This window comes from Oncorhynchus keta, chromosome 10 (assembly GCF_023373465.1).
Source record: "Oncorhynchus keta strain PuntledgeMale-10-30-2019 chromosome 10, Oket_V2, whole genome shotgun sequence".
Classification (NCBI taxonomy): domain Eukaryota; kingdom Metazoa; phylum Chordata; class Actinopteri; order Salmoniformes; family Salmonidae; genus Oncorhynchus; species Oncorhynchus keta.
The window spans coordinates 32,343,690-32,462,397 of NC_068430.1; the positions used below are offsets into that span (position 1 = coordinate 32,343,690).

General features: G+C 42.6%; 3 protein-coding genes and 1 long non-coding RNA gene across 9 annotated transcripts; 2 read left to right on the top strand and 2 right to left on the bottom strand.

Annotated features, from left to right (window-relative positions):
• Positions 1 to 17,044: 17,044 nt before the first annotated feature.
• On the top strand, positions 17,045 to 75,821 carry LOC118388165 (cyclin-dependent kinase 18-like). 2 transcript variants are annotated; one of them, XM_052526867.1, is made up of 16 exons: positions 17,199 to 17,343; positions 45,098 to 45,233; positions 59,385 to 59,524; positions 61,023 to 61,169; positions 62,791 to 62,847; positions 66,402 to 66,516; positions 66,790 to 66,884; positions 66,999 to 67,061; positions 67,220 to 67,343; positions 67,800 to 67,920; positions 72,194 to 72,291; positions 72,403 to 72,508; positions 72,597 to 72,639; positions 72,733 to 72,823; positions 72,951 to 73,028; positions 73,178 to 75,821. In XM_052526867.1, exons 2-16 carry the CDS (start codon positions 45,125 to 45,127, stop codon positions 73,210 to 73,212), a joined length of 1,422 nt encoding a protein of 473 aa, XP_052382827.1. In that variant the 5' UTR covers positions 17,199 to 17,343; positions 45,098 to 45,124; the 3' UTR covers positions 73,213 to 75,821. The 2 variants fall into 2 exon arrangements, with proteins under 2 accessions (XP_052382826.1, XP_052382827.1); XM_052526866.1 differs by lacking the exon at positions 45,098 to 45,233 and having other exon boundaries at positions 17,045 to 17,343.
• Positions 24,152 to 28,086, bottom strand: LOC127932197 (uncharacterized). Its single transcript, XR_008144515.1, has 2 exons — positions 26,569 to 28,086; positions 24,152 to 26,448 (listed from the first exon to the last, which is right to left on the bottom strand). It is a non-coding gene; the product is annotated as an uncharacterized LOC127932197 (long non-coding RNA).
• Positions 75,822 to 76,089: 268 nt separating the features above from the next.
• On the top strand, positions 76,090 to 84,606 carry LOC118388508 (major facilitator superfamily domain-containing protein 4A-like). Of its 2 annotated transcripts, none has more exons than XM_035777670.2 (10): positions 76,090 to 76,728; positions 80,947 to 81,145; positions 81,309 to 81,563; positions 81,819 to 81,948; positions 82,237 to 82,352; positions 82,511 to 82,621; positions 83,064 to 83,211; positions 83,286 to 83,356; positions 83,437 to 83,557; positions 83,647 to 84,606. In XM_035777670.2, exons 1-10 carry the CDS (start codon positions 76,496 to 76,498, stop codon positions 83,691 to 83,693), a joined length of 1,431 nt encoding a protein of 476 aa, XP_035633563.1. In that variant the 5' UTR covers positions 76,090 to 76,495; the 3' UTR covers positions 83,694 to 84,606. The 2 variants fall into 2 exon arrangements, with proteins under 2 accessions (XP_035633563.1, XP_035633562.1); XM_035777669.2 differs by having other exon boundaries at positions 76,095 to 76,728; positions 82,448 to 82,621.
• A 3,457-nt stretch (positions 84,607 to 88,063) lies between these two features.
• On the bottom strand, positions 88,064 to 105,433 carry LOC118388509 (ETS domain-containing protein Elk-4). 4 transcript variants are annotated; one of them, XR_004826571.2, is made up of 7 exons: positions 105,059 to 105,433; positions 93,962 to 94,176; positions 92,165 to 92,899; positions 91,752 to 92,000; positions 91,304 to 91,412; positions 90,961 to 91,086; positions 88,064 to 90,749 (listed from the first exon to the last, which is right to left on the bottom strand). XR_004826571.2 is itself a non-coding variant. In XM_035777672.2 (6 exons), exons 1-6 carry the CDS (start codon positions 105,279 to 105,281, stop codon positions 90,651 to 90,653), a joined length of 1,641 nt encoding a protein of 546 aa, XP_035633565.1. In that variant the 5' UTR covers positions 105,282 to 105,433; the 3' UTR covers positions 88,064 to 90,650. The 4 variants fall into 4 exon arrangements, 3 of the variants coding, with proteins under 3 accessions (XP_035633565.1, XP_035633564.1, XP_035633566.1); XM_035777672.2 differs by lacking the exon at positions 91,304 to 91,412 and having other exon boundaries at positions 91,752 to 91,994; XM_035777671.2 differs by lacking the exon at positions 91,304 to 91,412.
• Between the last annotated feature and the right edge of the window lie 13,275 nt (positions 105,434 to 118,708).

Consider the following 118,708-nt stretch of genomic DNA (forward strand, 5'->3'; position numbering starts at 1 on the left):
AAGGAGAAACCAATGTTTTCTCTGGTAGGCACGACCTACCTGGCACCCCTATAAATAATATCCTCAAGTCAAAACCGTTACAGTGAGGAGCCGATGACTGAGGTGGTATACTCCTCATTCCGGTCTGTGCTAACAAAACAGTCCTGTAGCATAGCCTCCGTGTCATCCGACCACTTCTGTATTGAGCGAGTCAATGGTACTTCCTGCTTTAGTTTTTGCTTGTAAGCAGGAATCAGTTTTACCACATTTTTACCAGCATGTCACATGTGCAAAAAGAAGAAACAAAATTCTCCAATTGGCAAATCTGACAATTCTATCCTCCTGACTCCTGCTTACAAGCAAGGAATATGTTCCGTGATTCATCCAACGGCATTGACCCGCCACTATGTTAAACAGCAGAGAAAACCCCCTAAATTATATTTAATTCAACTTGTAATTTGTTGACTTTTCCTAGAGTGACCCCAACATTAGAAAAAGTGAAATATTGCCTTTGTTCATATTTCCATGAAAGCTGTACACCACCAGGGTGGTGTAGGGTCATTTTTAGGGTCATTTTTGACCTGGCAGTTATACAATCATTTACACACCACAAAAACCACAGACTCACACACACATACAATGAAAAGTTGAGATTATGTGTGCTACTGATTGAACTCAGCCAGCAGCTCCTGAAGAGGAAGATCACCATAGTTGTCACAGTTAGAAACAACAAGCCTGAGCTCCCTCCTGCACTCCTCGCAACAAGGGGGATCAAAGCCTTCACCCCCACCACCACTCTAGTTTCTTACCTCCCAAAGAGGAACAAGAATGTTGTCCTCCTGAGCACTGCACAAAGCGGCTGAGTTCAGTGATCGTGAGGTCAGGAATCCAGCCATCATCCTCGACCACATCCTCAACAAAGGGGGCACAGACAACCTGTAGAAGGTGATTGGAACTTACAAGTGCAGGAGGATGATTTCCCGCTGGCCCCTGGCCCTGGTCATCTTCCATAAATAACATCATTGATGTGTCCTCATACAATTCCTTTGTGATATGGAACAAGACCAACCCTACCTGGATGCCTGAACACAAGAGGAGGGTGTTCCTGGAGCAGCTGGGAAAGGCACTTGTAATCCCACACATTCAAAGAAGGGAGCGCCTCCCCTGCACAGCAGCCTCTGCAGCGCTTATGAAAGCTGTTCAGGGGGCTGAATCTTGTCCTGATTCACCAGAGGCTGCAGCTGGGTTAGGCAAGAGGAGGAGATGTGAATTCTACCCCCCAAAGAAGAACTGTAAAACAAATAATATGTGCTGCACATATGAGAAATACATCTGCAAAGTTCATGCACACACACTTGCATACTGTCCTACATGTGCTAATTAGAGTTGCTTGATTTATGTTCTTCATGTTTTTGTTTTGTATCTATCTTATTTTATTCTTATTTATTGTTGTTATTTATAAGACTAGCATTTTGTAGTTGAATTCCTCACTGTACAGTATTTAAGAATATATCACTATGTTGCCAAAAAAGTTCAAGTCAAATTGTCCGGTGGCGATTTTCTTAATTGTTCAGCAGTCTTATGGCTTGGGAGTAGAAGCTGTTGAGGAGCCTTTTGGTCCTAGACTTGGTGCTCTGCTACTGCTTGCCGTGCGGGAGCAGAGAAACCAGTCTATAACTTGCAAACCAGTATCAGTCAGATATTTATCTGATTCAATAAAATAAAAAATATTTTTGACATCTCACCGCCTGATCTAGTTTGCATCCTCTTCCACCACTCATTTGATCTTTTGTTTTCTTCCTACTTTTTCTCTTCAACCTCCTGTAAAATCATTCTGTCGATTTCATAATGTTGGCCTCTGTTTCTTTCCCACCATCTTCTTTATCTTCTTGAGCAGCTTTGTGACTTGAGTGCCATTACTGCTTTTCTGATTGTTGAAGACCTGACACCTTTTCCCATTTTTCTTTTAGAGCCACTGAAGAGCCTCCCCTTTACTGTCAACGTACTGCTCAGTGGATGTCAGCTCGTCTCCTTTTAGTGTACAGCACTATTGTGTGACACCAGACTCGCTCACTGAGTAGCTCCAAGTGCTCCTCTGCTACTCTTCATAATTTCTCATAGAAGTTCTCTAAGTTCACATCAATGAATAGAAGGAAAGTATGGAGTCCTGGAGTACACCGAGACACACTGCACGCAATGTCTATTTTCACAGTGACCTGCCTCCCTGCTTCTCTTCCCTTTCTCTTCACACACATAAGCGTTGCCCCTGAGTTAAAGGTTGCGCCTGTGTTAAAAGCCTCTCTGCCGAGAATGTTCTCTTCCCAAATTGTCTCGTCCCCAGCAGCTCAATCTTCAGTTCTGAAGGAAGGAGAGACAGAAATTATATACATAAATCTCACAAAATAAACTAAGAATAGTTTCATAAATCAAGTAATCTCATTTACAAATGTTAAGATACTTTAGGACAAATTTTCTCACGACCTCTGCAGGCCAGAATGCTGAATAAAATTACAGTTGACCAGTTGTCTGTTTGGTTGGTCCTTTTTGCAGGTAGAAATGTGTGACAAAATATCCACAAATTAGTGTAATCAACTCGACCTTAAGTCTGCTGGTCTGTATAGCGTTTGCATTTTCGTTTTTTTATTTTCAATACTGTTGCAAATCAAACGTGACAAACACTTGTGTAATATGGCTGAGCCTAACTGAACTGCAAGAGACAGAATTTACCTGCGCCACAAACAGTAAACAACGCTTTCCTGTGGATACCCTACCTCCACCTCCTACAGTCAAAAGGACCAAGAGCATTTTCCACCGGCAAAGTAAGTATAAATATACTTTTATTCAACATTCTGCCTTGTAGAGACTATTTCATATTTTTTACAGCGACTTCTTTCAGACTGATATTCATGGAGTAACCATGGTAACAGTCTGATGTTTAAGCAACTCCATACTCTTTCACTGTTCTACAAAAAAACAGTTTTTGTCTCGATCATTACTGAGATTGGGGGAATTCCATCCTCTGTCAGCCAATGATCTATCTCCAGTGACGTCAGAATGCACTCCCACCACTTGACCTTTTCCACATTTTGTTATGTTACAGTCTGAATTTAAACTGGATTAAATTTAGATTTTTTTATTGTCACTGTTCTACACACAATACCACAATGTCAAAGATTATTTTTTTTCCCCGAAATGTTTACAAATTCATTTAAAAGGAAAATCTGAAATGTCTTGAGTCAATAAGTATGCAAGGACTTTGTTATGGCCTAAATAAGTTCAGGAGAAAAAATGTGCTTAACAAATCGCATAATAAGTTGTATGGACTCACTCTGTGTACAATAATAGTGGTTAACATGATTTTTGAATGACTACTTCATCTCTGTACAATTATCTGTAAGGTCCCTCAGTCAATTAGTTCATTTCAAACACAAATTCAACCACAAAGACCAGGGAGGTTTTCCAATGTTTCGCAAAGAAGGTCACATATTTGTAGATGGGTAAAAAAAAAAAATTGAATACCCCTTTGAGCATGGTGATGTAACTAATTACACTTTGGATGGTGTATCAATACACACAGTCACCACAAAGACACACTCAGGGATTTCACCGTGACTGCATTGTCGGAACTAGAAGCACAACATTTCGCTACACTCGCGTTAACATCTGCTAACCATGTGTATGTGACATAAAATTTGATTTGATTTGACTTTAAAACAGTTACATAGTTTAATGGCTGGGATAGGAGAAAACTGAAGATGGACCAATAACATTGTAGTTATTCCAAAATACTAACCTAATTGACAGAGTGAAAAGAAAGACTGTAGAGAATAAAAATATTCTGTTTGCAACCAGGCACTAAAGTAATATTTCAAAAATTTCACTTTTTGTCATGAATACAGAATATTATGTTTGGGGCAAATACAATACAATACATTACTGAGTACCAGTCTCCATATTTTCAAGCATAGTGGTGGCTGCATCGTGTTATAGGTATGCTTGTAATCGTTAAGGACTGGGGAGTTGTTCAGGATAAAAACGAAACAGAATGGAACTAAGCACCGGAGAAAATCCCAGAGGAAAACCTGGTTCAGTTTACACCAGACACTGGAAGATTAATTCACCTTACAGCAGGACAATAACCAAAAACACAATGCCAAATTAACACTGGAGTTGCTTACCAAGACAACATTGAATGTTCCTTAGTGGCCTGGTTACAGTTTTGACTTAATCTGTGACAAGACTTGAAAATGGTTGTCTATATAATCAACAACCGATTTGACAGGGCTTGAAGAATTTAGAAATTAATAAATGGGTAAATGTTGCACAATCCATTTGTGAAAAGCTCTTAGTGACTTACCAAGAAAGACTCACTATAACTGCTGCCTAAGGTGCTTCTACAAAGTCTTGACTCAGGGGTGTGAACATATGTAAATTAGATATTTCTGTATTTCATTCTCAATACAATTTCAATAAAATCGCCTGCGTATAAGTTACCCTTGTTTTGAGGTGACAAGACATGTGTGCCCATTGACTAATTGGAACGTTATCTCAGGCTGAATGATGCTGGGCATACTTCAGTAGTGGAATGGTTAGTTGTCTGGTTGTGAAGGAGAGTCTGTGAACGGACTGTCACAAACAGACCTGCCCTTAGATCTTTCCAATGCCTAATTGACCTGTGGGTGGAGTTCTTTATGTTGAATGTGGCAAAAATCATGCAGGTTATTATTCCTTCATATTCCTTTAGAAGTCTGGTAGGATGATAACGTGTCCGATAGTAACTGTGGGTGGTTGGCTGGGATTACGGTCTAGGGCAAGCCTAGAAGGAGATAAGGAGAGTGACGGAACCGGTGAGGGTGTTCTCAAGATAACTAGAGCTAACTTGGAGTGTAGGTCATAGACTACGACTAAGAAGCGCTAAAGTTTTTGCCAACTCTGTAAAACATCAACTCTGTCAGAGTGCTAAAAGATCTGATAGAATGGTTATGTTTTTATTAATAATTTTCCATATTTTACTAATGTTTTGTATTGAACTTTTGTTTTTAGAGGCAAAAACAAGTCTGTTTTGAGTATTTGTCAACTCTGTCATTGGCTTGTCAACTCCATTGAATGGTAATCACCATTCAGCAACATATACTATTAGCTGTGCTAGACCTAAGGGATAATGTTTGCTTTATAAATGTTGTTTTATGTTCTAAATCTAAAAATTCATGACAAAACACATTTAGCCTTCGAGCCTTTAATAGTGCTAAAATAAAATAAAAATGAGTTTGGAGATTTTTATTACATATTTCAATAATCTAATGTTATAATTAAACAATCAATGCCTTTAAACACTTTTTGGAGAATAATTGTACAAACGAAAGACCTTTTCTGGTGGCTGACAGAGTCGACATAAACAGCCCCAATGTTTCTTTTACTGGTTGTTCCTTTACATGGTGTGATAGCGGATACTTCGGTCTATCAAAATATATATCTCTAATTTTGTTAAGACAAATGTTTGAGATTATACCTTCTTTCAAGAATCCTTGAGCTCTAAAACAGCAATATTTTCTCTCAGTCTCATTGCAAAATAGCATGAGATTGGCTACAAAACTGCACATTTTCCCCTTTGCCCCATGGCAACAGAAAATATGTATACAAAAATAAATACAAATAATAATCTTTATTTCTTTGTGTTGGGGAGGCTTGCTCAAACCTCGTGAAACTGCGCTAAATCACTGATGTTCATAATACAACCTGTATGAAGAACTAATTGATACATTTTTAAAAAAAGATGATAGCTCTGCATTATAAGAAAATAAGTAAAGCACAGGTTAATATTCATTTGACAGGTTTGCAAAAATGATCTTCCTTTGTGTTGCTTCAAGTTAAGGAAGGTTTGAAAGATACAGCGCAAAGTTAATTTCTCCCTCATAGCTACAAGATATAGGTTGAACCAGTCAAATGAGAGGAGTCTCTCATGAAAAGATACTGTACCTATGCCTATGACATATAACTTGAAATAAGAACGCACACCTGGTAGACATAGACTAGTCAATAGAAAAAACTGTGAAACAATTTTTTTTTTTTATCACAATGACTTTGCTGGAGTTCCTATCCTGAGTTGACTCTTCTGTACTACTCTGAGAGAGACATGCCTTTTGTCTGACATCTAGTGATACAAACACGGCAAAACAACTAACTGGGGGGAAAAAGTGTTATGCTGTCTTCCTCTCTTTTTTATCTACAGCTAAACACAAAGATAAAATGACCAGATTGACAATTTTAGGATGTCTCTGAAATCTTAAGAAAAAAATCACCACTGGTCAGTAAAAGCTTGTGCTTGGTAAATAAGATTCTTGAGTTGAGCTTCAAACTGAAATACTTTTCTCAGGCTATAAGAAGGTTACATGGGTAAACATTGTCACCTTCTGGTGTGTTGGGGAAGTACACAGTATGAGGTCCCTCTTTTAAGTCCCCTTTCAATAATTACATTTGGCTCGTTTGGCAAAAACGAATTGTGAGGTGTGGTAAGAAGATCACACACTTTATTGCAATGCTGATCTACTGATTATTTTCTGAATTTGAGTCTTTCACACTTTTGAGCTGTATGTGCACTGAACATTTGAGGCTTAATGTGTGTTCTATTTGTCCCTCCCTCCCTCTCTATAAAGTCAGTCTTACCTGCTGGGCTTGTGGCAAGCGGTCTTGTTGGTAGAGCAGAAAAAATAGAAGAAAGGTGGGAGGAAGGAAGAGGCAGAGCAGAGAGGGGGTAAGGGAGAGGCAGAGCAGAGAGGGGGAGGAAGGAAGAGGCAGAGAGGGGAGGAAGGAAGAGGCAGAGCAGAGAGGGGAGGAAGGAAGAGGCAGAGCAGAGAGGGGAGGAAGGAAGAGGCAGAGCAGAGAGGGGGAGGAAGGAAGAGGCAGAGCAGAGAGGGGGTAAGGAAGAGGCAGAGCAGAGAGGGGAGGAAGGAAGAGGCAGAGCAGAGAGGGGGAGGAAGGAAGAGGCAGAGCAGAGAGGGGAGGAAGGAAGAGGCAGAGCAGAGAGGGGGAAGGAAGAGGCAGAGAGAGAGGCAGAGCAGAGAGGGGGGGGGAAGAGGCAGAGCAGAGAGGGGGAGGGGCAGAGGCAGAGCAGAGAGGGGGAAGGGAGAGGCAGAGCAGAGAGGGGGAGGAAGGGAGAGGCAGAGCAGAGAGGGGGAAGGAAGAGGCAGAGCAGAGAGGGGGAGGAAGGGAAGAGGCAGAGCAGAGAGGGGAGGAAGGAAGAGGCAGAGCAGAGAGGCAGAGCAGGAGGGGGGGGAAGGAAGAGGCAGAGCAGAGAGGGGAGGAAGGAAGAGGCAGAGCAGAGAGGGGGTAAGGGAGAGGCAGAGCAGAGAGGGGGGAAGGAAGAGGCAGAGCAGAGAGGGGAGGAAGGAAGAGGCAGAGCAGAGAGGGGGTAAGGGAGAGGCAGAGCAGAGAGGGGGAGGAAGGAAGAGGCAGAGCAGAGAGGGGGAGGAAGGAAGAGGCAGAGCAGAGAGGGGAGGAAGGGCGAGGCAGAGCAGAGCAGGGGAGAGGGAGAGGCAGAGCAGAGAGGGGGAAGGGAGAGGCAGAGCAGAGAGGGGGGAAGGGAGAGGCAGAGCAGAGAGGGGGAGGAAGGGAGAGGCAGAGCAGAGAGGGGGAAGGAAAGAGGCAGAGCAGAGAGGGGGGGGGCAGAGCAGCAGAGAGGGGGAGGGGGAGGCAGAGCAGAGAGGGGGAAGCAGAGCAGAGCAGAGAGGGGAGGAAGGGAGAGGCAGAGCAGAGAGGGGGGAAGGGAGAGGCAGAGCAGAGAGGGGAGGAAGGGAAGGCAGAGCAGAGAGGGGGGGCAGAGCAGAGAGAGGGGGAGGAAGGAAGAGGCAGAGCAGAGAGGGGGAGGAAGGGAGAGGCAGAGCAGAGAGGGGGAGGAAGGGAGAGGCAGAGCAGAGAGGGGGGGGAAGGGAGAGGCAGAGCAGAGAGGGGGAGGAAGGGAGAGGCAGAGCAGAGAGGGGGGGAAGGAAGAGGCAGAGCAGAGAGGGGGGAAGGTGAAGGAGGTGGAATGGCGGAGATGAGGGAGGCCTAAGCCCATTGAGGCTAGAAGGAGAGAGCTGTCTTGATAAAAGACAATGTGTCACTTACATATGCAACACGCCATGCTCATGAGTTGTTTAAAACAACAGAGTTACAGGGTGTAGGCCTATGTTCTATACAGCCACGCTGAACAGAACACGCTATAGCACGCATAACGAATTACACGCTTGTTAGGGTTAAGACTGTTAGCCCTCAGAGGTGTGAAATAACATGTATGACTGGGGGATATTAACACTTTCAGCTTTAAGCTAGAAAGGAGGGGAATGAACAAGCACAAAAGGTAATAATTTCAATCAAAGTATTTTCTTACATCTTTTGGGGTATTTATGTACCTTTCTCCATATAATAATGATGGATTACATAACATTTAAATAGTGCTTTTCACATGGTTTTCCAAGTACCTAACCTGAGTGATGCACGGCAGCCATTTTGCGCTAGAATGGGCCATGAATCTACCTGCTCCTCTCTAAATATTGTGGATGGGCGGATGATGGATGAGAGTAAGCAGCAAACTCCACGAGCTCCTTGACCCTTACCTTTAACATTCGGAATTAATGCTTAAACCTAACCTTCAAAATCTCTCTGCCTCTCCCTCCCTCTCTCTCTCTACATTGCTCTTTAAACCCCATCCCTCTGGTTGAGGAACGGTCCATTCTCTCTCCTCTTCCTCCCTGTCTTCTATAGCACATCTGGATTGCATAATTCAAAAAGCTATTTTATCACTGAGAATTGAATTTGTATGAATGGAGCAGACTGAATGACACACACACACACACACACACACACACACACACACACACACACACACACACACACACACACACACACACACACACACACACACACACACACACACACACACACACAAATAGAGTGTTTGGAGACTGAGATATCCGAAAGGGAATGGTATTCACCATAATATTAAACATAGACTAGTCAATGCACAAAACTGTGGAACAAATGTATTTTGGTAATGTCTTGATTTTTTTTTTTTACAACAATGACTTTGCTAAAATCCCATTTATTTTGTAGTTTCAGAATAGGAAAGAATAGGCAAAATAGTTCCTATCCTGAGTGGCCTCTTCTGTACTTGTCTGAGAGTGGCACAGACACAGCAAAACCATTAACTTGTTAACTGGAGATTTATTTTTATTTTTATATGTCTTGTGCTCTCTTTATGTATAGCTAAACACAAATATAAAATGACCAGATTGACCATTTTAGATTTGAAATTTTAGGAGATTAATTTAACTGGTCAGTAGTGCTTTGTAAAGTAGATTCTTGAGCTGAGCTTCAAACTAAAATAGACTTTTCTCAGGCTATAAGAAGGTTACATGGGTAAACATTGTCACCTTCTGGTATGTTGGGGAAGTACACAGTATGAGGTCCCTCTTCTAAGTCCCCCCTTTGTCCTTTTATTTGGCTATTTTGTGAAAGATAATTGTGGAATGCGGTAAGAAGATTACATCATTTATTGCAATACTGATCAACTGATTATCCCCCCAGCTCTCCACCTCTCTGTCACAGCTGGCAGGGACAGCCCCGGTCCAAACATAACCAGAAACCCAGAGAGAACACGTCTTATACAGTCAGTTATGATAATTCATGGTAATAACCCGAGTCTCCAGCATATCAAATTGTCAGTTCTCCCAATTAATGTCACCTCTCTGGGAGTACATTTAGCAGGCAGAGGAAAGAACAGTCACCTGTTTTGGCAACCTGAGCCTCACCACAGCAGACAGAGAGACAGATGTTTACCTACACGTGAAAACCTACCAAACAATGATTTACATGATTTTAACTTAAACCTATCCTATGCATTATATAATATTTGTGTATGATGATGCGTTATGTAATAAAGCTTGTCAATAAGGAACCATAGAACAGGTTAACATTTCATCCATTGTCGAGGCTGTTGTAGGTACACGCGGAAGCCATGTTAAAGTGAGGGAGTCGAGAAGAGTTGCAGAGTTTGAGGGGTATCTATAGATCAGATCTTTACTGGCCACATGTCCAAATACCTCCATGCCTCCACTCAGTTACCCAACTCTACCTAACTGGACTCAGGGGTAGACGTAACAGAGTAAACGTAAATCAGAGACACTCCAGTTGGTATGATATGTTCCCAAACCTTAAACGTTTAACATAACCATTCGGAATGAATGCCTGAACTTAACCTTTGAAATCTGACGTTTATGGACAAACCTCAGATTCTGCAGTGAGACTGTGAGAGCTTGTTGCTCTCTCTCTCTGTCTGAGGAAGGGTCCATTCTCTCTCATTTTCCTCCTTTCATCTCTGTCCTCTAAAGCCACTTTCTCTGGATAGCATAATTAAAAGAGCCATTTTATCACTGAGAATTGAATTTGTATGAATGTTGCAGACTGAATGACACACACACACACACACACACGCACACACACGCACACACATACACACAAACACATCTTGTATAACTAACACAATTCAGTCCCATTCAAAATTCTATTTTCCCTAACCCCTAAACCTAACCCTAACCTTAACCCTGACCCTAAACCTAACCCTAGCTCCTAACCCTTCCATAACCATAAACCTAATTCTAACCGTAACCCTAAACCCCTAGAAATAGCATTTGACCTTGTGGGAACTAACAAAATGTCCCCAGTTTTGTTTGTTTACCATTCTTGTGAGAACTTCTGGTCCCCAAAAATATAATTAAATGCATTCACACACACACACACACACACACACACACACACACACACACACACACACACACACACACACACACACACACACACACACACACACACACACACACACACACACACACACACACACACACACACACACACAGGAATAATTGCCTCTCTGCGATCTTCCCTCCAGTCTTTGGTGTCACCATCACCAAATGGACAATAACATAATAGTCTACAATGTGGTTCTCCAGTATGTGGCTGTCAGAGTTACACTATTGTGTAAATAGACAATATTTTAAACAGACAGTGAATACATTATTACCTGTCAATACAGCATAATCATATTGAGAAACCACTACAAAATGTACATTAATTATAATTCACATTTCCTTTTGGTGTAGGATTATTTTCCTGCTGTAGCAAACTGGTTCAAATTAAGATCCTACATCTGTAATTAGTCTAGGTTGGAGGGTTCCTTCCTCTGCCTCTGAGATTCATGTGATGCTAGTCATCTGCCCCTGCTTACCAAAAGTGTGTGTGTGTGTGTGTGTGTGTGTGTGTGTGTGTGTGTGTGTGTGTGTGTGTGTGTGTGTGTGTGTGTGTGAAGCAGGAGATAGTTAACTCTACTGTATATGGTGAAATATAGTCAGTTGATGGCGAGACTCTCCTCCCACACTCAGAACTCAAAGTCCTCTGAGTAATCCATGTGCAAACCACAATATTGCAGGCTAGTTTGCATTCATGTGTGCATGGTTGTGCATGGATGTGTGTGAGAACAGATGTGTGTGATCTCCAAAGGAACGTGTGTGCAACAACCCATTCGGGTCTTGAAACTGTATCCATCAGAAATCCTACTGGACATCCTACTGGCTCTTTACAGGCTATCCAACTGGTCCAGTTGACTTGGTTGATTTAAAGTGTTGGATTCAGCTCCTGCATTGGGCACACACAGTATATTGATTATACTAATTTCTGTCGCCAAAATATGAGGACACAAACACAAACCGATTGTTCCCTCTTCTCTGCATATATTGGATCATTAAAATACCTGAGCAGAGAGAGAGACTCAGCTCCATGTCCTGTTCTGTGTGTTTATTTTAATTTGAAAATTGACCCCTTTTTCGTGGTATCCAATTGGTAGTAGTTACAGTCTTGTCTCATCGCTGAAACTCCCGTACGGACTCAGGAGAGGCAAAGAGCCATGCGTCTTCAGAAACACAACCCAACCTAGCTGCACTGCTTCAATGCACATCCAACCCGGAAGCCAGCCGCACCAATGTGTCGGAGCAAACACCGTACACCTGGCGATCTGATCAGCGTGCACTGCGCTCGGCCCACCACAGGAGTTGCTAGTGTGTGATGAGACAAGGATATCCCTGCCGGCCAAACCCTCCCTGACCAGGACGACGCTGGGCCAATTGTGCGTCGCCCCATGGACCTCCCGGTCATGGCCGGCTGCGACAGAGCCTGGGCTCGAACCCAGAATCGCTGGTGGCACAGCTAGCACAGCGATGCAGTGCTTTAGACCGCTGCGCCACCCAGGAGGCCCATCTCTATTTGTTTATTAAATAGTAAACCCCCACTTTGATGCCAGCAGCTCCCTGGAATAGATTTACATTTACTGTTAACTTGTTAGGGCCGTGGTTCCGAGGTGGGAACATCAATCAGCGGAAATTTCAAGTGCGCCACGTATAGTTTTTGATAAAACTCTAACTTTCATTAAAATGCACATACGATGTACTGAATTAAAGCTACACTCATTGTGAATCTAGCTACCGAGTCAGATTTGTAAAATGCTTTTCGGCGAAAGCATGAGAAGCTATTATCTGATAGCATACACCCCCCAAAGTACTGCAACGCTACTTAAGTTCGTCTCCTAACCCAGCACTCTGTGTGTTTGTGTATGTTTCTGTATGTGTGTACACTCTGTAATGAAGGACACAGCCAATCTAATCAGTCTAAAGAATGTTCCAGGCTGAGCTCCTGGCAGTTGTTCTATGCTGGAATAGATTTACATTTTCTGTTATGTTCATCTCCTCATCCAGCAGTGTGTGTGTGTGTGTGTGTGTGTGTGTGTGTGTGTGTGTGTGTGTGTGTGTGTGTGTGTGTGTGTGTGTGTGTGTGTGTGTGTGTGTGTGTGTGTGTGTGTGTGTGTGTGTGTGTGTGTGTGTGTGTGTGTGTGTGTGTGTGTGTGTGTGTGTGAGAGAGAGAGAGAGACTACATTTCATTCATGTGTTTATTTGTGTTTCAATGGATTGTGCTGTTGTAAATACAGTATAAGACCACATTACTGATCCTAATTATATTTTGTTATTTATATGAACTAACAATGGTGATTGTAAATAGAGAATATAATGGACTATTCTGGGATAGAGAGCTGCTTTAAGAGCTGACCTTCCGGCCCTAATAATTATGTCATGAGCATAACCTTCTTTCTGCACTAATGACGACCTTAGCAAACAAGATGGAGATGGGTTGCTGTGATTTTCTGTAAGGTACATTATTATTTGCGTCAGTTCCATCAATATCAGGACACTGAGACCATGAGATGACTTGGGTTTCCTAGGCTGTGCACACATCATATTTAATGCAAGATCATACCTGTGCATTTAATTTGGCTGTGTCTCAAGTAATAATAACAATAATATATGCCATTTAGCAGACGCTTTTACCCAAACCTGACTTACAGTCATGTGTGCATACATTCCCCAGAGAGGGTGGTCCCGGGAATGAACACTATGACACCTTATTCCTAAGGTGGCTGGGAAGTAATGCACTATATGAGGTATGGCAGATTTTCCCTTTGTGACCCACTACCTGTGGTGGAAAGTTGTTTAAAAGGACACTCTCCCCCAGAGAGGGTCAGATAGTTCCTGAATGAACAGAGAAGGTGTTGGGAGCTAAGGTGGCTGTGGAGGGTGAGGTGGCTGTGGGGGGTGAGGTGGCTGTGGAGGGTAAAATGAAATTAGGTCGTTGAGGAAGGTGAGGTAGCTGTGGAGCGTGAGGTGGCTGTGGAGGGTAAAATGAAATTAGGTCGTTGAGGAAGGTGAGGTAGCTGGAGCGTGAGGTGGCTGTGGAGGGAGGTCGTTGAGGAAGGTGGCTGTGAGGTGGCTGTGGAGGGTAAAATGAAATTAGGTCGTTGAGGAAGGTGAGGTAGCTGTGGGGGTGAGGTGGCTGTGGAGGGTAAAATGAGATTAGGTCGTTGAGGAAGGTGAGGTAGCTGTGGGGGTGAGGTGGCTGTGGAGGGTAAAATGAAATTAGGTCGTTGAGGAAGGTGAGGTAGCTGTGGGGGGTGAGGTGGCTGTGGAGGGTAAAATGAAATTAGGTCGTTGAGGAAGGTGAGGTAGCTGTGGGGGTGAGGTGGCTGTGGGTAAAATGAAATTAGGTCGTTGAGGAAGGTGAGGTAGCTGTGGGGGTGAGGTGGCTGTGGAGGGTAAAAGGAAGGTCGTTGAGGAAGGTGAGGTAGCTGTGGAGGGTGAGGTGGCTGTGGAGGGTAAAATGAGATTAGGTCGTTGAGGAAGGTGAGGTAGCTGTGGGGGTGAGGTGGCTGTGGAGGGTAAAATGAAATTAGGTCGTTGAGGAAGGTGAGGTAGCTGTGGGGGGTGAGGTGGCTGTGGAGGGTAAAATGAAATTAGGTCGTTGAGGAAGGTGAGGTAGCTGTGGGGGTGAGGTGGCTGTGGAGGGTAAAATGAGATTAGGTCGTTGAGGAAGGTGAGGTAGCTGTGGGGGGTGAGGTGGCTGTGGAGGGTAAAATGAAATTAGGTCGTTGAGGAAGGTGAGGTAGCTGTGGGGGTGAGGTGGCTGTGGAGGGTAAAATGAAATTAGGTCGTTGAGGAAGGTGAGGTAGCTGTGGAGGGTGAGGTGGCTGTGGAGGGTAAAATGAGATTAGGTCGTTGAGGAAGGTGAGGTAGCTGTGGAGGGTGAGGTGGCTGTGGAGGGTAAAATGAGATTAGGTCGTTGAGGAAGGTAGAGGTAGCTGTGGGGGGTGGAGGTAGCTATGGAGCGAGAGGTGGAAGGTAAGGTAGTTGAGAGATGGCTGTGTTGATAATTCACCAGCAGAGGCGACGTAACAATGCGCCAATGCAGATCAGTTATGTAGAACATGAAAACATAACAAAAATAGCCACTGACATACTTACTTACTGTAGGTAGACAGGAGAGGAGAGGAAGAAAACATCACTTCTGTCGTCGTCGTCGTCGCCCCCCCTCTCTCTCTCCCTTCCTTCCAGACAGTCTTGCCTATGGGGACTGTTGCTAGTTACATTTTGAGGGATTTGTGTTAATTCCACTGCAAGCCAATAATACAATTAATCCTATAAGCATCCAATCATCAGCGGCCCTTTGTTACCCTACTTCCTGTTTTCTGGCCTCATTCCGGTCAGGAACTCTGATCCTGACATCTGAACCCTCAGCACCATTGCCATCAGTTACAAAACAATCTTACGCACCGCAAAGACCACTGTTCACACCGGTACACCTCCATTGAGAGGTTCAACACGTCCCCGAGTTATTCAATACTTTCATGTCTGAATGTCTATTAAATGTTGTTGGTTGGTTGTCCAATAGACAGTACCAGGCGAATATAGACAGAGGCAGGCACAGAAGAGTAGTCCTGTGTTGGCATCAAACATCTGGGGCCATATGGGCATAACCATGCCAATGGAATGCAGACAAGCCTGAATCAGATGCTGGGAGTTCGTATCTGAGCTCTACAGATAACATTCAGCTCTCCGTTCAAGGTCAGGTTTGGTGACCACTCACGGTTTTACAGACATAGTGAATGATTGTATGTCTCCTTTCAGTGGCCTTGTAAGTCATGACCACAATACAGTCTTACTGTCCTACCAAACAGCTCTCATGTATTTCAATTCACATTAGCCAGCTGAGCTGAAGCCTAGATGTTAGGTTTTAAGGGTTAACCTGGGTATTCAGGTATCAGGGAAGGTTACTCATAAGGTGAGGATTGCTCAGGGAACTACCCCTGCTACATTCACACGTCACTGAGTTCCCCACTCAATACTCATATATGCTGACTCACACACAGTCACACACACACTGCTGAAATGGGCTGTAGTGGAGCTGGTTGAGAGTTTCAAGTTCCTTGGTGTCCACATCACCAGCGAACTATCATGGTCCAAACACACCAAGACAGTTGTGAAGAAGGCAAGACAAAACCTTTTCGCCCTCAGGAGACTGGAAAGATTTGGCATGGGTCCCCAGTTCCTCAAAAAGTTCTACAGCTGCACCATTGAGAGCATCCTGACTGGTTGCATCACTGCCTGGTATGGCAACTGCTCGGCATCTGACCGTATGGCGCTATAGAGGGTAGTGCGTACGGCCCAGTACATCACTGGGACCAAGCTTCCTGCCATCCAGGACCTATATAATATGCGTTGTCAGAGGAAAGCCCATAAAATTGTCCGAATCCAGTCACCCAAGACATAGACTGTTCTCTCTGGTCACGCACGGCAAGCTGTACCGGAGCACCAAGACTAGGACAAAAAGGCTCCTTAACAGCTTCTACCCCCAAGCCATAAGACTGCTGCTGTTTATCATCTATACATAGTCACTTCACCCCTACCAACATGAACATGTTCACCCCTACCTACATCTAACCTGAACCCCCGCACACTGACTCGGTACCGGTACCCCCTGTATATAACCTCGTTGTTGTTATGTTAATGTCTTACTTTTATAATTTTTTTATTACATTTTTTATTTTAGTTTATTTGGTAAATATTTTCTTAACTCTTCTTGAACTCCACTGTTGGTTAAGGGCTCATAAGTAAGCATTTCATGGTAAGGTCTACACTTCTTGTATTCGGCTCATGTGATTAATAAAGTTTGATTTGAAATGGCTCTTCTAGATGCTATGTCATTACAACTATCCCCAGTTCAAAAATGTGTATTTATTTTACCTTTATTTAAGAAGAAATTCTTATTTTCAATGACGGCCAAGGAACAGTGGGTTAAACAACCTTGGGGATTTGAACTTGCAACCTTTAGATTACCAGTCCAACGCTCAAACCACTAGGCTACCCTGTCACCCCACCAGTCAACATGTTCAAATAGTTCTCTCTCCTGTCACACACACACACACACACACACACACACACACACACACACACACACACACACACACACACACACACACACACACACACGGCATATTGAATTAGCTGATTAAAAGTGAGAATCATGTCAACACTGCAGGGCTGGCTGAGGAAGGCTTGTGCTATGCTGAGCTGTGATTGGCTGTTGCTATAACAATGAGGGAGGGGGAGAGAGAGGTAGGGGCGGAGAGAGAGGCTGATTATAAAACCCTCCATATAGCTCTCTCTTTTCCTCTGGGGATTTTCTCTTCAGGTTTTCTTTTTCTTTTTCCTTTTTTCAGGCAGCGGAGTGATTACATGCAGGAGGACGGAGGGGTTGAGTCGTGTGCTGTCAGAGGGGAAGACTGGAGTTGTTGTCTCTCTCTACCATTCTCTCTTTGTTTCTCGCTCTGGTCTGCGTCTTCTGCCTGCTCCATCAGAATAACATTAAGACACACAGACACACTTGGGAAGTCTTTGGACACCGTGAACAGAAGGAGAGCGGCTTCTGTTTCCTTTAGCAGACAACCTCTTCACTCCTGTAAGTACAACTGTTGCTGCTCTCAGTCTTTATCCCTCCCTCACTCTAGATCTTTCTCTGTATATCTCTCTCTATGTCTCTCTCGCTCTCTATCTATTTCTGTCTCCTTACTTTGTCTTTCTATTTATCCCCCCTCTATGTCTCTGTGATTGTGCTGGTCTGGGACATGTCATCCTGACTATGATTGATTAGAACCAAAAAGGTGACATCAGGTTTAGACTGACCCTGGGACAGTTCTAAGGGCATCTTCTCTACTGTGCTATGGACCATGCTCTGTTTTTACATATCTGGAACTTTGTGTGTTCCAGTCAATCCTAGTCACTCTGTGTTTGACTCCCGCAGTATTTTATTGTCAGAAATATTAGTGCGTGTGTGTGTGTGTGTGTGTGTGTGTATACAGTGAGTTCAAAAAGTTTTGGGACAGTGACACATTTTCTTTTTGGCTCTGTACTTGAGCACTTTGGAACGATACAATGACTATGAAGTTAAAGTGCAGACTGTCAGCTTTAATTTGAGGGTATTTTCAGCAATATCGGGAGAACTGTTTAGAAATTATAGCACTTTTTGTACATAGTCCCTTCATTTTAGGGGACCAAAGGTACTGTGTTCTGTCGTGGAAATTTCCTCTATTTACCAAATCATGGGAGCAAACCACACACATACGTCAGAGTTAGTTATAAAAGTACATCTTTAATTATATGAGCTCTATCACAATCCTGTGACTCTCAGATAAATTCAGTGTCTCTCCGTGAATTCTCTGAGAGCCCCGTTACCATGCAACTGAGTTCCTTTAATAGCAAAGACACACATAGTCAGACAGCATAGACATAATTCATCTTTCAGTTGTCTCCTTTCCCAAACCCCAGAACCATAAACCAATCCTCCATATCAACAGGCATATATCAAATTGTCATTTAGATACAACCAACTCAAAATACAACCAAACCTGGACAAACTCACGGAGAGGAGAGTGAGGCTATAGGTTAAGATAAAAGCAACATTAGAGGGAGCATAGAATGATTTCAGACACTGCAACCCTCCTTTCCCCACTGGGAAAGGTAGGGAGTAAAAGATATGTTTACACATGATGACACATTGACCTCTCCCCTCTCAGCGGCCCATGCAACTTAGAACAGATAACTGCAACCTCGCCACAATATTATACAAAAATACCATTCTGATGAGAAGTAATTTACACACATTTGATAAATATAATACATCTTACAAATGTTACCAACAAATTCTGATCCTTCCACGACAGTTCCCTTACACAGTAAAGAGTACCAGCCAGAAGTTTGGACACATCTACTGAAGGGTTTTTCTTTATTTTTACTATTTTCTACATTGTGGAAGAATAGTGAAGACATCAAAACTATGAAATAACACATATGGAATCATGTAGTAACCAAGTGTTAAAAAAATATATTTTAGATTCTTCAAGGTAGCCACCATTAGCCTTAATGACAGCTTTGCACACTCTTGCCATTCTCTCAACCAGCTTCATGAGGTAGTCACCTGGAATGCATTTCAACAGGTGTGCCTTGTAAAAAGTGAATTTTTGGAATTTCTTTCCTTCTTAATGTGTTTGTGCCAATCAGTTGTGTTGTGACAAGGTAGGGGTGATATACAATTTCAAGAACTTTCAAGGTTTCTTCATTGCAGTCGCAAAAAACCATCAAGCGCTATGATGAAACTGGCTCTCATGAGGACCACAACAGGAAAGGAGGACCAGAGATACCTCTGCAGCAGAGGATAACTTCATTAAAATTAACTGCACCTCAGATTGCAGCCCAGATAAATACTTCAGAGTTCAAGTAACAGACACATCTCAACATTGACTGTCCAGAGGAGACTGCTGAAGATATTTCTGATGAAATCACTACTAAAGGACACCAATAAGAAGAAGAGACTTGGTTGGAAAACGAGCAACGGACATTAGACCAGTGGAAATCTTACCTTTGGTCTGATGAGTCCAAATTTGAGTTTTTTGGTTCCAACTGCCGTGTCTTTGTTAGACGCAGAGTAGGTGAACGGATGATCTCTGCATGTGTAGTTCCCACTGTGAAGCATGGAGGAGGAGGTGTGATGGTGCTTTGCTGCTGACACTGTAGGTGATTTATTTAGAATTAAAGACACACTTAACTATCATGGCTACCACAGCATTCTGCAGAGATACGCCATCCCATCTGGTTTGCACTTGTGGGACTAACATTAGTTTTTCAACAGGACAATGACCCAAAACACTCCTCCAGGCTGTGTAAGGGCTATTTAACCAAGAAGGAGAGTGATGGAGTGCTGCATCAGATGACCTGGCCTTCACAAATACCCAATCTCAACCCAATTGAGATGGTTTGGGATGAGTTGGACTGCAGAGTGAAGGAAAAGCAGCCAACAAGTGCTCAGCATATGTGGGAACTCCTTCAAGACTGTTGGAATAGCATTCTTCATGAAGCTGGTTGAGAGAATGCCAAGAGTGTGCAAAGCTGTCATCTAGGCAAAGGGTGGCTACTTTGAAGAATCTCAAATATAAAATATATTTTGATTCATTTAACTTTTTTGGTTACTACTTGATTCCATATGTTATTTCATAGTTGATGTCTTCACTATTATTCTACATTGTAGCAAATAGTAAAAATAAAGAAAAACCCTGGAATGAGTAGGTGTGTCTAAACTTAGGACTGCTACTAATATATATATATATATATATATATATATATACTGAACAAAAATATAAACGAGACAATTTCAAAGATTTTACTGAGTTACAGTTCATATAAGGAAATCAGTCAATTGAAATAAATTTAGTAGACCCTAATCTATGAATTTCACATGACTAAGCAGAGGCACAGCCATGGGTGGGCCTGAGAGGACATAGGCCTACCCACTGGGTGGGCCCCACAAAAGGGCTTTATTACAGACAGAAATACTCCTCAGTTTCATCAGCTGTCCGAGTGGCTGGTTTCAGACGATCCCACAGGTGAAGAAGCCGGATGTGGAGGTCCTAGGCTGCGTGGTACCTGTGGTCTGCGGTTGGATGGATGTACTGCCAAATTCTCTAAAACGACATTTGGTAGAGAAATTAACATTCATTCATATGGCAACATCACTGGTGGACATTCCTGCAGTCAGCATTCCAATTGTACACTCCTTCAAAATGTGAGACATCTGTGGCATTGTGTTGTGTGACAAAACTGCACATTTTGGAGTGGCCTTTTATTGTCCCCAGCACACGGTGCACCTGTGTAATGATCATGCTGTTTAATCAGCTTCTTGATATGCCACACCTGTCAGGTGGATGGATTATCTTGGCAATGGAGAAATATTCACTAACTGGGATGTAAAACAAATTTGTGACGGACCACCTCGATTAGGTCTTTTGTAGCAAAATTTGAAACTGTGTTTTTTACATTGGATAAAAGTAGAGACTCAGAGCTAGAAAATGGTATATCATACACTGCAGTTGAGGAACAATAGGAAAGTAATTCTGCTTTGAAAGTTCACACCTACTTAAGCCTGAGCCCCACCCATCTCTTTAAGGATTCACATGAGGCTATGTGAATGGCAGGAAGCACCAGTGAAAAGATCAATAAAAAAAATCCTTGGTGTCCACATCACCAACAAACTAACATGATTCAAGCACACCATGACAGTCGTGAAGTGGGCACAACAAAACCTATACCCCCTCAGGCGACCAAAAATATTTGTCATGGGTGCTCAGATCTTCAAAAGGTTCTACAGCTGCACCATCGAGAGCACCATCGAGAGCATCCTGACAGGTTGCATCACTGCCTGGTATGGCAACTGATCGGCCTCCAACCACAAGGCACTACAGAGTCTAGTGCGAATGGCCCAGTACATCACTGGGGCCAAGCTTCCTGCTATCCAGGACCTCTATACCAGGCAGTGTCAGAGGAAAGCTCTGAAAATTGTCAAAGACTCCAGTCACCCTAGTCATAGACTGATCTCTCTGCTACCACACGGAAAGCGGTACCGGAGTGCCAAGTCTAGGTCCAAGAAGCTTCTAAACAACTTCTACCCCCAAGCCATAATACTCCTGAACATCTAGTCAAATGGCTACCCAGACTATTCACATTGCCCCCCTCCCCTCTCCACACCACTGCCATTCTCTGTTGTCATGTATACATAGTCACTTTAATAACTCTACCTACATGTACATACTACATACTAACCGGTGCCCCCGCACATTGACTCTGTACCGGCACCCCCCTGTACATATTGTTATTTTTTACTGCTCCTCTTTAATTACTTGTTACTTTTAGCTCTTATTCTTATCCATATTCTTTTAAACTGCACTGTCGGCTAGGGGCTCGTAAGTAAGCATTTCACCTGTTGTATTCGGCGCATGTGACTAATAAAATATTACTTGACGTGGTAAACACACACTATATCTGTAACGGTTCTCATGTGGTGTAGGAGAGTCGGACCAAAATGCAGCGTGTAGATTGCGATCCATGTTTAATGGAAAAAAACACACGTAAACACGAATCAATACAAAACACTACAAAAACAATAAACGTAACGAAAACCGAAAACAGCCTATACTTGTGTCAACTAACACAGAACAAGGACATCAGGACACTAAGGACAATCACCCACAACACAACCAAAGAATATAGCTGCCTAAATATGGTTCCCAATCAGAGACAACGATAAACACCTGACTCTGATTGAGAACCACTCCAGACAGCCATAGACTCTGCTAGATCACCCCACTAGCTACAATCCCACTATATACCAAAACCCCAAGACAAACCACACCACAATACAAAAACCCCATGCCACACCCTGGCCTGACCCAATACATAAAGATAAACACAAAATACTTCGACCAGGGCGTGACAGAACCCCTCACTAAGGTGCAGACTCCCGAACGCACCTCAAAACAACAGGGAGGGTCCAGGTGGGCGTCTGTCCATGGTGGCAGCTCCGGCGCGGGACGCGGACCCCACTCAGTCAATGTCCCAGTCCCCTCTCCTCGCGTCCCTGAATAGTCCACCCTCGCCGCCAACCATGCCCTAGTAGTCCTCACCCAGAACCCCACTGGACTGAGGAGCAGATCGGGACTGAAGGACAGCTCGGGAGTGAGGGGAAGCTCGGGAGTGAGAGAAAGCTCGGGAGTGAGAGAAAGCTCGGGAGTGAGAGAAAGCTCGGGAGTGAGAGAAAGCTCGGGAGTGAGAGAAAGCTCAGGCACGTTGATGGAAATTGGCTGACTAGCAGATCCTGGCTGACTGGCACTTCTGGCGGATCCTGGCAGACTGGCGGATCCTTGCAGACTGGCGGATCCTTGCAGACTGGCGGATCCTTGCAGACTGGCAGCTCCTTGTAGACTGGCAGCTCTTTGCAGACTGGCAGCTCTGGCTGCTTCATGCAGACTGACAGCTCTGGCTGCTTCATGCAGACTGACAGCTCTGGCTGCTTCATGCAGACTGACAGCTCTGGCTGCTTCATTCAGACTGACATCTCTGGCTGCTTCATGCAGACTGACATCTCTGGCTGCTTCATGCAGACTGACAGCTCTGGCTGCTTCATGCAGACTGACAGCTCTGGCTGCTTCATGCAGACTGACAGGTCTGGCTGCTTCATGCAGACTGACAGCTCTGGCTGCTTCATGCAGACTGACAGCTCTGGCTGCTTCATGCAGACTGACAGCTCTGACTGCTCCATGCAGGCTGACAGCTCTGACTGCTCCATGCAGGCTGACAGCTCTGGCTGCTCCATGCAGGCTGGCAGCACCTTGCAGACTGGCAGCTCCTTGCAGACTGGCAGCTCTGGCTGCTCCATGTAGACTGACAGCTCTGGCTGCGCTGAACAGACAGGAGACTCCAGCAGCGTTGTAGAGGAGGAAGGTTCTAGATGCGCTGAACAGTCAGGAGACTCCAGCAGCGCTGTAGAGGAGGAAGGCTCTAGATGCGCTGAACAGACAGGAGACTCCAGCAGCGCTGTAGAGGAGGAAGGCTCTGATAGCGCTGAACAGGCGGGAGGCTCCGGCAGCGCAGGAGAGGCGAGGCACACTGTAGGCCTGATGTGTGGTGCTGGCACTGGTGGTACTGGGCCAAGGACACGCACAGGAAGCCTGGTGCCGGAGGGCTGGTGTGTGGAGGTGGCACAGGATGGGCTAGACCGTGAAGGCGTACTGGAGATCTTGAGAGCAGTGTTGGCACAGGACGTGCAAGGCTAGGGATGTGCACAGGAGGCCTGGTGCGTGAGGCTGGCACCAACTTCACCAGCCGACCACCCCCACCTCAGGACGAGTATGGAGCGCTGACCCAGGTGCCATCAAATCCCTGACACGTTCCGTCAGGCGAATTCCATGCAAAAAGCACCAACACAGCAACTCCCTCATTTCTCTCTCCTCCAATTTCCCCATTAACTCATTCACAGTCTCTGCTTCGCTCACCTCCAACACCGGCTCTGGTCTCCTCCTTGGCTCCTCACGATAAACAGGGAGAGTTGACTCAGGTCTGACTCCTGACTCTGCCACTCCCCCAATACATTTTTGGGGCTGACTCTCAGGCTTCCTTGCCAACCGTGTTCCCTCATATCGCCGGCTCCTCTCTCCGGCTGACTCTGCTCTCCTCGCTGCCTCCACCTGTTCCACCTTTGGGCGGCTACACTCCCCTGGTTTAGCCCAGGGTCCTCTCCCGTCGAGGATTTCCTCCCATGTCCAGAAATCCTTATTTCGCATCTCCTCTTTGGGCTGCTCCTGCCTGTTGACACGCTGCTTGGTCCGTTCACGGTGGGTGATTCTGTAACAGTTTTCATGTGGTGAAGGAGAGTCGGACCAAAATGCAGCGTGTAGATTGCGATCCATGTTTAATCAAACAAACGTAACACGAATCAATACAAAACACTACAAAAACAATAAACGTAACGAAAACCAAAAACAGCCTATACTTGTGTCAACTAACACAGACCAAGGACACTAAGGACAATCACCCACAACACAACCAAAGAATATGGCTGCCTAAATATGGTTCCCAATCAGAGACAACGATAAACACCTGACTCTGATTGAGAACCACTCCAGACAGCCATAGACTCTGCTAGATCACCCCACGAGCTACAATCCCACTATATACCAAAACCCCAAGACAAAACACACCACAATACAAAAACCCCATGCCACACCCTGGCCTGACCCAATACATAAAGATAAACACAAAATACTTCGACCAGGGCGTGACAATATCAAACAAAATCTATGTTTATTTGTCACATGCACAGGATACAGAAGGTGTAAACGGCGCACTGACATGGTTACTTGCATAGTAGCAATATCAAAACAGAAAGTGTCTAAATAAAACTATTTTATAATTATTAGATGACGGTTACCCGACACCCTTTTCTAAATTGATGGGTCATGTGATGGAAATGCGCTAACCACCCCCCAGCCACATCTAGCTGAGTGGATGGGTCACTATAGTCTAGACATGTACACATGTTCATGAAATATAATAGATGGATGTAATCACCCCCAGACACACCTGGCTAATGTGATGGGTCATGTAATAATAGGGCCAAATTGGAGTCTTTTGTTTAGATCAAAGAACCGGCATAATCCAATCCCTGTAGTATGAATCTGCAGGTAGCTAAAGCTCCTTAAATTCAGGGCATCAATGTTGTTGAAAAAAAGTAGCAAAACTTGTGTAGTTTTTGATGGCTAACGTTATATCTTTCAAAAACGTCACTGTAGAAAGTACTATCAACACGTACTGAACAGCTCATGTTACAGACAGAAGCGTGCTACAAGGCAGACCAACTCTCTAGGTTTATTCCTAGGTTCTGGCCTTTCTAGGGAGTTTTTCCTAGCCACCGTGCCGCTACACCTGCATTGCTTGCTGTTTGGGGTTTTAGGCTGGGTTTCTGTACAGCACTTTGAGATATCAGTTGATGTAAGAAGGGCTATATAAATACATTTGATTTGATTTGAATCCAAACTGAATCCCGTCATGTCCGGCACATCCATTATCTCAGCCAATCATGGCTAGCAGGAAGGTTCCTGACATTTTCTGTGGCTAAACCAACTCATATTTTAGCCATGTATTTATATTTATGGATGTAATACAAGTTTGTTATTAAGGCTTGTGAAAGATCACATGTTCCAAAAGGAATTTCTGCCCCCATAAAAGTAATTCTGCTTTGAAAGTTGACAAACTTGTAACCCCACTTTTGAGAAAAAGGCCCTTGAATGTTTTGGTACACCTACTGGAGAGCTCTTCTTTGTCTACACACATTCAGCATTGTTCATACCCTCTTAAGCCAGCCCCACCCATCTCTTTAAGGATTCACATGTGAGGTCAAATGCTAAACAGTGAGTAGTGTAGTAAAGATTAAGACTAGTTGGTAAAAGTAGTAGCCAGCAATAAAGAAACATTCAAGGTAAACAGAAAGTGTCCAAATTAAAAATTAAAAATATTAGATGACACACTTGTCTAACTTGATGGGTCATGTGAAAGAAATGCTATAACCCCCAGCCACATCTTGCTAAGTGGATGGGTCTCTACAGAAGGTGTAAACGGTACAGCCAAATGGTTACTTGTATAGTAGCAATATCAGAAATAGTGTTAATATAAAGAATAAAATAACAAGTGTCAATGCCAGTAGAGAAAGAACAACATAATATACAGTATGTACAAGAACAATATCAGTGATAGATGAGGTAGTTGTATGCATACAATCAGAGGTAAAGTGGCTGAGCAGCAGGATAAAAAAAATGTGTGTGTTAGGAGAGAGTCATGTGAATAGAGGCACTACAGATGGTGCTGCTGACTGAGAACTCGCCCCCAGTGAACTGGTACGTCCGAACCACAAATGAACAAGGGAATCTACATTTGGAGAGCCTGTTTCTGTCATGCCCTTGACTTTGGTGCAGGGCATGTGATGTCCATAGCATCTTCGTCGCAAAATTCCCTGATCTTCTCAAAAATATAAGTTTTTCTAGCTTTGTCCTGTTAAGGTGGTGCTTGTACAGGCAGACCATCTATGGGAGGAAGGATGTCAGCGTTGCGCAGCAGCTGAAACCTGGTCCCTTCTAAGTCCGAACCCTCCTTGGAAACAATAACACCAGGCTCCAGAGCATCAAAGCTGTAAAACAGGAAATAACAAAGAAAATGTAAGACATTACAACCTTGCATAACACCAATTCACCTCCAAAGTTTAGATACGAATAATAACCTCATACAATGCAATGAAAATTATATTCACCTGAAGTCCTGGTACTGCTTGATCTGTGTCAGCAGCCTGAAGTACGGAGTCAGGAGTTGTTGCCAACCATAACTTTCCAACAGCACCGTACCATCCTCCAGTCCAACCAGCTGTGGGATGTTGACCCCTGTCACAGTGCTGTCCTTCCTCAATGATCATGAGGAAGGTGAGGGATCAGCCCCGAACTACACGGCAGGACCTGGTCAATGACCTGAAGAGAGCTGGGACCACAGTCTCAAAGAAAACCATTAGTAACACACTACGCCGTCATGGATTAAAATCCTGCAGCGCACGCAGGGTCCCCCTGCTCAAGCCAGCGCATGTCCAGGCCATGTACTTGGTCCTGATGTGGTGGGTGATTCTGTAACAGTTTTCTTCTGGTGAAAGAGAGGCGGACCAAAATGCAGCGTGGTGGTTATTCATGTTTAATTTATAAAGACACTATACATGAATAAACTAACAAAAACAATAAACGTGCGAAAACCTAAACAGCCCTATCTGGTGCAAACACATAGACAGGAACAATCACCCACAAAACCCAACACAAAACAGGCTACCTAAATATGGTTCCCAATCAGAGACAATGACTAACACCTGCCTCTGATTGAGAACCATATCAGGCCAAACATAGAAATAGACAAACCAGACACACAACAGAATGCCCACCCAGCTCACGTCCTGACCAACACCAACGCATTTTGATAAAAAATAAATGTTCAAACGCCTCTCCTGTGAAGGTAGTGACTTGCGACATATGCCTAGTTTCCTGAAATGAGTCACATTTGTGCATAACATCTGAGAGAAATTTTGGGGGGGTTTGATTGAAAACTTTCTGGGATCTTTTACTTCATCACATGAAACATGGGACCAACGCATTACATGTTGCGTTTATATTTTTGATCAGTATATATACATACAGTACATACTAACTCGTGGAGGCCATGGGTGTTCAGTGGCATGTGTATAATGTGCCACTCAAACCACCTCGCTGGCCGGATTGAATGGGCCTGCTGGCCGTATGTTTGACACCCCTGCTGTAGAGTGTGTGTGACGTGTGCATGCTGCCATGATTGGCTGCTCTGTGCCAGGAATGGAGTTTGCCCAGTGTTCATTGGCTGTGTGTATGTGTGTGTGTGTCACCTGCACTGACTCTTGATTACAAGCAGGCAGTTGATTTGTGTCATGTTGGGTTGTATGGGGCACATTACACTATTTACATAACTCACGTCCTATTGTTGGCTCTGACTCATCGAACACCCTTAAACCCGTTTTTAATCATGTTAATATGAAGCAAGAGCCACGGCATAGAGAAACAATGGGCCTGGATTAATCAAAAAAATACCACGGATATAAATACACTCACTGGGAATACAATCAAGCCCAGATTTATACACACATGCTAAGCCACACACCAAGCTGGTATCATTGTGCGGTAAAGCGTGTGTGTTTCAGTCAAACTTCTCACCTCTCCCACTACAAGATGTCCAGGCTCGAAAGTGATTCCCTTGGTGGGAGGGAGAGAGGGAGAGAGGGAGGGAGGGAGGGTGGGAGGGGGGAGGGAGGGAGGGAGGAAGGGTGGGTGGGAGGGAGGGAGGGAGGGGGAGGGAAGGAGGGAGGGAGGAGGGAGGGAGGGAGGGAGGGAGGGAGGGAGGGAGGGAGGGAGGGAGGGAGGGAGGGAGGGTGGGAGGGAGGGAGGGTGGGAGGGAGGGAGGGAGGGTGGGAGGGAGGGTGGGAGGGAGGGAGGGAGGGAGAAGACTGATCTGTTTCCCAAAACCATCGTTATTAACACTCTTAATCTTTTATTTATTTATTTCACCTTCATTTAACCAGGTAGACTAGTTGAGAACAAGTTCTCATTTGCAACTGCGACCTGGCCAAGTTAAAGCGTAGCAATTCGACACATACAACAACACAGAGTTACACATGGAATAAACAAAACATACAGTCAATAATACAGTAGAATAATATCATTTATGCTATGAAATCCTGAGAATTTATTAGGGCAATTCCCCCTCATATCAAATAGCTGGCAAAACAATCCAAGCAATGATCGCATGGCCTATGCCCCCATGGAGGCAGAGCTGCTGCTGCTAGCAGACACTAATGGGCAGAGAAGTAAGTAACTGAACAGCTAGTTTTGAACTATATCTTTTTTTCAACGGGAAAATGTACACATTTACCACACTTTTATGAGCATTTAAAACATAATGGTGGGGCGCCCCCCTTAACACCCTAATTGGTGGGCAGCCGCTGATTTAAATACATTTCATGTTCAATCAGTGGAGTTATATTTTGCTACTTGTAGGCTAATGTCTGTAATTTGTCTCAATATACTTCACGATGTGTAACAACATGTGCATAATAATGTGCCAAATCTTGATTTAGGGTAAGCATTAGAATAACCAGCTTCAATATTTGCATCCATAGATGATATCTTTCCAGGAGATGATCCGTCATCAGTATTGTGGAATGATTCTAAAGTTAAGGTAAGCTTTCAATGGAGAAAGCTGATCCGAGCGCAGCTTGCCTTTCTTTTCATCCTATCAGCATCGACACATGCCCCAAAGACACATATAGCGAACGTTCTCTCTGGGTGGTGTTTTGGGAAACGAATGTTACATTTTTGCCTGTTGTAGGAAAGATGCTGTGTTAAAACACTAGTAAGCCTAAGTTCCATCGCTATCGGGAAACCGGGCCCAGGTGTCTAAGCCAAGGTCAGTCTGACATTATCAACCAACTCAGTGGAACTGTGATCAAACACCATGCTAAATCCAGTGATCTCTCCCTCACTCTCCTGGGGGTGTGCTTGAGGTTAGAGGAGGAAGGGGAATACCTGCACACTGTTTAGATACAACAGAGACACTAATGCAGCTCTACAGGAACAATCAGCACATATAAGCTTTCATGAAAGACACATAATAGCCTTAACCCTTACACCCCCCAAGCTGCAGCACATCATGTGCTCCTCAGAGGCCCCGGCAGAGACAGCAGATCAGGTGTGCTGCTCATAACAACAGCCATGTAATTCACATAACCCTTGCAGTCTGCATGGGGTCAACTTTATTCCAGAACAATCAGTCATTTATACCTGAAAGCTACAGTGTTTTCACAGAAACCATCCGCCTGATGTCTTCTGCCTTGAGAAAAATATGTCTTAATCCGATGAGGTGTTTTCACATTTTCACATCCAGACACATAGTTTATAGTAAGAGCTTCTAGTCTTCCAGCTTTATAGTCATGTTCAGTGACTTCTAATGAGATGCACACAGAAACTTATCTGAGGCAACAAATTCTCCACAATGATCATTGCAGTGACTTCTTCATCTTTGGCACTCTTGCACAATCACACTTTTTGAAAATAAGGATCTTTGTGCTAATTGTCTCTTTGTTTTTTCCCCCCTCTGAGTGGTGAAGTGAACTGTTGAGACCTCTGCCTGCTGGTCTGGTAGACTGTATTCTAATCTGGCTGGCTGTTCTGAGGTAGTCTGATGAGGTGATTTTAGATAATTGCCAGCTTGGTTCTCCAGAAGCTAACTCTAGCTGGGTAAGAGCTCATTAAAGACACTGGTTGTGTCCGAATACGCATCCTACATACTTAAACCGCATACTATTTACTCATCGTCGCACACTATTTATCATGTACTGTTTAGTCAAAAGTATGCAGTATGCCATGGCGGTAATGAAGTATGGGCTCCTAATTGGCTGAGTAGGTGGGATTTTTCCAAATTCAACAAACATGTAGTTGTTGAGCCAGACAAATAATAAAGTTTGAATTGAATAGGAATGGATCTATACGCCTACTCAGGTTGGTTATAGGCAGACTATCACATTCGACATACAGTGCCTTCAGAAGGTATTCATACCCCTTGACTTATGCCACATTCTGCTGTTAAACTGCCTGAATTCAAAATGGATTCACTTGTTGTTTTTTCACCCATCTATAAACAGTACCCCATAATGACAAAGTGAAAACATGTTTATAGAAATGTTTGCATATTTATTGAAAATGAAATTCAGAAATATCTAATATATACTGAACAAAAATATAAATGCAATATGCAACAATTTCAAAGATTTTACTGAATTACAGTTCATATATGGAAATCAGTAAATAAATTCATTAGGCACTAATCTATGGATTTGATGTGACTGGGAATACAGATATGCATCTGTTGGTCACAGATACCTTTAAAAACAAAAGGTAGGGGTGTGGATCAGAAAACCAGTCAGTATTTGGTTCGACTGCCATTTGCTTCATGCTTCATGACACTCCTTCGCATAGAGTTGATTAGGCTGTTGATTGTGGCCTGTGGAATGTTGTCACTCCTCTTCAATGGCTGTGCTAAGTTGCTAGGTATTGGCTGGAACTGGAACATGCTGTCGTATATGAGTATTTACACCCGAGTCAATACATGTTAGAATCACCTTTGGCAGCGATTACAGCTGTTTAGTCTTTCTGGGTAAGTCTCTAAGAGCTTTGCACACCTGGATTGTACACATTTGCACATTATTATTTTTAAAAATGCTTCAAGCTCTGTCAAGTTAGTTGTTGATTATTACTAGAATGCCATTTTCAAGTCTTCCTATAGATTTTCCAGCTGATTTAAATCAAAACTGTATCTAGGCCACTCAGGAACATTCAATGCTGTCTTGGTAAGCAATTTCAGTGTATATTTGGCCATGTGTTTTGGGTTAATGTCCTGCTGAAAGGTGAATTTGTCTCCTAATGTCTGTTGGAAAGCAGATTGAACCAGGTTCACTCTAGGATTTTGCCTGTGCTTAGCTCTATTCCATTTATTTTTATCCTAGAAAACTCCATAGTACTTGCCAATGACATACTTACCCATAACATGATGCAGCCACCACCATGCTTACAAATATGAGGTGGTACTCAGTCATGTGTTGTGTTTGCCCCTAAACATGCCTCGAACATGTATTCAGGACAAAGTTCATTTATTTGACAATTTGGCCTATGCCTGCCTCTGGAGGCTCTGCAATTGCATCACACCCTCCATATGGAGCCTCCGACGATATTTTCTAATCAAGCATAAACTGTCTTTTAGCCCTAGCGCTGAAACCTGTAGTGGCGGTCACTCCTCAACCATGATATGAGTAATGTTGATTTTTTTGGTCTGAGGCACAGACGTATGGGCGAAAGGCCAGCGCTAACCTTCTCTGGCCTCTATTTCTCTCTCTCACACACACACACACACACACACACACACACACACACAGTTAGGTTATTGATTGTGAGAGAGCTGGGGGACAGATCGTAATAGGCAATTTGAGAGTACTCTGACATAAGGGCCAGATAAAACCATCAACAGAGCCAATGCGTCACCACTCAGCTGTCCAGGACATGATTACTTCACTACAACTGATCACATTCAAATGGTCAGGCCGGTGACATCATCAATGACAATCAGTACCGTTTAGATGGCCAGGTTGTGACATCATGAATAATTTATGAAAGAGAACTGTTCAGCTCACTTAAGGCATTCCCACTGCCAGCCATTGTTATATTTGGGTCATTGTTGATTTTCTTTTTACCATTATGATAACATTATGCCAGCAGTAGGAGTATTAACACCAATGATGGTAACACTAATCTAACTTGAGTTCATGGCTCAACTTACCCCAAGGCAAACATTGACTATATTAGCCAACACAGCTACAATGATGCACTTTCATGCTAGGTTTAGGACCTCATATTGTAGCTTATAGAGACCAACTGATCTACTTTGATTGAGATACAAGCATCATGAAAATCTATAATGCAATAAATTCCTTTGACATTGTGAAAATACATTTTGAAACTAACTTGATTACCACTTTTTCTACGTGGTTTCTTCTTTCAGACTCCAAGAAATTATGACCTCTTCCTAAATCGTTGGTCACATTAATAATTGTGTGTATGATTTCCTAGAAACAAAGGGTGGCTCAAATAACCCTTTGGCTCAACTTATCCCACTCTCCCCTAGTTGGAATTCAAGCACACTGCTGAACATAACACGGACACACAACATCACACCCAACTGTGTGTGTGTGTGTGTGTGTGTGTGTGTGTGGGGGGGGGCTTCAGAGCCATACTACTCATGATGACATCCCTAACATGTTCTTACCTGCTCTCTCCTGTGTGGTGGGACAGACAGATTGACAGATGTTGAATCTAAAGGCCCTATTCCCACTATTGAATAATGCAACCAAACCATACTACACTCTTGAATAATGCAACCAAACCATACTACACTCTTGAATAATGCAACCAAACCATACTACACTCTTGAATAATGCAACCAAACCATACTACACTCTTGAATAATGCAACCAAACCATACTACACTCTTGAATAATGCAACCAAACCATACTACACTCTTGAATATTGCAACCAAACCATACTACACTCTTGAATATTGCAACCAAACCATACTACACTCTTGAATAATGCAACCAAACCATACTACACTCTTGAATAATGCAACCAAACCATACTACACTCTTGAATAATGCAACCAAACCATACTACACTCTTGAATAATGCAACCAAACCATACTACACTCTTGAATAATGCAACCAAACCATACTACACTCTTGAATAATGCAACCAAACCATACTACACTCTTGAATAATGCAACCAAACCATACTACACTCTTGAATAATGCAACCAAACCATACTACACTCTTGAATAATGCAACCAAACCATACTACACTCTTGAATAATGCAACCAAACCATACTACTCTTGAATAATGCAATAATTCACAAGCATGTGCAGACAATTAAAGGGTGTATCTCCTCGTCTGTAGGTTACACTCATTGCCTTTCAGCTTCGTCTGTAGGTTACACTCATTGCCTTTCAGCTTCGTCTGTAGGTTACACCCATTGCCTTTCAGCTTCGTCTGTAGGTTACACCCATTGCCTTTCAGCTTCGTCTGTAGGTTACACTCATTGCCTTTCAGCTTCGTCTGTAGGTTACACTCATTGCCTTTCAGCTTCGTCTGTAGGTTACACTCATTGCCTTTCAGCTTCGTCTGTAGGTTACACTCATTGCCTTTCAGCTTCGTCTGTAGGTTACACTCATTGCCTTTCAGCTTTGTCTGTAGGTTACACTCACTGCCTTTCAGCTTCGTCTGTAGGTTACACTCATTGCCTTTCAGCTTCGTCTGTAGGTTACGCTCATTGCCTTCAGTCATCTACAAGTCCTGTAGGTTACGCCATTGCCTTTCAGCTTCGTCTGCAGGTTACGATCATTGCCTTTCAGCTTCGTCTGAGACTTTATCTCCCTCACCAACTTCAAACATTTTATCTCCATTTTCACGTACTCATTAGGTTACACTCATTGCCTTTCAGCTTCGTCTGTAGGTTACACTCATTGCCTTTCAGCTTCGTCTGTAGGTTACACTCATTGCCTTTCAGCTTCGTCTGTAGGTTACGCTCATTGCCTTTCAGCTTCAAGACAAAATTACAGTTGCTAATAGCCGTCTTCATCAAGTAACAATAGACTAGACTATTAACCCTCTCATACGAATATAAAAGTACAGTAAGCCTACCATACAACATTACAAGCTTCATTTTTATCAACATCATGCAAATCATTGTGGTAAAAGCAAATAGTGATTATTAGTGAATTCATTGCCACAAGCTGTTTTATATGGAAGCTCATACCTGCCACAAAAAAAATGTACTCATGATTTGTCAACGTGCACAGTCTGATCAACTGTAACCTACTGTTAACCACAGCTGCAGGTAGTCTAGAGAAACCACCTGGACCTGGCCAGGGCAAACGTAACGTCATATTTTTATAGCCTAAGCTATGTATTTATAGCTTAAAATAAGCCCATTTATTTGTGTTCTGGAATATGTGAACGTGATCAAATTTGGTTTATATTCAAACATTGGCTGGCTAGGTTACATAGGCCTTTTAAATCCAAAATGATTGATTGACTGTATGAGTATGTTTAAAGACAGATGCAAAGGCCTGAAACCCGGCATACAGCGAGCTCAGCCCCGTTAGTTTTATTGTCCAATCGCAGTGGTCGTCTCTTTGTCCATGTAAAGGGTTTGTTTTCGTCTTCACTAGGAGCAGGAGTTTTTCCAGCCTCCTGAGCATAGTGAATGACACTCTGCAGTAATACCCTCTGCAGCACACTGTGGTCAACACAGCCAAGGTTGACATCGGATGTTCCAGGTGCAATCACATCACATGCATCTGCATAAGTACATGAACACACACACACATATATACTTTTGCAGGCTCACAAACAGACATGCTCACACATATTTACAATATTTATACTTACTAACATTGAGTGCACACAAAGCCCCTGTGATTACAAGCACAATATGACTATAAGCAAAAAGCAATTGACCAAACATGATAAGAAGTGTAACATAAATTACCTATTACATAAATCTGTATGTTCAGGCCTGGAACACAATGTTGCACTCCGATGTTGACCCAGCAGTGAGATATATGTTTTTCACTCAGGCACATGGTTTACAGTAGGCCTTCTATTCAGAAAGAGAGAGCAAGAGAGACAGATACACAACAGACCAGAGGGGGAGAGACAGCGAGGGAGGACAAGAGAGAGACCAAAGAAAGGAGCATTTGTTTTATTACGAAGCATCACTGCCGCTGGCGAGAAAAATACAAAAGGTCATCTTTATTATTGTCTCACCACGGTTTAGGAGAGAGGGATGGTTGGGGAGGAGGGAGAGAGCGGGGGGAAACTCCCACCATGCATTGTGCGTCTCTAGAGTGCATGAGACACGTGACACTGTGATGTTGGACACATGACAACAGTCCCTATGGAACATGACCAGAGGAGAAACAACACAGCTCTTCACCATTGTACTTATTATCTACAGTCACACACAAATTACCACAACAGCCCTTTAGAATTAGAACATTTCATTAAAAGCAAATCAGTGCTTCCAATTCTCTCAATTATCTCTGTTTTCTTTGTGCATAATCATTGTTTTATGTTCTGAGAGTAGCCTGTCTTTTTTTCTCTTGCACCTGGAAATAACCAACTTTGCGCAGGACAGCTCAGAGGCGGCATGTGTCTGTGTGAGCGCGTGTACATTGGTGCGTATGTGATCTGTACTCTGGTACATGGGGAACAGATGTTCAATGTTCCTGTGTGTGCCTTCTGTCTACCGTCCATCTGCCGTCCTCTGGGGACATTCTCTGTTGGAGTGAGTTGTGCATGTTGCACATATGTGGAGAGACAGAGTGTGTGTGTGTGTAGTTGTTTTCCTACCTTATCAGGACCCCAGTGTCCTAACAATTGAATTCCATTTTTGAAAAGTAAACTTTTATCATGTCCTGAATTTGTTCAAATGCTATTTTAAGATGAATGTTTTTTTTAAAGGTTAGGGTTAGAGTTAGGTTAAGGAAAATATGATTTTTAATGGTCAAACATTTTTACTCTCCAAAAAGTTCTGAGATTTCATGAAAATAAAGGGAAATGTGTCTTCAGCATTTAACCCAATCCCTCTGAAACAGAGAGGTGCGGGTGGCTGTCTTAAATCAACATCCACGTCTTCGTCGCCCGGGGAACAGTGAGTTAACTGCCTTGCTCAGGCATTAAACAACAGATTTTTTTAACTTGTCAGCTCGGGGATTCGATCCAGCAACCTTTTGGTTACTGGCACAACGCTCTAACCACTAGGCTCTGTGTGTGTGTGGCTATCGGCGGTTACACACAGCACTTGAATGACCAGTCTTTCAGTGCATGTGAACTGTTGGAGCGAGAGTTAATGACCAAAGGCCCAGCGTGATCCTTACTACTGTGCAGCTAGGCACACACACACTGCAGAAGAACAATCTGTCCGTAGTACAGTAGAAAGACACACACGCATTCATTATTCTTCCTGAATTTCATTTATAAAAATAAACAACAGTGCTCCATCTTTTCTCTTCTTCTCACACCCCCCTCACATCACATGCCATTCCTGCTACATGTGCTTTTCATCTCTTTATAAACTCCTCTCTCATTTTGCAGAATTTCTAGAATGGACAAAGTCCATCAAACCATGTCAATGGAAACCCAATATGGCTGAGGTGGTATTCAGGATTGTGATGCATACTTGCCATGGGACATTGAACATCTATTTCAATTTTCTCATCCTCTCTTTTTCCAAGGAAATATCTGTCTGTGTGTACTGTTGTCTCCTCTCTGGTGACCAGAGCTAATGTTATTATGTTGGAGTGGACAGAAGGTCTGCCAGGTTCATATGAAGTCATTTTAAAATCACACTCATCAGATTAGACTGCTGACACACTGGGTGGTAATGGCTTTTCCTACCACTCAGCCCAGAAACACATTTCAGCCTATTACAGGCTAGTTCAGTTGTGTATGAGCCAGAGAAGGAAAGGCACAGAGAAAGGCACAGAGAAAGGCACAGAGAAAGGCACAGAGAAAGGCACAGAGAAAGGCACAGAGAAAGGCACAGAGAAAGGCACAGAGAAAGGCACAGAGAAAGGCACAGAGAAAGGCACAGAGAAAGGCACAGAGAAAGGCACAGAGAAAGGCACAGAGAAATGGACAGAGATGAGAGAAAGCGATGAGAGAAAGCGATGAGAGAAAGCGATGAGAGATGAGTCAGAGAGATCAGGGTAGCACCATTAAGGCCGTCTGTGTCCAGGAATGATCAGAGGGAATGAACGGCTGGACTGAGCACCCCAATACGACCAGATGCTCTTTGATAGTGTGACACACACACACACACACACACACACACACACACACACACAGGAGACTAATAGAGAGTAGGAGACCATAGAAACCAGCCTTCACTGCTGCTCAGAGAAAGATGAGAGAACGATGAGGGAGCGAGAACGATTAGAGAGATGGCTAGAGAGAGATGTAATGAGTGTGAGGGGGGGTATGGTTATATAAGGTATTGACACAGCAGTGTCTGGGTTGTGAACAAGAGGTGACTGTATTGACTAAATGCTATCCTGCTGTTTTTCCTGCCTCATTATTCAATCGATCAGTGATCTGAGATTAGCATCAACAACAGCCAGGGAACACCACACACAGAGTCTGCATCTTTGTCTCTCTGTTCCTGACCTCAACCAAAGGGCATCCAGTGCACATTAGGTAAGGGAACATTGTCTCAGCAGAGGTCCGCCTGTGCAATGGGCTGGCAGGATGATACCATCCCTCAGTTATACAATTTATTCATTTAGCAGATGCTCTTATCCAGAGAGATTTACAGTTAGCACATTCATCTTAAGATAGCGAGATGGGCCAACCACATTTTTCCTTAATAAAGTAGCTTTCAGCAAAGTCAGAGCTAGTACGGGGGGGAAGTCAAGTGTTGGTTCACAAAAGGCATTTGGGGGGGATTAATTCAGATGCTCTTGGGAAGAGGTAGGGTTACAGATGGTTCCACCATTGGGGTGCCAGGACAGAGAAGAGCTTGGACTGGGCTGAGCGGAAGCTGTCCTCCCGTAGGGGTGGGAGGGCCAAGAGACCAGAGGTGGCAGAACTGAGTGCTCGGGTTGGGGTGTAGGGTTTGAGCATAGCCTGAAGGTAGGGAGGGGCAGGTCCTCTTGCTGCTCCGTAGGCAAGTGCCATAGTCTTGTAGTGGATGTGAGCTTCAACTGGAAACCAGTGGAGTGTGTGGAGGAGTGGGGTGACATGGCAGAACTTGGGAAGGTTGAACACCAAGTGGGCTGCAACAAGTTGTAGGGGTTTGATGGCACAAGCAGGGAGCCCAGACATAAGCGAATTTCAGTAGTCTAGACGGGAGTTGACTCGCGACTGGATTAGGACCTGTGTGAGGTAGGGTAGTACTCCATGGATACTGTAGAGCATTAACCTGCAGGAGTGAGTCACAACTTTTATGTTTTCAGAGAACAACAGGGTGTTGTGTAGGGTCACGCTAAGGTTCTTTGCACTCTGGGAGGGGGACACCACAGAGTTGTCAGAGGTGATATGTCTTGGAGCAGGCAGGTCATCCCTGGGAGGAAGAGCAGCTCTGTCTTGTCGAGGTTGAGCTTGAGTCATAGGATGAGGAAAGGGAGAAGAGTAGGGTCGAGGAGGCAGAATCAGGAGACAGAAGCATTTAACAGAAGGGAGAGATGATAGGATAGAAGAGGAAAGAGGGGGAGAGAGAGAGAGAGAGCGAAGATTGAGACAGCGCATTAACATCTGGGTAGGAGCTGAGTGGATAGGGTTGGAGAGGGAGACAAAAAGAAACAAAGTAGTGATCAAAGACGGCATAGGAACAGTGGGTTAACTGCCTTGTTCAGGGGCAAAACGACAGATTTCTACCTTGTCAGCTCTGGATTTGATCTAGCAACCTTTCGGTTACTGGCTCAACACTCTGACCAATAGGCTACCTGCTGCCCCTAATATTAGTAGGCGAACAGCCTCTGGTAAAGATGAGGTCAAGCATATTGCCTGCCTTGTGAGTGGGAGGGGACTGTGAAAGGGAGAGATCAAAAGAGGCAAGGAAGGGAAAGAGAGTTGGAAATAAATTAATCGAAGGCAGACATCAGGAGGTTGAAGTAGCCAAGTACGGCGAGTGGTAAGCCATCGCCAAGAAATTAGCTTATCAAGGGGTCAAGCTCATTGAGGAAATCTCGAAGGGCACCTGGTGGGCGATAGATGACAATGTCAAGCTTGAGGGGACAAGTGACAGCACAGAATTCAAATGAGCAGATGGACAGGTGAGTGAGAAAGAAAATATGATTGAAAATGTAGTGAGATTTAGAGAGAGCAGCTGGAGTAGCAGTGTTATCTGGGGTGATCCATGTCTCCGTCAGGGCCAAAAAGTCAAGGAACTGAAGGGCAGCATAGACAGATGAACTCTGCCTTCTTGACCTCAGATTGTCAGTTCCAAACACTGACAGAGACCAGGAATTCCACACAGGTTGTGCGCGCAGGGTACACTAAATGAGAAGGGTTGCAGCCAAGGGGTGTGGAGCAAATAACAAGGAAAGCGAGAGGGTGGTATGGAGCCTTCCTCAATTTTCCTTCCTCGAATAACTCCGCACAACAACGAGAACACCGCTGACACGGCCACCGGTACACAGCTCCTGCTGAGAAAACAAAGGAGACTGAAGTACATTTATACGAATTGCCTTGCAGAGGTGAAGAGCACACATCCCGGTACTAATGACAAGTCATTTTTCCAATAACTGTTTATCACAATTCCGGTGGGTCAGAAGTTTACATATACTAAGTTGACTGCCTTGAAACAGCTTGGAAAATTCCAGAAAATTATGACATGCCTTTAGAAGGTTCTGATAGGCTAAATGACATAATTTGAGTCAATTGGAGATGTACCTGTGGATGAATTTCATGGCCTACCTACATCTTTGCTCGACATCATGGGAAAATCTAAAGAAATCAGCCAAGACCTCAGAAAAAAAAATTGTACACCTCCACAAGTCTGGTTTCCAAACGTACGCAAGAATAAACACCATGGGACCACGCAGCCGTCATACCGCTCAGGAATCAGACGAGTTCTGTCTCCAAGAGATGAACATACTTTGGTGTGAAAAGTGCAAATCAATCCCAGAACAACAGAAAAGGACATTGTGAAGATGCTGGAGGAAACAGGTACAAAACTATCTATATCCACAGCAAAACAAGTCCTATATCGACATAACCTGAAAGGCCGCTCAGAAAGGAAGAAGCCACTGCTCCAAACCCGTCATAAAAAGCCAGACTACGGTTTGGAAGTGCACATGGGGACAAAGATAGTACTTTTTGGAGGAATGTACTCTGGTCTGATGAAACAAAAATAGAACTGTTTGGCCATAATGACCATCGTTATGTTTGGAGGAAAAAGGGGGAGGCTTGCAAGCTGGAGAACACCATCCCAACCGTGAAGCACAGGGTGGCAGCATCCTGTTGTGGGGGTGCTTTGCTGCAGGAGGGACTGGTGCACTTCACAAATAGATGGCATCGTGAGGCAGGAAAAATATTTGGATATATTGAAGCAACATCAAGACCTCAGTCAGGAAGTTAAAGCTTGGTTGCAAATGGGTCTTCCAAATGTACATAGACCCCAATCATACTTCCAAAGTTGTGGCAAAATGGCTTAAGGACAACAAAGTCAATGTATTGGAGTGGCCATCACAAAGCCCTGACCTCAATCCTATAGAAAATGTGTGGGCAGAACTGAAAAAGCATGTGCGAGCAAGGAGGCCTACAAACCTGACTCAGTTACACCAGCTCTGTCAGGAGGAATGGGCTAAGATTCACCCAACTTATTATGGGAAGCTTGTGGAAGGCTACCCGAAACGTTTGACCCAAGTTAAACAATTTAAAAGCAATGCTACCAAATACTAATCGAGTGTATGTAAACTTCTGACCCACTGGGAATGTGATGAAAGAAAGAAAAGCTGAAATAAATGATTCGCTCTGCTATTATTCTGACATTTCATATTTTCAAAATAAAGTGGTGATCCTAACTGACTGAAGACTGGGCATTTTTACTTGGATTAAATGTCAGAAATTGTGAAAAACTGAGTTTAAATGTATTTGGCTAAGGTGTATTTAAACTTCCACCTTCAAATGTATGTCCAATTAAGGCTAGGCGCCCCACTAGCAGGGACACCTGTCGACATCCGGTGAAATTGGAGAGCGCGTAGTTCAAATAAATATATTTTTTAAAAGCGTCGTCTGGGTCAGGGAGGGCTTGGCCGGTAAGGGATATCTTTGACTCATCGCGCACCAGCAACTCCTGTGGCGGGCCGGGCGCAGTGCACGCTAACCAAGGTTGCCAGGTGCACGGTGTTTCCTCCGACACATTGGTGCGGCTGGCTTTTGGGTTGGATGCGCGCTGTGTTAACCTCTTAAGCGCACCTGACACGTAGGCGTGCCATCTAGCCATCTGGAAATGCAAATGCGCTACACAAAACGCAGAAATAAAATATAAAACATTCATTACCTTCGACGAGCTTCTTTGTTGGCACTCTTAGATGTCCCATAAACATCACTATTGTTTTTTTTTTCTCTCGATTAAATCGGTCCATATATGCCCTAAATATCGATCTATGAAAAGTGTGTGATCCAGGAAAAAAACTCTTGTCATTTTTTTTTTATTAAAAAAGTTGACGATAAACTTTCACAAAACACTTCGAAATACTATTGTAATCCAACTTTAGGTATTAGTAAACATTAATAATCTATCAAATTGATCACGGGGCGATGTGTATTGAATAGCTCCACGTCCTCAAATCATGTTCGGAAATTTCTCCTCCAAAACATCCTGTCGGAGACCGGAAGGAATGGGCTCTCTCTTACTCGTTTGACCAAGAAACAAAGCCCAGGCAATTGACAAGACTGGTGACATCGTGTGGAAGCTGTAGGACTTGCAATCTCAGCCCCATGTAATTTGCTTCCCCATAGACAATACATGCAAGTGGCTCATGGATATTTTTCCCAGTTTTCGGTGATCAGTTTTTCTTGCGCTTTTCGATGAAACACCCGCTCTGTTATAGTCACAGCCGTGACTTAACCAGTTTTAGAAACGCCAGAGTGTTTTCTATCCACACATACTAATCATATGCATATACTATATTCCTGGCATGAGTAGCAGGATGCTGAAATTTTGCGCAATTTTTAACAGAATGTTCGAAAAAGTAAGGGGTAGGCTTAAGATTAACAAAGTTTAGTAGTATCTTTTTGGCTTCCTTTTGTCTGTCTAAAGAGTGGATTACTCAAATCGATGGCTCCAACTAAACAGACTTTTTGGGATATAAAGAAGGAGTTTATCTAACAAAACATGTTGTAACTGGGACCCTTTTGGATTGCATATCAGAGGAAGATTTTCAAAAGGTAAGTGATTTCCCCCCCCCCCTTTTCTCCTCAATTTCGTGGTATCCAATTGTTTAGTAGCTACTATCTTGTCTCATCACTACAACTCCTGTACGGGCTCGGGAGAGACGAAGGTTGAAAGTCATGCGTCCTCCGAAACACAACCCAACCAAGCCGCACTGCTTCTTAAAACAAGTCACACAGACTGATTTCCAATTGTGACTCCCAGTACCAAAACTCAAAATTCTTCCTCGTTTGGGAAGAAACAAGCCTGAAACCTTGAACAGAGACTGTTGACATCTAGTGGAAGCCATGGGAATTGCAATCTGGGAGCTGGAATTGCATAGGACCCATAGCTTTTCATTGTACGAGCATGGGATCTCAAAAATAAAAATCTGGTTGGTTTTTCTTTGGATTTTCTCCTACCATATCAATTGTGTTATTGTCTCATACATTATTTTAACATTTCTACAAACGTCAACATCTTTTCTATCCAATGGTACCAATTATATGCATATCCTTGCTTCTGAGCCTGAGTAACAGGCAGTTTATTTTGGGCACGTCAGTCAGGAAGAAATTCTGAAAAAAGGACCTTAACATTAATAACTTCTTAGGGCTAACATATCATGTGTTATACAAATTTGGAATAATAAGCATTTCTAAGCAAATCACAATACCCACAATTCAGTGATTTCAGGTTGTGGAGGACTGCCCCGTGGAGGTTCAAAGAGGAAGGCATCCAATCAGCCGACATCAGCGCAGCAGAAAAGAGCTAGCTAGCTTTCAGAATATACTGACAAGACATTCCAAAGCATAGACATTTAATGAGCCAGCTAATATTTTGGCAATGTGATTTTTAACTTTGCAGGCTGACATTAGCTTCATTAGGTTACGTTAGCTAACCTTTAGCTAGCTAGTTAACCAACGACCAGAGAGGTAAACCAACTGTTTTCTATTTAGAGTTTATCTAAAATAAATCCAGGTTAGCAGGCAATATTAAACTAGGGAAATTGTCACTACTCTTGCGTTCATTGCACGCAGAGTCAGGCTATATGCAACAGTTTGGGCCGCCTGGCTCATTGCGAACTAATTTGCCAGAATTTTACGAAATTATGCCATAACATTGAAGGTTGTGCAATGTAACATGAATATTTAGACTGATTGATGCCACCCGTTAGATAAAATATGGAACGGTTCCGTATTTCACTGAAAGAATCAACGTCTTGTTTTCAAGATGATAGGTCATTAATATGGTCGAATCCGGAAACTAAGGCTTGCATTTCTGTGTGTTATTATGTTATAAGTCTATGATATGATAGAGCAGTCTGAGCGATGGTAGGCACCAGCATATGCTCATAAGCATTAATTCAAACAGCACTTTCGTGCGTTTTGCCAGCAGCTCTGCCGTTTATGACTTCAAGCCTATCAACTCCCGAGATTAGGCTGGTGTAATGATGTGATGTGAAATGGCTAGCTAGTTAGCGGAGTGCGCACTAATAGCGTTTCAAACGTCACTCGCTCTGGGAGTAGTTATTCCCCTTGCTCTGCATGGGTAACACTGCTTCAAGGGTGGCTGTTGTCGCGGTGTTCCTGGTTCGAGCCCAGGTAGGAGCGAGGAGAGGTACGGAAGCTATACTGTTACACTGGCAATATTAAAGTGCCTATAAGAACATCCAATAGTCAAAGGTATATGAAATACAAATGGTAGAGAGAGAAATAGTCCTATAATTCCTATAATAACTACAACCTAAAACTTCTTACCTGGGAATATTGAAGACTCATGTTAAAAGGATCCACCAACTTTCATATGTTCTCATGTTCTGAGCAAGGAACTTAAACGTTGGCTTTCTTACATTGCACATATTGCACTTTTACTTTCTTCTCCACCACTTTGTTTTTTCATTATTTAAACTAAATTGAACATGTTTCATTATTTATTTGAAGCTAAATTGATTTTATTGATGTATTATATTAAGTTAAATTAAGTGTTCATTCAGTATTGTGGTAATTGTCATAATTACAAATACATTTTTAAAAAACATCGGCCGATTAATCAGTATCGGCTTTTTTTTTGGCCCTCCAATAATCGGTATCGGTGTTGAAAAATCATAATCGGTCGACCTCTAGTGCATAATTATGTCAAACACCCTCATCATCATGTAAGTAGACCCACCCCCTAATAGTGTCTAGTGGTGAAGTTTCCCTTTAAAGTAGATGGCCCTAGCTAGCAAAAAGACAGTACTAGACAACAGATGAAGACAAAAATGATACTTACCACTCCTGGAGATATCAGGAGTAATAACAACAAAGAAGTTACATATTGACTTTCCTCTGTTCAGACAGTCTAATCGTTATTCTTTTTCACCCAAGGGGTTATGGTTAGTGGTGGTTGAAATTATACTGTAATGAAACAGCAGGGAGCAGGTCTCGAACCCTCGACCCTGAGGTCCGGCGCGCTATCGACTGTGCCGCAAAAGCATGCTTGTGCGGCAGGGTCGATTTCCGCGCTTATAAACCCAGGGTCGTTACAATATAAATGTGGTTGTAGAGTTGGACTCTTCTACTGTAAAATAGTAAAGGACATGGTGTTGTTTGAGTAACTTTGCTTTGGTTCTGAAAACTTGTTGTAGCTCCCTGGGCTAATGCTTTGGCTTTACCTCAGTGGGCTAACATGGCTTGGAGTAATACAGAAAAACAGGGTTCAATGCCTTGTCTGACTGTCTCGCGCTCTCTTCATCAGGTACTGCTCCTCTGCAACATTAACAAGATGAAGAACTTTAAGCGACGTTTCTCTCTGTCCGTCCCTCGCACCGAAACCATAGAGGAGAACGAGTTCACCGAGCAAATCAACCAGCTCAACATCCAACACACTCAGGGTAAGACCTTTAACTCTACCCAACAATGCCCAATGACACATCAATCCTCTCCTCTGTCCTTGTCTCCAGTGGGTCTTGCTGCTATGAGTGTTGCTAAGGAATGACCAGTCCCTTTCACAGCGTATTGGGACTATATTTAGACACAGGAAGCTTAAAGTCCTGATCCCAGATCTTACATTACTCCCTCCATTCATTCATGGATCAGGCCATTCTTGGATCAGTTTATAATCAAACCACCAGCCCAGTCATCTCTGTACCAGCCCCACTTAGTCTCCACAGCCTGATTAGTAGCACTGATTTCCGGCTGGGCTGAGGGAAGGCTGGGGGTTAGAAGAGGTTAAGACACATTTATACAAGCTCTGAGTGGAGAGATGGAGGAGATGTGAAGGAGAAAGAGGTGTGAGAGTGTAATAGGGGATGCCAGGAGCCGAGGCTGATTAGCAGGGTTCAAGACACATTTATACAAGCAAATCTCCCTCGCTGTGGTCTACTGGCTCACACGCATCCTCTAATCTAGCACCAGTCTGCCCTGCAGCAGTGATAGAAAACAATATTCACAATATTGATTATTATTATTTTAATTATATCAATATTGTAAATCTCCAAAGTGAGCTTTGGCAAAATGTACATTTTTACGTCATGCCAATAGAGCAAATTGAGAAGAAATTCAAAACCTTTTAAACAGTGTGTTCTTGGTGTTCATGCTGTTCACCATTTCTCATGCTGTTCACCATTTCTCATGCTGTTCACCATTTCTCATGCTGTTCACCATTTCTCATGCTGTTCACCATTTCTCATGCTGTTCACCATTTCTCATTGACACAGCAACACTTGACCTCATAGTTACTTCTCTCACTATTGAGGCAGCTAACCTTGTACAGAAGTTTAGTTTATTAGGATCCTCATTAGCTGGTACATATGCAGCAGCTACTACTCCTGGGTTCCACATAAAAAACATGTACATGAAAGATTACAGAACAGTTATAGACAAGAACAACATGGAGCACACTGGGATTCAGAATATAGGTCTGGATGGATGGGAATGTAGTGTTGTGTGATGCCAGCCGTCATCAGCTGTCTGGGGGAAGCAGCTGTGTCTGATCTAACCCCAGAGAGTCCTGTACCGCCTGATGCAGAGAGAACTCAAGGTCTGAGTGAGTGACTGAGTGAGTGATAGAAGTGTTAATAGGCTCTATGTCAATCCAGACATTCTGCCCTTCACAACCCCTTCTTCCATCACAGCCTATTTTAGACAATAACTGAACAAAAATGTCAAAGTAATCCTTGATTTGAATCAGTGCAATGCTGTCCAACTGTCTGTCCATGTTTGGAGACAGACTTGGCTCACATTTGTCCCAGGATTAACCCCATTCTCTGGATGTTCCTTTCAACTCCTAATGAGGTTGGGATACTTAGTACCCGAGATGGCATAGCAGTTCAGACGTCTTTTGTCCTCGTCTTGTCGTGTCCTGTATATATATATATATATATATATATTTACAACTTTTTTTCACATACATTTTATTTTTATTTTCCATCAACTCATCTTCAAAACACTCTCCTGCAACCCGCCTCACCAATTTATATTTATAAATAAGTATTATTTACCTCAAATCTGCAATCCTCCAAGAAGCTAGCCAGAAGTTAGCCAGAAACTCCAAGAAGCTAGCCAGAAACTAACCAGAAGCTAGCCAGGAGCTAGCTAGAAGCTAATCAGAAGCTAGTTCAGAAGCTAGTAAGCTTCTTTACTGGCAAATCGTTAGTATTCAGCTAACCACGGTTTGTGGTCATCAGCTATCCTTTAGCTCGAAAATCTATCGCCAGTTTTTGTACGGCGCAGCTCGGAACGGAACATACCGGACCAATTTTTCTCTCCATGTCCTTGGATTTCAACTGCTCTCTGGACATTCATTCCCGGATCTCACAGCTAGCTAGCTGCTATCCGTGTGTCTATCTGCTCTCGTCGATTCCGGAGCAAACATCAATTACTCCGGAGCTAGCCAGCTCCGTCAATCACTCCTGAGCTCCGTCAATCACTCCTGGGCTGCAGTCACCTATCCGGACCCGTTTTACCGCCTACGCGGAGCCCCACCGGGCCTTCACAACTGGACTGCCGACGTTATCTACACGAAGGAGATCCGGCTGGCTCCTCCGTCGCGACGTTACCTGAACGCCCATCTGCGGCCTGCTAACCGTTAGCTGTCTTACCGGCTGCTCTCAGAATAGACAATCGGACAATTTATTTATTTGTATTATTATTATTATTATGTTTCTTCTTGGGATTCTATAACTATATCTATTGTTTTTATTTTATTTTTGTTGTTGTGTGATTTGGACTATTCCCCTCTACCACACGGAACCCCACTAATCTACTGACGGAACGCAAGAGGTGGCTAACAACAGACCTCCATCCTATGCTAGCTTGCTACCGATATCCTGGCTAGCTGTCTAAATCGCCGTGACCCCCAAACCAACCACTCCACTCACTGGACTCTTTTGATCACTCGACTAAGGATGCCTCTCCTTAATGTCAATATGTCTTGTCCATTGCTGTTCTGGTTAGTGTTTATTGGCTTATTTCACTGTAGCGCCTCTAGTCCTGCCATACCTTATCCAATTTATTAGTTCCACCACCCACACATGCAATGACATCTCCTGGTTTCAATGATGTTTCTAGAGACAATATCTCTCTCTTCATCACTCAATACCTAGGTTTACCTCCACTGTATTCACATCCTACCATACCTTTGTCTGTACATTATACCTTGATGCTATTTTATCGCTCCCAGACACCTCCTTTTACTCTCTGTTCCAGACGTTCTAGACGACCAATTCGTATTGCTTTTAGCCTTACCCTTATCCTACTCCTCCTCTGTTCCTCTGGTGATGTAGAGGTGAATCCAGGCCCTGCAGTGCCTAGCTCCACTCCTATTCCCCAGGCGCTCTCTTTTGATGACTTCTGTAACCGTAATAGCCTTGGTTTCATGCATGTTAACATTAGAAGCCTCCTCCCTAAGTTTGTTCTATTCACTGCTTTAGCACACTCTGCCAACCCGGATGTTCTAGCTGTGTCTGAATCCTGGCTTAGGAAGACCACCAAAAATTCTGAAATTTTAATTCCAAATTACAACATTTTCAGACAAGATAGAACTGCCAAAGGGGCGGTGTTGCAATCTACTGCAAATATAGCCTGCAGAGTTCTGTCCTACTATCCAGGTCTGTACCTAAACAATTTTAACTTCTACTTTTAAAAATCCACCTCTCTAAAAACAAGTCTCTCACCGTTGCCGCCTGCTATAGACCACCCTCTGCCCCCAGCTGTGCTCTGGACACCATATGTGAACTGATTGCCCCCCATCTATCTTCAGAGCTCGTGCTGCTAGGCGACCTAAACTGGAACATGCTTAACACCCCAGCCATCCTACAATCTAAACTTGATGCCCTCAATCTCACTCAAATTATCAATGAACCTACCAGGTACCCCCCCCCCCAAAGCCTTAAACACGGGCACCCTCATAGATATCATCCTAACCAACTTCCCCTCTAAATACACCTCTGCTGTCTTCAACCAAGATCTCAGCGATCACTGCCTCATTGCCTGCATCCGTAATGGGTCAGCGGTCAAACGACCTCCACTCATCACTGTAAAACGCTCCCTGAAACACTTCAGCGAGCAGGCCTTTCTAATCGACCTGGCCGGGGTATCCTGGAAGGATATTGATCTCATCCCGTCAGTAGAGGATGCCTGGATATTTTTTTTAAATGCCTTCCTAACCATCTTAAATAAACATGCCCCATTCAAGAAATTTAGAACCAGGAACAGATATAGCCCTTGGTTCTCCCCAGACCTGACTGCCCTTAACCAACACAAAAACATCCTATGGCGTTCTGCATTAGCATCGAACAGCCCCGTGATATGCAGCTGTTCAGGGAAGCTAGAAACCGTTATACACAGGCAGTTAGAAAAGCCAAGGCTAGCTTTTTCAAGCAGAAATTTGCTTCCTGCAACACTAACTCAAAAAGTTCTGGGACACTGTAAAGTCCATGGAGAATAAGAACACCTCCTCCCAGTTGCCCACTGCACTGAAGATAGGAAACACTGTCACCACTGATAAATCCACCATAATTGAGAATTTCAATAAGCATTTTTCTACGGCTGGCCATGCTTTCCACCTGGCTACTCCTACCCCGGTCAACAGCACTGCACCCCCAACAGCAACTCGCCCAAGCCTTCCCCATTTCTCCTTCTCCCAAATCCATTCAGCTGATGTTCTGAAAGAGCTGAAAATCTGGACCCCTACAAATCAGCCGGGCTAGACAATCTGGACCCTTTCTTTCTAAAATTATCTGCCGAAATTGTTGCCACCCCTATTACTAGCCTGTTCAACCTCTCTTTCGTGTCGTCTGAGATTCCCAAAGATTGGAAAGCAGCTGCGGTCATCCCCCTCTTCAAAGGGGGGGGGGGACACTCTTGACCCAAACTGCTACAGACCTATATCTATCCTACCATGCCTTTCTAAGGTCTTCGAAAGCCAAGTCAACAAACAGATTACCGACCACTTCGAATCTCACCATACCTTCTCTGCTATGCAATCTGGTTTCAGAGCTGGTCATGGGTGCACCTCAGCCACGCTCAAGGTCCTAAACGATATCTTAACCGCCATCGATAAGAAACATTACTGTGCAGCCGTATTCATTGATCTGGCCAAGGCTTTCGACTCTGTCAACCACCACATCCTCATCGGCAGACTCGACAGCCTTGGTTTCTCAAATGATTGCCTCGCCTGGTTCACCAACTACTTCTCTGATAGAGTTCAGTGTGTCAAATCGGAGGGTCTGCTGTCAGGACCTCTGGCAGTCTCTATGGGGGTGCCACAGGGTTCAATTCTTGGACCGACTCTCTTCTCTGTATACATCAATGAGGTCGCTCTTGCTGCTGGTGAATCCCTGATCCACCTCTACGCAGACGACACCATTCTGTATACTTACGGCCCTTCTTTGGACACTGTGTTAACAACCCTCCAGGCAAGCTTCAATGCCATACAACTCTCCTTCCGTGGCCTCCAATTGCTCTTAAATACAAGTAAAACTAAATGCATGCTCTTCAACCGATCGCTACCTGCACCTACCCGCCTGTCCAACATCACTACTCTGGACGGCTCTGACTTAGAATACGTGGACAACTACAAATACTTAGGTGTCTGGTTAGACTGTAAACTCTCCTTCCAGACCCATATCAAACATCTCCAATCCAAAGTTAAATCTAGAATTGGCTTCCTATTTCGCAACAAAGCATCCTTCACTCATGCTGCCAAACATACCCTTGTAAAACTGACCATCCTACCAATCCTCGACTTTGGCGATGTCATTTACAAAATAGCCTCCAATACCCTACTCAACAAATTGGATGCAGTCTATCACAGTGCAATCCGTTTTGTCACCAAAGCCCCATATACTACCCACCATTGCGACCTGTACGCTCTCGTTGGCTGGCCCTCGCTTCATACTTGTCGTCAAACCCACTGGCTCCATGTCATCTACAAGACCCTGCTAGGTAAAGTCCCCCCTTATCTCAGCTCGCTGGTCACCATAGCATCTCCCTCCTGTAGCACACGCTCCAGCAGGTATATCTCTCTAGTCATTTACATTTACATTTAAGTCATTTAGCAGACGCTCTTATCCAGAGCGACTTACAAATTGGTGCATTCACCTTATGACATCCAGTGGAACAGTCACTTTACAATAGTGCATCTAAATCTTAAAAGGGGGGGGGGGGTGAGAAGGATTACTTATCCTATCCTAGGTATTCCTTAAAGAGGTGGGGTTTCAGGTGTCTCCGGAAGGTGATTGATAGTCACCCCCAAAACCAATTCTTTCTTTGGCCGCCTCTCCTTCCAGTTCTCTGCTGCCAATGACTGGAACGAACTACAAAAATCTCTGAAACTGGAAACACTTATCTCCCTCACTAGCTTTAAGCACCAACTGTCAGAGCATCTTACAGATTACTGCACCTGTACATAGCCCACCTATAATTTAGCCCAAACAACTACCTCTTTCCCAACTGTATTTCATTTATTTATTTATTTTGCTCCTTTGCACCCCATTATTTTTATTTCTACTTTGCACATTCTTCCATTGCAAAACTACCATTCCAGTGTTTTACTTGCTATATTGTATTTACTTTGCCACCATGGCCTGTTTTGCCTTTACCTCCCTTCTCACCTCATTTGCTCACATTGTATATAGACTTGTTTATACTGTATTATTGACTGTATGTTTGTTTTACTCCATGTGTAACTCTGTGTCGTTGTATCTGTCGAACTGCTTTGCTTTATCTTGGCCAGGTCGCAATTGTAAATGAGAACTTGTTCTCAACTTGCCTACCTGGTTAAATAAAGGTGAAAAAAAAACACAAAAAAAACATCAGCAACAGACCTTCAAATAATGTTTTTTTTTTCATGTTAAAATATAGTTCAATTCAATTCCCTGACACTTAAATACCATAACACACAATAAGTTGTTCACATCAGAGGAGATGTCTTTACAGTGGTCACATTCATTGCAAAAAAAGAGAATAACACAATCAGCTTGCAGATCAGAATTACCATCTAGGTTCATTAGGGAGGTTTTATCAACATAATATCCCCTTCAGTAGCCCTTCTCAGCTGGTAAGCAGCTACATCAAACTTAAAATGACAAAGAAAAGTCAGTCACACCTGAATTAGGCTGATTAATTCAGGTTCATATCCCACAGGCTAACAATCTCAGACATGCACACACACCTACATAACCTAATGAGACATCCCAAATCAGTTTGGATTAGCACACAAGCCTAACACAATTACCACTCCACTACTGCAGGGCTAGCTAGCTCTCTCTCTGTGTGTGTGTGTGGTGTGTGGTGTGTGGTGTGTGGTGTGTGTGTGTGTGTGTGTGTGTGTGTCAGGGATGCCACCCGCCTGCCACTGCCAGTCTAATCTTTAAGTCAATCTAATACCTAGTTAATATCCAGTGCAGCTTCTCAATTAAATCATCATTTTTGATATTCTAACAAGTCAGTTCAGATGATTACATCAATCACTGTCATACTAACTTTTAACAGAGCCAGCCAGAGAAGAATGGATGTAGAAACCTATTAGTAGCCTACAACTCCGTAGAAACCTATTAGTAGCCTACAACTCCGTAGAAACCTATTAGTAGCCTACAACTCCGTAGAAACCTATTAGTAGCCTACAACTCCGTAGAAACCTATTAGTAGCCTACAACTCCGTAGAAACCTATTAGTAGCCTACAACTCCGTAGAAACCTATTAGTAGCCTACAACTCCGTAGAAACCTATTAGTAGCCTACAACGCCGTAGAAACCTATTAGTAGCCTACAACTCCGTAGAAACCTATTAGTAGCCTACAACGCCGTAGAAACCTATTAGTAGCCTACAACGCCGTAGAAACATATTAGTAGCCTACAACGCCGTAGAAACATATTAGTAGCCTACAACCATAAGTTTAATTAGAAATCACATGTAGTGAGGAACCTAAAGTCAGCAGACAGTTCAGGCTCCATTTTAACAAACCTAATGCAGTGGTAAATCTAAGGGCTCCATTTTAACAAACCTAATGCAGTGGTAAATCTAAGGGCTCCATTTTAACAAACCTAATGCAGTGGTAAATCTAAGGGCTCCATTTTAACAAACCTAATGCAGTGGTAAATCAAAGGGCTCCATTTTAACAAACCTAATGCAATAGTAAATCTAAGGGCTCCATTTTAACAAACCTAATGCAGTGGTAAATCAAAGGGCTCCATTTTAACAAACCTAATGCAATAGTAAATCTAAGGGCTCCATTTTAACAAACCTAATGCAGTGGTAAATCAAAGGGCTCCATTTTAACAAACCTAATGCAATAGTAAATCTAAGCACAGGCGGTAGCACTATAGGTCCAGGGGTGAGTCCGAAATATTTGTAGCTATTTTCACCATTACATTTTTCAGTGCACTTGCTGGCATTGGCGCATAATTCTATAATATTAATAATAAAACACAGCAGACTATGGAGGGTTTTACACACATCCAAACTTTTCACAGTAGCTGGAAAAAGATCCAACATGCAGCACCAGTCAAAAGTTTGGACACACCTACTCATTCTAGGGTTTTTCTTTATTTTTTACCATTTTCTATATTGTAGAATAATAGTGAAGACATCAAAACTATGAAATAACACATATGGAATTATGTATTAACCAAAAAAAATGTTAAATCAAAATATATTTGATATTCTTCAAAGTAGCCACCCTTTGCCTTGACAGCTTTGCACACTCTTGGCATTCTCTCAACCAGCTTCCAGTTATATTTTTGAATATATATATTTTTTATTTAACCTTTATTTAACCAGGTAGGCAAGTTGAGAACAAGTTCTCATTTACAATTGCGACCTGGCCAAGATAAAGCAAAGCAGTTCGACACATACAACGACACAGAGTTACACATGGAGTAAAACAAACATACAGTCAATAATACAGTATAAACAGTCTATATACGATGTGAGCAAATGAGGTGAGATAAGGGAGGTAAAGGCATAAAAAGGCCATGGTGGCAAAGTAAATACAATATAGCAAGTAAAACACTGGAATGGTAGATTTGCAGTGGAAGAACGTGCAAAGTAGAAATAAAAATAATGGGGTGCAAAGGAGCAAAATAAATAAATAAATAAATACTTACAGTAGGGAAAGAGGTAGTTGTTTGGGCTAAATTATAGGTGGGCTATGTACAGGTGCAGTAATCTGTGAGCTGCTCTGACAGTTGGTGCTTAAAGCTAGTGAGGGAGATAAGTGTTTCCAGTTTCAGAGATTTTTGAAGTTCGTTCCAGTCATTGGCAGCAGAGAATTGGAAGGAGAGGCGGCCAAAGAAAGAATTGGTTTTGGGGGTGACCAGAGAGATATACCTGCTGGAGCGCGTGCTATATGTGGGTGATCCTATGGTGACCAGCGAGCTGAGATAAGGGGGGACTTTACCTAGCAGGGTCTTGTAGATGACATGGAGCCAGTGGGTTTGGCGACGAGTATGAAGCGAGGGCCAGCCAACAAGAGCGTACAGGTCGCAATGGTGGGTAGTATATGGGGCTTTGGTGACAAAACGGATTGCACTGTGATAGACTGCATCCAATTTGTTGAGTAGGGTATTGGAGGCTATTTTGAAAATGACATCGCCGAAGTCGAGGATTGGTAGTATGGTCAGTTTTAGAAGGATATGTTTGGCAGCATGAGTGAAGGATGCTTTGTTGCAAAATAGGAAGCCAATTCTAGATTTAACTTTGGATTGGAGATGTTTGATGTGGGTCTGGAAGGAGAGTTTACAGTCTAACCAGACACCTAGATATTTGTAGTTGTCCACGTATTCTAAGTCAGAGCTGTCCAGAGTAGTGATGTTGGACAGGCGGGCAGGTGCAGGCAGCGATCAGTTGAAGAGCATGCATTTAGTTTTACTTGTATTTAAGAGCAATTGGAGGCCACGGAAGGAGATTTGTATGGCATTGAAGCTTGCCTGGAGGGTTGTTAACACAGTGTCCAAAGAAGGGCCAGAAGTATACAGAATGGTGTCGTCTGCGTAGAGGTGGATCAGAGACTCACCAGCAGCAAGAGCGACATCATTGATGTATAGAGAGAAGAGAGTCGGTCCAAGAATTGAACCCTGTGGCACCCCCATAGAGACTGCCAGAGGTCCGGACAGCAGACCCTCCGATTTGACACACTGAACTCTATCAGAGAAGTAGTTGGTGTACCAGGCGAGGCAATCATTTGAGAAACCAAGGCTGTCGAGTCTGCCGATGAGCATGTGGTGATTGACAGTCGAAAGCCTTTGCCAGATCAATGAATACGGCTGCACAGTAGTGTTTCTTATCGATGGCAGTTAAGATATCATTTAGGACCTTGAGCGTGGCTGAGGTGCACCCATGACCAGCTCTGAAACCAGATTGCATAGCAGAGAAGGTATGGTGAGATTCAAAATGGTTGGTAATCCGTTTGTTGACTTGGCTTTTGAAGACCTTAGAAAGGCAGGGTAGGATAGTTATAGGTAGCAGTTTGGGTCAAGAGTGTCCCCCCCTTTGAAGAGGGGGATGACCGCAGCTGCTTTCCAATCTTTGGGAATCTCAGACGACATGAAAGAGAGTTTGAACAGGCTAGTAATAGGGGTGGCAACAATTTCGGCAGATAATTTTAGAAAGAAGGGGTCCAGATTGTCTAGCCCGGCTGATTTGTAGGGGTCCAGATTTTGCAGCTCTTTCAGAACATCAGCTGACTGGATTTGGGAGAAGGAGAAAATGGGGAGTGTTCTGGTGAGTTGCTGTGGGGGGTGTAGTGCTGTTGACCGGGGTAGGAGTAGCCAGGTGGAAAGCATGGCCAGCCGTAGAAAAATGCTTATTGAAATTCTCAATTATAGTGGATTTATCAGTGTGACAGTATTTCCTATCTTCAGTGCAGTGGGCAACTGGGAGGAGTTGTTCTTATTCTCCATTGACTTTACAGTGTCCCAGAACTTTGAGTTAGTTTTGCAGGAAGCAAATTTCTAACTGCCTGTGTATAATGGTTTTTAGCTTCCCTGAACAGCTGCATATCACGGGGGCTGTTCGATGCTAATGCAGAACGCCATAGGATGTTTTTGTGTTGGTTAAGGGCAGTCAGGTCTGGGGAGAACCAAGGGATATATCTGTTCCTGGTTCTAAATTTCTTGAATGGGCCATTAAGATGGTTAGGAAGGCATTTAAAAAAAAAAACAGGCATCCTCTACTGACGGGATGAGATCAATATCCTTCCAGGATACCCCGGCCAGGTCGATTAGAAAGGCCTGCTCGCTGAAGTGTTTCAGGGAGCGTGACAGTGATGAGTGGAGGTCGTTTGACCGCTGACCCATTACGGATGCAGTCAGAGGCAGTGATCGCTGAGATCTTGCTTGAAGACAGCAGAGGTGTATTTAGAGGGCAAGTTGGTTAGGATGATATCTATGAGGGTGCCCATGCTTAAGGCTTTGGGGAGGTACCTGGTAGGTTCATTGATAATTTGTGTGAGATTGAGGGCATTACGCTTAGATTGTAGGATGGCTGGGGTGTTAAGCATGTTCCAGTTCAGGTCACCTAGTAGCACGAGCTCTGAAGATAGATGGGGGGCAATCAGTTCACATATGGTGTCCAGAGCACAGCTGGGGGCAGAGGGTGGTCTATAGCAGGCGGCAACGGTGAGAGACTTGTTTTTAGAGAGGTGGATTTTTAAAAGTAGAAGTTCAAATAGTTTGGGTACAGACCTGGATAGTAGGACAGCCTGCAGAGTTCTATCTTTGCAGTAGATTGCAACACCGCCCCCTTTGGCAGTTCTATCTTCTCTGAAAATGTTGTAGTTTGGGATGAAAATTTCAGAATTTTTGGTGGTCTTCCTAAGCCAGGATTCAGACACAGCTAGAACATCCGGGTTGGCAGAGTGTGCTAAAGCAGTGAATAAAATAAAATTAGGGAAGAGGCTTCTAATGTTAACATGCATGAAACCAAGGCTATTACGATTACAGAAGTCATCAAAAGAGAGCGCCTGGGGAATAGGAGTGGAGCTAGGCACTGCAGGGCCTGGATTCACCTCTACATCACCAGAGGAACAGAGGAGGAGTAGGATAAGGGTAAGGCTAAAAGCAATAAGAATTGGTCGTCTAGAACAGAGAGTAAAAGGAGGTTTCTGGGGGTGATAAAATAGCTTCAAGGTATAATGTACAGACAAAGGTATGGTAGGATGTGAATACAGTGGAGGTAAACCTAGGTATTGAGTGATGAGAGAGATATTGTCTCTAGAAACATCATTGAAACCAGGAGATGTCATCGCATGTGTGGGTGGTGGAACTAATAGGTTGTATAAGGTATAGTGAGCAGGACTAGAGGCTCTACAGTGAAATAAGCCAATAAACACTAACCAGAACAGCATGAACAGCATTCATGAAGATAATCCTACACATTCACACATCTCCAGAATGTGTGAATGTGTACAACGCATCCAACGTTGTCACCATAAAACCAGGAAGGTGAATCATACTATTTAATATATATTTAACTAGTCAGTTAAGAACACATTCTTATTTTCAATGACAGCCTAGGAACAGTGGGTTAACTGTCTTGTTCAGGGGCAGAATGACAGATATTTACCTTGTCAGCTCAGAGATTCAATCTAGCAACCTTTCAGTTACTAGTCCAATGCTCTAACCGCTAGGATACCTGCCGCCCCAATAAGATAGGTTGTAATAAAATTAAACTGAAAAACAAGCAAATACATGTAAAATGTAATGATTTAATCGACAGGATAAAAAGACACGCATTGCTGTTTGAAATGGAAAACAACTGTAACCTGTAAAAAATGGGTTTTCAGATAACTTCTAAATACGAGGTTCCCTGGTATTCAGAGGTACTCATCTCTCGTTTCATGATGGGCATGGACACGTAGCCTACATCATGGAGGGGGTTTTAATCACGTCCAAAACGGGACCTACATGGCTAAAATAATGTGGGCCTCCCATCTGAGCGCAAGCGAGCTGATATAAGACAGGTGAATTGCCGAACATGGCATTATGGCTGGAAAATTATATAAGACAGGTGAATTGTCGAACATTATGGCTGGAAAATGCCAGTGCACCCGTTTTTACGTGACGAAATTGCAAACTAACATACGTTTGACACGAAAGCCGCCTTAACGCCAGCAAGAAATAGAGCCCTTCATGTCTTTGTCCACTTCTCCAATGATTGGGTTTCCTACAGACAGGATGGGACTAGAACATTGTGTGTGTGCATGTCTCACCTGACCTGGCCACAATTAAGAGCACAGATCAAAGGGTTGCTGTAACTGTGATATTTAAATGAGGAGCCAAACAGGCTCCCTTTCTTTCTCTCTCTCTCTGTGTGCCCACTCACAGCAGGAATATTAATCAAACTTAGAACCATTCATCTATTGCCACTTCATTCCATCCAATTCCCCCTCTCTCTCCTTCGTTGATCTCTCTATCGCTCTTTTGTCACATCTGTTTTTGTCACCTTATTTTTCTAAACACTGAGAGCGACTTGCCTCCTAACTTTTAGCTCAACTCAATTCTAACATCTAAATCTCCATCATCACCTGCATGGATGTACACCGAAAAATGGTCTCTGTGTGAGTCTCTGTGTATGTAGGAGTAGCCAGGGCTTTTTAATTTCCACTAATAACAGGCTGTGATACTGTATCTGTCAGAGAGAATAAGTAGACAGAGAGGGATACAGACAGAGAGCGAGAGCTCACTGGGCAAACACTGGTTGAAACAATCCTCGACTAACCTGTGCCCTCGCACACTGACTCTGTACCGGTACCCCCTGTATATAGCCTGGCTACTGTTATTTTACTGCTGCTCTTTGAATGTTATTTTTAACTTGTTTTTTTACTTAACACTTAATCTTAAGTGCATTGTTGGTGAAGGGCTTGTAAGTAAGCATTTCACTGTAAGGTTGTATTCAGCGCATGTGACACATTGATTTGATTTGCTGTCATCACTTCATTTCAATGAAATTACATTGAATAGTCATTGAGTTGATGTCTTTGCCTTCTGAGAGAGAGAGGATATCTCCCTCCATTTAGCCACATGCTCACACGCCTTTGTTAACAATCAGTGTCCCCATGGAAACACGGAGTTAAAGAGCTCACCGCAGTCTACATCAAACACCCCGAGAGGCAGCGGGCTGAACACACATACGCATGTGCACACACGCACACACATACATACACAGAGGTGTCAGTCGATGCGATGGAACAGACATATCTACTCCAAACACATCCAACAGCAGCTAGACCAACAACCCATTCACACACAGGATCAAACCAAGGCTGAAACACAAGCTGTTCAGAGGACTGTAAACACATGCACATATTTCCACACTGTAGCTGATGCAGCCTTGTGTAGTGTCTGAATGAGTGCTGTGTCTTTTGTATTTGTAAAGTGGAATTGTCCACTCAATCTGCTGTGTACAACACTGAAGAGAGGATGTTCAAGCAAGCCTGTCCGTGTGTGTTTAAGGCTACAATATGGAGTATATCTCAGCATCTGTGTGTTAAATGTGTTCCATAACTCTAAAGAGTGCGTTCTCTCTCTCCGTCTGACCTGCAGCACTGACTCCAGACAGCCTGACCCTGCACCCTGAGGCCAGTCCCAGTCCAGTGAGCCCTGAGCCAGCCCCGCCCGGAGCACAGTCCCCCTCCCAGCTCCAGTACCGCAGCAAAGCACCACACCGACACTTCTCTATGGTGGTGAGACAGGGAGGGAGAGTTGGGGAGAAGGAGAAATAGGAACGTTTAGAAATGATAAAGTTCACATTGACATGCCAATTAGTATAGTCTAGCTCACAACACCAAAGTGGTTCCAATCCGAGAGGAACTGCTATACTGAGAGGGACACTAAAGCAAATGTAGCCTCCTGTACAAATGTAGCCTCCTGTACAAATGTAGCCGCCTGTACAAATGTAGCCGCTTGTACAAATGTAGCCGCCTGTACAAATGTAGGTCAAACCTTACTTGAAGGGGGTATACATAAAACATTCATTTACAAAACCAGTTATTACACCTTTATAATATAAGAACTACTGACTGGGTTCCTCTCCTCCCTCTCAAAACGGAGTGGTCATAACTTCCTCTCAGCCTCAGAGCAGCAGCAGCTGCTACACAGCCCACAGGGAATTACAAGCCATCGTCTGAATGTTCTTTCTTTTCCACATAACCCGCCGGGCCAGACACCTTTAGTTCCAAAATTCAGCCATCTTACTTTTCAACAAAAATAACTGCAAAGAGCGACAGTCACAAACACGTGTTTGTGCATGCACACACACACACACACCCTGGGGAAATTCACATACACACAAACACCTTATTTCAGACAGTTCCAGAAGTGTGGTGCAGAGGGGGAAGTGTGAGATAGATAGTCACTCACAGGAGAAACTGTGTCATAGGGTGGAAGAACAGATTAACAGAAGAGGATTGATTCGTCTTGTCCTACATTAAGACAGGTCTGCATTCAGAACCACAGACAGAATAGAAACACAAACAGAAGATGACTTTCTCAAACTAATGATGGTCTAATCGTCCCTAGCTTTAAGTAGACACAATCACTCCATACCTCTACACTGTAAAAACCCATCACAACATTAACCTAAAACTAACCCTACAAATAGCACTGTTGGCCATTTGGAAAGTCAGTCAATCATTTAGCATTACATAATAATACTGTTAGCAATACTCTTTGGATACTATGAGATTAGAAAGGTTCAGAGTTCAGAAGCACAGTTGAAAAATATATGGCACATGGAAATTGAGAAAGGATGGGCTACGGAGATAGGCGGGGTGGGCTTCGGAGATAGGCGGGGTGGGCTTCGGAGATAGGCGGGGTGGGCTACGGAGATAGGCGGGGTGGGCTAACAGCACATGATCTGTAATAGTTAGGACCGAAAATACCATATACCATTTAATGTGTAGATCAAACTATATTGTGTGTCATGTAATACTGTGTATAGAAGTACCATGTATGTGAAAGTTATGAATAATGTGTATGTAAAAAAATAGCATTTATTTTAGTAAAACAAAGTCCTCCAAAGAGGGTGGTGGATGGAGGAATAAATAATAACAATAACAACAATAATAAACCTGTTCTGGTCCAATGTGTCATGTGAGAATATTGCCCATTTATGATGTGTGTATTTGCACAAATAATGATTGTGTGAGTGTTGCATATCGATGACTGATTGATTCTCTGCAGGATGTGAGTAAGCGTATGTCTCTGCCCATGGACATCCGCCTGCCTCCAGAGATCCTCAAAAAGCTGCAGATGCAGAGAGAAATGGAGAATGAGAACAACTCTCCTCCCTGCAAACCCCTCAGCCGCATGTCCCGACGGGCTTCACTGGTTAGTACCCCTATACCCTAATACAGTTGTTCCCAATCTTTTTCGGTTACTGTACTACCAAGTGAATTTTGCTCTGCCTGGAGTACCCCTGAAGAACCCCCTCATTTGAATTTTACCAGTAGGCCTATGGTCTCATGAGTCTTCAAGTACCCCTTGTGGATAGACCAAGTACCCCAACTGGTCCTAGTACCCCTTGTTGGGAACAACTGCTTTAATACCACAATACCCTAACCCAAACCCCTCAGCTGCATGTCACTACAGGCTTCACTGGTTAGTATCACATACCTCAAACCCCTATATACCCATACCGCAATACACCCATACCCCAATACACCCATACCCCTAAACACCCTAAATCAATCCACTCGGACACGTCGTGACAGTCATCACTGTTCAGTACCCTGTACCCCTTTACACCCATTCTGCAGTACCCTAATACACGCATACCCTAATACCCTAAATCAAACCCTTCAGCCGCATGTCCCAGCGGGCTTTCCTGGTCAGTAGAATGAATGTTAGAGCTTCAACCCAAACCTAATATTAGATTAAAGGAACCTGAGTGAACAAATAACACAACAATGACATACTTATTTCATTTAATTGATAAACAATGTTATGCAACACCCAATTCCCCTGTGTGAAAAAGTAAATTGCCCCCTTACACTCAATAACTGGTTGTGCCACCTTTAGCTGCAACCAAACGCTTCCTGTAGTTGTTGATCAGTCTCTCACGACGCTGTGGAGGGATTTTGGCCCACTCTCCCATGCAGAACTGCTTTAACTAGTGACATTTGTGGGGTTTTAATCATGAACTGCTCATTTCAAGTCCTCCCACAACATCTCAATTGGGATTAGGCCTGGATTTAGACTAGGCCATTCCAAAACATAAAATGTGTTGCTTTTTACCCATTTTCATGTAGACTTGATTGTATCTTTTGGATCGTCTTGGTCCTGAGGCAGCAAAGCATCCCCAAACTATCATATGACCAACATGCTTGACTGTTGGTATGAGGTTCTTACTGTGGAATGCAGTGTTTGGTTTTCATCAGGCATAATGGGACCCATGGCATCCAAAAAGTTATACGTTTGAATAATCTGTCCATAAAACAGAGTCTTGAAAACATTGTCAGAGTCTTGATCATCCAGATGCTTCCAGGTGCTTCTTGGCAAACTTGAGTCAACTTTTTGGACGCCATGGGTCCCATTATGCCCGGCGAGAACCAAACACTGAATTCTACACTAATACCCTCATACCAGCATTCAAGCGTAGTGGTGGTAGTATGATGGTTTGGGGATGCTTTGCTGCCTCAGGACCTGGACGACTTTCCTTAATATAAGGAACCATGAATTCTGCTCTGTATCAGAGAATTCTACAGGAGAATGTCAGGCCATCTGTCATAGTCCAGACCTAATCCCAATTGAGATGTTGTGGCAGGACTTGAGATGAGCAGCTTATGCTTGAAAACTCACAAATGTTGCTGATCTACAGCAGTTCTACAAGCAAGAGTGGGCAAACATTTGTCACAAACAGCTATTGAGCGTCAGGGGGCAATTATTTTCTCACAAAGGGGGAATTGGGTGTTGCATAACTTTATGGTACCTTGTGTATTTTTCCATACAGTCTGACATTGGCTTTGGAAAGCTGGAGACGTACGTGAAACTGGGAAAACTGGGAGAGGTAAGAATGTCGCTATGGTTACGTGCTTTCAGCTGCAGTTTAAGGCACACATCCAGCTGTTTTAATAGGTGCAGGATACAGAGAAATTAGAATGGTTGAAACTAAAGGTGTGTGGGTATTCCCAGTGTAGCTATTCAGTGTGTGGATGTTCACCTTCTATTTAACCTCTGAGATGAGAGGAATGTGTATTTCATAAGAGAAAATAAAATAAAGTTCTTTATAAATCTTTAGAACTATGAAATGATGTTTGTTGAAAAGCAGAAAGACTCCATCCCAGCATTGGGGGGGAATTGTCACATGGAACGTGGGGTTGGTTGTCCCTACCAACTCCATTATAACCATATATTAATTGGGGACATTGCCACTGCCAGTATACAATAAATCCCAAGCTCTCTTGTGTTGTTGCTATAAAGACCTCCCTTACCAGTAAACACAAACACTTTTGGCCAACATATCAAAATGTCGTGGGAATATGTAGTGTGGAGAGTGTTTACACAGAGACGTCACCGAGACACCAGAAAATAATGTTGATGCCTGGCCGACGTATAAACAATGTAGAATTTAGAATGTAGATATTCTAAATACATCGGAGACGTCTTGACAATTTGCAAACGATGTCTAAACGGCATCTTCCCGATGCATCATGTATACATCCGTTGGGCAGAGGAATCGGCTCCATCTGGGTTTGTTGCCGCACACATTGTTTCTGACACACACCCACACAAACCTACTCAAAATGTCATATGTTGTTCTCAAGTCATAAAATGCAGAATTTTGTTTGAAATATTGTTTGATCAAAGAAAGGCTTGGCTATTTCTAAGACTATGTATGCTATAGTGCTTCTTTTCCTGTTCCAAAAAGAATAAGCTACTAACAAACACTGTGACAACCAACTACACACTGGTTGTCACAAGTGTACAGAGTGTGTTTGATTGCTTATAACTCCATGTTGGAATAAGATGAGGATAAAAATGGTCCCCATTTCAACCCAAGGCCTTTCTTTCTATAATGTTGAAAATAGTCTTGTAAGATATACTGGTGCTGAGAACTACACGAGAGTAAAACGTGTGACAACCAACCCCGGTCTCCCCTACTGCATACCTAGTCCTACATAGCAATATTAGATTGATTTATAGAACTGGTGTGTGTAGTCTCACACACAGTGGCTACTTATCTGTCGTCTCAGACTGTACTCGTGAACCCTGAGTTACTGTTAGTGCAGAGGAGCAGTCAGACTAAATAGGCTACATCTGTCCTAGTCATGCTCAGTCATTAGGGTCAACAACTGGGCTACATCTGTCCTCGTCATGCTCAGTCATTAGGGTCAACAACTGGGCTACATCTGTCCTAGTCATGCTCAGTCATTAGGGTCAACAACTGGGCTACATCTGTCCTCGTCATGCTCAGTCATTAGGGTCAACAACTGGGCTACATCTGTCCTAGTCATGCTCAGTCATTAGGGTCAACAACTGGGCTACATCTGTCCTCGTCATGCTCAGTCATTAGGGTCAACAACTGGGCTACATCTGTCCTAGTCATGCTCAGTCATTAGGGTCAACAACTGGGCTACATCTGTCCTCGTCATGCTCAGTCATTAGGGTCAACAACTGGGCTACATCTGTCCTAGTCATGCTCAGTCATTAGGGTCAACAACTGGGCTACATCTGTCCTCGTCATGCTCAGTCATTAGGGTCAACAACTGGGCTACATCTGTCCTAGTCATGCTCAGTCATTAGGGTCAACAACTGGGCTACATCTGTCCTCGTCATGCTCAGTCATTAGGGTCAACAACTGGGCTACATCTGTCCTAGTCATGCTCAGTCATTAGGGTCAACAACTGAGCTACATCTGTCCTAGTCATGCTCAGTCATTAGGGTCAACAACTGTGCTACATCTGTCCTAGTCATGCTCAGTCATTAGGGTCAACAACTGGGCTACATCTGTCCTAGTCATGCTCAGTCATTAGGGTCAACAACTGTGCTACATCTGTCCTAGTCATGCTCAGTCATTAGGGTCAACAACTGTGCTACATCTGTCCTAGTCATGCTCAGTCATTAGGGTCAACAACTGAGCTACATCTGTCCTAGTCATGCTCAGTCATTAGGGTCAACAACTGGGCTACATCTGTCCTAGTCATGCTCAGTCATTAGGGTCAACAACTGGGCTACATCTCATAACAGAAAGTTGTCCCCTTCCACCTGTCTTCAGTCACTCCGTTTCACAATAGCTGGATAGGTGTAAGCAATCCCTGTATTTAGTTTCCTTCATATTGCGTCATATTGAAACCTATGCAGTCCTGCCAGATCTGTGGAAGAGTGAACATGGAAGACAGCATGGTGGAAGCAGTGTTCTGGAATGGCATGCAGTCTAGGTCGAGGGGGCGGGGGTTAGTTTACTGTAAACACATGTCCTAACAGAACTAGTGTCTGGTCAACTATGACTGCTCATCTACATAACAAGGTGGTCATGTTTAAAATACCTTACATCCTGCCATGAGACAAGCCAGTGTTTCAAAAAAAGAGACAGCAATGACAAAAGATACCTGGTAGCCAAACAAACCTTCTTTATAAGTTAGGGCTAAGGTTATGGGGTATGGTTAGTATTAGGGCTAAGGTTATGGGGTATGGTTAGTATTAGGGCTAAGGTTATGGGGTAAGGTTAGTATTAGGGCTAAGGTTATGGGGTAAGGTTAGTATTAGGGCTAAGGTTATGGGGTAAGGTTAGTATTAGGGCTAAGGTTATGGGGTATGGTTAGTATTAGGGCTAAGGTTATGGGGTATGGCTAGTATTAGGGCTAAGGTTATGGGGTATGGCTAGTATTAGGGCTAAGGTTATGGGGTATGGTTAGTATTAGGGCTAAGGTTATGGGGTATGGTTAGTATTAGGGCTAAGGTTATGGGGTATGGTTAGTATTAGGGCTAAGGTTATGGGGTATGGTTAGTATTAGGGCTAAGGTTATGGGGTATGGTTAGTATTAGGGCTAAGGTTATGGGGTATGGTTAGTATTAGGGCTAAGGTTATGGGGTATGGTTAGTATTAGGGCTAAGGTTATGGGGTATGGTTAGTATTAGGGCTAAGGTTTTGGGGTATGGTTAGTATTAGGGCTAAGGTTTTGGGGTATGGTTAGTATTAGGGCTAAGGTTATGGGGTATGGTTAGGGATAAGGTTATGGGGTATGGTTAGTATTAGGGTAAGGTTATGGGGTAGGGTTCGTGTTAGGGATAAGGTTATGGGGTAGGGTTTGTGTTAGGGATAAGGTTATGGGGTAGGGTTCATGCTAGCGATAAGGTTATGGGGTAGGGTAAAGGTTATGGGGTAGGGTTAAGGTTATGGGGTAGGGTTAAGGTTAGGGATAAGGTTATGGGGTAGGGATAAGGTTATGGGTAAGGTAGGGTAGTGTTAGGGATAAGGTTATGGGTTAGGCTCAGTAGTCAGGGTAAGACATTTGGCATGGCCATAAAGTGATGACCATTGTATATGTAAAAAACTGATGTGATTAACTAATTATTCCCGTTTCCTATTTCCTGTTTCAATTACTTCCTGTTCCTGTGTAGGGGACATATGCCACAGTGTTTAAGGGGCGGAGCAAACTGACGGAAAACCTGGTGGCGCTGAAAGAGATTAGGTTAGAGCACGAGGAGGGAGCGCCCTGTACAGCTATCAGGGAAGGTAAAAACACACAGCGTATGTATGCTGGAACATTGGTACATTGTGGGAGGCATCATGTCCATCTAGAGAGACTAATACAACCATCAAACCTCTCCTAACCTCTTCTCACAAAACACATACTGTACCAACAGGGTTTTTGTCTCAGATTTACTACAGTAGCTTTTCAGAAGAACTCAGGAGCAGAACACTACCACCCAGTGGCGCTAAAATGTCATTAGGATGTCCTCACTCCTCCATGCAGCATCCAACCATTTTCTCTGTGCGTCTCTGCAGTGTCTCTACTGAAGAACCTAAAACATGCCAACATTGTCACGCTGCATGACATCATACACACAGAACGCTCCCTCACTCTAGTCTTTGAGTACCTGGTGAGTAGTACACACCTTTCAAATACTTCATGATCAGTATAATAACCTGTGTTATATCTGCTTGTTTTACTTACAAGTTAAAGTTCTGAAAATGTGTGCATGTGTGTCTCTCAGGATAGTGATCTGAAACAGTACCTGGACAACTGTGGAAACCTCATGTGCATGAACAATGTCAAGGTTAGTCCAGCCTACTGAACACCGTTAATCATCATCAGACAGAGACGTTATGGCTTCCCTCTCTCTGCCCCTCTCCTTCCCTCTCTCTGCCCCCTCTCCTCTCTCTCTGCCCCCTCTCCTTCTCTCTCTCTGCCCCCTCTCCTTCACTCTCTCTGTAGATCTTTATGTTCCAGTTGTTACGTGGTCTGTCCTACTGCCATAAGAGGAAGATCCTTCACAGAGACCTCAAACCTCAGAACCTGCTCATCAATGACAAGGGAGAGCTCAAACTAGCAGACTTCGGTATGACACACACAGTCTCACCATACAGATACACTGACATTGGTAACCTAGTAACAGATCTCCCTCTACATTATCTAGGGCTGGGACGATACCATCGCATTACTCTTTAGTATCATGTCAAGGAAAGAAAACACGATTTAACTTCTTTAGGAAAACTGCCCTAATGTTAGAAACAAACAGCAGTATGTTGTCATCCAGAGTAATTTATTTATTTTCCAAGCTATAGCACACATTAATTTACCTACAGATTGTTTTTAAAAGGACCAAAGAGTTTGGTCTGCATCCTGTTTTTATTCTTGGCATACAAACAAAAATTGCGAAATTGGTATTGCCCCAGCCCTAATATTATCTCTAACCTTTTCAACACGTATCCTGCATGTAGATAGAAGACCAGATCAGTAGATAAAATGCTCCCTCTTTGAGATCCAGCTCATGACTGTTTGTTTGATTGGTCAGGTCTGGCCCGGGCCAAGTCTGTGCCAACTAAGACCTACTCCAACGAGGTGGTGACTCTATGGTACCGCCCCCCTGAAGTACTGCTGGGTACCACAGAGTACTCTACACCCATCGACATGTGGTGAGTACATTCCACACATATACACACGCATATGCGCGCACACACACACACACACACACACACACACACACACACCTCCATTCTGACTCACAGAGACAGAGGCATTTCAACAAACCTACTCAGTGTCACATTGTTTAAAACCCCTTAAGGATCGGCCTCTCTTTTTTTTCAATTTTCGACTAAAATGACATACCCAAATCTAATTGCCTGTAGCTCAGGCCCTGAAGCAAGGATATACATTTTCTTGGTACCATTTAAAAGGAAACACTTTGCAGTTTGTGGAAATGTGAAAGGAATGTAGGAGAATATAACACAATAGATCTGGTAAAAGATAATACAAAGGGGAAAAAAACTATTTTCTCTCCCATCATCTTTGAAATGCAAGAGAAAGGCCATCATGTATTATTCCAGCCCAGGTGCAATTTAGATTTTGGCCACTATATGGCAGCAGTGTGTGTGCAAAGTTTTAGACCAATCCAATGAACCATTGCATCCATGTTCAAAATGTTGTACCAAGACTGCCCAAATGCGCCTAATTTGTTTATTAATAACTGTTCATGTTCAAAACTGTACAGTCTCATCAAGCAATAGCATGGTATTCTTTCACTGTAATAGCTACTGTAAATTGGACAGTGCAGTTAGATTAACAAGAATTTAAGTTTACTGCCAATATCAGATATGTCTACGTCCTGGGAAATGTTCTTGTTACTTACAACCTCATGCTAATTGCATTAGCCTACGTAAGCTCAATCATCCAGCAGGGGACCCACCGATCCTGAAGAAGTTTTAACCTTCATTAACACTACCAGAGTGAAAACCTAAATGAGGGAGAACATGTTTTGATTAGATATGTTTACCACACTATGAATCGTCACAGCAACATAGCTAAGCTGTTCCTTTACTTAACTCGCATGTAAGCCACCACTCTTGATGTGAGCAATCACCATGGTGATCATTTCAGCAATCACATTCATTAACCTTGAATCTCCAAAGGCTATTATCCAGTAACACAACAATACAGAACCTTTCATAAATTAATTTGCAAAACATTCCTTTCATCAGTGGATGGGTCTCCATCGGTGCAGACACCCTCAGTGATAAACAAAGGGAAGCAGTGTACTCTGACACCCTGCCTCTTACACAGGCCTGCTCGTGATCCCAACACAGTCTTTGATGTGTGTCTGTGTCTCTGTTCTACCGACGAACCTCTTGCTGTGTGTGTGTGTGTGTGTGTCTGTGTGTGTGTGCAGGGGTGGGGCAGATTAGTGTGTGTGGACATTTTTAACTATACTTATGTGGACCAGATGTCCCCATAAGAATAGTAAACAAACCCCCAAAAAAGGAAAAAGGCTATTTCTAAGGGGTTTAGGTTTAGAATTAGTGTTAGGGGTTAAAGGTTATATTTAGGAGTTCGGTTGAGGGTTAAGGTTGGGGAAAATAGGATTTTGAACGGGAGTCAATTGTGTGTCCCCACAAGTTTAGCAAAACAAGACTGTGTGTGTGCATGCTGGCTCCCATGTGATGTAATGTTATGATTCCATCAGTATGTGTGTGTGTGTGTGTGTGTGTCTCTCCAGGGGTTTGTTATTTCCATGGAGACACTACCAGAGGGGACCGTTTACACGGTCCCAGAACCCACGGGACTGAGTGTCCTCAATTTATCAAGCAAGATATTGAGCCCTGCACATGTCTCCTTGCTTTATGAAGGGTTATCCTTTGTGCCTACAACTCAGTGCAACGATGTCGATGTTAAGGAACATCCGTTTAAGGGAATACTTTAGCTCCCCTAATCATGATGTTTCTACTGAACCAGTAGGTTGCTCACCTGCAGGTACTCTGACTCCTTTTAGAAGTAAGAGTTATTTTGTACCTCCATCCAATCACAATCACTCTATTGAGACATATTGCAGACTTGTTAAATAATAGGTTGTTCATCTCCTTAAGAACAAACAGGAGTACATATCTTTCCATATTTTATCTAAGGATGAAAAACAAGCGTTGCTTGATTTACAATCGGTTATGTCAGTCCTTACCCCCCTGCTGATAAGGGTGGGTTGGATGTACTCATGGATAGGACTGTTTATGTATAGGAGTGTCAGACAACTGCTTGACAACACCTTTTTACAAGAAACTCAGAAATTACCCTACTTCCCAATTTCAGAACACGATCTTTACCGTCTTAGATGGGTATTTATGTTCTGGTCAGATAACCAAAAAAGAACATAACTTTTTGGCTACTTAAAATTGCTACTTTTTATACTTTGCCGAAATTACACAAGAATGTTACAAAACCTCCAGGGCGCCCTATTGTAGCGGGCATTGATGCAGAAACGGCACCTTTATCATTTTTTGTTGACTTTTTGATTAGACCACTTGCAGAACAGCTCCCCTCCTTGGTAAAGGACGCCAGCAGTATGATCTCTATCATTGAATCTCTTGATCCTCTTCCTGAGAATACTTTGTTAGTTACTTTTGATGTTGAGTTATTATACATTAATATTCCACACGAGGGCGGTATTGGAGCTATGGAACATTTTCTTCTGCAACGTGATACCTTCCAGTGCATGTTTTATAACATTGGCTGAAATAGTACACACACACACCTATTTCATGTTTCATGATTTCTTTATTCAGACGAAGGGTACTGCTATGGGATCCCCCATGGCTCCTAACCATGCTAATTTGTATGTGGGTTAAATGGAGAAACAGTCCATTTTCAATCCTCTCAAAAATAATTTCTTGCCGAACATCATTATTTGGCAACGGCATATTGATGGAGGGGTGATGCCAAAGAGCTCCAGGCATTCCATGCTTTTCTTAAATCTTGTTCTGATCATCTGAGATTTACTATGCAATCTGACACGCGTCAAATCAGTTTCTTGATCTTCTGTGAGGATAATGTTCTATACACTGATCTTTACAGGAAACCTACTGATCGTAACAGTTTGTTGAGGGCTGATAGTTGTCACCCGATTCCCTTGAAAAACAGTTTGCTCTACAGCCAATTCTGTCGAATCAAAAGAATTAGCAAAAAACGAATCACATTTCGACAGAAAGAAACGCAAAGAAAATTAAAGTAGAGGGGGTACAAAAATGGTCAGATTAAAACTGCCATTGAGAAAATTCAAAACAAACCGAGACATTATCTTTTTCAAGGACAGTCTCGCAAAAATAAGCATTCTTGCGTTCTAACTACCCGCTATTCAAAGTGCTCTGAACAAATTAAGGAAATCGTTCACAAATATTGGCACATTCTAAGATCCGATGACAGTATCGGTAATGCGTTTTCGACCCTCCTTTGATCATATTCTTGCGGGGGAGAAATCTCAGAGATTGAAGGATCTACATTTACCAGTTAAACACCCCCAAACAGGGATACAGATCCTAATCAAAGGTGTTATCACGTGCTCCACTAAGGCAGTTATCTTATAACTTGTCCCTTGTGGTAAAAATTATGTGGGTAAAACAAAGCGCGAATTAAAAGTACGAATCTCGGAGCATCGTAGCACCATTAGGTGCAAAGACTCGATTTACCCAGTTGCAGCCCACTTTTTGGAAGCAAACCACTCGATTTCGTACCTACGTTATATCCGCATCGAACATGTCACCCTCCCTAGGAGAGGGGGTGACCAAAACAATTAGTTAAAACAAGAGGCTGCCTGGATCTTTCATTTAAAGACCCTTGCTCCCTTCGGACTCAATGTAGACATTGATCTGAAGACTTTCTTGTGATTGTGATTTGCTATTGTAAATGTTTGTAGTCCCATGTGGCTGAATTGTATCTATGATCGTATGCTATCCATTTATGTTTTTGGAATGTTATTTTTATATCTGTAGATGAACCAATGATATCAGGCCACACCCGGCCATGGTTACAGACACCTGTGAGTGTCCTTTGACATTATATAAAACTAGTGACCCACAGTGTTTGTCATTATACCCTGATGAAGACAGCACTTTGTCGAAACGTTGGTTATTAGGTTATTACATTATTGCATCTGAGCTCCTAGAGTGTGCGGCTCTCCTTTAATTTTTCAAGACACTACCACCATTACCACCTCCCTTCAGGCATTAGTCTCCAAAGATCAATTTGACTGTGTTTGTGAGCAGCAAATCCATGATGCATCATGGGTACAAATAATACTGAGTATTTATTTATGACGCAAGGTGATTTGTAGATCAGTCTCGACTCAACTTTAAAGTCGGCTGCAATGTCGAACATTCCCCTTCACTTTCCATTGAAATCGTGTGCCTGTGCTTTCTGTGTTAAAAGGGGCGTGGGATGTATTCTATTTGAGATGGCGACGGGTCGTCCCATGTTCCCCGGTTCCACAGTGAAGGAGGAGCTGCACTTAGTCTTCAGACTCATTGGTAATTATATTATTTCATTTACACCACAGGGAGCCATCTTGCTAGGGTAAGTAGTGAGGATTCAAATACATACATAGAATATGAAGAATGACCCTCTCCCGTCTCTCTCAGGTACACCAACCGAGGACAGCTGGCCCGGTATCTCCAGTAATGAAGAGTTCAGATCCTACATGTTCTCCCAGTACAGACCTCAACCACTCATCAACCACGTGCCCAGGTTACACAACCACAATAAAGACCACTTACCAACCACTTGCTCATGTAACATAAATCACAACTAAACAAGTACTGTGTTTCTTCTCCAGGCTGGATAGTGAGGGGATTGACATGCTTACTGCTCTACTCCTGGTAAGAAACCACTCCTACACCAACCTGTAACCACTAGTGTTGTATATCAAAACGCTATTCTGGTTTTAAGTGTGTATCTCTGTTTTATTTCAGTATGACACTAGGACCAGAGTCTCGGCTGAAGCATCTCTTAGACACCCCTACTTCCTCAGCCTGGGAGAGAACATCCACAGCCTCGTAGACAGTAAGACACACACACAGATGTATTTGACATCAGTCATGTGCTGAGGATGATTTATTGAGTGGCAATTTGTTTTGTGCATTATGTGCAGAAAACAGCATTGACCAATATTTCTCACCCCCCACCTTAGCCTCCTCGGTGTTTTCACTCAGAGAGATTCAACTGCAGAAAGACCCAGGCCACCGCAGCTCAGTGTTCCAGCCTCCAGGTACATTCTCAACACAGTGCAACACATATTACGTCCATAAACCATCACAATACGAAACGACTAATGGAAATAAACCATGAGTCAACGTGACTACTGGAAATAAACCATGTTCAGTCATGTCAAGCCTGTGTTCTCTTTACCAAACCCAGGTCGAGGAAAGAACAGAAGACAGAGCATATTCTAAAGGATGACCAGCCAGAGGGGTGCAGACCGGGAGAGTCTATTCTTAGAAAGCCTCAAGGAGGAATCGGATTTGAAGACAAACACACACCAATCCCCCCATACAAACACAAATACAAACATGGAGGTCATATCCAGAGCTCTATACTACGAATGTAGTTTGAGTTAACAAGGTCTCCGAGTTCAACTTGGGTAACTGGTACCACGAAAGTGTCTCACCTTTTAGCCAGGTAAATTTTTTTGTCAACTAACCCTTCAGATCTAACCTGCTCTGGGCCAGTCTAACTAAAATACATTTAAGTGTCTGAGCCATGAGTTAAGGACCAATGAAATCAGATTCCCTCTCCCTCAAAGATTGCATCATCCACATCATTTGAGGAAGACAACTGATTAAATATTTTATTAGTCAAATGTTTGCGTGTAAAAAATCCTTATGTTAAAATACCTATCACATTTTATTAATGACAAATGCATTTGAAACATCACACACAGTAAAAATGTTGTATGACTTTATAAAATGTTTATTGATGGAGTGGGGAGAAAATGTGCTCATGCATTGATAACCACACCAAAGAAATCAATCAAAACATCACTTCTGAAAGTCTATTTCAAATAATATCCTGCTGAATTTTGAGTTTGGCACAGATGAAAATGTGGCACTGACTTGCCCATGAATTGATGTTTCAACATTGTCTCAATGAAGAGTTTAGGGTTTGACTAGTCACATGCACGCACAGTTACAACCCTGCTAGGGTTAGTGGCAGGCGGACGAGCAATATCCACTGTTGTAGAACGGTTGAAGCCCGAGCTGGAATTGGAAGCTAACTGAAGCTGGCTAGCTTCAAAAAACACTGAGTAGATAGATCTAGTTTGCATCGTAGTATACCCCTCTGGTCAAACTCGAAGGTATTTCCTGGTTAAATAAAAGTTAGATGAATAAACATATCTGATCCCCTCACGCTCCCGACAACAGAGAATGGATACAGACAGGGTTTCTGAGAATGAGCTTGCACTGCACCTCAAAAGGTTTGGAGATTAGGTCCCTCACTCCATACAGATCCTATTAAATTGCTAAAAGGAGCTATGTCATAAACCCTCAAAGTTCCAGAATGGGATGATAATGGCAGCTATTTTGGTCAGGGAGAAATCCAAAACAGTCTAATTGGAATGAATGGCAGTAGAGGCATAATCTTGATTTGACTTATGCAAGCAAATAAAAGTAAGACGTGGTTTAGCAGAAATTGTATAAAACATTGTCATATAATTATACAGTTTATGGGGATTTAAAAAAATAATAATTCTCTGTAAATAGCCTATAGAATGAATATACATTATATAAACCGACAATAAATGTCTAAATTATTGATTACATCAAAAGCTATATGTGCTATATGATACAAAATCAGTACTTGTTGCATTTGCAACTTGTCAGGGTATGGCTATTGATTGACAGCATTGCTTGTATGGAATGTTGGCATATTGGCAGTTAATTTGACAAAATATTGGAATCATTCCACTTAAAATGGTTGGCTAGTTAGATAAACATACTGTGCAGATAATCTTCAAATTCATTGTTTTACACAATATCTTATCACAGAACTGGCTTATCAACTCCCTTGCCAAAATGGCTGACCTTTTATACCGTCATAAGAAGGTTAATGTCCATTCTCTGATGCGCAGTCGGGCATCAACCATAAAATGAGTGACGAAATGTGCAACCCATGAATATTAGCATTCTACTGTCATGTTAGTAATACACTGGATTCCCACTGCTGATTCTGGGGACTGACCAGGAACTCTCTCCCATTCTCCTACTCAGTAACCTCCCCTCAGCCCCACGCAGACATCCAAGCCAACCAATCACTCTGCATGTTTCACTGACCTCTTCTCTTTTCGCCATTTCTACTTCTCCCTTTCCATTCCTTCTGTCCAAGCCTACCGTGAATCTGCTAAAAGCTGTCTGCCCAGCACTTTGACATCTGATGAAGTAAAGGAGACAGGGAAAAGAAGCCACTTTAGACTAATGAGATGCAGTTAGCTTTACCACACACGGGAGAAGAAGCCAATACTCTTATAGAGCTACCTTTCCATGTGTCCTTTGCTTTCTCACCCCCAAACTGAAAGAATTGAAGAGGTGAAAGCAATATGGTGGACACTGTCAGTGGTCATGAAGGAAAGAAGGTGAGAGTGAAGCCATGTAAAATAGTTGGGATCCACTGGGAGAGATGGTGATATGCGTGTTACACTTTAAAACTTCCCCTCTCTATTTTAGCAACCCATGAGGCAGAAGTATTATTGTATGTGTTTTGTTGTGGTAAATTAAGATATTTTAAGTACTGTAATGAAAGGAAATATGTATTTTGACAGATGTTTTCATGTTCTTTCTCAGTGAATTTTATGCCAGATGAAACAAGAGAGGACTCTATTAAATGACTGTAGATGTCTAAATGTTTTATAAAAGACAAGTATATTTAGATTTTGTATGAAATGTGATATTCTTGTGTGATTTGTTTACTGCGCTATCATTAAAACCAGAAACTGAATGTATTGTGACCGCCAAGAAGCCAAAAGTGATCAAATAAGAAATAACAAATAAATGAATACATTATATCACTCTGTAGTACATTGACTAGCTCTCATTCAGTACTAATACAGTATACAATAGTCTGAGTGTCTTCCATTATGATTGAAAAGAAAGAGAACATTTGAAGTGTTCAACAGGCCTTGCCACAATTCCCAATCGGTCTTTAATACCACTTTGGCTATCTAATCATCCTTATTTTGTCATTTATGATCCTTTGTATGATATTGACTAATCTACCTATTGAGACCATGAGGACCAACAGGTGGCGCTAGATCCACGACAGAGGCCAAATAGACAGGTCTACAGATATATTTCATAAAGAGATCCAGAAAATTTAGTCATCCATACAAATGCATTACACGGAAAATAACGTGTAATCATGACACTTCACAACGCCGTGGAAGATGCCCTAGTCTCCTACACTGCGGCACAGTTAACTGATGGACATCGGTTTCCAGGGGAGGGCACTGCTAGTTCGACAGGTTTATCAGCGTGACGTGACTGGAAGGCAAATAAAAGTTTATCAACTCTCCTTAACAACCATATATGCTAGCCATATGCAGGCATCCCAACTTTGCCAGTCCACTTAAACGAACGTCAAGGGTTGTGTTGTCGGCGCGCTTAAAGATTCCTTAAAACCTTCCTCCCAATGAAACCATAACCTGCTCCAGCGTTCATCACGCAACCCACTAGCAACAACGAGATGATGTTAGTAGATGATCGTGTCTGGGCTCTGTTCAAGGGACACTGGCAGCACACACTGACTTACTGGAGCGTGTTCTTCAGTTTCGGGCTGTGTATCGCGTTCCTGGGGCCGACCATCCTGGACCTGAGGTGTCAGACTCAGTCCACTCTGCAGGAGATCACTTGGGTCTTCTTCGCCCAACAGCTCTTCCTCATGCTGGGGAGCGCCCTGGGAGGACTCTTCAAGAAGACGTGAGTGAAAGCTGTCTGGTTTTTACTTCTCGTAGCAGGTAAGGATCATTTACATAGGTTCGAGGAATTCGGTTAAGGTTAGGCTAGCCCAGGGTTTCCCAAACTCGGTCCTGGTCCCCCCTGCACGTTTGGATTTTTGACACAGCTGATTCAAATAACCAACTTCTCATCCAGCTTTTTGATTACTTGAATCAGCCTTGTAGTTAGTGCTAGGGGGGGAAAAAAACAAATTGCACCCAGTTTCTGATGAACTCCACCAATGGAGTTGAGCAGAGACCAGGCTTTGTAGAATTCAGCTTGGACTACATTCACCCCAAGTCAATACTTACAATAATTGTACTATGAAATGCTTACCTTGTACCTATGTTTGTCCTCTGTAGTGTTATGATTAGTTTACTGAAATCCATACTTTTTAATAAAACCTTAATCAAATACAACCAGACTATATCCTTGTTGCCATCTTAGAGCAGCAGCAATGAGCAGACAGTCACTGGCTGATTTGATTAAATGTTTATTTTAAAAGTATATATATTTCAGCAAACAAAGGCACACACACAAATACAGAGGACAAACATAGGTACAAGGTAAGCATTTAATTATTTACATTTTTGGAAGTATTGACCTTGGGCAAATCAATGTAGTCGGAGCTGAATTCCACAAAGCCTGGTCTCTGCTCAACTCCGTTGGAGTTCATCAGAAACCTTGTTCATCATGGAGTTGAGTTGTCAGCTAGGTTTATGCAGGTACAGACTGGGACCAGAAACTGCCCAGCATCTATTACACACCCGCCCTTTTATGTTGAGGCCCCCATTATTAGCCAAATAATAATTTATGCAGGCCCAATACGCTAAAGATGGCCCAGCGGATCAGACATTTACCACCAGAACTGCTCTATGACAAAGATGGCCTCAAACTCAGCTCTTGACGTCGAAGCCAGTTCCACTGCTTTTTCTTCTTCTCATTGTTCCTCTCTAATCATGAACTGATTTAGATTTGGGACACCAGGTGGGTGCAATTAATGATCAGGTAGAACAGGAAACCAGCAGGCTCTGGACCTCATAGGGTAAGAGTTGAATTCCCCTCATTGGCTAGAATGGTCCCACCTGATCTCGCCTCCTCCCATCTTTGAGGACGCATTTCCATTGTTAGAGTGGTCACTGTCTTATCAATATTATAGGTCCTATAATATTGATAAGACAGTGACCACTCTAACAATGGAAATACGTCCTCAAAGATGGGAGGAGGCGAGATCAGGTGGGACCATTCTAGCCAATGAGGGCAGATATGCTTGTAACAGGCCATAGAGATAGATAGAGGGGTGATCTTTATCTGTGTCATTTTAGCTTCTGTGACAGCATGGGCAGCGCTATAATGGACCCTTTGTGTCCGGAAGTAATTTCGTCATTTATTGTAGTCATTGCGCTCTGTAGAGTTGCTATTTTCTTGAGTTTTCACGTGTCAATTAACTTGTGATATTACTGGAATGCTCATTATACAATGATCAAAAATATAAGCACAACATGTAAAGTGTTGTTTTCATGAACAGAAATAAAGGATCCCAAAAAATGTCCATATGCACAAAAAGCTTATTTCTCTCATTTTGTGGACAGATTTGTTTACATCCCTGTTAGTAAGCACCTTGCTAAATTGTCTGATACCAGCCACCCAAACAGCTGATGAAACTGTGGCTTTGCACAACTGAAGAATGTCTACACAAACGGTCAGAAACCGTCTCGGAAGCTCATCTGCATGCTCGCCATCCTCACCAGGGTCTTAACCTGATTGCAGTTCGGCATCACAATCTACTTCAGTGGGCAAATGCTCACTTTCGATGGCCACTGGCTCGCTGGAGAAGTGTGCTCTTCACGGATGAATCCCGGTTTCAACTGTACCGGCCAGATGGCAGACAGCATGTGTGGACGAGTGGTTTGCTGATGTCAACCTTGTGAACAGAGTGCCCCATGGTGGTGGTGGGGTTATGGTATGGGCAGGAAGGCATAAGCTATGGACAAGGAACACAATAGCATTTTACTGACGGCAATTTGAATGCACAGAGATACAGTGATGAGATCCTGAGGCCCATTGTCATTCCATTAATCCGCCATCACCTCATGTTTCAGCATGATAATGCCCTGCCCCATGTCGAAAGGATCTGTACCCAATTCCTGGAAGCTGAAAATGTCAGCTGAAAATGTCAGTTCTTCGATGATATAGTTATTTCAATCAAATGAAAGCATACGTTTTTTTTTTTAACAGGAATAATGAGTAGAAAGCCAAGATCACAGACTGTTTCCGAACTCATTCATTCAGGCTCTCTACAAAATAAATTGTTACAGGCCACGGCCAGCGCAACAACCAAGATGACAAACTCCTGAAAGTCCACTTCGTCGTCTTTGTTTTCATCCAGATCACTCATGATCGTCCTTACTTGCCGCCAGGAAGTCACTCACCAGACATTGAGCATGTTTAGGATGCTCTGGATTGACATGTATGACAGCGTGTTCCAGTTCCTGCCAATATCTTGCAACTTCGCACAGTCATTGAAGAGGACTTGGACAACATTCCACAGGCCACAATCAACAGCCTGATCAACTCTATGCGAAGGAGGATGTGTCGCGCTGCATGACTGGTTTTTTCATTCACCCCCCCTTCCTTTTATTACGGTATCTGTGACCAACACATGCATATCTGTTACCCTAGTCATGTGAAATCCATAGATTAGGGTCTAATTTATTTCAATTGACTGACTCCCTTATATGAACTGTAACTCAGAAAATCTTTGAATTGAATGAAATTGTTGCATTTTATATTTTTGTTAAGTGTATTAATAGTCTGATTTAATCCACAAATATGATAGTCCTTTTAAAAAAGGTTAAGGCAGCAGTTCCCAAACTAGGGGTCGCGACCCCATGTGGCTTTGCCTGATATAAATCCAGAAAAAATACAACAAAATATATATTATAATATCGTCTTTGTATCTCAATCATTGTACTTGGTTAAATTCAACCAGAGAGCACCCTTAGATCATGGGTAAAAGTTGCACTTGACCATTACACTTGAATCATTCCCACAGTGAATGGCTAGGCTTGCTACGCTATGAAACCACACACTATCGCAGAACACTTTTATATTACCGGCCGGCAGCCGCAATTTATATAATGAAAAAAATGTGTGGGGAGACACAGAAACTCACATCAATACCTTTGTCAGATAACTGTTAAACAAAGCATTTATGCTATTTCTAGCAATCAAGAGGAAACTGACTGAACGACTCAAACTCCCCAGTTTACGCTCTCCAAATGGACGTTAGCTGTGAGGGCCGAGATGCCCATGCAATGACTTAAGTTCGGTATACGTGTCGATGCCAACAAGGCCTTGAGCCTAGCTGAGTGTGAATCTCAGTGATGCTCATGAATTGGAAAGTTGAGTATTTTGCTCTCTCACCACCCCAGAATATAACAAATTATTACCCTCTGACAACTGAAAATATTGTTCCTATACTAATTACGTTTGTTTGAACCACATGTATCCGTCTGTCCTTGTGACCTTCACATATCTCCAGTCCAATAGTTCTGCTCCGATATGTTTCCTGAGCTACTGCCACATGACTGGTGTTTAAATAAACATACACCTGTATCAGAGCTGAAGAGATAGAGAGGAGAGAGAGAAAATGGTGAGAAGAGCGCGAGAGACGTGGGGGAGGGAGAGACCTAGAAAAAAATAGAGATTTACATTCTGTTTTTAATTGCAGCTTGTTGAACAGAACATTACTACTGAGGCCACTACACAGTTAGTGGAAAGTTGGCAAGGCAGCAGTGTAGATAAGGTGTCTCCTGCTGTACACAAGGTGCCTCAGGGGGTCTGATAAACCAGGTAAATAAATGACTCTTACCTAGGTATTGGGTCAAGGTGACATTCCAGCTACAATACTACCCACTTTAGCAAAGCTGGAAAAACAGCCCCTCATCTGCCCCTCTATGGAGTTGCCTCTAGCACTGGGCTAAGGCCAGAGAGGGAGCAAAAGAGGTCTGGGTCTCGTCGCTTCCTGGATGGCAGACCAGATGAGACTGGAAGTGGAGAGCGAGAGCGAGGGTCAGTAAGGGTGCTCAATTCAATCAAACAGAGGGAGCTATAAATTGTAGTTAAATGAAAACAGTTCTTTCCCAAAAGCCACTATTACCCAAAAGAGTGCTCTAATATCCTCTCCCCCCTTTCCAGGCTCCGCTGCTCCCTCTCAGCTCTCTTCGTCTCCAGTCTTGTCATCTCCGTGGTGTTTGCCATCATCCCACTTTGCCACCATGTGCTGATGCTGGCTGTTGCCATGGCGATATCTGGCACGGCAATGGGGGTGATTGACACTATCGCCAACCTGCAGCTGGTGAAGCTCTACCAGAAAGACTCAGCCATTTTCCTACAGGTCAGGGAGAGGCAGGAGGAGAAAGTAATGGGGGTCAGGGGTATTTTGATCAAATTATGCTAAGATGATTCAAAGAACAGGTGGTCATTTTCTCTCCTTCTCCCACCATACCCCCCTCCATTTTCCTTTCTTTCTCTCCCATTCCTCCCTGTCTTCTACCCAGGTCCTGCATTTCTTCATAGGGCTGGGAGCGTTGGTCAGTCCCCTGGTAGCAGACCCATTCCTGTCGGAGGGGAGTTGTGTTCTGGGGGGGAACATGACAGCCAACTCCTCCACTGACCTCCATCACCTCCGCAGCTACCTGGCAGGTAAGGGGACAACCCCTCTGCACAACGTATCCCACCACTACCACCTCCACACAGAGGGCATCATCACCACCAATGTGTCCTACGCATTCTGGATCATGGCTCTTATCAATGTAAGTGTATGAACACTTTGTTAGCAGTTGGATTGTGGTGATGTGGCTGTTGGTTGGTGTTGTAGGTTGATACTGTAGCTGCAGGTTAGCAGTAACGACTGGTACATTTGAATAGCAAAACAAAAGGGAGATTGGGAGATTCTGCAGGGCAGGCTTCCTCGATCACTGAAATGGCTCTTTTGCATAGACCGTAATGAGGGAGTCACAGAGAGAGACGTGTTTTATTTTTTACAACTGCGTGCATGTTCTCTCTAGCTGCCTGTACCAGTAGCAGTGTATGTGTTGATGTATCGTGAGAGGCTGTTCCCCTGCTCGAACCACAGCCCACGTCTACTGGACAAGGAGAAAAACTCACAGAAGAACCAACAGGACCACAATATCCGAGGTAAGACCACCCCTTACCCAACTCAGGGTAAGCCTCACAATGCTCCCCTCACACCTCCACAGATCCCGTGTTAAACCCTCCCACACATTCACACAACCCAAGGAAAGACCCCCCTCAAATATATACAATGGCTGCCAGGGTAGAATCCCATACAGCCCCATCTCCAAAATGTCTCACCAACTAAAACATGGCTAGTGCTGGGCTGGAATAAATGCCTGCACAACCTGTAGCGCTACAGGTGTGGGGTTGAGGAGCCCTAAACTAAACCTTCCTGTGCTGTCCATCCAGGTCACAGGGGTTTGTTTGGCTGCTGTAACTATGCTGATGTGAAGGATCGCCCTGCCTCCTATTTCCTCCTCTACATTCTGGGCGGAGCCGTGCTCTTCATCACTGACGGCATAATAGTGAGACTGAACCTTGCCCCCCCCCAACACACACGACTGTTAGTGCTAACTATCACCATGAGCCTTCTAACATACAGATGTGTTCTCTTACATAGGGTTCTTATACAGGATTCATTTACACCTACGCAGTGTCTCCTCCCCTCTCTCTGCCTCACAAGACGGCAGGCTGTCTGACCAGTGTGTTCTGGGCATCCGTCACCGCGGGCAGGCTGGCGTCTATATATCTGTCATACAGATACACACAACAACGACTCATCTCGGTCAGCCTGGTACGGACACACACTTGTGTTTTTGCATACTGTATGAGTAGTGAAGTGAAACCGCTTTTAAAACAGATGTTATTTGAGAGATGAAATATTTGATGGGTGTTTTTAAAACAGTCCAGTGGATGGCTTTCTTGCACACGCACAGTATACACACACACACACACACACACACACACACACACACACAATGCATCCATGCACACGTGAAGAGCAAGAAACGCAATGTGAATTCAAATAGTCATACATATCTGCATCACTGTTATTTTGTGTCATGCAAAATGCATAGCAAGCATATAGATGCTTAACAAGTGTATAGATTACAGGTGGTAGATATGCTGATGTCCTTACAACATTTAGGGAAAAAGGCATGGACATGATATGACCATGTGAAAATAAATAATTTACCTCCACTGTCCTGCGCTCCCTCCCTCTCTCTGTGTTTCAGGCAGGGATGATGGTGGTGCAGTGTCTGCTGTTGATCCTGTACTCCAGCCCTGTGTTCCTCTTCATGGGGACGTGTGTGTTAGGCCTCTTCATCAGCAGTGTGTTCCCCTGCATGGTGGCCCTCACAGAAGACATGGTCAACTATAAAGGTATGTGCTCACACACACAGTAAGAACGCTTGTATTTAAATGTTAAAGGGTAAAGTGTCCTCTCCCTATCTTAGGGTGTGCCACTACTGTCCTGGTGACCAGTGCTGGTACAGGAGAGATGGTGCTGCAGCTTCTCACAGGACAGGTAAGGAACTCAGGGGAGTCACTGCTCTGTGAATAGGCTAGCCTGTGTTCTCTAGGTGTAATGAGTCTTTCTCTCTTCAGTTGATCCACAGTAAAGGCAGTTATAGTTTCATGTTGGTTGGTATGATATCATCCTGCATCGGATTCACAGTATTCCTGGGCCTAATCTACATCCAGCATCTACACAGGAGCTCCCAAGCAGGTACACACTCACACATACATCAACAGGTTGTGAGGAAACGATTTTAGTCAACTAAATCTCAAATCGTATTTATTCATTTCCCTCCACAGCCACTAGTAAGGAAATCGCCATGACAGAGAAGCCTTCAAGTGAGTAATGGAGAGGCCGTGAGGATGAATCAACGGAAAGAGAGGACTGTTTAAACAAATGAGGGAAAAACAGAAATGGCCCAAATGTTTAAAATGGCTGGAGGAAAGACAGTCCAATGCTAGACTTCAGTCCCTCTGCTCCTTTCATCCAGCTCTCAACACCGACAATCAAGTTAAACGCGCAAAGACTTACCCCCCCCCCCCAGATCAAACAAACGGATTGATTCAGCTGGCCTTATATACCAAAATACATCTTCCAATGTATCATTCTATGCAGTATTTGAGTGGAGACAGTATTGTATGTTTTTCAACTGGGAAATGTTTTATGCACTACCTGTCTGACCATGACTGTAGCATTCGTAAACCAGGAGTTGGGAGAGTAGATGTTAACTTGTTCATGTCTTTTTAAATGCTCTCTGACCCATGACACAGTGCAAAGCCATGAACAGGTGGAGACCAAAGCTTCCTCCATTGGCATGCTGTTTATTCAAACTCAACGGCAGCTGGCGTCCTGCTGGATCCTTACTGCTCCATGTCTTAGAGCTTTCATGTACAGTGACCCGTGTGACTCCAGTGGAGTGGTCACACGAGGACAGATGGTGTTGCTATGTGAGCAAGGTGTGGTGGTTAGTTACCTCGTAAAACTCACTGGATTAGGAAAACAAGTCTTGTAGGGACATACTTCCAAATCTAGTCTTCAGAGGCTAAGGAACAGACAAACAGGGTGTCTAGAGCAAGTTTTTTTTTAATAGTCTTCTGTTAAACGCTTCCTATTTCACCTCAAACACAAACAGCTTGTAAACATTTGAAAAGCATTGAACAAAATTTACAGAAGTGAACAAAACAAGAACGATAGAAGCAAATGTACTGGTTTTATAATTGAATTGTGATTCAAATAAAAACAATTGTTAAAATGTCAAATGTGTTTTTTTTACAGAAATATCCACTAGGTGTAATGCTGGGTTGAATAGGGTCTAATGAATGAAACCTGAATCAGAATGATCACACCTACCTTCATCTACAATATGGCTGCCTATTCAGAGGTTGTCTTTATCAAAACTGGTCATATTATAGAACTCTGACTACTGTATCAAGTTAACAAATCTAACTCTTTAGAAAATACACATTTGTAATAGGGCTTAACTAAAGGGACTCTGCCGCTTTAAGAGGCATTAGGATTTTAAATGAAGCAATCAGCAGTTGAAATGATAAAGCGGTGACTCACCCTCGTTTCGGTAAAAAGCTGAGGATGGGGCTGGAGAAATGTAAGCACTCAAATTCAGATGGATGCGAGGACTATATCAAAACTATAGTTTTAAACATGTTTTGAGGCTATATAGTGTTTGTTTACATGTACTTTTTTTTCCAAACACGAGTAAAACAAGCTTATTCTGTGTTCTGTTGGCCAGGAGATTTGAACTAAGCTCATGAACCATTTAGCAGACGCTCTTATCCAGAGCGACTTAAGTTATATTCTTCAAGAATCAATAGGTACATATTCATAAGTCAAATGGATATAGCAACTGCTGATTGCCCCTTTAAAGACACACTTCCTTAGAATAAACATTTTAAATGTAATCTTTAGATTTGCAATATTAAAGTATTTTGTGCATAGTTTCACTATTGATTTGGGAAAATAAATGTACAGAATTCATTTACAACTATAATTAGGGTTAATATAGATTTTTCAAACACAGGAAAAAAAGTTATTTAAAACAAAGGACAAATCCAATACGACAGGTACCCTATTGTTCTAAGTGCCAATGTTGATACACACACACACACACAATATTAAAGTCCAATGCATCAGTTTCTCAACATCAAATATTTTATGGGCAACAATTACCTTACTGATTGTTTAATAAAATGTGTCAAAAAGCAACAAAAATAGCAATATCTCAATCAATAATTTTGTTAGGACTGTCAGGGAGTGGTCTGAGTGGGGAGGGGAAAGGAGTTAGGTTTGGAATTGTTTCTTATTGGTCTATTAACTAATTTACCGCATGGTGTCGCCATAGAAGGCCAAAACTCCATCCCACCAAAACGGGCTTAAATTTCAGGCAGTCTTTTCAAACAGCTCTTAAACAGAAAGGGCATTATCATTTTCACAATATCATTTTCACAATTTCATTATTCTTCCAACCTCTGGATGGATGGATAAAAACACATGAAATCAAGTCTGACTGCACTGGACCTTTAACAATATCAAAATACTTAACAAAGACTGATTTAAGTTTCCCTCTGTAAGGCTTTGATTTGCAAATAGTCAATGTCATCATCACTTCCCAACACTGAGTAAAGAAAACCCACAGAAAAAACAAAATCAAACAAGACATCTGCGTTAAAAACAGACTACAGAACAGCATTGAGCCTAGCATCTGGCCATATTACAAAAACACATTACAATTCAGTCGGGGGGTAAATGGAATTCAGCTGAAGTAAATACACACTTTTGTTATTTTGATTGTCTTATTTACTTGTCAGATACAGAGGGAAAGGGAGCTTTGATTGTGTGCTGAAAATGTCTTACTTGTGCAAAATCGAGCTTAGCAGAATCACTCTAAACAGGATTCTGGTACATTAAAACCTCATTCATTTTCCTGATTCACAGGACTTGCAAATGTGGGTGACGATATTCCATACTTAAGGGTGGAATCCTTAAATGTGAAACAGCCACGTCTGTTTGCGATATTAGAACAAAGAAGTTACTGCAAACAGTTTTTTCCCCCCTCGGACATCACTGTACACACGATAGAAGACCTATGTCCTGCATTTTATTTCTCAGCTCGGCCAGAATAATAACAACAACAATGGTGGTGTGGCCAGGGGCACGGATTCCATCTTTAAGGCAACTGTCATTAAAATCAAAATAACTATACAAACCTGTTCTAAAACATGAATCATACAAAGAAAATGTGTTAAGTCACAAACCATATTGCTTTTTGTCATACTTTGAACGCCCTGTGTGAGTTTTCTTCCAGTAGCCTGGGTACCAGACTGGTTATGCCTTCAACCATGCCACATCAGTGCCCTTCCCAAAGTCTTGGCAAGATGACATGTTGTCAAAGCAGAAACAGACCGACACCAACCAGGCTATTCACTGGCCATGTCATGGGAATGGCTGTTTCACCCCCACCGGTTAGTTCAATGGGAGAGGAACCATACTGTACATAGGAGAGCAGACATTAGACAAGGACTGGTAGAAATCTAGAATACTTACACTCTGTATTCTAGTACTTCTCCAAATGCTGTTGTAGTGCTCTGTTGAAGTTTGCGCCCAGGGAGACCAGGGCAGTGGGGAGGAGGGTAGAGAGTGGACAGGGGAGGGGATGGCTGTTCCCACACTCCTCAGGTTTGGCTTTAGAGGTTTAAGGCACCACGTTAACATGGCTGATTCTTATGGAGCAACCTTACAGGTTAGTGACAAACTCCTCTGCCATCCAACAATTCAATTCTATCAGAGTCCAGATGTGATTTCCCTTCACACATTTCATGTTTTCCTTATAGCTTCACAACAGAAATGCACAGCCTTAGGGTTAGTTTATGGCGAGGATCCTTATTTGCTCAAGCTCCACAAGGTTAGTAGTTATTTGGCAAAGGAGGTGATATTAATCTGTCCAACTATCTGAGGCGGCAGGGTTGTTTATAAGTTAGGAATGTGGTTAAGGCTAGGTTTTAGGTTGGGGTTACAGTAAGGGTTATGGCTTCTCATAAATTGACCTACAGCCATAGGGCCTTTTTGCATACATAAATTCAATATCTTCCAAGCATCACACATGCATAAGTCCCATAAATATGCGTGTTTTTCTCTGGGAGAGACTGAAGTGGTTTGGTTCTGTTCTGATTTGGCTGCCTGTATACTGGTCTAAGTGAGAGAATTACAGTAAGGACTTCATTAAATAACACATTTTGTTATGGCAAAAGACCATTACACACCGCAGAGAGCAGAGTCATGACCTCACACTGCTTCACTTATATTGGCAGGCCTCACACTGCTTCACTTATATTGGCAGGCCTCACACTGCTTCACTTATACTGGCAGGCCTCACACTGCTTCACTTATACTGGCAGGCCTCACACTGCTTCACTTATACTGGCAGGCCTCGCACCGCTTTGTATATACTGGCAGGCCTCGCACCGCTTTGTATATACTGGCAGGCCTCGCACCGCTTTGTATATACTGGCAGGCCTCGCACCGCTTTATATATACTGGCAGGCCTCACACCGCTTTGTATATACTGGCAGGCCTCGCACCGCTTTGTATATACTGGCAGGCCTCGCACTGGCCGCTTTATATATACTGGCAGGCCTCGCACCGCTCGCACCGCTTTATATACTGGCAGGCCTCGCACCGCTTTATATATACTGGCAGGCTTTATATATACTGGCAGGCCTCGCACCGCTTTATATATACTGGCAGGCCTCGCACCGCTTTGTATATACTGGCAGGCCTCGCACCGCTTTGTATATACTGGCAGGCCTCGCACCGCTTTATATATACTGGCAGGCCTCGCACTGCTTTGTATATACTGGCAGGCCTCGCACTGCTTTATATATACTGGCAGGCCTCACACTGCTTTGTATATACTGGCAGGCCTCGCACTGCTTTATATATACTGGCAGGCCTCGCACTGCTTTATATATACTGGCAGGCCTCGCACTGCTTTATATATACTGGCAGGCCTCGCACTGCTTTATATATACTGGCAGGCCTCGCACTGCTTTATATATACTGGCAGGCCTCGCACTGCTTCATACAGTTGAAGTTGGAAGTTTACATACAGGTTGGAGTCATTAACTCGTTTTTCAACCACTCCACAAATTTCTTGTTAACAAACTATAGTTTTGGCAAGTCGGTTAAGATAAGTCATTTTTCCAGCAATTGTTTAGAGACAGTGACTTATAAGTGAAATAATCTATCACAATTCCAGTGGGTCAGAGGATTACATACACTAAGTTGACTGTGCCTCGAAACAGCTTGGAAAATTCCAGAAAATGATGTCATGGCTTTAGATGCTTCTGATAGGCTAATTGACATAATTTGAGTCAATTGGATGTATTTCAAGGCCTACCTTCAAACTCAGTGACTCTTTGGGAAAAACATCTTGGGAAAATCTAAAGAAATCAGCAAAGACCTCAAATTGTAGACCTCCACAAGTCTGGTTCATCCTTGGGAGCAATTTCCAAATGCCTGAAGGTACCACGTTCATCTGTACAAACAAAAGTACACAAGTATAAACACCATGGGACCACGCAGCAGTCATACCGTTCAGGATGGAGACGCGTTCCGTCTCCTAGAGATGAATGTACTTTGGTGCGAAAAGTGCAAATCAATCTCAGAACAGCAGCAAAGGACCTTGTGAAGATGCTGGAATAAACAGGTACAAAGGTATCTATATCCACAGTAAAACGAGTCCTATATCGACATAACCTGAAAGGCCGCTCAGCAAAGAAGAAGCCACTGCTCCAAAACCGGCATAAAAAAGCCAGGCTACGGTTTGCAACTGCACATGGGGACAAAGATCATACTTTTTGGAGGAATGTACTCTGGTCTGATGAAACAAAAATATAACTTTTTGGCCATAATGACCATCGTTATGTTTGGAGGCTAAAGGGAGAGGCTTGCAAGCTGGAGAACACCATCCCAACCGTGAAGCACGGGGGTGGCAGCATCATGTTGTGGGGATGCTTTACTGCAGGAGGGGCTGGTGCACTTCACAAAATAGATGGCATCATGAGGTACGAAAATTATGTGGATAAATTGAAGCAACATCTCAGGAAGTTAAAGCTTGGTCGCAAATGGGTCTTACAGATGGACAAAGACCCCAAGCATACTTCCAAAGTTGTGGCAAAATGGCTTAAGGACAAAGTCAAGGTATTTGAGTGGCCATCAAAACCCTGACCTCAATCCCACAGAAAAATTGAGGGCAGAACTGAAAAAGCGTGGAGGCCTACAAACCTGACTCAGTTACACCAGCTTTGTCAGGAGGAATGGGCCAACATTCACCCAACTTATTGTGGAAAGCTTGTGGAAGGCTACACAAAACATTTGACCGAGGTTAAACAATTTAAAGGCAATGCTACAAAATACTAATTAAGTGTATGTAAACTTCTGACCCACTGGGAATATGGTGAAAGAAACAAAAAGCAGAAATAAATCTCTTATTCTGACATTTCACATTCTTACAATAAAGTGGTGATCCTAACTGACCTAAGACTGAATTTTTGCTACGATTAAATGTCAGGAATTGTGAAACTTAGTTCAAATGTATTTGGCTAAGGTATGTAAACTTCTGACTTCAACTGTATATACTGGCATGTAGATGAGGGGATTGACAGTTAAGGGAAAAGTAGAGTTGGTGTTGGCAAGCATTTTCCATCTAAGAGAGCCGGTGAGGAGAAACATTAAGGTTAGCTGGTTAAAACACGTTAAAAACATAACTAATAACTAGGAAATTATCCATTAAAAAACATCTAAAAACTGAGTTGGGAATTGACAACACACCATCAAACCGTTTGTTGTGAAAGTGTGAAGTTCCACAAAAAGAATAGAAGGAAACTATGAAGGTTCAAATAGAAAGAAAAAGGTCTGTAATCCCTTTGGTCTCAGAGCGGAGACACAATTGGCTGTTCAGGTAAAGTGATGCACATTTCTGACTGGTCAGCATCAAATCACTATTCTTTGCAGCACCGGTTACCATGGCAATTCCTAAAAATACTTCTTTAGAAGAGGTGTCAATGGAGACCTGAAGATGGCAAGTTAAAAGAACAGGAAGTGTTCAAGGAATCAAGATGTGTGCGTGTTGGAAACCTCTAACCGTCTCAGTCCCTCCTGGCAGTGGATGGTCCTCATTTATCCAAATCATCAACCCCCATGTCTCCTGTGTCTGTTTGGGAGTGTGCGGGTAGAGCAGAAGAAGGGCCTCTGCGTCTGGGGGCTCCACAGGTTCCAAGGGTAAGGTCACTTATGTCTTATGGGAGTCTGGAGTGAGGGGTCCGGGGGTGTTGGTCCCATCCAGACTGTGTGTGGGGATATGGAAATGAGGGGTGAGCACTGAGGGGAACTGGAAGAGAACACAAGAGAACAACTTCAATGGGTCATATAGAGCAGAATTTGGGTCAAAATAGAAGATACAGTATAGAGCAGAGACACAGAGACAGAACAGGCTCGAGCAGGAACCAATGAGGACAGAAAGCGTGATGAGAGAAAGACACTGAAGTGCAGAAAGGGATGAGCGAGGATTGCGATGAGAGGGGGGGGGGGTGTGTTCTGACCTGGAACAGGGTGTGTGCTCCCTGCTGGCGGCGGGTGGCAGGGCTGAGGGGAGCCACCGGACTGAGCGTGCTCCAGAAGTGGATGTTAGACAGCAGTGGACTGGGGGTCAGCAACAGAGTGGGCGTCTGTAAACACACACACACTAGTAGTTAGGAGAAAGACAGAAACAATGTCAGGAAAAAAACTTAAAACATACTCAAATTGCCATTTGGGAATATCTCAAAATTATCACCAGTTGGTACAAAAATATTCTCAATGCTGAAATTAGAGCTGTAAGTGATAGTATTTTAATTGAAAACAACATTCTCTTTTGTATCCATAATGGAGGTTTTGATTGTTTACCAGCAGCCCAAGGCAAAGCCAACCCAGATGAGAAGCTGGCCAGGGGCTGGCTCCAACGGAGCCATCTCATGACCGCAGTAGCATAGATGTTAACCCACAGAGGGAAAATCTGAGAGAATAATGAGACCATTGTCAGGTCCTGCTGATATAATCTAATATTATGATCACAACAGGAACATGTGGTCAAACGGCCAACATCCCATTGACAGGCCAAAGGAATGACAACAGCTGTTGTCTTGGCATATCAGTTCAGTCAGAGAGGAAGTGTGTTCAATAAAACTACAACACTGCTGCCATCTGCTGGGGAAAAACTATCAATGACGTTTGTTTACATGTCACCTCATCCCTAATCGTAAATGTATCTTCTCCTAATCAAGAATACATCTTAAACAATACTGTGAGTGTGGAGCGTAAAGATTGTGGAAAAATGTGTGTGTGGGTGTCTCACCTGTAGCAGTGCTGGCGTGAGAGAGGCGGTGGGTAGTGAGGGGCTGTAGAGGTTCATAGGTGAAAGGTCAGAGGCAGTGACCACCAGTGTAGGAGTGGAAAGCTCCAGGACTTTAGGAGGCTTGCGGGCCTTGCCCCCTGTGATATGGCCACTCACACACACCGGAGACAAACTCATCTCCCTATTCCCTCCCTTGTCCCCGTTTCCTCCACATACCTCACCACTTGACACATGGCCAGAACTCTGCACCTGACAGAGAAAGGGAGAGAGATTGAGGAAGCACAGTCAGTTGAATCACAGAAAGCAAAAACATGAATGCTAAATCCATCTTCGTGTTGAGTAATCTACATCTCAGTGGATTGGACAAAGATGGACTCCATGTCGCAGAAGGTGTGTGTGCACATTATTCTTACCGCCTGTATCTGAATCTCTGTCGGTTGGGAGGAGATAGACTCGATGTCACTGTCAATCACCAGCTCCTGGGTGGAGTCCGGCACCATGCTGGGGGAGGGACTCCGAGAGGGCATCTTTGATAAGCTGAAACTATGCAGGATTCGAAGATTCGAGGATTCCAAGGTCTTGGCTTGCTCAAACGCATACACAGCCTGAGGCAGGAGGGTGGAGTGTGTCCTCACTACATCATCTATGGGAGGCGGGACTTGGAGAGGGTACAATGGCGGATTGGATGTTTCTATAGTAACCTGAGGTGGTGGAGGGCTTCTCTTGGGAGGGGTGGTCCCAAACTTGATGACTGACGGCGATGGCATTGGCTGAGAGGGTGGGTCTTGGGCCCGGGTATTAGACTTCCTGTCGGCCATCTTGTCTCCGGGGTTCTCCATCTTGATGGACTTGAACAGCTGCCGTCCATTTTGCAGCGAGGTGAGGGTGAACGAGGTGTACAGACCAGAGTGGATGTAGTCATTACGGTTGGACGGTTTAGTACTGGACCCCCGTGTCGCTGTCACACCTTCACTCCTGTCCCCACCCTCATCATCTCTGGATGTGTTGTCCCCCCTCTCTGAGAGGGGCAGGCCACCCCCTACACCCCCCTCCCCATCGGGCCGAACAGAGGCATCCCCTTTCAGAATGTCTGGGTATGAGACAAAGCGGTACACAAACTTCTGCCCGTTCACCTTCTTAATGATGTTCTACAGGAGAAAACAAGGAGAGGGATGTTACATTGCGGAGAAAAAGTAGACAGCTGAACAAAAGACAGACAGACACTCTCCTCCCTTTGACTGTCTTTTCTCCCTCTCTTACAAAAACAGCCCACAGAGTAACTTCTGCGTGGGAATGTTCCATCCTTCCTGTCTGTGCCAAACAAACAGCCAATCAGGCCTGTCGTGCTCGGTCTTCAGCTAAACACAACTCACCACCCCACCCACTGACAGATGCAGGCTGTCTTTAGGCCAAACCACAGAGAGAGTGGGCAAGATACACAGCAACCGAGCAGTACTCTGAAGGACTGGTGCTGGGTGGTGACATGTCACAGGAGTGCTTAACCACAAAGAATTCCTTGCCCACAGCTCTACCCAGCCTAGCACTAAACTAAACCTAGGGCCCTATAAAATCCGCAATGCTGCGAACGCGGACGGAATCCAGACACTAAAATAGAATTCAACAGTATTCAAAAAATTTACTGAACTTACAAGGAAATCAACTAAATGTATTGAACTAATAACTTCCTGAAGAGGCAACGCGGGAATGCCCGTCTATGTGCGTGTTTGTCTACCACTGTGTAGCTGTTAGCGATGATGCTAATGATAACAGTCTACTGATAGGTGGAAAGGCATTCCCAAAATCCTTCTATTAAATGTTAACTACAAAGTAACCTATGCCTACATAGCAGAATTATTATTTGCATCAATCCAGTTGCGATTTATTTAGCAAACATATATGCGCTACAGAAACACTGCCAACCAAACAAGTCTCTTGCTGGTGTGTATTTGAATTAAAGGGTATCTACACCCAAAAATGAAAATGTCTTAGTGGTCTCCTGATGTGGTTTAAGCATCGTTGTAGACTTAGAACACCCAACGTTGTTGTTTTTCTATTTAAAAAGTGTGATTGAGAAGTCAGAAACCTGGACAAATCTGAAACTAAACGGAAAAATAAAACCGATTTTATAGGGCTCTATGAACCCTGGCCTCATTTTGTCAACTTGCCTCATCGATGGGCCCCTTGTCTATGCTAATGTGAGGTGTGTGTACCTTGTCATAGTAGTATCTCAGGGCTCTGCTAAGCTTGTCGTAGTTCATGTTGGGTTTGTTCTTCCTGGCGCCCCACAGCTTGGCCACCTCCTCCGCCTGCAGCAGCTTGAACTCGCCCTCCTCATTAGTCCAGCAGATCAGTTGATCATTGGTGGGGTCCAATAGGAGCTGGAGCAAGAACTGCCACAGGGTCACAGAGCTGTCCATGCTCCCCGCTACAGAGAAAAAGAGAGGGGATGAAGAAGACAGATCAGACACGCAGAGTGTCACCAACAGACAGTTATCAAACTGTTGAACTGCGACTACTCATAGCCTGATAGAGACCCCGATTCAGAATCTGCAGCCTCAGTCAACAAGCCTAACATACCTGCCTTTTTCTGCACTCAACGCGAAAGCAAAAAATTATAATTGGCACCAATGCTATCAGACATCAATATAAGTGCCAGCATTTTCTAATCATCTCATAATACGTTTCTGTTTGGAATTCAAGGTGATTTGAAGATCGGTGATTCAGCACAGCCTAGTGCCTTGGTCAGGCCTTTCATCTCAAACGTCCTTAAAACAGCGTTTTTTTTTATTCAATCAGTCGTAACGACAAGCTGTTTTCTAAAAAACGTTTGGAGAAATGCTGTACACATTCCTTCATTTGCTCCAAGACCTCTCCATCACGGTTGACAACTCCACGATGTCCCCCTCCCAGAGTGCAAATAACCTTGGCGTGACCCTGGACAATAGCCTGTCGTTCTCTACAAACATCAATGCAGTGACTCACTCCTGCAGGTTCATGAGTTCGACTAACTCACACGAGGAGCAGAGCAGGTCCATTTCCAGGCTCTTTTCATCTCCCTACTAGACTACTGCAACTCGCTGTTGGCTGGGCTCCCTGCTTGTGCCATTAAACCCCTGCAACTTATCCAGAACACTGCAGCCCGCCTGGTGTTCCACCTTCTCAAGTTCTCCCATGTCAACCTGCTCCTCCACTGGTATCCAGTCGAAGCTCTCATATACTACACCTATCCTGTCCCTTAAGATACCACAGGGATAGGGACAGGATTGGGGTTGTTTTCAAACTCAGGAACAGCATTAGATTTTCAAATGAAAAGTAATTGACAAGGAAAGCTCAAAACTGATTTAAATTGATTGATTGGGCCTATAAATGCTAAACAGGAAAATTATACTACATTAATCATAGATAGCTTAAAGAGTAACTATATTTAAAAAAAACAATAAATCCATTTGTAACTGGCCTATCTGGCATCGATATGAGTCAGAAACAGTTATTCTTGTTTCATAATTGACAAAAAGAAGTCAGTCTTGCCTAAAACGGATCTTGGAACATCTGTGCGTCACAACGGGTAATTTTATTTATTTATTTAACCTTTATTTAACCAGTCAAGAACTAATTCTTATTTTCAATGACGGCCTAGGAACAGTGGGTTAACTGCCTGTTCGGGGGCAGAACAACAGATTTGTACCTTGGGGGTTTGAACTTGCAACCTTCTAGTCCAATGCTCTACTTGGCTACCCTGCCGCCCCAAATGAAGGTTGGGTTTTGATTTGACGATGTACACTTGCACATTAACATGGGGTGAGCAGTTGAGGTGATGGTGCTCGATCCAATAGCATAGACAGAGACAGGTCTACCCAGCAGAACGACTTTGTTTACATAAGACAACACACGTTGCATTGTTTTACTTCAGAAATACTGCACAAAACACCTTTAGATATAAAATTGCACAACCAAAACATACTCTGCAAAAACGTTAAAATTACAAACTTCGTGAGTTATCATTCTGGGAATTTTGAGGAAGTGAAATGTGCTTCTGCAGAATCGGTCAGGAAACACACCTCCAAGACTGAAATCTTGTTTTTCTAATGAGCAACAGAAATGCCCATGCCAATCAGTGGGTTGATTGGTTTTATAACATCATAGTAAGCTACAGTGCATTCGGAAGGTATTCAGACCCCTTAACTTTTCCCACGTTTTGTTACATTACAGCCTTATTCTAAAATTGATTAAATATATATACATTTTTAAACTCAATCTACACACAATAATGAAAGTGAACAGTTTTTTATTTTGTTGCAAATGTATAAAATAAAAAACTGATACCTTAATTAAATAAGTATTCAGACCCTATGAGACTCGAAATTGAACTTAGGTGCATCCTGTCTCCATTGTTCACCTTTGATGTTTCTAAAACTTGATTGGAGTCCACCGGTGTTAAATTAAATTGATTGGACATGATTTGGAAAGGCACGTCTATATAAGGTCCCACGGTTGATAGTAGAGGTCGACCGATTATGATTTTTCGATACAGATTATTGGAGGACCAAAAAAAGCCTAAACCGATTAAATCAGCAAATTTCATATATATATATATATATATATATACACACACACACACACATGACAATTACAACAGTACTGAATGAACACTTATTTTAACTTAATACATCAATAAAATCCATTTAGTCTCAAATAATGAAACATGTTCAATTTGGGTTAAATAATGCAAAAACAAAGTGTTGGAGAAGAAAGTAAAAGTGCAATATGTGCCATTTAAAAAAGCTAACGTTTAAGTTCCTTGCTCAGAACATGAGAACATATGAAAGCTGGTGGTTCCTTTTAACATGAGTCTTCAATATTCCCAGGTAAGAAGTTTTAGGTCGTAGTTATTATAGGACTATTTCTCTTTATCATTTGTATTTCATATACCTTTGACTATTGGATGTTCTAATAGGTACTTTAGTATTGCCAGCCTAATCTCGGGAGTTGAAAAGCTTGAAGTCATAAACAGCGCAATGCTTGAAGCATTGCGAAGAGCTGCTGGCAAACGCAGTAAAGTGCTGTTTGAATGAATGCTTACGAGCCTGCTGCTGCCTACCACCGCTCAGTCAGACTGCTCTATCAAATCAGACTTAATTATAATATAGTAACACACAGAAATACGAACCGTAGGTCACTAATATGGTCAAATCCGGAAACTATCATTGTGGCATCCACAAGTCTAAATATTGCTGTTACATTGCACAACCTTCAATGTTATGTCATAATTACGTAAGATTCTGGCAAATTAGTTTGCAACGAGCCATGCGGCCCAAAATGTTGCATATACCCTGACTCTGTTGCACAGAACACAAGAGAAGTGACAATTTCCCTAGTTTAATATTGCCTACTAACATGAATTTATCTTAACTAAATATGCAGGTTTAAAACAATATACTTCGGTGTATTGATTTTAAGAAAGGCATTGATGTTTATGGTTAGGTACATTCGTGCCACGATTGCGCTTTTGTTAAATCCCCCATTTGGCAAAGTTGGCTGTCTTTGTTTGGAAGAAATGGTCTCCACGCAGTTCACAACGAGCTTGGCTGCCCAAACTGCTGCATATACCCTGACTCTGTTGCACAGAACACAAGAGAAGTGACAATTTCACTAGTTAACTTCTTTAGGGGGTGTGGGGCGGTAGCGTCCCACCTGGCCAACATCTAGTGAAATTGCAGAGCGCCAAATTCAAAAACAGAAATACTCATTATAAAAATTCATAAAACATACAAGTGTTGTACATCGGTTTAAAGATTAACTTCTTGTTAATCCAACCACGGTGTCAGATTTCAAAAAGGCTTTAACAGTAAAACGCATACCATGCGATTAGCTGAGAGTAACCAGCAAAGTAGAGGAGTTACAAGTCACAAATTGCGATAAAATTAATCACTTACCTTTGATGATCTTCATATGGTTGCACTCACAAGACTCCCATTTACTCAATAAATGTTTGTATTGTTCGATAAAGTCCCTCTTTTTATCCAAAAACCTCTGCTTTGTTTGCGCGTTTTGTTCATTAATCCACGGGCTCAAAGGCAGTCACAACAGGCAGACAAAAAAATCAGAAAAGTATCAGTAAAGTTCGTAGAAACATGTCAAACGATGTTTATAATCAATCCTCAGGTTGTTTTTAGTCATAATAATGAATAATATTTCAACCGGACAAAAGCTTCGTCAATATAAAAGGAAAACAAGGCACGCTCTCGGTCGTGCACATGAAAAACCTCTGAGACACTGCATTGTCCACTCATTTAGAGTGGTCTGACTCCCTAATTTTTCAGAATACAAGCCTGAAACAATTTCTAAAGACTGTTGACATCTAGTGGAAGCCATAGGAAGTGCAAATCGAGTCCTACGTCAATGGAATCTGTATAGGCAGTAAATGGAAAACTAAAAACATTTTTAAAATCCCACTTCCTGGATGGATTTGTCTCAGGTTTTCGCCTGCCACTTCAGTTCTGTTGTACTCACAGACATTATTTTAACAGTTTTAGAAACTTTGGAGTGTTTTCTATTCAAATCTACTAATTATATGCATATCCTAACTTCTGGGCCTGAGTAGCAGGCAGTTTACTTTGGGCACGCTTTTCACCCGGAGGTGAAAATAGTGCCCCCTACCCTATTGAGGTTTAAATAAATTCATGTTAGCAGGCAATATTAACAAAATATGCAGGTTTAATAATACATACTTGTGTATTGATTTTAAGAAAGGCGTTGGATGTTTATGGTTAGGTACACATTGGTGCAACAACAGTGCTTTTTTCACGAATGCGCTTGTTAAATCACCCGTTTGGCGATGTAGGCTGTGATTCAATGATAAATTAACAGGCACCACATCGATTATATGCAACGCAGGACAAGCTAGATAAACTACTAATATCATCAACCATGTGTAGTTAACTAGTAATTATGTTAAGATTCATTGTTTTTTATAAGATACGTTTAATGCTAGCTAGCACCTTACCATGGCTCTTTGCTGCACTCGCATAACAGGTAATCAGCCTGCCACGCAGTCTCCTCATGGAGTGCGGTGTCCAAAAATGCAGATTACCGATTGTTATGAAAACTTGAAATCGGCCCTAATTAATTGGCCATTTCGATTAATAGGTTGACCTCTAGTTGATAGTACATGGCAAAGCAAAAACCAAGCCATGAGGTTGAAGGAAGTGTCCGTAGAGCTCCAAGACAGGATTGTGTCGAGGCACAGATCTGGGGAAGGGTACTAAAAAATGTTTGCAGCATTGAAGATCCCCAAGAACACAGAGGCCGCCATCATTCTTAAAGGGAGCAGTTTGGAGCCACCAAGACTCTTCCTAAAGCTGGCCGCCCGTCCAACCTGTGCAATTCGGGTAAAAAGGGCCTTGGTCAGGGAGATGACCGAGAACCTGATGGTCACTCTGACACAGCTCCAGAGTTCCTCTGTGGGAGAACACCACTCCTCCAATCAGGCTTTTATGGTAGAGTGGCCAGACAGATACCACTCCTCAGTAAAAGGCATGACAGCCCACATGGAGTTTGCAAAAAGGCACCCAAAAGACTCTCAGACCAAGAGTAACAGAATCCTCAGGTCTGATGAAACCAAGACTGAACTATTTGGCCTGAATGCCAAGTGTCACATCTGGAGGAAACCAGGCACCATCCCTACGGTGAAGCATGGTGGTGGCAGCATCATGCTGTGGCAATGTTTTTCAGCGGCAGGGACTGGGAGACGAGCCAGGATCGATGGAAAGATGAACAAAGCAAAGTACAAAGAGATCCTTGATGAAAACCTGCTCCAGAGCGCTCAGGACGTCCGACTGGGGCGAAGATTCACCTTCCAACAGGCCAACAACCCTAAGCACACAGGCAAGACAATGCAGGAGTGGCTTCGGGACAAGTCTCGGAATGTCCTTGAGTTGCCCAGCCAGAGCCCGGACTTGAATGTGATCTAACATCTCTGGAGAGACCTGAAAATAGCTGTGCAGCGATGCTCCTCATCCAACCTGACAGAGCAGAGAAGAAGAGAAACTCCACAAATATAGGTGTTGCAAGCTTGTAGCGCCATACCCAATTAGACTAGAGGCTGTTGCCAATGGGGCTTTAACAAAGTACTGAGTAATCAGAAATGCTATCAGATCCCCAAATGAGTACATTTATAGTAGCAGTCTAAAGTTTGGGCACACCTACCCATTCAAGGGTTTTTATTTTTTTAAACAATTTTCTACATTGTGGAATAATAGTGAAGACCTCAAAACTATGGAATACTGTAGTAACAAAAAAAAGTGTTAAATCAAAAGATATTTTAAATTTGAGATGATGTATGTACGTACATTTGAAGTCAGAAGTTTATGTACACCTTAGCCAAATACATTTAAAAACTCAGTTTTTCACAATTTCTGACATTTAATCAAAGTAAAAATTCCCTGTCTTAGGTCAGATAGGACCACCACTTTATTTTAATTATGTGAAATGTCAGAATAATGGAGAGAATGATTTATTTCACATTCAGTGGGTCAGAAGTTTACATACATTAAAGCCTCGGTACATCCGAACATCACACCTGCAGGACAGATACAGGATGGCAACAACAACCGCCCGAGTTACACCAGGAATGCACAATCCATCCATCAGTGCTCAGACTGTCCGCAATAGGCCGAGAGAGGCTGGACTGAGAGAATGTAGGCCTGTTGTAAGGCAGATCGTCACCAGATATCACCGGCAACAACGTCACCTATGGGCACAAACCCACCGTTGCTGGACCAGACAGGGCTGGCAAAAAGTGCTCTTCACTGACGAGTCACGGTTTTATCTCACCAGGGGTAATGGTCGGATTCGCATTTATTGTCGAAGGAATGAGCGTTACACCGAGGCCTGTACTCTAGAGCGGGATCGATTTGGAGGTTGAGGGTCCGTTATGGTCTGGGGCGGTGTGTCACAGCATCATCAGACTGAGCTTGTTGTCATTGTAGGCAATCTCAACGCTGTGCGTTACAGGAAAGACCTCCTCCTTCCTCATGTGGTACTCTTCCTGCCGGCTCATCCTGACATGGCCCTCCAGCATGACAATGACACCAGCCATACTGCTCGTTCTGTGCATGATTTCCTGCAAGACAGGAATGTCAGTGTTCTGCCATGGCCAGCGAAGAGCCTAGATCTCAATCCCATTGAGCACGTCTGGGACCTGTTGGATCGGAGGGTGAGGGCTAGGGCCATTCCCCCCAGAAATATCTGGGAACTTGCAGGTGCCTTGGTGGAAGAGTGGGGTAACATCTTACAGCAAGAACTGGCAAATCTGGTGCAGTCCATGAGGAGGAGATGCACTGCCGTACTTAATGCGGCACACCAGATACTGGCGACCACACCAGATACTGGCGACCACACCAGATACTGGCGACCACACCAGATACTGGCGACCACACCAGATACTGACTGTTACTTTTGGTTTTGACCCCCCCTTGTTCAGGGACACAATTTCTGTTAGTCACATGTCTGTGGAACTTGTTCAGTTTATGTCTCAGTTGTTGAATCTTATGTTCATACAAATATTTACACCTTAAGTTTGCGGAAAATAAACGCAGTTGACAGTGGGAGGACGTTTCTTTTTTTGTTGAGTTTAGCATTAGTTCCTTTCACCTCTATAGTGGCATCCAGATTAAGCAAGGCCCATCTCCACTTGTTTAACAAGCAACACCTCATTTTCACCCCACCACTCCACCCCACCTTTTCTCATCGGATCTACACGAATCATGAAGGTCACCTATTTTGGATTCAAAATCGCGAATTTTGTCAAAGTTTGTAACCCAGCAAAATACTATGCCATTAAAGATCAAACTACGCTAAACAGCACTATCACAATAACCATGTATTCTTGGCGGCATAAGAGTGGACATTATGGGCATAGTTTTAGTTTGACTGTTTATTGGCCTAACATGCTGACCACACCACTCGCGTTGCAAAATAAAATGTACACATACATGTTATTCAATCATTGCCCACAAACTCCTCGTGAGCGTCTGCATGCCCAGGCCCTGAAACAGAAATTGCTTATATTTGTGATGCTCAACGCGCTGCATATCAGGCCTCTCCCATCTCCTCATTGGTTTTTAGGAGCATAAACCCACGTGGGTGATTGAAAGATGAACTTAGGTCCACACTCCGGTAGGTTGTAGTAATGCTGTAAAGTTGGTTGCCAACCGCCTTATAAAGTCCAAAGAAGAAAGGCGCCTTAAGGAAGGAGAGATGACGAGAAACACATTTGGTTTACCGTTTTATATGTGGATTAATTGTCGGAGTTAAGGACCTTGTGCATTTCAGGTAAAATAACAACACAATGTTTACTTGGGCTCCAGAGTGGCGCAGCGGTCTAATGCACTGCATCTCAGTGCAAGAGGCATCACTACAGTCCCTGGTTCGAATCGAGGCTGAATCACATCTGGCCGTGATTGGGAGTCCCATAGGGCAGCGCACAATTGGCCCAGCATCGTCCGGGTTTGGCCGTCATTGTAAATAAGAATTTGTTCTTAACTGACTTGGCTAGTTAAATAAAGGTTAAATAAAAATACAAAAATTATATACCAGGACAAATTAGTTAGCAACAGCAAGCTAGCTAAATTGCCATACATGTGTAATGCTTTTTGACCTGTCCCCAAATTAATACAATTGGTTCTGAGTTTGTTTTGATATATCTACCTGTGTCATGATTGCTTCTGGTGTGGGTGAACAAAATCAACATTCACGCGCGTCCAGTTCGGTCAGCATGTGGAACGAACTGCAAACATCACTGAAGCTGGAGACTCATATCTCCCTCACTAACTTTAAGCACCAGCTGTCAGAGCAGCTCACAGATCACTGCACCTGTACATAGCCCATCTGTAAACAGCCCATGTATCTCTACCTCATCCCCATACAGTATTTATTCATCTTGCTCCTTTGCACCCCAGTATCTCTACTTGCACATTCATCTTCTGCACATCTACTATTCCAGTGTTTAATTGCTATATTGTAATTACTTCACCACCATGGCCTATTTATTTCCTTATCTCCGTTATCTTACCTCATTTGCACTCACTGTATATAGACTTTTGTTTTCTTTTTTTATACTGTATTATTGACTGTAGGTTTTGTTTATTCCATGTGTAACTCTGTTGTTGTATGTGTCGAATCGCTGTGCTTTATCTTGGTCAGGTCGCAGTTGCAAATGAGAACTTGTTCTCAACTAGCCTACCTGGTTAAATATGTTTATTTTAATTTTAAATGTGTCATAAATACCAAAAAGCCTCTTACATCAGAACTGATAATGAGTATACATTTGTTGCACTCTGCATATATATTATTTTTATTCAAGCAAGCAGGCCAGATCAGGTTGTGTAATGAACACTACCTACAGTGTGTGTGTGTGTGTGTGTGTGTGTGTGTGTGTGTGTGTGTGTGTGTGTAAGAGGCTTAGATGAAAAGTAAATCTGCCCTGACTCATCTATCCCTGACACACCCCCACTCACAATCCGTCTCATTCTCATGGTGTAAAACGGTACAGACTGGCTCACAGTGAGGCCACCAAGGGACACAAGATTATAGATATGATTAGAGCGTTTCTGATTATGTAACGAGGACGAAACAGCACTCAGCTAGGACCCACAGAGCAAAGAGCACAGACAGTGATGTCACTTGTAATATATGTTGCAGTTAAGTTGTCGTTTGGCCACCCAAACAATATCATAATATTATATAACAAAAATCACTAAGATATGGTGTAAAAATGTGATGCATAGTTAGCAGTTAGAAAAAAGTAATGTCAACAACTAACAGTTGGCTAGCTTTAAATCACAGACTCTGTGAAATGGCCATGTTGTAACGTTAGCTAACAGTTAACGCTAGCTGCACGAAATCAACCACTTGTTAGCTTGCCAAATGCTGATATTTTGGCTAGCAATGCATTTACCTAGATTGCAGCTAGTGCAATTACTTATATCATTAATTTCCCTACGTTGTCACATATCTTACAGTTTAGAGTAACTCGCTATCTAGGTTAACTGCAGTAGCTTACCTTACTAGTCGAGCTCGTTGAAAATTTGAGACACCCAGAAGTGTCGATACAACTCCCAAAACATGACAGAAAATGAGCTTGCTAGCTGAGTAGCAAATGGCTATCTAGTACGCCCTTTAAGTGAAAACTATAAAATTGCCATATACATTTTTGGAAGGGAAAAATGTGTGCTAATCTTTAAGAACAGGAAATTAAACGCATGCTGAGATCACTTCCCCTTGTTTGCGTTCCATATGCGGGTTGTTTTCTGTCCCCGCTGTGGTTTTGAAGTGTCGTCGCGCCAACCACTTTTACTTTCAGCTACATTTGTCTCGACAAAAATGTCTACAACGATGCTTCACTTTTGCTGTTGGCCGAAAAACACGTTACATGTTACATTATAATCTAATATCACAAGTTACATTGTAACAGGCAAGTTTGCAAAGACTTGACTGTTGTTGTCATGCCTCTGCTATGCTCGTCGCGAGAAACATTCGCGCGTGGGAGGCATGGTGAGAAATATTGCGGCAACAGCTTCTTCTTCTTCTTTGTGTGAATTTCCGGGAGACTATATGCTGTGTTGCTTATTGTTGCATTCGCAGGTCGGAGTGCGGATTGCACGTTTAGGTCCCCCCCAAAAAGGGAATGGGAAAATCTTTAAATTGCACCTCCATCTAACCCTTACAAGCATTTCCTAGATTCTCACCAAACTGCAGATGTCACAAACAACAGGAATATTATTTTTCATTTGATCTACCTCTACACTCAACACTAGCCCACTGATCACCCTGTTGAACAGCGCCCTGTTCCAGTGAGAAAGCACGCCACAGTTTGATCTCCGAGCTCAACAAGACAGACAGGGTATGCTCAGTCTCTCAATTGCCACTGGGTCTACATCTCACCAAACTGCAGGTGTCACAAACACGAGACATAGTTTCTTCATTTGATCTACCTCTACACTCAACACTACTGATCACCCCGTTGAACGGCATCCTGTTCCAGTGAGCAAAGCATGCCACAAATTGAGCCCCAAGCCAAGTGATGTGAAGCGTTCGCTTCCTCTGGGCAAGGATGCACAAAATAATCTAAACAATTCCACTTCTTAAAACTTTCACAGATTTAACCAGTCCCAGTTTGTTCTTTACCCAGCTTGACACAACATATGGGTTGGGCAAAATGCAGGAATCCACTCTTCACAAAAATCTCACTTCCACTGGTCCAACATCTTCTCCGGTAGGATTCACAGGGAAAATATTGGAAGTCTCACCTGCCGCCACAGGTAGGCCCACTTCATCCTGGTCTGGCTCAACCTCAGAGCTCTCACCACTGCCGACCGACTCCATTTCGAGATCCTCAAGGGAGCATGAAGAACTAAAGGTAAGTTTAAATGGTTTGTATTCAGGAGACAAAAGTACATACTCAGGAGTCGAAGGTGTGTACTCAGCAGACCAAGGTCTGAACTTAGCTTCATTCTTACGCTTTTGTGTCATCGCACCTCTTCCAGAAAAACCTTTACATTTTCTAGCTAGCTAGTTATGGCTCCATGCATTTGATTTCCTCAAATTTTACCCATATCTAGCTAACTATCTGGTTGTCTTCAGAGAAAGCTATGAACGAGACTACTGACACAAACTCACTTCCCTTGCAGCAACCGGGTGTGCCCAAATTAGCGCTGAAGGCTATTAGTTTTTTATGGGGTTTTTTTCTTCGTTTTTTTTTTACAAGTTGTAAATTTCTGTTATGTCATTTATTTAATAATTGTGCATTCACAACAACATTTGTAATTTCGTAAATACCAGCATACAACTGTGTAAATACAAATTGTTGATACAAAATATATTCCTTTTGATTTAGAAAGTGAAAGCAGCTCTGGATATTCGTTTATGCACAAAACAAATGGATAACAATCACAAGCCTTCTAGTGACCTCCGTTTAATGATATGTCCCAGTTCAAAACGTGAATGCACCCAACTCGTATTTACAACTTAACAACTGGTAATTACCACTTTCCCACTTGGTTATGAACAAAGCATAAAAAAAGCTGATTTATTTCAGCCTTTCAGGTGTCCCCGTTATCCAGAAACACGAATCCAGGTAGGAGCCACATGTTCTGTTATAAAATAATAGGTTATAATAGGCTCTTTTCTGTTTGATAAGTGAATCCGACATGTAAAATGTGTTTATGCTTACATATGCTTTTGACAGTACAATGTTCAGAGCAGTACTAAAAGGTCAGAGGTCAAACTAAATTCAGGACAACCTGCTCAACAAATACCCCATCTGACCATAGTGTGGCAGCCTGGCACCAAATATTGATTTTATCGATCATCAGGTTTTCAAATGGGGAAAGAATGTACCCAATGTACTCAGTGTCTACTGTCCAGAGATGGATTGTCTGCTGCCCCAGGAAAAGAAAAGGCTTTTTCTATACCGTGGAGGTATCTGGGGTGTGGTATTCGCGTGTCTAACTCATACCTCTATTGATCAGATGCTTCAGTGGCTGTGGTGAACTTAAATTCAGCTACGTCCATGTCGTGGATATGTTTCATTATCACGAACTAGCCCCAAACAAAGTATACGGTCAAAACAAGCATAATGTATGTAAAGGGAACTTGTATGAGACACAGTAATATAGGCTAGTAGGTATATTATACCAAAACGGTGTAATTAATGTAATACTTTAGTAATGTTATGTTAGTTTAGCTAAGTCTGCGAGAGTGTGTTACCTGTGCAGTTCACAGTATTGAGGGCACTAGATGAATAATTATTAATAGAATAGTCATGCCAGATTGGAATTGCTGCATGACTGTACCCACAGATATTTACCAGATCAACAAAAAAATACTAGTTTACTATAGAATACTACAGTACCTATAGTAAACTGTAGAATCCTATACTCTACACTGTAGTATCCCTCGATCGTGTAGTGCTTACTGTAGGCTTTTGTAGTATACTGTAGAAAACTTTACTACACACTATACTATCCCTTGATCAAGTGTAATACTTACTTGAGAATTTTCTAGTATACTATGGTAGAAAGAATATACCTATGGTGCCTTTATTATGTCATGAGACATTTTTACATCATGTTTGTTTCCGATCAAATAGCCTAAATGGCGCCATAGCAAATACACATTGCTTCGATGTAAATATGAAATAAAATGTTACCAAACACACCATATCTCTCAGTTCTATTACATTACATATTAGAGTCTTTAGACAAAGGAGTCTTCTGTATGGGGGAGTTTTGTTAAGCACTCTGAAGCTCGGTCTGAACATTAACACGCATTGCTTCAGCCACGGTTTGGAAGCAGAAGCACCTTATCTTTCATATCAGTGAGAACCAATAATAAATAAACTTTCAGTTGATTACTCACCTTTAAAATATTGGTGTTAGTGTTCCCACACACCCATTTCTAACACTCTTTAAATATATATATATATATATATATTTTTTATTATGAACACAACAAATAAAATAAAAAACAGAAATATACAAACAAGAGTACATAAACCTAACAGACAGGGGTATAACATATCAAGATTTATTTTCAATTTGTTAAATACTTTTATGGTGCATATAGCTTTTTTGTTTTTACATGTACTGATCATTTCAAAATAATATTTACATTCTATCTTAAATAATGTGAAGTGGGGTTTGTTCTTTGCCCACTTCATTTTACAAAGAATCTTCCATGAAAGATAAGCAAATGAACAATGAAAGTTAAATCAGGGTCCATGTCATTTGGTTCAAAATAAAACATAATATCAGAGTCTTTCAAATTAACATTAATAGTTGTCTCTTTTCAAATAAATTCTTCTAACTCACACCAAAATCTTCTGCCATAAGAGCAGTCCCAAAATAAATGGTCAAGAGTCTCTGGGTCACAATCACAAAATACACATTTGTTATCAATAGCTATTTTAAATCTGTGTATAATAAAGGTCTTTACAGGGTCGATTCTATGAATGAGTTTGTATGATACTTCTTTCACCTTATTAGATATACAATATTTACCAGACAACAAAATGACTTTGTTCCAGTTCACTTGTCCTAGAGCTGCAGTCCAGTACATTTTAGCAGAGGGAATAGTAACATATTGACATAGTTTCCTTATATACATGTTATTACATTTATATTTTAAAATGTCAATTCCTTCTAATTGTTTTGAGGCTACAAAATCCTCAACAGTTCAAATTGGAGTATTGTTATATTCTCCTAAAAGAAGAATAGCATCTTTAGAGATGGCTAACAACAATTTGATACTCCTTGGGAGTGAATGTAACATTGTGTGTTCTAATAAATTCTGTATAATCATATAATTGTCCATCACTATTCAGTAATTGATTAACCCAAATAATGTTGTTGTCAAACCAGTTCTGGAAAAACAAAGACTTGTTTTTGTATTTTATGTGTTTATTATTCCAGATTGTATACCTATGAGGGGGAAAATTGTGTTTGTACATGAGGTTCCAAGTTAGAAGTACTTTTTTATGAAAGTTTGCAAGCTTAATAGGTATTTTACCCACATCAACGTTGCATTTGAGTAAGAATTCTAGACCACCAATATGTTGGAATATTAAATTAGGGATGATATTCCAGATGCAATCCTTATATCTTAAATAGTTTTGTATCCATTTAATCTTAAATATTATATTAGAGGTTTTAAAATCCAGAGTATTCAACCCTCCCTCACCTTGGGTGCTACATATTACCGCTTGTCTTAAATAATGAGGTTTATTCCTCCATATGAAGTTAAATAATTTAGTATCAACCATTTGAGTTACTGACAGAGGAGCATCCAAGGCAAGGGTTGTATAAACTCATCTGGACCTTCAGATTGTGATAAAAGTACACGTCCAGATAAAGACAGATCTCTTAATAACCAGGAGTTAAATCTCTTTCCAATTTTCTCTACAATAAGAGATCAATTTAAGTTGGCCCTTTCTCTCTGATCTTTGCTAACTGTAATACCAAGATATGTGATCACATCTTTTACAGGGATATTACATATGGAGTTTAAGTCACATCTTTTCTCTACTGTAATAATTGACATTTCCTAATACTCAGAGATAAACCTGATACATGTGTGAAGGCATTAATACACTCAATAGCTTTCTTGACTTCATTATGATATTTTTAAAAAATGGTGGTGTCGTCAGCCAATTGTGAACATGTTATCTATTTGTCTTGTATCTGAATACTCCTAAAAACGATCCTTATTTATATGAAGTGTGACCAATAAAAATAAGAAAGGAGAAATTGGGCATCCTTGTTTAATTCCACGTCTAATGTTGAATCTTTGCGAAGTTCCATGGGATAATTTGACAGAGCTGTTACTATTATTGTAAAGTGTCTTAATTACACTTTGAAAATATTGACCAAAGCCAAAAAAAAATCGAAGAGTCTCTAAAAGAAAATAATGTTCAACTGTATCAAATGCCTTGTAAAAGTCTACAAATAAAATAAAGCCATCTTCCATGATGTGCTCATTGTAGTCTATCAAGTCCAATACTAGTTGAATATTATTACATATATGTCTGCCCTTCATAAAACCAGACTGGGTTTCATCAATGATTTGGTAAAGACCTTTTTTATGTCTTTCTGCAAAGATGGATGCAAGTGGCTTTCCATCATTGTTCATTAATGTGATTGATCTCCAATTTTCTAACATCATAGAATCTTTGTTTTGTTTGGGTATTACAGAAATTAGGTCCTGTGTCATAGAAACAGGCAGGACCCCTAAATCAACTGCCTCCTTAAAAACATTAAACATAAATTCAATAATATCCTCCTGAAAATATTTATAGAATTAACTGATAATGCCATTATTCCCTGGAGATTTGTTCTCTTTTAACTTGCTGATACATTCTTTTATTTCATTAATATAAATAATTTCATCACAAGACTTTTGGAAGTCTTCATCTATGAATTTAGCACAGTCTTTGACAGAGTCTAGAAAGGCAGATATGTCACTAGTAGGACAGGCATTACTGGAATAAAGGTAACCATAGAATTCTGAAACATATTTTGAAATATCTTTGGGGTTTTCATTTTCTTTGCCATCTATATTGAGCTTATGAATAGATGTAAATTCAGAATTCTTTCTTTCTAAATTGTAAAAGTATTTTGTATTTTTTTTTACCTTCCTCCAACCATCTCCTTCTAGATCTTACAAATGCCCCCTTTTGCTCTCTCTTGATACATTCGGTCCATTTCTAGTATCTAACACTGCCTTGTAACCAGTGTGAAATTGCTAGCTAATTAGCTGGGTGCGTGCTAATAGCGTTACAATCGGTAGTAGTTGCTTTTGTGAAGAGACAGGTAACGATGCTTCGTGGGAGGCAGTTGTTGATGTGTGCGGAGAGTCCCCGGATCGAGCCCAGGTAGGGGCGAGGAGTTGAACGGAAGCAACACTGTTACACTCTGAACACCTGTATGTAACGGAAGAAGGCCACCAGAAACGTGTTGTCACTGACAGATAGTGTCAGCTGCAACTGTGATAAATCTTGTTAAAAAAGTAAGTGTATATTTTGCATTTTTGAAATTATTTTGATGTAATATGAAAGTAAAGGGCTCTATGTTTGTAGAACCATATCGCCATTGAGAATCAATTCACATTTAGATTAAGAATTTGGCTGTTTTCGCTGCCAGAGCCAGTCTCCCTCTGAAAATAACATACACTACATAACCAAAAGTATGTGGACACCTGCTTGTATCATTCCAAAATCATGGACACAAATTTGGAGTTGGTCTGCCCATTGCTGCTATAACTGCCTCCAGTCAAGTTCTTCCACACCAATCTCGACAAACCATCGCTGTATGGACCTCGCTTTGTGCACAGGGTCATTGTCATGCTGAAACAGGAAAGGGCCTTCCCCAAACTGTTGCCACAAAGTTGAAAGGACAGAATCATCTAGAATGTAATTTTATGCTGTAGTGTTAAGATTTCTCTTCACTGGAACTAAGGGGCCTGAATCATGAAAAACAGCCCCAGACCATTATTCCCCCTCCACCAAACTTTACAGTTGGCACTATGCATTTGGACAGGTAGCATTCTCCCGGCATCCGCCAAACCCAGATTCGCCCGTCGGACTGCCAGAGGGAAAAATTAGATTCATCACTCCAGGGAACTTGTTTCCACTGAGTCCAATGGCAACGAGCTTTACACCACTCCAGCCAAACGCTTGGCATTGCGCATGGTGATTTTAGGCTTGTGTGCGGCTGCTAGGTCATGAAAACCCATTTCATGAAGCTCCCAACAAACAGTTCTTGTGCTGTCCCTTTCTGTGAGCTTGTGTGGCCTACCACTTTGCGACTGGGCTGTTGTTGCTCCTAGATGTTTCCACTTCACCGAAACATGACCCGCCAAACCGCACTTCTTAACGCCCGCCTGCACCAATGTGTCAGAGGAAACACCATTCAACTGACGACAGGCTGACCTTGGCCTGCCACAATTACTTTTTTTATTTAACCATTATTTTACCAGGTAAATTGACTGAAAACACATTCTCATTTACAGCAACAACCTGGGGAATAGTTACAGGGGAAAGAGCTAATTGTAAGCTAATCACAAGAAGTCACTAGAGCCCGATGAGCCAATTAAAGACTCCCCGGCCAAACCCTCCACTAACCGGGACGACGCTGGGCCAATTGTGCACCACCCTACGGGACTCCCGATCACGGCCGGTTGTGATACAGCCTGGGATCAAACCCAGGTCTGTAGTGACGCCTCTAGCACTGCGATCAAGTGCATTAGATGGCTGCACCACTCGGGAGTCCCCAAAGCATAATTATTAACTTGACCATGCTTAAAGAGATATTCAATGTCTGATTTGATATTGTTACAGATCTACTAATCACTGGCCTTTTATGAAGCTTTCAAAGCGCTGGTCTTTGTAATTTAATATGTGCTTGAAATTCAATACTTGACTGAGAGACCTGACACAGAGGAAGTGTTAGTCATAAAAAAATCCTGTCAACCCCTATTATTTCACACAGAGTCCATGCAACATATTCTGTGAATTGTTAAGCCAAATTCTACTCCTGAACTAATTTAAGCTTGCCTAAACAGAGGCTAAATACTTATGCAATGACTCTATTTTAGTTATAACATTTTTTTTCTTCATACAGAGTATTTAATACCACTTTTTAACACAATAAAATGTAGAAAACCAAGGGGTATGAATAATTTTGCAAGGCACTGTATGCTTATAGTGTACTTGATCGCTCACAAACAGATTTTCATTAAAAAAGTAATCAATGCTTCAATTAAAAACAACTATATGCATTCCAAATAGAAGCACAATGAGTGTGTTTAAGTTCAATGATAGTGAATATATAGTATACTTAAAGACTAAAAAACTATTCATTTAAAGTACACTTTTAATAAGTGTTTTGATGACAGTATATTTATAGTATACTAAAAGATTGAGGTTCTGGCACTTTGCTCCATTCATCTTTCCCTTGATCCTGACTAGTCTCCCAGTCCCTGCCACTGAAAAACATCCACACAGCATGATGCTGCCACCAGCGTGCTTCACCGTAGGGATGGTGCCAGGTTTCCTCCAGACGTGACGCTTGGCAAAAACTATTAATATAAAATACGCTTTTAATGAGTGTTTTGAAGGTTGATGATAGTATATTTCTGTTATACTAAAATACTGAAAAAAATACTAATTTTAAGCACACTTTTAATAAGTGTATGGAAATGTAATGATAGCATATTTATAGTATACTTAAACACTGAAAATATAATGTGCATTCGGAGGTATTCAGACCCATTAACATTTTCCGAATTTTGTTAAATTACAGCCTTGTTCTAAAATTGTATTAAATTGTTATTTTCCCTCATCAATCTACACACAATACCCCATAATGACAAATATGTATAATAAATAAAAAACGAAAATATCACATTTATATAAGTATTTAGACCCTTTACTCAGTACTTTGTTGAAGCACCTTTGGCAGCGATTACAGCCTTGAGTCTTCTTGGATATGACGCTGCAAGCTTGGCACACCTGTATTTGGGGAGTTTCTCCCATTCTTCGCTGCAGATCCTCTCAAGCTCTGTCAGGTTGGATGGGGAGAGTCACTGCACAGCTATTTTCAGGTCTCTCCAGAGATGTTCATTTGGGTTCAAGTCCGGGCTCTGGCTGGGCCACTCAAGGACATTCAAAGACTTGTCCCGAAGCCACTCCTGCATTGCAATGGTGGAAAAAGTACCCAATTGTCATACCTGAGTAAAAGTAAAGATACCTTAATATAGAAAATGACTCAAGTGAAAGTAACATAGCAAAATTTTACTTGAGTAAAAGTCTAAAAGTATTTGGTTTTAAATATACTTAAGTTAACAAAAGTAAATTAAATTGCTAAAATATACTAAATTATCAATAGTAAAACTATAAATCATTTCAAAGACCTTATAATAAGCAATCCAGGTGGCACCATTTACATTTTTATTGATTTACTGATAGCCAGGAGCACGCTCCAACACTTAGACATCATTTACAAACTAAGCATGTGTTTAGTGAGTCCGCTAGATCAGAGGCAGTAGGGATGACCAGGGATGTTCTCTTGATAAGTGTGTAAATTAGACAATTTTCCTGTCCTGCTAAGCATTCAAAATGTAAAGAGTACTTTTTTGTATCAGGGAAAATGTATGGAGTAAAAGTACATCATTTTGTTTAGGAATGTAGTGAAGTAAAAGTAAAAGTTGTCAAAAATATAAAAAGTAAAGTACAGATACCCTCAAAAACGAAGTAAGTAGTACTTTCAAGTATTTTTACTCAAGTACTTTATACCACTGCTACATTGTCTTCCAGGTTTTCATCAAGGATCTCTCTGTACTTTGGTCTGTTCATCTTTCTCTCAACCTGACTAGTCTCCCAGTCCCTGCCGCTGAAAAACATCCCCACAGCATGATGCTGCCACCCCAATGCTTCACCGTAGGGATGGTATTGGCCAGGTGATGAGCAGTGACTGGTTTCTTCCAGATGTGACGCTTGGCATTCAGGCCAAAGAGTTCAATCTTGGTTTCATCAGAAAAGAGAATCTTATTTTCTCATGGTCTGAGAGTCCATTAGGTGCCTTTTGGAAAACTCCAAGTGGACTGTCATGTGCCTTTTACGGAGATGTGGCTTCCGTCTGGCTACTCTACCATAAAGGCCTGATTGGTGGAGTGCTGCAGAGATGGTTCTCCTTCTGGAATGTTCTCCCATCTCCACAGAGGAACTCTGCAGCTCAGTCAGAGTGGCCGTCGGGTTCTTGGTCACCTCTGACCTGACGGATGGAGGCCACTGTGTTCGGAGCTCTACGGACAATTTCTTCAACCTTATGGCTTGGTTTTTGCTCTGACATGCATTGTCAACTGTGGGACCTTATATAGACAGGACCTTTCTAAATCATGTCCAGCTGGCTAGCATTTACTGCTAGTTAAGTTGTTAGCTAGCAAGTTAGCATAAACTAGCCCTAATTAGGCTAGTCATTGTCTAAATGACTGGTAGAAACACATTCATAACCATAAAGGGGTAATTAGCCCCCAGGGGCCAGTTACCCACTAGTAAGGTGGGGGTGAGTTGCCCCCAACACTCTCATCCAACATATTACTACTTTACAAAAAAGTATCTACATTTCTTTGTCTAAACTGGTGGATTATTTATCTTAAGGCTTTCCTTCTTGTATGTAAAAAAAAATAATAATTGGAATATATCTACAACTTTTTCAACATTTCAAAAAATTTGATGAACTTACCACAAAATCGTTTTGTTGAAATATCTCCAAAAGTTGTGCTGACACAGAGGACATTTTTGTTGTTGAGCAAGAGCAGCTAAGGAAAATAATTTGGTGACAGCATGTCTTGTTTTGCACACGTTGTACAAAATAATAAAATGCAGTACTATAGGATATTTCTTAACGTAGCTCTTTATTAGCTAGCTATAACTGGCATGTTCACCTATCGCCAACCAGGATCAAAATGACCATGAAATAACCATTTGGGTGGTCTTAACCAATCATAGCACAGTATGATATGGTGGTAAAATGCATCCAATTACAATTCAGTATGTTTACACATATGAATATTACAGTCTTAATATGAATTACAAGGGCAGAGTTAGCCCCCAGGGGGCTAATGACACATGTTCATAATTGTTACTCTTTTATTTTGCAGATGCTCTTATCCAGAGCATCTTACAATAGTGAGTGCATACATTTTCATATTGGTCCCCCATGGGAATCAAACCTACAGCCCTGGCGCTGCTAATGACATGCTCTACCAACTGAGCCACATGGAACCACATACGGCCTTTGTCATGATAACTAGGCCTTCTTTATGGCTATGCTTGCTACTTTTGTTAGCTTTATATTGTTTGTTTGCCACGTTATGTAGCCATTGATAAATTAGCTTGCTATAGCTTTGGCCTACCATGCTATATTTATGCATAACTTTGCTCATTTACACTGAGTGGACAAAACATTAAGAACACCTGCTCTTTCCATGACATAGACTGACCAGTTGAAAGCTATGATCCCTTATTGATGTCACTTGTTAAATCCACTTCAAATAAGTGTAGATGAAGGGGAGGAAACAGGTTAAAGAAGGATTTTTGAGCGTTGAGACAATTGAGACATGGATTGTGTATGTGTGCCATTCAGAGGGTGAATGAGCAAGACAGAAAATGTAAGTGCCTTTGAACGGGGTATGGTAGTAGGTGCCAGGCGCACCGGTTTGTATCAAGAACTGCAACATGGCTGGGTTTTTCATGCTCAACAGTTTCCTGTGTCTATCAAGAATGGTCCAGCACCCAAAGGACATCCAGCCAACTGAACAACTGTGGGAAGCATTGGAATCAACATGGGCCAGCATCCCTGTGAAACGCTTGACACCTTCTAGAGTCCATGTCCCGGCCAATTGAGGCTGTTCTGGGGGCAATATTAGGTGTTTTTAATGTTTTGTACACTCAGTGTATAGTATTCACTGTAGTGTTTTTGCAGACATGACTGTAGTTACACCTGCCAACTGGGGTTAGCTAAAATGGCACAACTACCAGACTAGACTGTTAATGTTTTGTATACTGTCATGTTTGTAGTCGGACGGCATGGACCAAAACACAGCATGGTAAATGTTCATGATACTTTATTACTCAAAATACTTACAAAATAACAAAGAGAAACACAAACAGTTCTGTAAGGTAAAATGACTATACAGAAAACAACTACCTACAAAACACAGTTGGGGAAAAGGCTGCCTAAGTATGATTCCCAATCAGAGACAACAATAGACAGCTGCCTCTGATTGGGAGCCACACTCGGCCAAAAACAAAGAAATAGAAAACATAGAAATAAAGAAACTAGAATGCCCACCCTAGTCACACCCTGGCCTAACCAAAATAGAGAATAAAAGCCTCTTTATGGCCAGGACGTGACATATACTCAGTGTAGTATACTACTCATGTTCGCAAAAACTCAAAAGTAAATACTACAGTATACTATGGTCATGTCTGCAAAAACACTACAGTGAATACCAAGGGTTGGAACCGGTTCAGGGAACAGAACCAAAAACCATAAAATAACTAAATTATTTGATGAATAGAACCTAAACCGGAAGCAAAAGTTATCTATACTGTTCCGGAACAGAACCGTTATTTTAAAAGCATGGGAACCGGTTAATAACGTTATTTTACTTTCTGGGCATTTTTTTCCATTGCCACAAAAATCCTAACAAAGCTCCTATGCAAAGCCCTGACTCTGTCACTCAGAAAGCAGCATCTGCCTGCTAGCTGAAAATCTTTGCCAGTGGATTTGCTTATGTGTAGGCTACCTGCCCCACTCCTCTGAAGCATTGGTTACTATAGTCTACTTACAACTTTACAAGCATGATTCAGAAATTAGGGAGAAATGTTTAAAATAATGGATTCACTTTTTCAATGCTAGTTAAAGGTACTATAGTCATCGCGTTTCACATTGGATTTATTAACTACAAAAAGGTAAGACATGTTTTTAATTCTACTGCTGCTTTGCACACACAAGCTTGTTAGCTAGCTAGCCAGCTAACTAACTAACGTTTGCTCTGGTCCAATGTTAAACCAATTTGGATGTTCAAAGATATTCAGTTCCTCCATAGAAGCCTTTCCTCCGTAGTATATTTCTGTGCGCCTAATTCAGATAATTCATGTCATAACCAGATGCCCAGCGCTTCAAGGCAAGCTTCCTCCTTCCTTCCTCTCTTGCTCTCTCCTCACCCACAAAATGTCAGTTGCATTGCACAACCTACACTGACTGGCAGCACAGTGTGTGTTTGTCTTTCCTTATGAGTATACCATGCTGTTACCGCAAAATGCAATTTACTCTTAACGACTTCACTATATAGATTAAATCGCTTACCCGCTGCATAGCAAGCTGTGCTATCCACACTGAATGGTGAAGTAATTTAACGTTGTGCTAAATGTTTAAAAACAACCGATATATATTTCAGAGGTTTAAATAGAAACAGAAACAATCTATATAAACCTGTAATTTATTTAGGTTTCCACCAGTTCAGAATTGTATTTTGCTGGTGGAACAGTGGAACGGAACAAAAAAATAGATATATTCTGTTCATAATGAAACGATAGGAAAATAATTACAACCCCTGATTAATAATATAGTAATCTACAGTCATGTCCTCAAAAACACTACAGTGAATACTATAGTATACAGTATAAATATAGTAATACTACAGTATTTAGACCATAGTAGACTAGTGTATTTTTTTATGTGGGTCTGCAAAGTACACTGAGGTTTTCAATTAAAGAGAAAATGTATGCTACTAACATCACACTGGTTCAAGCGCTGGACAGAAAACACAGGAAACAAATGTTAAAGATTTGTCAAACCATTTAATCACTGTTGGTGTAGAAAAGGCCCATGGAGTTGGTGGAATAATCCTTTAATTCATTGCCATTTACTCAGCTGGGCCAGGGGTGCTTTAATTAGGACAGGTGGAAAAATGTCCGACAGATCTCAACTCCATAAAAGGAGGAAATTGCCATCGCCTGATCTCGCTGCTTTCTCTTCCTTAACTCCATCTGATCCAGAAGTTCTGTGCGTCCATGAATCCACACTACTCAATAAATATACCACTTTATGGTTAAAGGAATTCCTGCCTCAGTCTCATACATTCACTGTCAGTCATCCTACCTGTCCAGCTACCCACACAGATTCCACTAATCTTTCAGTTGGGGTATATAAAAATTGTGGACAAATTATTCACCTTTTCAAATTCTGTGAGGGTTTAAGGAGATGGACTGTAATGTATGTTTTACTGAGATGGGCCTAGTACCTGCACATAGTAGAAGTAGCCCGTCGGCACAGATTTATGATCAGTTGGGATACCCTCCCTCCCCAATCTAAACCTCAACCACTAACCTGTGAAGCGTGATGTCACCTGTGGCTCTCATTGGAATGCATCCACAGCTATAGGGCCAAGAATGATGTATGTTTATTCTAGAACGACAGTAACCCCTGGGCCTGGGCAATATGGATGCTTATTTGCAGCCTCACAATTCTTCTAGCGATCTCAGGACTGCACTTCATTCCAAAAAGATGTCTCCTTCCCTCTGCTCTCGTTTACTTCCTTTCACAGATCTGGATAGATGAGAACAACACACCGGGAACTAGGGTGAGTGATGGAGGCTTACACCTACCCAGTCGTCTCAGGTTTGTGAATGGGAGAGTCAAGTGAACAAGGGCAGAGGAGGGGAGGGGATGCTATTTTTTTTTTGATGAAATGCAGTCAAACCTTCTTCCAGACACACCTTCAGTCCCAGAGCAACTCAGCTCCACACAGTGCCAGACATTCCAGTCTTACAGGCAGGCTGGTTTCTGAAGCACACTGGGAGAATTTCTCTCTCTCTCTAGCATTGTAAACCCAAA

What these genes read in the sequence shown, in the direction of transcription:
- LOC118388508 (XM_035777669.2), top strand. Translation starts at nt 76,496, where the DNA reads ATGATGTTAGTAGATGATCGTGTCTGGGCTCTGTTCAAGGGACACTGG. An exon ending in GGATCATGGCTCTTATCAAT is followed by an intron (nt 81,564 to 81,818) that starts GTAAGTGTATGA and finishes TGTTCTCTCTAG; the next exon opens with CTGCCTGTACCAGTAGCAGT. An exon ending in GACTCATCTCGGTCAGCCTG is followed by an intron (nt 82,622 to 83,063) that starts GTACGGACACAC and finishes TCTGTGTTTCAG; the next exon opens with GCAGGGATGATGGTGGTGCA.
- LOC118388165 (XM_052526866.1), top strand. Translation starts at nt 17,121, where the DNA reads ATGCAGGAGGACGGAGGGGTTGAGTCGTGTGCTGTCAGAGGGGAAGAC. An exon ending in AACTGGGAAAACTGGGAGAG is followed by an intron (nt 62,848 to 66,401) that starts GTAAGAATGTCG and finishes GTTCCTGTGTAG; the next exon opens with GGGACATATGCCACAGTGTT. An exon ending in CTTAGTCTTCAGACTCATTG is followed by an intron (nt 72,292 to 72,402) that starts GTAATTATATTA and finishes CGTCTCTCTCAG; the next exon opens with GTACACCAACCGAGGACAGC.
- LOC118388509 (XM_035777671.2), bottom strand. Translation starts at nt 105,281, where the DNA reads ATGACACAAAAGCGTAAGAATGAAGCTAAGTTCAGACCTTGGTCTGCT. An exon ending in GGGCCTACCTGTGGCGGCAG is followed by an intron (nt 94,177 to 105,058) that starts GTGAGACTTCCA and finishes TTTTCTCTGTAG; the next exon opens with CGGGGAGCATGGACAGCTCT. An exon ending in TGAGATACTACTATGACAAG is followed by an intron (nt 92,900 to 93,961) that starts GTACACACACCT and finishes TTTCTCCTGTAG; the next exon opens with AACATCATTAAGAAGGTGAA.